The sequence below is a fragment of the Lepisosteus platostomus genome, chromosome 4 (assembly GCF_059453375.1).
Source record: "Lepisosteus platostomus isolate fLepPlt1 chromosome 4, fLepPlt1.hap1, whole genome shotgun sequence".
Taxonomy (NCBI): Eukaryota; Metazoa; Chordata; class Actinopteri; order Semionotiformes; family Lepisosteidae; genus Lepisosteus; species Lepisosteus platostomus.
This window is the reverse complement of record NC_142614.1, coordinates 3,845,798-3,988,782: the sequence shown is the minus strand read 5'-3', so window position 1 is coordinate 3,988,782 and position 142,985 is coordinate 3,845,798. Positions and strand designations below refer to the sequence as shown.

General features: G+C 41.6%; 5 protein-coding genes across 15 annotated transcripts; 3 read left to right on the top strand and 2 right to left on the bottom strand.

Annotated features, from left to right (window-relative positions):
- Positions 1-48,279: 48,279 nt before the first annotated feature.
- med29 (mediator complex subunit 29) lies at positions 48,280-50,711 on the bottom strand. The gene is made up of 4 exons (XM_088627620.1): positions 50,427-50,711; positions 49,734-49,792; positions 49,002-49,086; positions 48,280-48,586 (listed from the first exon to the last, which is right to left on the bottom strand). The coding sequence occupies exons 1-4, from the start codon at positions 50,667-50,669 to the stop codon at positions 48,359-48,361; spliced, it is 615 nt and encodes a 204-aa protein (XP_088483746.1). The 5' UTR covers positions 50,670-50,711; the 3' UTR covers positions 48,280-48,358.
- Positions 50,712-51,136: 425 nt separating this feature from the next.
- On the top strand, positions 51,137-60,542 carry paf1 (PAF1 homolog, Paf1/RNA polymerase II complex component). Its single transcript, XM_088627615.1, has 14 exons — positions 51,137-51,376; positions 51,892-51,921; positions 52,299-52,391; positions 53,052-53,173; positions 53,556-53,622; positions 54,200-54,301; positions 55,035-55,140; positions 56,029-56,097; positions 56,686-56,789; positions 57,590-57,706; positions 58,208-58,336; positions 58,843-58,948; positions 59,243-59,327; positions 59,710-60,542. The coding sequence occupies exons 1-14, from the start codon at positions 51,330-51,332 to the stop codon at positions 60,144-60,146; spliced, it is 1,614 nt and encodes a 537-aa protein (XP_088483741.1). The 5' UTR covers positions 51,137-51,329; the 3' UTR covers positions 60,147-60,542.
- Positions 60,543-62,305: 1,763 nt separating this feature from the next.
- Positions 62,306-68,763, bottom strand: gmfg (glia maturation factor, gamma). The gene is made up of 7 exons (XM_088627625.1): positions 68,604-68,763; positions 66,999-67,095; positions 65,441-65,490; positions 64,809-64,858; positions 64,026-64,108; positions 63,354-63,427; positions 62,306-62,669 (listed from the first exon to the last, which is right to left on the bottom strand). Exons 1-7 carry the CDS (start codon positions 68,604-68,606, stop codon positions 62,598-62,600), a joined length of 429 nt encoding a protein of 142 aa, XP_088483751.1. The 5' UTR covers positions 68,607-68,763; the 3' UTR covers positions 62,306-62,597.
- Positions 68,764-72,350: 3,587 nt separating this feature from the next.
- On the top strand, positions 72,351-118,907 carry samd4b (sterile alpha motif domain containing 4B). 4 transcript variants are annotated; one of them, XM_088627608.1, is made up of 13 exons: positions 72,351-73,049; positions 84,067-84,605; positions 96,708-97,199; positions 100,022-100,264; positions 100,695-100,810; positions 101,456-101,542; positions 103,011-103,290; positions 104,658-104,743; positions 105,318-105,433; positions 105,898-106,096; positions 106,817-106,943; positions 107,752-107,835; positions 108,540-118,907. In XM_088627608.1, exons 2-13 carry the CDS (start codon positions 84,410-84,412, stop codon positions 108,566-108,568), a joined length of 2,055 nt encoding a protein of 684 aa, XP_088483734.1. In that variant the 5' UTR covers positions 72,351-73,049; positions 84,067-84,409; the 3' UTR covers positions 108,569-118,907. The 4 variants fall into 4 exon arrangements, with proteins under 4 accessions (XP_088483734.1, XP_088483737.1, XP_088483735.1 ...); XM_088627611.1 differs by having other exon boundaries at positions 72,353-73,049; positions 100,695-100,804; XM_088627609.1 differs by lacking the exon at positions 72,351-73,049 and adding an exon at positions 73,457-73,885.
- Positions 118,908-121,530: 2,623 nt separating this feature from the next.
- Positions 121,531-129,266, top strand: socs9 (suppressor of cytokine signaling 9). 8 transcript variants are annotated; one of them, XM_088627607.1, is made up of 3 exons: positions 121,531-121,624; positions 122,318-122,434; positions 123,637-129,266. In XM_088627607.1, exon 3 carries the CDS (start codon positions 123,694-123,696, stop codon positions 125,365-125,367), a length of 1,674 nt encoding a protein of 557 aa, XP_088483733.1. In that variant the 5' UTR covers positions 121,531-121,624; positions 122,318-122,434; positions 123,637-123,693; the 3' UTR covers positions 125,368-129,266. The 8 variants fall into 8 exon arrangements, with proteins under 8 accessions (XP_088483733.1, XP_088483729.1, XP_088483731.1 ...); XM_088627603.1 differs by having other exon boundaries at positions 123,486-129,266; XM_088627605.1 differs by having other exon boundaries at positions 121,532-121,730.
- Positions 129,267-142,985: the final 13,719 nt, after the last annotated feature.

The following is a 142,985-nucleotide window of genomic DNA, read 5'->3' as shown; positions in this document are numbered from 1 at the left end:
CGTACATTCCGTTGAGTTTTACTTTGTATTCGGAAACAATTAGAGTTTACTTTAATTACACTGAAACAGGAATAAGAATAAGAATAAATCTTAGCTTGTGAGTTGCAGGGTGATATACAATAGCTCCTGGCTTCTTCTTTCTACATAAACAGTCTGAAATTAACCCCTGTTTGTTACGTTGTGGCCATTGCACGCTGACACTTCTCCCCATCTGAAGCTTTTACATATACTAAGTATAGAGTATATACATTGAGACTTGGGCTTGAGCATTAAATATCTGTTTAATTACATCAGGTGTTAAAGCCTTGATATAAAAATGTTGGTTTGATCATGTATTCTATACAAAAACAAAGGTTGGGTAGCTGCTGTGTCCAAAATACAGCTCTGTTGTGTTGACCTGACTCCAGACCAAAAGAAGTGTTGGCTTTGCTGTGTGTCCCAGCCTGAAACCAAACAAACCAGACTTTTTCAAGGAGGAGATTTCCGTTTGCACAGTGTCATGCAGTGATCCACCTACATTAACCTTTGTAAAAGAGCGTCTTGACAAAAGTAATAAAGTCAGTTTTGCCTGGCCTGTCTGAAAAAACCCCCACAAACACTACTGAAAAGCAAGCACAGCCTTCTCCTGCATGGCTTTCCATTTCCAGATATGCCTCTGTATCTGTGTGTTTGTGAAGGGTCATTTTGCAGTTTTTTTATATTGATGGTGTATTCCTTGCTGTATTCTGTGGTTTTTACTGATGTAGGTTTTAAAACGAGACAAACATACAAGTTTTTGTTTTTTTTTAAATGCATAATTAAAGTGTCAAGCAAAAACATTGCTAAATTGACAGAAATGCGATGGGTTGGATGGTAGTAACTGTAATCCCATAATAGTCTGAACCATACCCCTAACCATAATTTCTAACCCCATTCCTAGTATATCCCTAGTTTTGTTACCATTACTATAAATCAGTACAAATAAAAATTTTAGAATCTTGTAAATAACACATTGGTTTGTTTTATAGACCAACATACAGTAACAGGGGCACATTATTCTTCTGTTCCTTGTATACCAGTCAGTACAGCAAAGGGACCTTCAAATTCAAGGCAGTGGTATCTGCAGTTGTCATTGCTAAAAGCACTTCTCATCTACAGTCCTTCTCTTGTGTTACAATTGTGCTGAAAGAAATTCTAAAAACCCTGGAGATCTTTTTTTTTGTCTCATCAGTGTGTCACACAGCCTGATTTGAGTCAAGATTCTTGTTTTTTGTCATTTTTCTGTGATGCAAACAGAAACTGAAAATGATGATTTCAAGTTAAACACAGCTGGAAAGAGTTCGTCCATCCTGTGCGGATTGTAGTTCTGCACCTCGTGGTTCGGAACATGCTGTGGGTTACCGGGTCAAGGAACAGATTTCTTTAGAAAACTGGCCCAAAGAGAGTCACGTGAAAGAGCTTGAAAGATGTAATATAGGACTAATATTCACTTGTGACTACTGCAAAATCCACTCTTAATATACAGTACGGGCATACAGGCCTTTTCGCATGCAATCCCACTGTATATTTGTAGTTTAAAAGGAGTAAGGTAGGCTAGTTATTGCTGCTTAAGCACATGATGCTTTTGCAATAGATTGACTCCACTAGCTCACAAACAGACCCCCTAATCCCCTAATTCTGACTAATTGTTTTCTTTCGGAAACTCTAGTTCACCAATGTTCCCTCTGCTTGTTGTTTTTCCTAGTCATGTCTTTCTTCTGAACCCATCTCGTAGGTTTCAGTCATGTGAAAGCTCATATTGCAGAAACTCTCTCCTCGGTCTCCATGAGAAAGTCACCTGAGAGTGACTTTTAGCCCGCTGTCAGGTGTTGACGAACTAGCCGGCTTCGAAGGTTTTCCAAACAGATTGGAAGCAAAAAAAAACGTATTAAAATTAGCACATGACCTCACCTGCTTTCCTCTTGGCAGCGTTGGCCTTGTGACTTTCAAACAAAACAGCCCTTGTTATATAATCTAGAGGTTTATCTTGCGATCAGGGCTGTGCCTGGGGGAGCTGGTTTGTTAATGACCGCACTCTCCTGTGTGCAAGGTGGGTACAGGTGGAACACGTTAAGCTGTTTGTGTAGCTATGTTGCCTCAGAGCTCTGCTCTGAACCTGACACAAACTACACAGAGTCGAGCGAAACTCTGGACGCTGGGAGAATTCTGTGGACTGTGAATTCTGTGGGTGAGAGCTTAGCAAAAACATCCAGCTGTATTCAGATGCCTTATAGGAATTATGGTCCTTCATGTCATGTTTTTTTCCAGATAACCAAGAGGTGTCCTCCAGGTTTCACTCAACTTAAATATGTCCTTTACAAACGACTGCAAAATTGCAAAATGGTTTCTGGTCCGACACATGTATTCTATAATAAAAACCTATAAGGCTGTTCAAGATGTTTGCTTTGTCTCTCCCAGGAAGAATTGCATATTATTACAAACCCCCTCGCACCAGCATGCTTTGTCATGAGCCTGAATTCTCTGCAGCTGTGTCTAAGTAGGACAGCCGCACTGGGGCCACATCCTGTCTGGCCTCCAGATTCTTCTCTGAACAATATGAAGAGCATTCCTCTCTGTTTAATGTAAATAATGAAGGATAGGCTTACCCTCTTAAGCTTCAGTATTTATTTTGAGCTTGTTTGTCTTGGTGAGTGAGCTTGACTCTTGACTATATTGGGATCTTTTATGAGCTGACTCAGGCTGGTCTGGTGATTAATTAGGATGAGTCTAAGCCTTGAGATTGTTCATGCAGTGTTATAAAGTTCCTAAGCACAGAGGTATGAAGATAAACCTCTCTCCCAAGTGTTGTAGTCCAAGCCATCTAGTGCCACATCTTGCTGAAACTGTTCATTATTCTCAGCTTAATAGAGTCAAACAAGTTCACTGAATCTTTGTGACTTTGTGAAGAGGAGACCAGTTCCCTGCCATGTTTGTTCTGAAAACATTTGCGATGTGTTGTTTAAACAGAAGCCAGGCTTCCACAGAGCTGACTGGTCCTGCGATACTTCCAGACTTGAAGTAAGGGCTTTTGTCAGAGCGCAGGCTAGTGAAAAGCTGGAGTGATTTCTGAGACTCGCAGAGCTTAGCTGAGCCTCTGCAGTCTCTTGGCAGCTGTATTCAGGGATGTGTAAGGGTGCAGAGGGCAAAGACTGCGGAGTCATCACCTCAGAGGAAGTTTCCCATTTTGATACATGAAAAAAATATGCATTGTCAGAGGTGATAGAAACAAGATTTCTCCCAGATCAGGTGATGAACGGAAAAAATTGTCATCTTTAAATAAGCAGTTTTTTTTTCAAGCACACAAGTAACAACCATCTACAAAATGTGCAGCGTCCATTATGAAAGGTACTTTAGCATTCCCAGGTTTTGACACAGAAATTAAACATTGAGTCTATAAATTTATATTTTATTTATAATCTCAGATCTGGAGAAAATGTGTTTGGGACACAAAATTGTCTTGTTGTTGGCTGAGGTATTATCCGAATTTGAACTGCTGTGTTTTTATTTTTTTCAAGGGAGCCCTTTGAAGATATAAACTGATGTTCAGCTCTTTTATCAGTTCTTTGCTGAGTAGAAATCATGTGACACAGAGTGACTCCAACAGAAAGATGAGGCTGTTCACCAGAACTGTAGTCAGCGGTTACTGTTAATCAGAAAAAAAAGTGGAGAAAAGTAAATTCAGGTATTTTCGTGGTTTTCTATTTTGCGTCACTACTTAGAAGAAAGCATGAGTGATACAATAACTGCAGATTAAATTCTAATATCCCAGGCTGTCATCCATTAAAATGTCCTGAAGAGTTTTTGCTCTCCAGGAAGAAAGAGTCACTACTCCTGTCACTCAATCAGGTGTGTTGATGCAGGTATCTGATGCCAAAGGTTCAAGCAGTGTAAGCAGGTGTTGGAGTTTAGAGAAGATTCAGTATTTTTCCATCCCATCTCAGAGTATGACCTGACTGATGGTTTGCTGCAGCAAATTAAGTCTTTTTCTGCACTTTCCCTGGATCCAGATACAGCTGACATTTCCTGCTATAGAAAGAGTGATGCAGGAATTTTTCAAATGTGTTTTCCATCTACATAGCTGAAACAGCAGCTGGGTTTATTTTTAACAAGTTTAACAATGCCACATTTCTAGTTTGTGCCAGCAGTGAAACGTTTTGTCAGGCAGTCCTGATCTGTGCAGCAGCTTCAACTCAACTGAAATGTAAACCGTCTGTGCGGAAACCACAAGGCGAATTCTCTCAAGATTTTGACATCTCAGACTTTTTATTCTCATGTGTGCATAGACATGTGCTCTGATTGTCTTGGTTTCCTCCTTTTCTTGTGAGGAGCGGAAAAGAGAAAAGCTCTCTTTTATTATTTGTTTGCCAAGGTCACCAAGCATACTGTGTCATTCTTTAAAAAAAAATAAGAGCAAGAAATGCCATTTGCCACAAACAATTGCCATTTCTTGTGTCTGAGGTGATTTGTGATTCCTGTTGATGTTGGCTTTGTTGTTTGAACTGAACAACCCCAATATTCTCAAAGCTGCTTTCAGCAACAGAGAAAGTTCAATTTAAGACTTGAGACAAGTTTCACTATGTTAAAGATGATCCTTCTGGGTCTTGTGCTAAAGATGATCTCTATCCAACAAATTTTTATCAATATAATACTGAAAAATGTTTTTACCTCCGTCAACCTTGACACAGTGTGGAGTATGAGTCTAGGAAACCACGAATTGTTAATTGTTTCCATCACCATCCCCTTTTCCCTTTTCAGTGATTTGAGGGACTGACGCTACAGATGCAAAACATCTGCAAAAAACACTCAATGGAGCAAATTGTCATGCCTGGCTTTGCTTTAATTTTGAACATGTGACACCTTGGTTTCTGAAAAATTTGTCTTTGGGGTTTTTAAGAGGAATTTTAAGAGATAATTTAAGTATTAAAGCTGGTAGGCGTCTTTTGCCATTTTCGCAAGGGTAACTGGTCCACTTGGCAAGAAGTATGTGACTAATGCACAGCTCCGTGGAGGGGGGGGGGGGTTATTTCTGCTGAAACGTCTGTTACTGTAACCAAAACTCACCGACTGCATGGCTAATAACTGAACTGAGGTGCTGCAGTTTAATATTACAGCCTAGGGTCTTAATGAATTGGGGCTGCTTTTGCGTCATTTGCAGGGAGCTCTGAGGCAGTACGGTACTTTAAACGCTAAAAGTGTGTGGTAATAGTCCTGGAAGCGAGAGTAGTGAGGCTCATTTTCTGTTACAAGATGCCAGATTCTTGCTCGGTCAGTAAATGATCAACTGAATGTAGAAGACTCCTAGACCCATTTGACTATAATGCCAAAGCAACTGTGAACCTATGCACAGATGTGATCAATAATATCATAATAAATAAATAAAAGGTCCATAGATGCTTCTGGACTCGTCAGAGCTCCTGCTCGTTAGGAAGATAAGTGAGATGAGAGAGCAACATGGTTAAAATCTGACCACTAATATAAAACCCATTTGTTGGAAAAACACACTAGTGGTTAGGATTTCAGTCTCAGGCACCGAGCCGCAAAGTGAACTCTTTTTTCTTTGATTTTGGTTCTCTTGACACAAGATGTACAATAAGGAAATGTCTATCTGTTTTTCTGTGTGCCTGTCAATAGTTCTCCTTCTTGAGATTAGGTGGGCTTTTAATGTCACCTTACAAACTGTGAAAATATGTATGCGATGTTTTCAAGGTGAACGTAATTACAGAACTACGCTGTTGTCAGGGACTCTGTGCTGTCTCATAGTGAGTGCTCGGGCTGCTTCAAACATCTTAGCTCATCCCGCTGATGAAGGAACTGCTCAGATTGAAAGTCTTACCCAGCTGTAGGATCCACAAAAACGAGAATGTTTCTCTTTGCACACTATAACTCCTTATCTCACTCATCCCGAAACCAGCTACAGAAGATGGAAACGTGAGGTAAGAACAGAAGAATGGTAGCAAACAAGTGGATGGCATCTGGCCCTGCTTGCTCATTTGGTAGTTAACTAGGTAATTGAAAACCTAAGTTCGTTCTTTTTTAAAGGAGCACATGTTCTGGGCCTTAACTATCTAGCGGGAATGCTTTGTGTAGAAGTGTTTTCAGTGTTCAATCCTATATTAATTCCCTTTTAGTTTCTTAAAAAGCATCTTTTACTGTATAGATCCTGCTTGGTTCACATGGTCATGCTCATTCTCCTTTGCTCTAGACTGAAGAGCTGGTTCCCATGAGAGTATGTGTTTCAAGTTTCTCACCTTTGAATTCTAAGGCTGTAAGATATTTTATGCATACTGTATGGTGACGCTGGCTGAACACAATGTTAGAAGGTTTCACTTAAGCATTGTGAAATTTTAGCATAAGTTCGCCTAATTTCAAATCCCCACTTTTTGCTGTATGCCCCAGCAATCGTTTTTCATTGCTTCCCCACGTTGTCTTGATGGGGACATAGAAGAGTTTACAGTGCTCCTGCTTTCACGCAGAGCTTCCTGCAGCTCAGAACCAATCATGTGATCTGCAAAGTATACACAGCAGTGCAAGTTCCTCCTTCCTGTGACAATCATTGTGCACTTGTCAACACTGAACATCATGTACCAGTTTCCTTACCCGTTACGTTATTGTCACAGTCTTATTGTAATTTCCCCGCTGCTGTCTCTGTTTTCTTCTCTTCCTTTTTTACTGTCATAAGAGTGGCAATGGGCCTAAAATAAATGCTCGAGGTACACCACTGCTTACTCTGCTTAATTAGAGGGTGTGTCTTTTAAGATGAGGCGCTGTTTTCTTGTTTATTTACCAGTTCTTGAACTACTGTATATGCTCATACTGTAACAAACCACGGGCATAGATTGCCTTGTGTTCCAATGACTTAGTATTTCTGAATCAACCTTTTACAGCCTTTTACAAGGGGCTTTAACAAAAGGTTTGTGAAATTGTAAGTATATCTTTACGATATCTTTATAGCTTTAGTGTCTAGCAAAATTAAACAAGATGTTCCTTTACAAACTCCATGTTGGCTATAACTTAAAACACCATGGTTTTGTGGGTGTTCTTTTAGTGTGTAGTTCAAACTGTTATTTTACTAGAAACAGAAATAAGACTATTCGGTGTGCTATTTCCCTACTGCGCTGGTGTTAGAAAGGAAATGGGAATTAATGGTGGTTGCATTAAGAGTTAAATGGGCTCTGTATTCTAATGCCACAGCTTCAGTGTTGGCATTATTTTTTTAAGGTTGGTCTAAACCTCCATATCTGCTGTCCAATGAACATTGAATTAATCACAGACACCCAAAGCATATACTGAATAAAAAAGTACTGTGACTTGCTGTTGCATATTATAGAAAAGTGTGGGCTGTGGCGATTTCATGTCAATTATTCTGCTGTAGTGATTTCATGTCAATTATTCTGCATGTAGTGCCCACCGCATGTTTAATAGGCCAAGTTGATTACTTTGTGCCCAAAGACCCCCACTTCTCAGGGTCTTATACTAGGACCTCTATATTTCACTCTGTGATACACATGCATGCAGTGGGTAACCTGCTAAAATAAAAGCCTCAAATCGAAGTAGAGGACGTTGTCCGTTCCGTAGCAACGTGGAAGCTGTAAAACCTTGCAGGCTGTAGATAAGAGATGTGTTACAGAGCACCTTAGTGAAAAGTTCAAGCTCTTACAGGAAACGCAAGATTTTTAAGAAGCTGAAGAGCAAGGCTACATGCCCGGCAAAACGGGGCAGATTTTTACACAGAAAGATCTGCACTGATAAGACTAAGGCAGTGTGTGGGTGGGCAGATCAGAACCTTTCACATTCAGCAGTGCCTCACCCCTTCAAACGCAGAGCCAGAGAATGGCTCTGCGTTTGAGTATTCACCCCCCACAGAGTACAGAGTATTCACCCCCGTTTTTATTTTGCTGCCATATGGAATCATAATGTATTTAATTGGGATTTTTTGCCATTGATCAATACAAAACACTGTGTACTGTCAAAGTAAAAACAAAATTCTTGCAGATCCACCTAAATTAATCAGAAATATAAAACAGCTAATAATTGATTGCATAAGTAATCATCAGTAGCAAAGAAAATCCCAATGACATACACAATGATTCCATACTGTAAGAGAATAAAATGTGAAAAGGTCAGAAGGGGTGAATGTTCTTGATAACATGAAAACATGCCAAAGAAAGAAACCACTAGAAAAAGTTGTGAAATTATTGGAAATTGTCAGCCTGAGCCTAATCAAATAGACACTGCACTTGTTTCTTGTCAACAGTTAAGAGTTGGATCTGGCATCACACTCCCTGTCATACTACAGATGAACCCCTTCCCTATTTGCAAGTAAAACAGGAATTGGAAAATATAATTACAGCTTCACGCAACCGGTTGAGCAATATTATGTGATACAGTGAAAAGCAGACATAAAGTGGGAGATCATTTTAGAAAATAACCAGTATGTAGTTGTTATGAAACACAGAAATGAAGTTATTCTTTGTGCATAGTGTTGGTAAACATTGTCTAAGAGTGGATGTACCTATAGCCAACAATGTAACCTTAGCAGCAGCAGTATTATTTGGCTATATATATTATTCCATTAATATTCATATACTGTATGATAACTTAATATTCATATAAGAGATAAATATCTCTTTCTGATATTAAGAACAGCTGTTTATATCATAGAGTCAGCTGTAGCAATGTAGCAGCTGTTGCTTACATTATAATTAACCTGCTAATTAATAAAAACTTGTTTCTTGTTGTGCATCACATCACTGTAGTGGAATGATAATTTATGATGGCTAAATCTGCAAGTTCCTCCCACCCTCCAGACATGCACTTATAGATTGTTTATTCTGAAAAACCAATAACAGAATGTTGTGAATACTGGACAAACACACTCATCTATAGTTCCTGTGCTTGTGTTAAGAATGCATGATAAGAAGCCCATCTTATTTCATACTAAGTCTGAAACAGAAGCTTCAGAGTTTTGTTTTTACAGATTTTGTGTCTGGGAGTAAAGAGTGCAAATGTCGGGTAGGGAATTGGGATCTAGAGTGCTGAGATCTCGTAAGTCTCCAGTGTGCTGCCGCCTCCGGTTTTCAGAGTATTCTTCAGCTGTTTTAGGCGTGAGAGAGACGGACCCTGCCTTTGACGTCATGCAGCTGTCGTGGTTTTTACTGACGGGGGAGAGCACTACTGTACTACATTTGTGTGCAAGCTCAGACAGCACACAGTGCAGGTGATATTCCAGGGCATGTAAACCCCAGGTGCATGTCTGCAGTGTTGTCTGTGCGAAGCAATATGTTGATTAAATTGTATTCTGTCATTGAAGTTAGGCAAAACAGAACAGCAAGCTGAAGGAAAGCCCTTTACTCTCTGTAAAATCATGTGTTGGAATTCTGCTACTCTCTGCTCAGCTCTCAATGGATTCAAAATGAATGCAAATTTCAGAGCTGACAATGCTGATGTGTCCACGTTGTAAGTCTAGTGCTTAAGATCTTTCATTAAGAGCAAGACAGCCAGAGAACACTTCTGTTTAGTTTTTTGAACCAAGAGACAGGTGGGACCTTCCTTACAATAGCAGACAGACTCATACACTGTCCATCTGCTTATACAGTATATTTCCCATGACAAGAGTGACACCTAGAAAAGCAGATACAAGTTAATCTGTATTTTCAGTTTTAGATAAACTCTTTTACAGTGTATCTATTTGGATTGTGGGCGATGTTGTATTTCACATGAAGTATGCTCTTAACTTTAGCAAAACAAATGTAATGTAACACAGAAGGACCTTTTCCATCTTTTTAGAGATTTGATCAGCAATAATCAAACTTTATTTAACTGCTGCCTCCCCCAAGTCTTTTTCCTCTATCTTTGCTTATACAGTCTTTCTCCTTTAGTCCACACTGGTGTTGAGTCTAGCAAACTTGGCCTCCGTTCGATGAGACACCTGTGCACATGCTTTATCGTGTCTGCGGTTTCGGATGTTGATAGAAATGTTTGTCACAAGGCTGATTTTGGCGCTGAGAGCAGGAGTCCACAAACCCCGTCTTGTTCTTTAACAGCATTTGCAAGTCACATGAGAAGACTAGCCTTCTCACCCGAGGAGCAGTATGAATCTTATCGCACTCATCTGCACACATCGCAGATATAGGTTTTTTTCAGCGTAAGTGTGAAAACGTTTCTTGTTGCTTGTAAATGTCTTTTTCAGAATACTTTGTCGTTTTTACAACAGTCAAAGATAAATCCATGCATTTGCTTTGCCTTGAAATAAGTCCACAGACTAATTATAATTCCACAGTCTCTCCTCTTATCTCTGTTTTAAATGGCCTCTATTTGTATGGACAGCTTGTTTGTTCTATTTTAATAGCACTTCCTGACGTCAGTGTTTGACTTAGTCTGGACAACATTGTTTGCTAACCTTTGGAGCCTGTTGAAAATGACACAGAGAAATGAGGGCTCATTTTCAATCTTTTCTTTTGAAGGTTTTGTGCCAGATTTGGTTGTTTCCTGGTCTTGCCTCTCTGATTTTGAGATACACATTTAGTGGGCCTTTCACCTAGAGAGATCTGTGGAGCCTGGCATCAGTTTTAGGTCTCATCCACAGGACTGAACTCAAGGTGGCATAGGAAAAAACAGGGGGCCACCAAGCCTCAGAGTTGATCTCACTGCAGGACCACCTATCTCAAGACTCAAGGTTTTAATGGCAAAGGAGTGCCATCCACCAAAGACACACCTGTTTTTTTATGGAATACATTTTGGATTTATTGTTTTTCTCTCACACAGGCATGTCAACCTCCACCTTCCTGTCCATCGAATTCACAAAATGCCCTTCTTTGTTTTCAAAGCGGTGATTGGAATGATGAAACCCAGAAGTCATCCAGAAAGGGATCAAACTGCCACGTACTGTATTGAGAAGTACAGTCAAACAGGGCCTTTGATTTCTCTGCGTCTTTTTCATGTCATGTGAACACAGGGGACGGAAGGCCTGAGAGAGCCTGGAAAATGTGCCGTGACACGACCTTTCGAGGTGTAGAAACCGCTCCTTCAGTGGGCTGGAACATCTCCTGGCCCCTCCTCACGCTTCGATAACATCTCTGACCTCACGCTTGTCTAATCTAGGTCTCTTGCTCTGTCAACGAGGACCAAGTATAGCCAGTGCAACCACGAGGCAGCCTGGCCAGGTTATTTATAATCTCTCAGCAGTGCTGAAACCGAAAAGTGGAAAAGACCCACGATGTTGCATCAGAACCCTTGAAAGCTGTGTGTGGGAGTGACGGGCAAACCGAAGAAAACAACAAGAGGTAAAAATAGCAACAAAAAAAACGTTTGCCCCCCCGCCCCATTTTCTAAATCAAATTGTGCTGTGTTTCCATTGTAGATTCGTGGCCCGGACCCCTGGTGATCTTGAGAGTTGCCTCTCAGGATGTTGATTTTAAACTCTGAGCAAATGGTACATTAAAGTGTACAACAGCACCTCACTGGAAGGGCTGAATTCTGCCCTCACCCAGGTTAACTTGTAGCTTGGACACGGTGACGTCATCACCCTCCCTGCGCGTAGCAGGGACCTCAGCCACCTGGGCTGGGGGAGGTCTCCTTTAGGTCACTCGGCTGGTTCCCTGTTGCTTTACGCCGGAGACCTGGGTTCGTGCCCCAGGTGTTGCGGGACGAACCTGCGGGGTGGAGTGGCGAGGGCACGAGTCACCTCCAGTGAAAGCTCATTTCATAAGGGTGGGAAGAAACAAATAACGCCCAGCTAGCAGTTTGGCCCTGTTGAAGAAGAGGCAGCTGGCCCCAGAGATTAAGGATGGCGCTCTTTGTTCCTTGGTTAATTAGAACTTTTGCTATTAAGGCCCGACTTGTGTGGAATTCATATCCCAAAGACCTGAAATCCAATTCTTCTAAGTTTTTTTGTACCATGGCCTTTGTACAGAGGAGGGTATACCGGGGGAGTACATCTGGAGGTCTGCGCCCTCCCCAGATGGGATACTGGAGTCACAGTCTGAGCTCCACAAATTCCACAACAGCTGGAGTCAGTGAGCGGGAAAGTCTCATTGTCGGCTCACTGGAGTTTTTCACATTTGGCCCTGACAACTGAAATGTCATCCAGTTTTGGTCCTGTCAACCAGAATAATTCCTTTGAAGATCACTGATTGACTGGGCAGACCATTGCATTAGTTTTTCCAAGAAATCTAAAATATCCAATGGCTCCCTCTGCCCTGTTTCGATTCAGATACTAGAAGCTTAGCAAGGTGGACCTGGCAAGTGATGGAATGGTGACCTCCAAGGAAAAGCCAGTTGATACTGTAAGTGGTATTGATGGACCAGTAGGTGACCAAATTGTATGGAAGGAGCTGTCTTTTGAATAACACATTAAATCAGGATCTAACTCCGTTGGGGTCATTAAAGATCACTGTACTCAAGAGTAAAGATGTTAACCCCACTGTCCTGGCTAAATGCCACTCTAAGGTTTCTACACATGCGTAGTTCTAGTATTTTATGAAAATACAATAATAATAGAAATGTGCATTCTGATACGTACCCAGACCCTGTCTGTAGCTTTCAGTGAATAAGCTGGCCTACAACCGTCCCACACTCTGTGGTTAGTCAGAGCCTGAGAGCTGGAGATCTGGGTGGGTGTGAACCGTCCTCCAGAACTCTTTCTGTTTCCGACTGGCAGCAGTAAAGAATGGGGCATGCTTCCTCGCCTGGCTCTGTGGCTGTCACCATTCCCACGACCCTTCCTGGATATGGAGTTCATGGCCGGAAGCTGTCATCTGTGATGATGAGGGGTATCCAGTGTTTAGCTTTGGATTTGGGAACAGGAAAAATGAAGCCATCTGCAAATTTCCCAGCAGAATGCTGAAAGGATTAAGGAAGCTGTGTTCCCAAAAACCTGTGCAGTCATAAAGCCAGTATTATGTCACAAAATCATTTATGGCAGTGTTTTTTCAAGAGATTTTTTTTCATTCTGTAAGACAAAGAGCGGTTTCTGAAGGCAACGTTGTTTAGAGGTGTGGCCTGTTACCGTAAACTGTTGCTTCTGAACATAGAATATGTTTTAGCCAGTTTTAATTTTTTTCCCCATGAACTATACTTTTGTATTGCTCAGTATTTAGGTATTTCTCATTATTTATTCAGGTATTTCCAACATGATCCTAAAAAACTCTAAACCAGACCCTCATTTCAGTATAATGGAAAGTAAAAATATCCTCAAAACAAGGAAGGTTCTGAACACAAAATTCTTATCAGGAATTGTTAATCAAAGAAATTACCATGTGGTACTGTATTTCTGAATAATCTTTTAGTGTTTTCAATTCTTTTATCAGTATGTCATTATGAATGTGCCTTAAGATTAAATATATAAGTATTTATAGCCCGTAGTTGGATACATCAGCTTTTACTCCACGGAGAGGCATGTGATGTTTTGAAAGGAAAATGTTTGCCTTCATTTTCTTGCCTGCTTGTCAGCTCATCAGTTTCTTGCTTTTTTTAGAATTAGGTGATGTCGCTGCGTACATGACTGTAAAGCTCTCAGCCTGAATTAACAAATATTTGTTTGGTCTCCAAATACTGGTTTTGTGATGTGTCTTAATTTCTCAGTGTCCAGAAATGCTTTACGGTAACAAACAAGGTTTAAAAACTCAGTTTCTGCAAACATTTTGGTTATTATTTTTTAATTAACCGGTCTCTAGAGACCAGTCTCATTAGCCATCTCTCCTCAGACTAAACACAGCTGTATACGTCAGACTCATGCGCATTTGGAGGGTTAGGTGAGGAAATGACGAACAGATTGTGATTTTTAATTTCACTCGTGCTGTGAATTGCCAGAAGGCTTTTGGAGAAAATTGGGCAATCTTGTATATTACCTTAATTTTTTACATGTAGTCTGTTGCCATGCTTAAGGTCACAGCGTTAATATTGTAACGCATACGGCCGACAGGCACTGTGTAAGAGCCGGCTTACCAGAGTGGTGACGTCACCGCCTTTCCTGTAATAGCAGGACCACAGCCACTGGGCTGAGGGGAGATCTCTCTTTAGCTCACCGGGCTGGGTCCCCGTTGAGTGATGCCAGAGTCCTGGGTTCGAGCCCCCGACGGCGGGGGGCCGACCTGATGCGGCAAGGGCGCCCGCCTGAACCCCGTCGCGTTACAATATTTTTATTATTACTCTTATTGGGCATAACTGTAGCAGGTAAGCTGCTGAGAGTTTTTCTCAGCCTGAACAGCAGACTGGAATGTCCTTTCAGTGTTCTCCAGGTTAAAGTGTTTATAGAAAGTCACCACCTCCTTTTCAAAATATTCACATTTTGTTGCCCTAAAACCAAAAGAGAAGACAAATAATCAGACTTTTTCCAGTTTTATTTACAAATTGTACTTTGCAACATCCAAGTGAAAAAAGAAAACAACATTTCTGGAAAAAAATAAAAAAGTAGAATAACTGGGTTGGATAAGAGAACACCCTGTGTTCATACATGATGGAAGCAGCTGTTGCTTGAATAACAGCCTTGAGTCTGTTTGGATACATCTCTACTGACTTGGCACACCTAGAGGGAGGAATATTTGCCCATTCCTTCTTACAGGTTTGTTCAAGCTCAGTCAAACTGTGTGGTGACCGTTGATGGACTGCCCTCTTCAAGTCATTCCAAAGATTTTTGATGGGATTGAGGTCGGGGCTCTGACTAGGCCACTCAAGAACATTCATCTTCCTGTCCTTCAGTCACTGTACAGTTGCTTTGGCGGTGTGCTTTGGGTCATTGTCATGTTGAAAAGTGAACCACCTTCCCATTTTCAACTTCCTGGCTGAAGGCTGCAGGTCTTCTTCAAGAATTTGCCTGTATTTTGCACCATCCATCTTCCCTGCTATCCTGACAAGTGTCCCAGTCCCAGCGGAAGAGAAACATGTATTGGGTTTTTGCCAGACCTACCGTTTTGCATTCTGGCCACGAAGTTTGATGAGACCAAGTTTTTGGTCTCATCTGACCACAGCACCTTTTGCCACTTGGCCAGATAACCTTTAAGGTGATTTTTAACAAAACATAAATGAGACTTGATGTGGCTTTTTTTAAGGAGTGGCTTTTTTCTTGCCACCCTCCCATACAGGCCAGATTCGTGGAGCAGTTCTGATACTGTTGTCACATGCAGACAATGACCAGCCTTTGCCATAAAGGCCTGTAGCTTGTTCAAAGTTGCCATCAGCCTCCTGGTAGCCTCTCTGATCTGTCTCCTTCTTGCTTGGTCATCAAGTTTGGAGGATTGGCCCGATCTAGGCAAGGTCTGGGTGGTGCCACATGCCTTCCACTTCTAATGCTCTTGACTGTGCTCCATGGGATACTGAAAGCCTTTGAAATCTTTTTATACCCATCTCCTGACTTGTGCCTTTCCACAACTTTATCTCAAAGATCTTTTGAGAGCACCTTTCTGCCCATAGTGGAGTCTTTGCTATGAACTACACTTCCAAGCAGTGGGATCCTTTAAAAAACAACTGCTTTTATTCTGAACTAATCACAATCACCACAATTGATCACAGGTGGGAGCCAATTAGTTTGTTGTGTGATCTGTAAGGTGATTGGTTATACCTGAGCAAGGTTACAAATGCAGTTGTAAGGGTGGTGTTCCCTTATCCAAATAAAGTATTTTACTGTTGGAATATTAATTCATTTTCAGAATGTTTTTGAATTTTATTTTCACTTTGCTAATATGGGTTACTGTGTGTAAATAAAAATGGAACAAGCTTAATTTAATTTGTTTTTATTTTGAGAATGTCACACAATGAAAGGTATACATTTTGAAATGAGGTGGTGACTTTCTATAAGCACTGTATAAAACCTCTGGATCTCTCCTTCACTCCTCCTCCTCACAAGAGAGGGAAACTGTGGGAAGAGCTTAGAGAGGAGGCTGGAGGGCTACTGTCCAGGAACAAGTGCTCGACTAGGGAGAGACAGAGATGGGGAACAGCCAGATCACACTGACCTCCCACTGTCAAACGAGAACAGTGGCAGCTGAATGAAACGAGCCCGATCAAAGAGTACCGGGCACATTGGACAGCCTTATGGCTCCTACTGTCCAGGTCAGATGACCAGTTCTGAGTTGAGTCACAGGTAGATTGGCCGGAAGGCTTGGGTATTTCTTTAAAGACTTAATATCCGAGGTTCATCTTATTTGTCATTTAAAATGGCATCAGACATCTGAGCAAATAGCCCTCTGTTCACCTTTTTTAAAAACAATAAAACTGTTAAATATAAGAAACCCATTCGGTCATTGCGATGTATTATAGAGTATGATACTTTAAAGCCTGTTCTAAGAAAGTAATTTTGAATTACTTTGATGAAAACTTCAGCTGAAAGCTTAAAGTCTCAGATGAGTAAACTGGGCTTAGTGAAATATAGACATTTCTCACCTCTAACTGCAGGAAATGAAAACTTCTTTCAGTTCACCACATATTCTCATTTTTAAACAAAGGACAGACAGCACTCACCAGGTTCTTGATTTTCATGAGACTGTCAGTTTATCTCAAAGATTTAGTACGTGTCTGAAACTGATCTGTGAAAAGGGTGTTTAGGGTTTTTTTTACAGTGATATAGAAGGTGAGCCGAAAAGATCTCTACAGTATATAATCGTTTTTTTTTAAAGAAAGAGGAAGTTGATGATAATCGCATTCTGTTGCCAAGGCAACCCAGCTCTTTTTAAGATGAGCAGTTTCTCAGTTTTAACTGACCCTCGCATCACTCGATAACGAATGGTAAGGCGAGAGCGGCTCGGAATTCAAATATCCAGCATTCCTCTTTTCCAGGAATGGCACTTTCCCATTTCCTGTTGCTCTTTGCTCAAACAACTTTCACTTTTAAACCTCCTTGCGGTCGGAAGTGTGGATTTGGCACATCTCCTTACGTTCCCCGCATGAGTTGAACCCATGCATCTCTGTGGCTGCCGTTTCCTGAACGGCACTTGACGCCAAGTCACAGCCTTCCTCACAGCAGGCCAGAGAAGCACAGGGCATATTAATGCACAGCCGTGACACGTACTTAGTGTGTCTGGAATCCATTCTGTACTTAAATGCATTTCAGTTTGGATGAGTGGGCATGCCAAATCCAAAACAGATTCCAGTCTAAGCGGGAAAGTTGCTCAATTCCAAGAAACCAGGGCTTGAAGGCGAGTCAGATTGCAAGAAGCAGAACTGGGGACTTTTCTTGAAACATCTTCTTCTGTGCTTGTGATACAGTCTCGCTTTGGAAAAGCATAATCCCTTAAAGTTCACAAATCGAGGAGAACTGAAACTGTGTGTATTTCAACATCATTGCCCTGATGGATGTAATAACGTGCGACTCTACTGCGCTGTTTTTGTGTGAGGATTGAAACAAAGGTTGTAAACTTAGCTTTGCAGTAGATGTTCTGTCAACACAGCCCTGCAAACTGGGAGCTGTTTGTATGGACTTTGGTTTGGGCTGTAAATATTAAGCAGCTAGACTGTAAACACTGGAAAATGTCACTGCTGCTGGTCCTGCATGTTTCTTTAGAAAAAATGTGTAGAAAAGGTAAAGGAAAAACATAAAAAGCCCTTTGTCACCATCGAAAAGTGACATTGAGTCCTGTAATATATTTTCTTAACTAAAGTGTTTTTTTCATGCCGTGTTAGATTTCCAGATGGAGAGCTGTTTGCTTTGCTTATTGAGTAGCTCATGAGCCTGGCTTTACTGGTGCATCTCTACAGAATTAGAAGGAGTGAGGCTCTTTCATCTTGCTTGTGCTCCTCTGAGCAGGAGAGTTAGCTTCAGTTGTTGGAGTGACTGACTCCACTGCAAGCTCACAGCTTTATGGCAAAGCTGTGGGCTCACTGTAGCTGGCTGGCTAGTCTATAGCTGCACTAGAGAGATAATTCTCTTTCCGTCTTTCCCCTCACATCTCCCTTTCGTGTTGCTGTCTGTTTTTTCTGCATGGCTTAATCTCTGCTTCCTCATTCCAGCCGCCTTTTGGACATTAAAAAGCAAGCCTCTGTTTTTATTTAGCTAGCCATCTGTGACCGGGATTCCCCCCACAGTGCTGCATAACTGGTTGACTACCTCGAGGAAGAGTAGGGATTAGTCAGCCAGGGCTATTTCAGGTTTTGGTCAAACAGGTGATTCCTGCAACTTGCCCAGTGCCTACAGGGTCACATCGACATCAGGGAAGATGATCTGCTTCTCTGATCGGTGCAGAGTCCCCTGTCAGGATGTCAAGTAACATAAGATAAGATCACTTTGTTGGCCATTTAGAATTTCTTGCATTAGGAATCTTTTCACAGACCCCAGCTTGCTCTCCATGAGACACACAGGCACACAGACAGGGAGAGAGAAGCTTGGGGTCAGCCGTTTATACGGCACCCCTGGAGCATCTTGGGTTATGGGCCTAGCTCAGGGGCCCAACAGAGTAGGATTCCTCTGCTAGCTGCGGGATTTGAGCCAGCAACCTTCCAGCCACAGGTGCAGATCCTTAACCACACTGACATTGCCCAATATTGGGCTCGAACCCACGACCCCAAAATTAAGAGTCTCATGCTCTACCCACTGTGCTAGCCGGGCTTGTGACCTACAATACCTACACGTGGCTGAGGACAGTGCCAGAGAGGCAGCTTTACTCCTGTGTGGGTCCAAAATTCACATGAGATGGATCTTATACAAGAAATTGGTGAGTGAAAAGTACGTGTGCATGATGCACAGCAAAAAAACCTGTCATACAGAAGAAAAGTGCCAGCAACACCAAAGGCCATAAAGATGAGTTAATATGACTGTTTTACTTCTTTAGGCACTAATTATTTAAATTAGGGTTATTATTGAAATCTGCAGAGCTGCTGGCCTGGAGCCCAGTTTAGCACACCTGTTAAAGAGGGTTACTACTCATCGCACAGACAAGGAGTTGTTTTCACAGTGGGATACGCTTTCATGTGCATCATTTCCTAGTTTAAGATGTTCAAAACAGAACTACAGCTCACAAAGCAGCTCCTTATCGATTTCATCTTGAGCAAGACATTTGCATAAGTCACCGATGCATGTGATCGTGCTTTAAACTGGACCACAAGTGAAACAGATCTAACCGCCCCTCCTCCAGGAACAGCGAGAGATGCAGAGAGCTTAGAATGTCAAGGCAGTTGTAAACCAAATGAAGCGAACCACAATCCCACTGCAGTTGAGTAATTTCACTCCTGCGAGTTTCGGCGTTCTCAGGCGACAGTGGCACGATCTGGTATGCTGAGGGCTGGCGATTTCACCTCTGACTCATTCCGAGGTTCTGTCAGGAGCAACAAGACTTTCACAGCTGTGGCTCAGAGGTGGCGCTCAGTTTGCACTCTGTCTCTGGTGCTCTCTTCGGTTCTTCTTGGAGGGTAGCTGCTTGTGCATTTTGGTGGTTATTAGTGCACAGCTGAGTGTTAGATAGTTCTATGAATTCATTTAATTAGATCATTATAATATTTTTTGGCTATATCTGAAGAAGCCACACATTTGTGCTTATCTGTAAAGCATTCAGGATTATGAAAATTGAAAATACAGTTTTTCCTGAATGGTTTTTTATATGTCACGTTTAATCATCCTACCATTGCGCAAAAGAATAGAGTTAATTCAAGCTTTGAGGATCTAATTTTTTTTTTTTTGCTATATGGAGTAAGCAATTGAAAGCATGTGCTGTATATAAGATTAAATCATTGTATTACCTGACCAACGGCAACATGAATTTTCAAATGGCTATATCTTATCGGTTATCTTTCGATTTCAACTGCCTTTTGTAAAGGTATTACATTAATTGGCAACAGTACAATAACAGTACATGAACTACAGGCCATGCAAATATTCTACAATGTCGGCAAACTATGAATTTTGTTTCTGTAAGGATGAAACCTAGAAATTTATTTTCTTGATGTCTTACAAAACACATTTACAGTTAATTTTTTCCCCAAATCACTGTCCAAAGCTACAAAGCTGATAGCAGGTGTCACATACATGTGATTTTGCACTTGATAATGTGAAGCAGTGGCTCGCTCCCTGGAGGTCCTAGTGTTTTTCTGGGGTAGAGTCTGGACAAAACTGTGTATGTTCACTGGTCTCTGAAGCCCGAGGTGCTCAGCAGTTGCGCAGTGGGGTTCAAGTCTGGTGAGCAGGGCATTCATGGCATAAAAGTCACATTTGCATGTAGAAAGACAGCTGTTGCTGCTCAGCCAGCAGGAGGACATGAATTGTCATACAGGGATGTTGTCACATCAGGATGAGCCCACAGGGAGAATGGCAAGTGATGTCCCAGGATCTGATTGTGTTCTGCAGTCAGGCAGTCATCAATCACTACAGGTGATTCCTCAGCCACTAAACACGCCTGCCCAGATCATAATGCTTGTTCATCCCTGTAGATCTCAACAAGGTATTGGGTCCCATACAGATTAAGGTCTAAACATTAAGAGATGATGTTAGTGAGACATATATAGGATCTTTTTCAGGTCGTTTACAGTTACTTACTCAAAACCACCCCTTGTTTTGAGTGAATGCGAATGTGAGATAAATCTTGTTATATAGGACAGCAGACTCTGTATGACTGGCCAGGGTATATTTATTTGTTTGAACTACTACTATATTGTTGAATTACTATAGTGACATTAGAAGTGTACGTTTTTAAAGACAGCACTAAAGTGTATGGTTTTCAAATTCAAAAGGCTTTAATCCAGCAATTAAAGGCTCCACTAAAGGCTGAAAAAGAAGATGATGAAGTAACAATTCCATCAACTTGGGACTACCGTGCAATTTGTGGGAAGGTGTCAGAAACATCTGATTATTTTATTTAAAAGCATAAACCCCAAATGCATTTTAATCCTTTGCGTCCAAAGTCCCATTCTGACACATTTCATTCCACACCAGAACCCCAGTCTTACTTTCACCCAAAGGTATAAGAACCCAGATCTTTACTTCAAAGAAAATCAGCTTCTAACAACCCGAGAGGAAGAGCTTCTGTGATTTCTATCCATGGTGAGCATGCTTGTTTGATCTAATTTTCTCTGTTTTGCGTCACTTGCACAGACCGTGTATATAGGAGGTGTGCTTTGCATAGCTCTTCCTGTTTTACTTCTATATCTTCCTTTTCTCTTTTCTTTTGACCTTTACATAGATTCTGACATAGTATGCTGTACTGTATGTTAGAAGAAGTAGTGACAGCAGAAGCCAACAGAATAGTATCAGCACAGAACATTTTGCACTCGCCTCTGGGCGAGAGAAGGCTTTTTTTCTTCTTTTTTTTTTCAGTCACTAGTGTCTAGAGCTGGGGGCTTGTTTTTTCAGTGCTAAAAATAACATGCTGGTTAACTGTTTCCACCCCCTAACCCTCACACACTGTCTTACAGTCCTGGTACCCCTGTCTGGCTCACGGAATATTACGTAACTCCTGTCTTGTGGCGGAGGGGAGGGCAGGTGGGGGCCGGGGGGTGTTGGGTGTGGGGATGTATCATGAAACGACAGTCTGTGATGTCAACAAGTGCTGGGCATGCTTTTCTGTTAATTATAAAATTAGTTATTCAGGGTAGTTGGAAATTCCTTTGGATGTGTTTTATTGCTGCACATTGTATTAGTCTTTACTTTGACTTGAGGGAAAGGAAATTACCTTCCTCACTACATGACTCGAAGACTGAGGGCTGAATAAACTTAATCACTGCAGGTGATTGAGGTCAGTCTTCAGGTAATTAGTACATTAAGAGGCACCATGCTTGTTGGTCTAAAAACAAAGTTGGGGAGGGCGAGTGAGTACAAGTACTTTTTTAGAATGGCGTTTTTTTTTAGAATAATCCCTGTTGCCACATTGTTGGAAGCATCTCGCACTCAAGAAGCATAAGCTCTGCAAAGCTGTCACACAAGCTTGATTAATATGTCAGGTAGTTTGGTGTTAAGAAGCAAAGGCCTCTGTTTTCGAACCTCACGCGCCATCTGATGAAACTCTGAAATGTTCTCCGCAGTTGCACTGCTGAAACTGTTCCTCATTAGCTTGGGTCTAAATCGAGCCTTTGTGTACCAAGTTCGATTCTAGGCTGGGGACACTTACAGAATGTGTAGTGTTTCCATCTTCTTTTCTTGTTTCTGTTCTTTTTTCCCACTTTCGAAAGACATGCAGGAGAGGTTAATTGATAGCTCTGAACTGTTCTTCTGTTTGCAATGCAGCGGGGTGGCATCACATCCGGACTGTGAACCCACTTTTGGCTTTCTGATAATTGGATGGGTGAACAGATACCGTAGGTCTGTCGGTCAGTGAGAGGCAATCATGACAAAATGATGGATTTGTTTCCCCGTCATCTGCTAAGGAACTGTACGTTGTTTCCAAATTACATGTGGTGCCGTTATCAAGACTGCCATATAATCTGCTGGGCTGTGATGTGCCGGAATACCACAACAGATACATCTACTCGTGAGAACAGACATAGTTCAGAGCCACGTTGTTACAGAAAATGCAGGACAATAATTCTAATTAGTAGCTGTTGCTCTGTGAATCGATGAAATCAGTACTTTGATTGGACCAGAAAACTCCATCAGAAAAGGAGAATTCCCTTCATGGGATCAATTTTAGCAGACATTTTTGTTTTCCTTTGAGTCTGTGCTCTCACACCCTTTGCTTTCCAGATTGAACCGAAATTTGAAGAAAAAAAAACAGCACTTCAGTACTGCGGATGTCCAGCGTGGCTAGGATTGTGATCTGTGAGATCTGTGATCTTCCAGTGAAGGAAGTTTCTAAAGGCACCACCTGTGAATTGTCACAAAGTTCCGTTTGTCTTACACTGTCATGCAGGCACCCAATTCCGGACACATACAGGAAGCTGAAAGACAGCTATCAGCTTCCACCCACCTGAGTGGCCATCTCTGCATCTGCCAGTCTGCGATGAGTGGGAGTGCTTTAACATCTAGAATAGCGCCTGTGGGGTTCTTTTTCGGTCAGAAATAATGACAGCAGTGTTCACAGTATGATACCCTTGACTTGCAGAAGAAAGCAAAATCAAAAACAGAACTGCTCTCTTCTGTGGTTATAATTACTATCAAGAGAAACCGCATAATAAAGAGCAACGTTACAGTAAACCAAGACAAGGGATTATTTGCCAGGGTTGGAAAAAAGTTAAAAACATTACTGAAAGTACCTCTAATAAGCACACTTCGATAATTGTCACGAATTCACACAAGTGTACAATATGACGCCCAAATAATAAGCACACTTCCATAATGGTGATTTTCTTAAATCATTTCTTACCATCACCAGTTGACACAGGTGAACAGTATGAACCCCAAAATGCAAGTCTCACTGGCGTCAGCTCGGCGATACTCCACTAACAGTGACCTGAGTCCCTGAGGGTGAGAAGCTCAGCACTGCTTTAACTGCGGGGTCCTTGGGAATCAGAACTAAAGAGGTTGAACTGCAGTGTGCAAAATATAAGATTTAAAAAGAAAATAATCATTCGGTTTGCAAAGTTTAAATGGTTAAAAATGGAACAGGATGTATAATACGTAGTGCAGTACCCTTGCGTATATACAGTACGTATAATACTTGTACATATGAAAAGGCTTGGCAGTGACCCAGACTGAGTGACATGAAGCTGTAGCTCCTACGCTGACTTTAATTTACACAATACTTTTTTTTCCCTTTTAAGGTGTATGAAAACACATTTTGTCAAATTTGAGTGTTTAGATTGGTGAATGAAACAAGTTCCAAAATCATTTAAGTAGGTGAAGGCGCATACGTGACGGTTAAAGGCTGCACTGATAAATGGTGATGGTGTAAAACGCACGGTCACGTCCTTGATGTGTATTGATATCCCATCTGTAAGATACGGGTTTAATTCTCCTGCATGGTTTCCATGGCAGCCCCAAGGCAGAGAGTGATACTGCGTTTTGCTGTACTAAGTGTGGTTCCTGGAACTGCTGGGTCAAATAAGCGTATATTCTCGGAGCATGTAAGGTCTTTTTTTATAGAAAATAAATCTCTACTGGTAAGCACGTTTTTTATGTATTCGGCCATAATTTGCCCGACTGATTTAATTACCTGTTTTTTTTACATCCAGGATTTATTTTTAGTTTTAGAAGTTAAGGGCATGATTTATTTAAAAAACAGTGTTTAAACCATGTGTCAACCCAGGGAGTTCTTTTTTTCCACCTTCATCTTTACAAGTAGGCAGAAAACCAAGTTTCTGGTCAACTTCAGTTCTAAACAAACAGGACAGTGCTTTAAGCAAGAAGCAAATGGAGGGGTATTTGTTTTATTAGGGATTGGTGTCGATATCTGTCTGGGTCTATGGCTTTAGGTGACATGGGAGCAGTTCTTTAACTTTTCCTTGGGTTTTTTTAGTCTTTTTGTTTGTTTTGAACAAGGTAAGGTTTACCTTGGCTTATCAGACAGGTGAATAGGTGCTTGTGCATCATTAGGATCAGCTCCGACAGAGTCTTGTTCTTTGTAAAGTTCTTCCCAAACCACCAGAGCAAGAGTTTCATTCTCTCTCTCCCTCACAGCTGCACATCTATGGTTTTTCCCCTTGCAGATCTTGCCTTGAACACACAGTGACCCCAGCAAATCCTGTTGCAGACCTGAGGGACACTGCTGCCCTTTAGTATTAGAAGACAAATGAAAAAACTGTATCTTTGTGCTTAGTCCCCCTTCAGCTGGCAGTCTATAGAAGATGGAGTGAAGAAAAGAACTTCAAACATACTGTAGGTCTATAGAGTTCATTGCAAGTGTGCATCTTGTATTGCAAAATGAATAGGGCTGGATTGCCTGCAAAAAAAGAAGCAAAATATGTCTCCCGCATTTGAAGTTATATATGCTTCTATGTCTTTGAATATGTGTAGCTCCAGTTGTCTAATCATGAAACCCTTTCTTGTATTTGAATGCCAAGCCCATGAAGTGTAGCGTAAGGTACATGGATGCTGTGTTTACACAATGCTGGCTTGACTTTTTTAGTGTTCGACAAGATTGAGATGACAAAAGATTGGATCTGGTTACGATATGAAAGGGAGTGTAGTTGCACCTTGAGGAGGTGGTGGCTAGCAGAAGAGGTTAAAAACAACAACAAGCTGATTGCAAAATGCCTGGTAACTGTTGCTGGTAACCAGGTGCCGCTGTTAGAGGCTGTGCCATTAGATCATCTCTCCTGAGGCTCCCTGGCTACCTCAAGGCCTTTTCCCACAGGCTGGCGGACCCAGCTGTTTTGTAATCTCTGCAAGTGGCTCTCAAAATGAAGTCTCTGAGCCTTAAGGACAGAAAATGGGGCTTTTTGAATACTTGAGCAGTTCATTTTCATTTAAGACGAACACCTCTGATGCAATAATGCATTCCACTCCCAGCGCCTGTATCGTCAGAGCAGCAGTCCATCCAAATCTCTCCAGATGTGCTGAATGCACAGCGTCTGCAACCTGTACATGCTAGTGAAAGCAAAGTTTGGGGCTTGGAATTAGGGGTTAGCCTAAATTTAGCACTTCTCTGGGCTGGGATTGTGTAGAGAAGAGGGTGTCAGCAGACTCTTTAACCCTCTGTGGGCTGAACGTTTGCTTTGGTGTAAAAACAGAGGTAAGAGGTACTCATTTTCAGACCTGGCTCTGTGTCCAGCTCAACTCTGCTGTCTCATGTCATTGCTCACTGAATATCCTCCCTTCCCAGAAGGCCAGATAAAGAGTTCATAGACCATTTCTACTGCTTCTGCTTCCGACATTCAAGTCTGGACAGGCTATACAAGTTTAAGACAGCCAGGCTGAGAATGTACATCATTGATCCTGGGCTGCTGGGACAGTTTTGCTGGTGTGCGCTTTGTGCCTTAAACCTGATTGCAGATTTGGACCCCATCAAATGAGAGAGGTGAAGTATGCAGACAGCAAGGCTGGCGACGAAGCAAGAAACATGTCAGTGCCTGCAACGCCCCCCCCTTTCTGAAGAGCAAACAGAAAAACTGAATTTCAGCACCCAGCGGGCGGAAAATGACAGAATTTTAGTCTGTTAAAAAAAGACAATTAGGTGACAAGAAAATGAAACGTCACTTCGGTAAATGGTGAGTTTCCAACAGCTCTGTTACAGTACTGTTCCCTTTGCACACCACATCAAACAGCTGTCTCTGCCGACAGACGTGAGAGACACACACACTGGGCGTGCTAGAGTTAAACACTGATTTGCATCATCATCATCCAGGGAGTAAAACAAAATAATTTTGCAGTGTTAACTGTGAACTGTCGTGATCCAGAAGTGAATTAAGCCACTGCTTTTCGGAGACAAATATCCTTTCAAAAGGCATTGTGAACTCCAAATCCTACTAAGCTGATTCATCGTATCTCCTTTGGCTTGGAAAGTAATTAGGTTAAGGAATGGTTTGTGTTAACAGCATCTGACTCAGTGCCTAAAATGTCTTTTTTCAAGCTGTGGGTCATGCTTTTATCCTGTAAATCTGTGTAAGAAATCAAATTACAAAAGACAAAATCCTACCATGTTAATCGATTTAGTCTAGAGTACTTCACATTTCAAACCCATATCAAACTGTATGGTCACTGTGAGTCACACTTATGTCTTACACTCCTGAAGTAACTGTGGCCGATGGCACAGATTTACTTGATACTAATATCTTTTCTGTTCTCTACCTGTACAGGTGTTGTGGGGGGGAGAGTGCTGGAACACATGGCTGAAGGGACAGCCTTTCTCTTCTTCTCTGCAGCTGAGCTCCTTGACTACCCGTTGAACTCTAGTGCCACCTGGAGGTAACTGCAGGGCGATAGTAATGTTCAAGTTTACCGTACTGGCATAAATAGGAGGTGACCAAAAAACAAGAGTAACATTATTAACTCTTTAAGCCATGAATATGAGAGTCAGTTTTTGGAGTGATACAACTTAACTTAGGATCATTGGTTATTGATCATCAAGGGTTAGAAAATAATCAGTTCCTCCTTAGTACATAACCACATGGGCCAATTATTAATAATAATAATTAATAATTGCTTACACTTATATAGCGCTTTTCTGGACACTCCACTCAAAGCGCTTTACAGGTAATGGGGATCCCCTCCATCACCACCAATGTGCAGCCCCACCTGGATGATGCAACAGCAGCCATAGCCAGAACGCTCCCCACACACCAGCTGTCAGTGGGGAGGAGAGCAGAGAGAATTAACCCAATTCATAGATGGGGGTTATTAGGAGGCTGATGGGAAATTTGGCCAGGATGCCAGAGTTACACCCCTACTCTTTTCAAGAAACACCCAGGGATTTTTAATGACCACAGAGAGTCAGGACCTCGGTTTCACATCTCATCCAAAGGACGGCACCTGTTTACAGTATAGTGTCCCCGTCACTATACTGGGGCATCAGGGCCCACCTGGACCACAGGGAGAGTGCCCCCCGCTGGCCCCACTAACACCTCTTCCATCAGGGACCTTAGTTTTTCCCAGGAGGTCTCCCATCCAGGCACTGACCAGGCTCACACATGCTTAGCTTCAGTGGGTTTTGAGTTATGAGTTGCAGGGTGATATGGCTGCTGGCTATCAGGACAAGTGTGGAAGGCTATTCAAGTATAGGTATGTTTATGTATTGGATGAAAGTGACCCTAAAAAATAAAGTATTATTATTACAATTATTGCACCTATTTTACTGGACTACTGCTGGGTATTTTGCTATAAACTACATAATGGCCTTGATTATAAATCTTGTAAGCCCACGGCAGAGACATTTTAGAAATAAGCTTGCCAGGATGTAAATGATTATAGTCTAGATGATATTTTCTTTTTAGTTTTATCATGTTATTCAACCTTGCCCTGTGCTCACATTGTATTGTTGTATGTGTCATATGTCGTATTCTATAGCTTGTGCATAACATTTTTTAATGTTTTTTTCAGCGGTCGTGCAGTTTAACTGTATAGAAGGCTTCCAGAAATTAGAAGATATTCCTTCAGCTCACGGCTGTCTGCTTCAGGCCCTAGAGAGCCGTTATGTTCATGTTTCTAGGTCTCTTTAAAACAAGCATATGAAGTCCAGATTGATCTTATTAAACCCGCCCTCCAGGTACGGTGTTGGACAGTCCTGCTCGGACTTCAAAAGCAGGCACACATGAAGACCTGAGAAGTTGAGAAACTAATTTAGTTTAAGGTGTGCCTTATGTGTGCTCTCTAGTTTTCTTCTGCAGATTGGTCATACTGTCAAGCTGCTGTGCCTTCAGCATACAGTTAATGTTTGCTTGGAGTTTGGAATGGGTGGAGTGCAGAAAAAGCCACTGATCATCCATCTTCAATGTACTTTACACAGACCCTAGAGCCCGTATGGAATCACCAGTTTTTGATTCAACCCTGCACAGCACTTTGATACACTCAGCACCACCATTGAGTCTGCTGATTATGATTGCAACTTCAATGGTAAAGGAGCTGCTTGTAGCAAAATTGTCCGGTTAAGATTAGAACAGTTGAGCGTCGGTAGCGCTAACTGATGAGCCCAAACTCATCATCATCAAACTCAAATCAGGAGGAACATAAACAATGAGCATTGCAATGAGTGGACACGGACCCCAGTTAAATAAAAACCCTCCTTTAGAAGATTTTGAGTCTGGATTTTAATGTGTTTAGGGTAGGTGACTCTCTAATATCCTTAGGGATAGAATTCCAGAGCTCTGGGGCACAGCAGGAGAAGGCCCTGTCAGCAACACCTTGAGGGACAAACAGGAGACCAGAGTCAGACAAATGAAGCTTGCAAGGTAGGGTGTAGGAAGATAAGTCAGATAGGTACTGAGGTGCCAAGCAGAGCCTCATAGTCTAAGGGATAAAGGCAGTGATAAAGTTCTGATGTGTGGTGAGCGTTCTTGAGCACTATGGCTGCCGTCGCATCATCCAGGTGGGGCTGCACACTGGTGGCAGTGGAGATGATCCCCATTACCTGTAAAGTGCTTTGAATGGAGTGTCCAGAAAAGCGCTAAATAAGTGTAAGCAATTCTTCTTCTTATTATTAAAGCTCAGGAAAAACAGACAGCCATCATATAGGTTGTTTTATGGCTTTTCTTGGTCAGATATCCCCCTGGGAGTCCCAAACTGTTTACAGTCAGGCAGCATCTTTATCAAAGGGCATCTGAGTTTACGTTTTTATGGAGGCATAACCAGATTTTTTAAAAACTTCCTACATATTGTTTTCATTTATTTTCACGTCATCCAATTCTGTCTCCACTCTCTTACAAACCAGTATGATTAGTCTCTCAGTGATTGCAGTACATGATGAAGCAGAACTTTGCCTGTCTGAGACTGAGACGTGATGGATTGACTAAGACTCCATCTATGCTTATAGCAGGCATCTTCCAGTATGTATAAGTCACCTCTGTGCATTTAGGGCTTTCCATGCCTGTGTATGTAGGCTTACCGAGTGTGAGGCAACAATCTGTAATATGTGTTGCACTACTCACTGATTGTTGTTCTGACAAAACGTCTTTGGAAAAACCTAGAGACTGTTGGTTATTTGTGTGAGTAATAATACAAAACGATAGCATGCCCACCATTCCAGACATGAGTGCAGTGTGCACTGCAATCCAATATCAGGATGTTATTTGCAGATTTAGGTGTAAAAATGTATTCATATAACTCATTGCTCTTCTAAGTCATACCAGTATCTCTGACAATTTGGTGGAGCACCACATTTAATTCTAGCAAGAATGAGTGTTTAATAATCTCAGTTTTCCCAATTCATATCAAAAAGTAAACAAACTTTAATACTTTAATTTTATCCAATATGCTAACATGTCAGAGACATGCATCTCCTGATAGTGCTTTACAGGAGGGTTAGCACTGACTGGACAAGAGGCACATCTCACACTGTCATCATCACAAGCCTGCAGGCACCTGATAAAGCAAAGGTGTCATGACCACACACAATTCAACACCAGATCCTTCCCACAAACACCAACGACCACAGACAGTCAGACACCTGCTCTGCCCAATTCCCGTAAACGTCAGCGTATTAATGGAGTTTTTATATAATGAAAGTTCGGGAGGGATGACAACAACCACCCTCAATCATACCCAGCTGTCAGTAATTAGCAATCACTCCCATCATCCTTCCTCGACCAAATGCTATAAATACCAACGTGATATCTCTCTCCCTCGCGTGCGACTTTCGAATCCCACCTCCACCCCAACTCCACCTCTGCAGCGTCCCCTTGGTTACCCTGCGTGGGGGTCCTGGCTTCCTTGTCCTATGGCCAGGAGGTCGGCCCTCGGCCAAGCGGGTTAAGCCGAATATCTGCTCCATAACAGTTCATCGCACTTTGATCTTGGGCGTTGTCATTCCGAGTGAAACCAATTTTCCAATCGCACCTCTCACTATTCACCGCACCACATTAAGGGCTCAGTACCGTCACCACAGCGCTCAGCATTGGTTTCACCACTGGAGCTCCTGTCTCTCGCCTGTTTTCGAGAAACTCCTGCCTTTTGTAATATAATCAATCCCCTGGCTTTCTGACCCGAGACTGAACTTCGACTACAGATCTTGATCCCGCAATTTAGCAAGGTCTTGGTTAGAGAACATGTGGAATGGCGATACTTAAAATTCCCAGCATTCGGAAGAATATGGTAGAGACTAAACCTGAGCATCCTACGCTTCACTCCTGTGTGGGCTCATTACTAAATGTACGGGGGGGATTCTTTTCAGATGGAATGAGAGATTCTTTTCAGATGGAATGAGACCTACAGGATTGCTGACTGAAAAGAGAGAAGCTAAGGCTATTTGAGGTCCCCAGCAGGAGTACTGTAAGACACCACTACATGTCCGTTGTGTTTTTCTTTCTCACGTTTTTGTGCAAATTGCAACAACAGAAAAGGGTGGCGTGTATTATTTTTTCACTGGGTTGCAAAAGAGTTAACAGTCAGGCAGCATCTTTATCAAAGGGCATCTGAGTTTACTTTTTTTAGGAAGACACAACCAGATTTAAACAAAAAAAACTTCCTACATATCGTTTTTCAATTCTGCCTTCACTCTTCCTAAGTAGAGTTACTGCTATTTAATCGAAAGGGAAACAGGGAAAAGAATGAGATGGCTCCATTAAGATAAAGAAAATGCCAGTTTGCAGTTAACATAGTTCCAGTCATCTGTTCTTTGTGTTGTGGAAGCTTACAGGTTGGACAGTTCCTGTAATCTCTTCACCTGCCATGCTTGAGCCACATAAATCTCCAGCAGAGCTTTAGGGTCTGGAATTAAAAACATGGTCACATGTCTGGCTGAATTTTTTCTACCCCAGCTATTCCTGCTCCTGGCAATGCCAACTTTCCCTGGTTTTCCCCAGTCTGGTGTGCCCATAGCCCTGGGAGCCTTCCCAGATACACTTCCCCAGATACATGTTTCCAGATCTTATCAAACAATATGACATTTTCCCCCGGAGGCAGATGTATTCAGAAATTGTTATTGGTATATACCTAGAAGGAAGTGTTTTTGCTTTGTCATTAATCTAGCTGTGCCGGAGGTTTAGAAACGCAGGCGGAGATGTTCTTGGTGTGGGGCCTGCACGTCTGCTCAGCCCAGCTTATTCCTGCACCTCGGCTGACAAAAAAGGAACCGCTTGCCTGTTGTTCAGTGACATGGCATATCCAGGGGGTCTTGATGCACTGTTGTGACTTTTCTGGCAGATGTTCCAGAGGGGGGGGATGGGTGGGCGGAGGGGTTTCCCAAGATCAATGCACTTTGCAGGTCTGAGGCAAGCAGGAGTTAAATGTCTTGGAAGTCTCTGTGAAGTGTGTCATGCCATGCACTTCAAGGCCTCTAGGGAAACGCTTGGATAAGGATTCCGGTTCAGGCCATTGTAGCAATAAGATGAGAATTACCCACTTCCTGCAAAACGTTTAGTTTTGTTTTAAAATAAGTTTCCTTCATGTAAGATTTCCCCGAAGCTCTCCATAGTGACGGACATGTCAATATCCTACTGTTATCCCTAAGATGTTTGTGGTAAGCAGCTTTTTTGTTTTCTAATGTGTAGATGTGCCCAGTTGCCTAGCAGCTAGAATCATAACACATTTCATTGGCAACATTGGTTTCTTCAACAGTCCCAGTCTCAGGGAAGCATATTTTCCAGAATTTGTTCAAGTGCATATTGTATTCATGTGTTATATCACAGCTCTAACCTTTCTCCATCACAATTCACAATCTGAATACTATTCAGTGGGTTTGTACCAGGCAAAGAAAAAACTGAACAACAGCTAGCTCTTAGTGATTTAAGGTTTGAAGTCGGGTTGAGGTTTTGAAGCAGTCTGGGCCTAAACCCCAAATAAAAGCTCCATTATCGAGCAATAGCCACACCCTCAGACTTTTATTTCAGTTTTTATCCTTTTCTAGATGTGATAATTCAGCAAAAGGTGATCAACTACTTACAGTAAATGCTGTTTAAAGGTTTGATTCAGACAGTTTAAAAAATGTCACTCTGGTGTAAATTCATGTTCAATGGAGTTTGTGCATGATTCCTGGAAGTTTTTTTTTATTGATTCAGCATATTGCTAGTTTTGTACAGACTGTTGATTTATTACACATGAGTTTGTGGAATACAAGTTAGCACCTTAATTTTTTCATTTTACTCAAAGTCCGTTCCCAAACTTTAATTATTTAGAAAGTGCCTGATACATTTTTGATATTTTGTGCCAGAAAAGATCAGAATTTTTATTTCCAGGAAATGTCTTTTGCAGAGCAGAGTAGTATGTGTGTCACATTCTATCGAGTCTTAACTGTGACTCATTGTATCAGATACTGTAAGTACATTTACCCCACTCGAAATCAATGGAGATAGGCAATGTAGAAACACAGAACTTTGTAATCTTAAACCCAGCATCCTGGCCACAGAGATAATGGGAGGAATGACTAAACACCAAGCAAAATTTGTTTATTTAGATCTAGAGCTCGTGCACCGTGAAAAATAATGATATTTGTAAATTGGGTGCAGTAAATTATTTAATAAGAATTAGTAGTAATGAGCAGATCTCTGTAGTATTCCTAGTACTATATATGTGGTTGTACTCTCCCACATATTGCGTTTTGATTCTCAGAGTGCAACCTTCATTTTTGAATTTTCGAAAGAAGCTGACTTTTAACTACCCATTTTTTGTACTTCTCTGCAGATCTCAAAATGTCTTATAAGCCCTGTACCATGAATTAGGTACAAGTCATTGCTGCCAGACCAAAACTGAGCTGACATCTGCCTGTTGCAGTGTTGAATCTTCACCAGGGACCAGTGTTATTTGCTAACCATTAGGGAAATTTTTAGTAGTATTAATTTCAACTTGAACAGCATGTTCATACTTCCACACCCCTTTGTGTAAAGAAGTGCCTCCTGTCCTATGTTTTAAATGCCCTTTCCCACATCTCCACTTCACATTTTGCTGTTGATCATGAAGAAGCTCAATGGGGTGATTTTGTCACTGCCTTTGAGGACTTTGAATACTTGAACAGGTCCCCTCTTAGTCACCACTGCTCAGCAACGGAAAGGTTGGGTTCTTTTAACCTATAAGAGTAGGACTTTCCTTTAAAATCTATAAAATGTCATCATTTAAAAGGAAGAACTTTAAACGGGTGCCTTGAAGCTGGATTATTCCTCCGCAGATTTCACAGGAGTGCTGTTCCCTCTTGTGAGTCATTTCAACCCCAACGAGAAGCAGCAATTATAAAAGCGCCGATGACGCAACGGGCCCAGGGTGCTGCCAGTAAAACGTCTTGAGTGTGACAGAAAAACGTGAACAATGACAGAGCTAAGTACTGCTTTGAGTAAGCAAAAAACAAAACGGCTCCTCTGATAGCAAGATGAATCACGAGCTCAGGAGAGATCGTCGACTCTTATTTTTGTTCAAGTGAGTTAAACCCAAACCCAATTTCTAGCAGACATAGGAGATATTTAGTGGTAATTGCGTTTTCTTCATATAAATTGAACTGGCTAATTGCTTTTTCTTTATATAAATTAGACCCCATGCAACAGCAATCTCTCATAATACGATTATAAAAAGAATATTATATATTACATTACTTTAATTGCTTTATATTACTTTTATTGTTATATATTACAAAGAGTCGAGATGGTAAATTTAAGGCTAGTACTTTATGTTAACAGCGTTTAACTTAAAAGGTTTCTTTCATTTTGAATTTAGTGCAGAGTCTGTATAGCTAGCAAAATTATACAATTTAACAGTTTACTTTCTGTCAACTACAAAATATTGTTGTCTTCTAATCTTCAAGAGCTGTTCTTCCCCCAACTATTGTACTGGGATTTATCCCACTTACAGCCACTCCTTCAAACACATTATAGAAGTTTCCTTGGCCTGATTAATGCAAATACTAGTATTGACGGATCTTTCTCTATATGCAAATAGTGGCAACCAAGGAGGAGTTTACCATAATATAAGGGGAACTAGAACAGTTTTTTTTTAAATTTTAGAACAAGTAGGAATTTGCTTTTTAGATATTTTAAATTGCCATGCATGGTTTTTTTTATATTTTTGTATTTACCTCAATAATTGTGTGTTCTTTTGCCCTAGAAACCAGAACAGGTTTCAAATGAGGAAAATTTCAGCTTATGGAACTGAAACTTAAAACTTCAGCAGTTTACATAATACAGTGTATGGACACACATATAAAGTTGTTACCTTCCTTTAATGAAGCATGCACTGCATTTTACTCAGCTAAAATGTTATAGAGGCACAAGCAGTCTGAAATGCTTCGGTACCTACAGTATTAAAGCAACAGTGTGTTTTGTCAACTGGATACACAGAAGACATTCACATCATGATACTGCAGAATTATGTGAATCATAATCTTAACCTCTCTTTATGTATTCTAGCTTCCACATTTGTGTGTGCGAATTTAATTGATTTTTGGATAGGTATGTTTTCTTAAGGCATACAAGCAAGCTTATTAAATATTTGGAAAATATTTTTGTAACACTTTTAGTCACATTTCCCTTTTCTCTCATAATCAGTGTTAGCAGAGGTTTATTTTTAATTCTTTTCCAGGGTCATCAGCAATAGGAGTTATATTAGGAAAGTCCTGATTTTTGGGGTCTGCCAGGGAAACCATTTTTCCTGACATCAGCCAGTCTTTTTTCCCCTCCTGAGACTGAGAGGTGGAAAGCAGAGAATGCCAGTAAGAGAGCTAAAAAGGGTTTTATTTCCTTTTCCAAAAGTACAGCTTGTTCTTTCAGTGAAGGAAACTTCACTGTCAGACTTACTTCCTAAAACGGACCGTCATTCCAAAAACGGACTTTGTTTTATTACATTCTCTTTTCTGAAACCATAAACAAATGACAAACGATCAGCTTTTCCACACCAGGCTCAAAAAACACAGCAATTCTCCGCCTCGAGGGCCATTAATGTGCAGCTTGTGAAACTGGTGCCCAGTTAAATGATTAATCTTTGGCTTTCCCGGAATGCAAAGTCTTGAACACTATTCTTTTTCTGTGCATTTTCAAAAGAGGAAACAATTTCAAACTGTAGAGCTGCCATTACTGTAGGCGGCAGGGAAATTCAATAAGTGGAGTTTAACAAAAATGTGTTTAAACACAGTATAGTATGTGAAGTGAAAAGGGACAACTGCAGAGTGAACACAGCACTCAACAGGCAGGAGCAGGGTTCTGTAACAAAGGCAACCTACTCAGAGGCAGAGCTGACTGTAGTTAAACAGACACTGGGAGGCATTAAGAAAGCCCATTTCTGCCCAGTGCTGTAGACTGTCCCCTGTTCATGCAACCAGGAGATAAGGCTGCTCAAAAGTGTTTCGGGTAACTGACAGTGAAAAGCTACCAATTTAGGCATTTTTCACAAAAGAACAGAGAACCATAGTACAAACAAATTCTGAAAACAAACGTGAAAAGTTGCAGAAAAATGTGGAAATCTTCGAAACTCTGTTTTTTCAGTCCCATTTATGTTGGAACAGTCATCCTTATGTGAGAAATCTGGGTTTTATATATACTGCAAAATGAATAATTCCCTTTCTAGAAATACATTGCAATGAACGGACCTATAGCACAGTTTTGCAAAAAGGGCTGGCCCATTTCCAAACATTCCCACTTGTGAATTATGTAAGGACTCAGGTTTCCTGTTTATGCGTCTCGCGCATTTTTGTTGGGCAACTGCAGTCTCAGCTTGGCCCTTGGTTGTTTTCTGTCAACCCAGAAGCAGACAGATGTTTGGCTCCAGCTGTGCGATTTTGGTTTTGGTTTGCACTGCAGGTTAGCGAAACTCCAGCAGGAAGACAACATTGTGCCACTCAGAGATGCAAAAAGTTACTGATTTATTTATGTGGTTTGATATCGCCTGCTGACGGAGATCAAAATTTCCCTCTCTGCATTGCGGAATAAATCATAACATTGTAAACCCACAGTAAGAGTAACTTTTACTTTCCTACACATGTACGCAGTGGGGCAAAGACGGACTTCAAGTGCAAATCCAGAAGAGATGTCAGTTAAATATTTGTTTTCTAACCTTGAGGTGCACCAGCATTTCAGCGTTCTGAAAACAACTGAATTGTACGCTGGGTCTTGGGACACACCTCTTTTCCCTCATGTGATATCTACACCCATTAACTGGTAAATCGTTATCGAAAGCCTGAACCTGAGACACAACAGGAGCCTGGGGTGCGGGGTGTTGACTCAGCAGGTCACCTGACAGTTTCAAAGTCGTTCTCGGCTGTGGAAGTCGATGGCGTCACCTTGTTTTGGAGAAAGCCCTGTGCCCTGCGGGCAGACGATAGTGTGCATGTTTACTAGCACGTTGGCCTCATACGTGAAATGACGAAGTCAGATTGTTTTTTCTGCTGCCGTGACTCACGCTGAAGATGTGTGACATACCGGGAGTTTCTAATGCAGTTAAGGAAGCCTTCTGTTAGCCAACTAAACCACTAGTCATATCCTTCGCAGAGATAACAATATTAGCTAATTCTTTTATTCCTCTTTCAAATGGTCAGCTTGTGTGCACGTATATACATTCAATTCATTTCTGTGTAATATTGCCTGCAATGGACTGGCGTCCTGTCCAGGGAGTGCATCCTGACTTGGATCTGGCGTGCCTGAGATCCTGTGCTGGATAAAGGTGTTAGAAAACAGGTGGATGGATGTAATATAAGTCTAAACGTGTTATAGATAGAAAAATTAAAAGTGATGTCACGTGGCTGGTTCTATTGCTCGTGAGTGAACAGTCAAGACATGTAGCCAGCAGCCATATCATCCTGAAACTCACAGCTAGCAACATGCTGAAGCTCAGCAGGTGAGAGCCTAGTCAGTACCTGGATGAGAGTCTCCTGGGAGAGCTAAGGTTGCTGCTGGAAGAGATGTTAGTGAGACCAGCAGGGGGCACTCACCCTGTGGTCTGTGTGGATCCTAATGCCCCAGTACAGTGATGGGGACACTATATACTCATACCCCAGTATTAAAACGTTCAGCACGCAAATTTTTGCTAATCCGAACATGAAGAATTTGTACCTTGCAATTCGTTCTAAGAACAAAATTTCGCTAATTCGAATTTTGAGGTTAGAAAGTGAACGATTTTGGCCGAGAACCTTCTGTTTGTTTCTGCGCGGGCGCAAGGCATTGTGGTCAAGGACACCGTGAGGCGTCACTGCTTTGTTTACCATCACAGCAAAAGCTTGTGCTCCCATTTTCAAAGTGTTTTTTGTTTTATTTTTATAGTTGCGGTTCATTATGGGGTCTTAAGGAAGGGAACAAGATTCTTTAGCGTAATAGTCAACAACAGTATACACATCGTTCTATCCGATCGCTTGGATAGAGATCTATTATGAAAGAATGAAAAATGTAAATATGAGATCATTAATTATTTTACAGCTATAGTTGGCTTAATGAGTAGAATGGCATTGTTCACTAAGCTTGCTATAATGGTTTGTACGCTATTATATGTCGGGGATGGTTTTTTGAGTGAACTTGTCTTCTGTTCAGAATGGGGATGGAATTTTCCCCATAAGAAATAATGGCACTTTTATTTTTGATTTACGATCTCCCACATTCCGAACAGAGTTTCAGGAATGAATTAGGTTTGGATACTGGTGTATGAGTGTACTCTAAAAAGGCACCTTCCTTGGTGGTGGTGGAGGGGAGTCCCCGTCGTTGTCCAGAAAAGCACTATATAAGTGTAAGAGATTAACTATTATTATGTAGTGACTCCAGACTGCTTTCTTCCTGACTGGGGCTTATCAGTGTTGTACTACTACGTCTAGACTGTGCTCTCGCTGCTGTTTAGGCCTCTATGAACCTCCAGCATTGTTAAAGGAGGAAGATACCCAGAAGGGTGGAACTGAACATCGAGCAGGACTACATCAAAGGCTCTGCTCTCCATCAGGAGTAGAGCAAGCCCAGCAAAATTAAATAAAAATATTGAATATATAAATCCTTATATATAAGCCCAGCAGTCTCAAATGCCACAATGAATTATTTTTCACTACAACAAGACAACAATGAGTAATTGCCAAGACACAGTTTAAAAGTATGACAACTAGATTCTAAAGGGTTCAGCCTAAAGGGTTTCATGCTTTTACAGGCTGAGCCATTCAGGACCCTGCTGTGTCACGTTAGCACCTCCAGGCCATGCTCACTAACATGAGTACAATTTCACAAGGGGTCCCACAACTGAAAATGACTGAGAGTTTTTTTGCAACCTGGAGAAATTCCTCCCTCCATTGGTACATGAAAAGTAGGATCTCAATCAACAGATTGACCTTCTTCACAGTTATCTAGGGTTTATTTATTTAGTCCTTTTCTTAAATAACAAATACAGAAACTGCATTTAATGAAAGGAGGGCATTGAGTGCTTTGTTGTGTAATCACATTAAACTCCACTCCAGTTGCGTGGGAATGAAAAAAATAACATGGCGTGATCTCTCTTCACTTAATCCGGCCAAAAGTTCATCATTTCACTTTGGCCCTTGTGGGCTTTTTCAGAAGGTTATTTGGAGTTATTTGGAGTTTCTTGGGTTTCTTTTCTGTTCATGCCTCTTCTTTATAGTGAATCAAAATGGTGTCAAAATGGTGTCAGCACTGGAACAACAGGTGTGTGGATGAGCGCATAATGGACCCACTTTATTACGAAGACCCACGCTCGGGCCCAAGAACACCAATCTGAAATGGAATCTCTGACACCTACTGAAGGACTGAAATGAAAGCCATAGGAGTTTCCACTGTACCAGTCTTCTTCATTAAGAACTAGTGCCTGAGCACATTGTTCACAACGTATAGCCGCCCTCCTCTAATGACACACTCATGTGGGTTGTGAGACGTTCATTGGGCTGCGTTCGTCTCTCCTTCTTCTCTCTGTTCTCTTGTGCGCTGACTGTACCCTATCTCTCCGGTGACTCAATCAGAAATCCACTGAAAGAGGAAGCTGGGCGTCCTTTTACTGGCAGCCGGTACTGTAAATTCTGCGCTCCGCGGTGGCTGAGTGATACCGCACTGTGCTCAAGAGCATGAGAACCTCCCGTGGAGGCACACCAAGTGGTTCCACTTCCAGGTACTCTGAAGGATCTGCACAGATCTGCTTGAACTGTCAGGCCTGGCCTGACAGGTCAAGCAGAGCGAGCAGTGTTTCTTGTTCTCAGAAGCAGGCCGAGGACTGAGTGTCACTGCCTTTGACATTGACAGGTGTGACGGCTGCTGCATTGTTATGCTCAGGTAGATTTTTCTCATTTATAGCCCTCACTCGTTCCTAGAAGCAAGCCGAGACGTTCAAATGTAGTGTGTTAAAAAATAAGCTTTCGCTCGGCACTGCACATTGCAGCGTGTTGCCGGTAATGCTAATGTAACTTTTCCCATCATTTCTAACTTGAACTATCAGTGCTACAGCCTCCAGCTGTCTTTACTGTATGCAAGGTATTGTCTACTGGAAAGAAAAATGACAAATGTACGGACAATAATAATCATAGTGACAAAGATAAAAATGATCAAGGACGCAGTTTATAAAGAAAACTGATGAAACAGTGAAGAATCTGAGCTTTGATCTCCAGGCCAGCACCAATATTTTTTATGGATAGTTTTTCAGAAAAAGTCAAAAACTGTCATGGAACTTTTAAAGCCACAGTTGACACTACTAGAATTCTGAATAAGCTACAGTAGAGCAAAATATCCACCACTGGCATTTGTAAAGCGGAAGAGCTCATCTTCGGTATTTGGACAAACACCGGAAGATAGGTGTCAGTGATGATCAAAATAAAAACAAAGCCAGTGTCTTGGACATGTTCTTCCCACATACGTTTCTGGAACCCCCTGAGTGCACATGAAATACCCGAACGAGTCTTCACAATTTGTACCTTGTCTCGTTATTCTCTGATGTTTGTGTGTGGTGTGAAGTGTTGCGTGACATGCAGGTCTCTGCAGGTCTCTGCATGTTTGCCTCAGAGTTGTACTGTCTCTGTCATGCGCTCATTGCAAGACTGAACGAACAGTCTCAACAAGGGACTCCCCTTTGCACACTTCATCCAGCAGTGCATCAGTAAAGAACGTAGTAGCTTGGCCAAGCTGTTCATGAACAGCTTCCTGCAATCAAACTACATCTTTGAACTTTTACTGATTTTTGCATGCAAGCAAGCATAAATGTCACCGAAGATGGTGTTAATGTTAATGTCCCTAAAAGGTTTGTGCAATCAGAATACACAACATCAACTATTTTCTGTGCCTATACCTTTGGTAAGGACTGTCTACAAAAAGGAAACAGACTTAGTTTTTGTACCCCCCCAACCCCCATCCTTAAATTTGTAATTGGTCACTGTTAATCAGCTTGGTTTTACTAGGGTAACTTATGCATCAGCATGCATTTTCATGGCTGTCCATTAGTTTTCACGTGAACAGGATTGCACAGCTTGCCTTGCTGTTAGCATTGTGCTGGTTTGGGGGATCCTGGTCAGAGTAGCCAGGACGTTAATGGACGCATGTCTGGATCAGATCTGGATCAGTCACATAGGGGATCCTCAGTTTTTAATTTTTCTTGCCCTGCATTGAGTGCCATCTGCTTGCCTCTTCTTATGCCATCATTCACTGTGACAGAGCCTTGTCAAATTGAACTGAGTACAAGTATGGCGCTTCCGAATGGGTCAAACAGTAAAGGAACTCAGAGTATTTTTTGAGTCCTGAAACCCAGATGTTGTTTCTTTGGACTTGGGCTTGCTATAGTCATCCAGGATATCCTCAATTTTCACATCAGCAGCGATTCGAGGGGGCTGGTGGGCATGGCAGAATAGCACTGAAGTGCTTTCAGCATGTCATGTGACAAATGGGAATCTTCCCAGGTGGGTTAGTGTAAAATTTAGAATTAATTCTCAGTTGGAATTGAACATGAGGCACCTCACAACCTTGGGACCTTGTCTGACTTTTTTTTTTAGAATCAGAGGCCTCTGAGAAACCACACAGGGGGGTCAGCCACAAGCGTGTTTCATTCTCATCATGACAAGCCTTCTCTGCTGTTTCAGGAGAACACATTATGTGACCAAATCAGCAGTGTGGCATCCCAGCATGACGTGGAGTTTCATGATGTCCTGCTGGGAATAAGGGCTTCTCGATACACTGTCTGCGATTGCAGTGTAGGTGGAGGGCTTGGTGGGAGTCAAATGACATAGGAGTGATTGAACAGCCTTGACTCAGGCTTGCTGGACACTGATGTCTACCGATGTGAACTTTCCCCCTGAAAGTCAACCATTGAACATGGTTCATGCAGCCAGAAACGTCATTTGCAGATGTTCCATTAAATATTAACTGTAGTTAAAGGCCAGCAGCATGTCCTGGGTACATTTGGGAGATGTACGTATTCAGAGATTTGTGTACGTCTAACATATATACAGCCAAAGCATCATTCCTTTTCCTTTAACCACTTTCTTACTCTGTTCACTTGAAAGTATTAGTGAGTGTTGCCATTTTGAAAAGGGAAAAAAATGAGATGGCAAGTTGGAAGAAAGAGCATCTTTATTTCTTATTCTCTCTCTGTGGCTCTTTGTTTTCGCTATTTCTGGTAGATGTTTGTCAAGAAGATTCTGATGGAGGTTTTATGAACCACCCCTTGAATCTGACCGAAGTAGAACATCATAAAAATGACAAATGAGAGGTTGCAATTCAGACCATCCTTCTCATCTGGTGTGCTAGTAGATAACTGATCTATAGATCTTGTTCAGGAATTTCTTGAAGAATCTCAAGGAATGTTGGAAAACAACATGTTCCAGACTGACACCACCCTTTGTGTGAAGACATGCTCTTGATTTCAGTACTGAATGGTTTCCCTCTTAGTTCTGACTTGTGTCCTCCTGGGTTATTCCGGGTTATCCAGGTGCTGGAGCGGTCCTTGATTTCGGTACTTATCAGGATTTGAAATATGTGTCATCTACTGCTGCAAAATACCAAGGCCAGAGAGAAATGGGTAGGATTCCAGACTGGAGGGTTGTGGGTTCATATCCCAAGTAGGGTGCTACCCTTGTACCCTGGAAAAAGAAACTTCACTCAGATTGTTCCAATAAATGCCCTGCTGTATAAATAGTATGGTGTCATAAATGTGAATTTGATCTCAATTGACTTCCCTGGTAAAGTAAAGCAAAAACAGAAAAAAACAGGGATGCTCCACTCTGATTTTATTTTATGTTTGTGGCTTGTGGTGATATGCATATGGTCTGTACTTCCCTGAGTTTGTATCTACTTCTTGCACAGTGCCTCATCAGCGTCACCAAACCCTTCTTGGTAGGAGAGCAACACCACCTCCTGGTGAGACTGCAGCGTTGTAGCAGGGCTGTGTCTTTCCTTCAGGAAAGCTATGCGTAGAATTTGGAAATTTTAGTCTGTGTAAAGTTTGTTTGTAAGACTGGGGCAGTACGGAATGTTCTACTATCTGATTTCACATACCTTGAGGTCTTGATGGTTTTTAGTGCATAGTGGATAGGCGGGGATGACGGGGATTCCCCAGGCAGTAGCTGCCTAGTGCAGGAGCACCCCTAAGGGTAGGAGGGATTGATTGTCACGGGAGCCGGGTCGGTCTCCTGTGGAGGGTAGTGTTTAGACCCCATGCGAGGCGGCAAATCCGGAAACAGGACCACAGACAGGGTCCAGGGAAGGCAGTGAGGGACTACAGCTCGTGATCCGGTCCGCACGGGAAAGCAGCCTTAGGCATCTAAGTCCTGGCATGTCCAGGCGGGTAGTCAGGGGGTAGTCCAAGATCCAAAACACCAGGTAATCCGTCCGGGACAAACACAGGATAAAATCCCCAGAAGGGGGGTGAAGCAGGACACAGACACGTTGACACGGAACAGGAACGGGACTGGGGACACCGAGTCCCAGACTCAGTGGTCAGGACGCTGTGTTGGAGCCTGTGCCTTCAGGCCACTCCTGGACCCGCTGGTAGGCGGGCTTCCAAATGCTGAGCCCCAAAACACCCGAGGCTCAGCAGTAAAACAACAGTCTGAAACAAGGCACAGCAGATAGCAATATCCAAAGTCCAAAGGGTACCCCATTAGAGCACCCACTGGGAGAGGGATGCCGACCGTGATATTGGTCAGCCGGGGAGCTCTCAGCTCTTGGCGAGAATGTGATCTCTGCAGCCTCCCGGGTCGGGCAGGCAGGACAGAGGAGTCTGTTCCGACTTCCTCGTTCTCCCCGTGTGTGGCTGCAGGGTTCCTCACTGACAGCCAAGACTTCGAAACACAAACTGAGTGGGTATGTAACAAAATAACTGGAAAAAAATACTAAAAAAAGAATGCTGTGGGCAGCATGGGAACAGCTGTGTGTTTGTTGAAATCAATGATTTTCTTCCGGTCCTGAAAATGGTCCACTCTGTCAATAGTTTGCTTTTATTTTAGTATGCTGCATATTTTAATACAGCTTTCCCGTAGGGAAAAGGAGTGGCTGAGTGGAACAATTTAGCAAGCAATATCATAGCTGAACTCATGAGACTCTTTCAAGACGTGGTATAGTAATGCCCTGGGATGAATAAACTACTAGAAGCCACAAGATTTGAATGTACTTTGTTAGTAACCTCTCTCGCATTGTTCCTGCTACACTTGTAACCAGGACTCCAATCAAAAAAAAATGCTCAGAGAGCTGATTTGTTCTTCCCAGCAACCTATCAATGTTGGCACATCTTATGGAATATTTGCCTTAGGAGAGTTCTGCAGTACTCACTTCTTGCTTGCCTGTGCTGGCCTTGGGCTGGGACTGTCACAGGGCCTGTGTGTTGCAATGAGAGGTACAGATACCTCCTACTCCCCGCCTGGGGTGTGGCAAGCAAGGGCCTTCAGTAGCAGCACTCTGCAAAGGACAAGAAAAAGAGTCTTGTTTTGCTAGCGTTACTTTAGCTTCTGGCTAGTTAGCATTCTCAGCACTTACCAGAATGTTTGCCAAAATACTATTGAGTTAAAACACAATAGATTATGTGAAATATTATTTTTTAATAGACCTGATAAGTGGAGTGTATGTTTTTTTTACCCTGCATCGCACTGCACCAGGCAAAAGTGAAAATGGCTCAAAACCATTCTGCAGCAGTCAGAAGCTGACAATGAGGGTTGTGTTACAAGGCTACTTTTTATGTCCTTCCAGGTGACAGTTTTAACTAATTTGTGCGTTTGAGATCGGTAATATTATTGAAACAGCTTTTGTTCAGACTTTTTTTTGTGCCATTTAACCAAGACTCTCATTAAAATCTCACCATTATAGGACTGTTTCTTTTTCAAAACAAACATTATGCATCTTCAGAATTTGTAACTGCCATTTGTAACTGATTTGGATAAAAACATCTTTCAGTGAATGAAGTGCACTTTGAAACATCTAAGAGGATTGAAATGTCTCTCTTTATTTGAATGTACAGTAAGAACAGATGCTTTTTGTTTGTTTTTTTACATCTTAAACGGGTTCCTGCATACTCCTCTTAGTTTCAGGGTCTGGTGAATTATTGCCCAGAGTATTTGAGTGGGTAAAACGGACTTCCTCCCCGTTCCTTTGATACAGGCGTGAAGTCTCACGTTTTCACAGAATGTACTGTAGAATTTCAGTTACAGGGCCAGTGGCAGCTGCCCTCTCGATGTGCATGGCTGACCTAAATGCTGGGTGCACCCCAGCTGGAAGGCGCCATGCAGAGGAAACAGTGATGTCATCCCTCTGCCTGGAACACTGAGTTCTGTGTGGTGTGCTACGTGCCTGTGCTGCACTGTACCTACAGCAGCACAAGAGGTTCTCTCCTTCTGCATCTGCCCCCTGCTCTTCCTGCTGGCCCTATCACAGCTACTCTTCCAAGCAACACTCTCAGCTGGGTAAACATACAGTAGGTTCCATTATCGCAAAGGTCTTTTGAGGAAGCAGCTGGTACCTTTTCAGGACGACTCTGTCCTTGTTCTTCACTCTGTTACGTCTCCAGCCCTCTTATCTCCCTCTATGTCCTGTCTCGCATGGTGCAGTTTACCCCTTGGCAGACTGATTTAAAAGTATTTCCAATCTGTGGGAATAAGGCCAGGGGTATAACTGATGTAGTTTTGAGAAGGTGAAGTCAGTGTATAGTGCCCTCATCCACAAGAAGATGGACCATCTAGCCATTTTTACTAAATAACAAATCATATAAAAAATATACAAATGTACATTAGGTGGTGACCAATAAGATTATCACCTTTTTAAAAAACACTAGAAGTCAATTGTTTATGTTGCATGTTGAATAGCAAAAACAACACAAGCAGAATAAAATCCTGAAAGGATGTTGCATTCTCTGCCATGGTTATTAGTCCCAAATGTTCACCAATCTTCCAGCTCTAAAACCATTCCACTTATCAGATGTCATGATCTTGTCCTAGTTTGTATGCACAGCTCCTGTGAAGAAGTAGAACCCTTTATTTCCTCTCTTGGGTCACCTGTGTTCATGGAGCTTGCATGATTTTGACGATCTTCCTTTTAGCTGTAGTTCATCATTCAACACAGAAAGTGGAAGGATAGAGAATGTTAATTATTTTTCCTGTTTTGTGCTCTCATCTGCCTCCAAGCAGCTGTTTATACCAATTTCATTTAATAGACTCTGGTACTCTAAGTGTTTAGTTTATATCATACTTTTTAATAATTAGATGCTGGTGTTTCAAGTTTTAATAATTCTACTGAACTGTTGGAAATTAACTGATATATTCTGTCTTTTTCATTTTTTATGAATTGCTTGATGTTAGCCTTGAATATTAGTGCTATACTTTCTGCAAACATTAAGAACATTTCCCATAAGGCTGAAAAAGGTTAACATAGATTCTCTGAAACACAGAGCTTTTTTTTTTTACTCTTTGATGAGATTAGATCTCGAGAAACAGGTTAATAGATCAGAAGTAGCACTGTCTGCACTGTATCAATGCATGATCTTTTCTGTTTAGGCCACAAACGGTTACTGTTGGTCAGTAAGGCACATAGAGTATAACATTGCAGCAAACCTTGCTGCTCCCTTATCATCTCACACATGACCTCTGTTGAAACTAGCCATAAATTCATTAATGCACAGGTGACTCATGTCTCTTGCTAAAGATCATGACAAGGGTTCCCGTAAAGTGTTGTAATAACCAAGATTGCACAAGCACCGCTAAGTACTTAACATCTCCAATTCTCCTTTATTCAAATTGTTCAAGTTACTTGCCTACAGAGGAGATCAGGGTTGTGTGTTTGCCCTAGCTAACGAGTCCTGCAGTCAGGAACGTATGGTTACTGTTACTGCAGATTTATTCATTTATGCATAGGAGCGTCAGTGACGCCTTTAGTCCACCTTAGGACAGGGTTATCCCAATCCTGGTTCTGAAAGGCCAGTGTGTCTGCAGGTTTTCAAAATCTCTTTAAAGAAGCACCTGCAGAAGATGTTCAATTAATCCAGTTAAAACAGCAACTAGCTGGTTTGTTAAGAGCAGAGATGGAATGAAGACCCATAGATGCACTGCCATTCCAGAACCAGGGCCAGACCCCTCTCCTGTCTTAGGGTATTCACCTTAAACGTCAGCCCGGCAGACATTCTCAGAATGAACAGTGAAACATAAACCAGAGCACACAAGGTGAAACTACATGGAGGTGCATTTAAAACCAAGAACTCGAGGTGCATCTTTTGGAACAAAATACCCAACCACACCGCTGAAGCCAGAATCGTGGTTTCTTTCAAGAAACAGATAAATCAGTTACCAACTACCAAATGGGCTAGATTTGCCTCTTTTTGGCTGTAATCTTATATTCCCATCTTGTCATTTATACTGCATTTTCCAAAGTCCCCTCTCATCTTTTCCTCAAGCTTGTTCAGTTGATGAAGTAATTCTTCACAGGCTTTTGATACAACAGGTACATGATAGGGGTTACCATTTCTGATCGTAGATAGTGTTAGTTATTTAAAAAAACACATCTTAATGTAGCATGAATGTGTAATGTGTCGAAGCTTTTTACTTAAATAACAGGGCAATAATATCACTCATTTGCAGCCTGTGTTCAATTAATCCCATGATTTATCCCCCTTCATCATCTCTCATCATCATATCTTTCAAAAGATTACCTTCTTAGTTCTCCAAAAGGTGTGTAGAATGCAAGAGAGAACTCTTGACCAAATGTTTTAAAAAGGAACACGTCTGACCTCTAGAGGCTAGTCTGTGTAAGTTCTGCATTTGTAACCTTTATTTACCTTAGATTCTTTCAATCCATTAATTAGTGATTGGCTCCTTAATTGACTAATTCATCTGGTGTTAAATCACTTCTGCAATTTGAGATTATCTAAAATAACACATTAAAAGAAGAATAATAAGAAGAATTATTTCTTCCACTTATACAGAGCTCATCTGGACACTCCATTCAAACAGCTTTACAGGTAATGGAGACTCCCCTCCACCACCACCAGTGTGCAGCCCCACCTGGATGATGCGACGGCAGCCATAGTGCGCCAGAACACTCACCACACATCAGCTATCAGTAGGGAGGAGAGCAGAGAATGAAGCCAATTCATAGATGGGGATTATTAGGAGGCCATGATTGGTAAGGGCCAATGGGAAATTTAGCCAGGACGCCGGGGTTACACCCCTACTCTTTTTGAGAAACACCTTAAGATTTTTAATGACCACAGAGAGTCAGGACCTCGGTTTTACATCTCATCCGAAGGACAGCGCCTGTTTGCAGTCCCCGTCACTATACTGGGGCAACAGGACCCACACAGACCACAGGGTGAGCGCCCCCTACCGGCCTCACTAACACCTCTTCCAGCAGCGTCCTTAGCTTTCCCAGGAGAGTCTCCCATCCAGATACTGACAGCAGCTCACATCTGCTGAGCCTCTGTGGGTTGCCAGCTGTGAGTTGCAGGGTGATAGTAAGCAAACGAAATGCCATGCAGGTACAGAATATGGAACAGCTTTGCTCTACTTGCACATTTTATTGTTTAAAAAAATAGAAAAATAACAGAAAGCAAACAAGAAGGAGCTCAGAGTAATCCCTGTGACGGACCCTTGCCTGCGATTTTCTTGGAGCACTCGAGCAGAGCATTGTGAATGTCTTTCGCGCAGGAGATCTGGGACTTGATCATGCTGAGGTACTGCGAGTAGGACAGGCTTTCCGTCTGCACTGTGTCCGGCTTGGTCGCCGTGGGAACCAGGTTGGGGGAGTGCTTGGCACTGTCAATGCTCTGTGAGAGGCATTCGTAGGCCAGTCGCTAAAAGAGACAGAGTTTGCATTCAAAGGGAAGAATTTTTTTATTTTTTTTTAAAGGTAAAATTATTCAGTGGTACCATTACAAGACACTATAATCCACGGTAACAGAGATAGGGAGAAGACAGCCCTGGTCTTGCATTTTCCAAGACAAATAATTCCAGAAAGATTCGAATCACTGTAGTGTACCTTTACACGTTCAAATAACACCCACCATGTTTTAACACCCGAAAGGCTGTCTTGTTTAGGGAGTCTGCACCAGCAACATGTCACTCATTTGCCCACTGCCCCTGGACCACGTTTGTGTTTTGGCTTTTTACAGTTTAGAGTGATCAAAGGAGTTAAACTGTCAGGACAAATGCTCAACATGAATTGACAGGAGGTATCGAAGCAATACAATATTGAAGTTCTGAACTCACCAGGCACAGTTCCAGCTGGTCACAGAGGGCATAGAACTCTTCCAGGCTTTTGTCAAATCTCTGCACAGAGGCATCACTACTCTTACTGAAGACAAAAGTAGAAACAGTATTGCACATGACTGTAAGGATTTTAGAGGCCAAATTCTGAAAATACTGTAGCTTAACTGTAGTTTTGGAGACCAATTGCAAGCAGGCCATTACAATAGTCTGTGAAAAAAAACATTCAGATGTCAGTTGTTGTTTTTTATTGCTGGCAGTCAGCATAAATGCAATATTCTAAAATAAAATAACTTTTCAATTCTCCACACTTCATTTCAGGTTAGGTGTAAACCCAGGCTCAAAACCCATCCCTACATAAATCATTTTAGAATGAAACTCACATACAGAGATGTAAATGGGTAAGGTTACAGCACTGGTGTTAAGTACCTTAATTGTATGACCTCTTGATAAGACCTCAGTCTTATCATAGTTAAAATGAAAACAATTGTATCAGAAATAAAAGCATTGAAACTGCAGACCCAATATTGGGTTTAACGTGGTATAGATCTGAGTATCACCTGCACATGAAAGACAATTCATATACTTTTAGTATTACATACTAAATAGCAAAGGTCCAGGAATTGAAAAATGATTTTCCTTAGCTTACTACTGAAACTCTTTGAATGATTACATGAATTTTGTGCATGATCACTGGCTAAAAAAAAAAAAAGATGTGTACAGTTGTGTACTTACACGCCATTGTCAATTGCAGTATTGTGTCCTAAATTGAGCGATGCGATCTTCATGACGTTCTAAAACATTAAAAAAAAATCTTAAAGTCGGTGAACAAAACTGCAGGTAGGGATGAGAAATGTACATAAGGGATGATGAAAACTGAACACTGGTTAAAACAGGGGAATTATACTTATTAAAGATAAAGTGACAGTACTATAATGTTTTGTAAGCTGATTTTTTTTGGTCAATTTTATGTTTATTTTTCGCACAAATTGAATTTTAATTACAGCTGCATATATGCCGTTGTATATACTTCAGTCCGGCTGCAGCTATGATTACACACAATCCAATGGTCGTCTTAATGTAAGAGGTCTCTCGCACTACTGTATTTGCTTCCAAGACATTCCAGCTTTCACTTGCAAATGAATGCAAATTAAAAAACGGCACTACGCCTAACATGTTAAAGCATATCTTTTTATTTAGAAATATCTAGCTCAAATGTATGTCTGTGTATGTCTATCAGTAGCTCTCTAAACGGGCTACCGATTTTTCGCACTTAAACTGTTACAACTGCCTCTGTAAAAAATCTGTTCACTAAAACCCTTCAAGATTTCTTGTATGACAGCTACCTTAAATCTAAGCACCTTCAATGTACAGTTAAAAATTAGGATTCAACATTTTAACCGCTTGATTAATTAAGGACAACTGTACCTGAAGACTCTCTTTCAACTGCGGAATGAGCATTTTGAAGCGATGAACGGGATCGAAGTCTTGCTGTTGACTCAGCTGCTGCTGTTGTTGTTGCTGTTGTTGTTGCTGCTGCTGTTGCTGTTGTTGTTGTTGTTGTTGCTGCTGTTGCTGTTGTTGTTGTTGAAGGGTGGGCGCCTGGAGCCCCGATTGGACTTGAGGTCCACCAGGCTGAGACATTTGAGGTTGTTGTTGCTGAGATGCCATGTTGAGAACCTAATTCGCTTCCTGTTTCATCAATAAGGCTATGACAACACCGGAATTTATCCGAGGGAGATTTGTTCGCAAAGGATTGTTGGTTTTGTAGTCTTAACTGAAAGCATGCTAAACAGAGACCAATCATTTTAGTAATAAATCTGTTTTAATAGAATCTGCACAGTAGTTCATATTAATAAACAGAACAGAACAGCAAAAATGCATATCAATGTAAATAAATATATGTGTTGCAAGAAAGAAGAGCCGATAAGCACGACGTTTAATGTGGAAAGGCGTTCACAAGCCCGCCTGTAAAAATTCATGTTATTTTAGAAAACAGAAATGGAAATTCATCCATTAAATAAGCACAATAAAGTGAGAAACCTGATAAATACATATCTCTTTTTTAAAAAATAACATGTTAGCAGTCTTCTTTTCTTCAGCTATTTAATTTATGTTCAGGCACTCGTATCGCCGACCTGCCTGGAATGTGTTCGGGGTCCTCCAGACGCGGAGAATAACGAGGGTGAGAAGCGGGGTAGAAGTCTAGTTACTTCTCCTACTTTCCCGTAGCGTAAATTTATCATAAGGAAAAAAAAATCTTATTTTTGTAATACAGGGTAGTTAATCGGATATATTGCACCACCTTTTCGTCGTGAGACTGCGGCAGAAATGGCCCCAACCATCCAAACTCAAGCGCAGCGAGAGGATGGTCACAGGTAGGAAACAGCGCAACGTACTGTTTATGTTTATTTGTCTTTCTTGTACAGGACACCTGTGTACCAAGAGAAGTAGACTCTTATTGAGTCTTATAAATAGTCCAACTGTGTAAATCCTTCAGATCTCGAAATCGCCTAACAGATCAATTGTTTTGGTTAAACTTCGTGTTCTCTGGCGCGGTTCTGCCGTGAAAATACCGCGTTAATAAACAAAACACTAGACAACGGCTGTTGATGTCATCTGACATTTGTAATGCTCTGTGCTTTTAGGTTGTCTTTGCTGGTTTACGAAACAACTCAGTGGAACATGTTGCCGCCAGGGTATAAACTTAATTATCTTTTCGTTTCACGACAACGTCAACAGCGACGGAGTGAAATAAGAAGATTACTGGAGCCGATGCCTCTAAAAAGTGAAAGACAAGATCAGTTCAGTTTTGTCAGTGAACGTCATAGTATGACATTGAAACAGTAGTTTGACAGTTTGACATGACTTTCGTAATGTTTTCTTTTGACAGAAGCAGCTCTCACAGAACTGTCCCTGAGAGGTAAGAACCGCGAGCCTCACTTTAATATTTAACTTGATCCTGAAATTGGAATTTCCCGTAATTGCAGAGGGACAAAAAATATTTTTGTCACATTTTCCATTGCTGATTTCCCATTTTAGAAACTGATATTTTAGCTCATCCTAGACGTAGGTATTAATTGCATTGCTTTTGTTTAACAGACGATGTAACGCCATGAAGTGGCACAGTACGTTCTCTAATCTTTGCATGTGTTGGATGGCCTGAGCCACGCATTGCTTTCATGGTGTAATTCATTTGCCTCTGTACGTGAAGCTGTTGTCAAGCTCTTCTTTTATAGAGGAAAGCTCGTTTGTCTTTGGAGGTTCTTATTCACCAGTTTTTGTTTCTAATTCCTACAGGTCAGGGGTCATCTGTCGGGTGAAATACTGCAACAGTCTCCCCGACATCCCCTTTGACCCCAAGTTCATCACTTACCCTTTCGACCAGCACAGGTAAGGTGCCTGATCTGCCTTTCCCTTTGCAGGGGGTCAGTGGGCAGACAGAGCAGACATTTAGCACATCATCTGGTACCCTGAAGTAACTCCCCAAAACACAAGCATTCGGATTTCTCCTCTTCAGCTTGTAATGAACAGTTTCTGTGTGGGTAACGCTGGAAATGCATGTCTCTGTGGTTCTGTGAGGATTGAAGAAAAAAACCAATGACACATGAAAAGCTGCTGCCAGCCTGAAAGCCATGTTTTTAATTCCTTGTTGCATCTTGACATAACTTCTTCCTGTTTCTCACAGCCAAATGCATTTATTTAATTTGGCCTTTGCTTTTACATTGAGAAACTAGTTACAAGTATAAACACACTGTGGTTATTTTAAATCTTACACGGGTGTGCTTGGTGTTAGTGTGCTATGATTCTACACAAGTGTTTTGTAATTATGTGCACTTGGTTTAAAATTTAAAAAATGGTTTCACACTGGCATACAAATCACACCAAAGGTATTTGCCAGACATAAAAAAGTTGGAGTTAAAGAAGTTGCATGCATGACTTATGTCTGCAGTCATAGTACAGTGCTACAGTATTTTTTATGAGTCACATGCTCAGAAATTAGTTATTTCCCTGGGTTCTCGTTTCTGAAGAAGGTTTGCTTGGTCTCCGCAGGTTTGTGCAGTACAAGGCCACTTCGCTGGAGAAGCAGCACAAGCACGAGCTGTTGACAGAGCCTGACCTGGGAGTGACCATCGACCTCATCAACCCCGACACCTACAGGATAGACCCCAACAGTAAGGCAGTGTTACTTGACCTTGTACTGAAATCTGAAACATGACACAATTGTTATTTGCACCTCTCATAGCTTAGTGTTTAGTGTCTGAGTGCTTGTTATTCTTTCTATTTCCTAACCTGTATGTTTAGATGTATTTGGTATTCCAATTCCTGTTTCTTGCAGAAAAGCGGTTATCTTAATCACCTGTTTTCACCATCTTCTTTCTGGCGGAAATGGTCTAATTTGTGTTGCATAGGGGTGGGGAAAGACCTGTGGAAAAGAAGAAATGGTCATTTTAAAATATCAGTGTAACATTATTTGCTTGCTCTTCCATTTGACGGGATGCTTTCTAATGTCTGTTGCAGCTCTCCTGTAAACAATGTCATTTTTGTTTCATTCAGTCATTCTGGACCCCGCTGATGAGAAATTGCTGGAAGAGGACATTCAAGCTCCTTCAAGCTCCAAACGGTGAGGATTTGCTGGCTGTGTCAACAGGTTACATCCCGCAAAGGGGCTTTGACACTCCTGTCTGTGGATGAGGAGAACTAACCAGGTGAACTTGCCAGCTATGTGTAGATTAACTGTGGCAATGACAAGGTATATCTGAATAGCAAAGGTACACTACAGGTAAACAAATATTTTATTAGTCTGAAACCTATTTTAATGATGATGATGATTTTCCCCTGTTCAAGGCAAGTCTAAATGAGAGCCTATTTTTGCTTCTCCTTTGACCTCTTCACTATGAATTAATCTGTACTTAAAACAAATACTGCTGTATGTTCTGGTAAAATGGAGAAAACAAAAGCAGTGGGGAGGTGCTTTTAAACATCTGAGCACACTTGTAGCAAGGTCCCAATCATTGGAAAGGATGATCACTTGTGATTTTAGGTATTTGCTATGTGTGAATGATTTGTGTGATTTTTTTTTCTTACTGCACCGGGCTTCAGTGTGTTATTTTAAATCTGATGAGCAGTTGGGCAGTTCTGTCAGTGTACTTCCGTGAACCGTGTTAAATGTATTGCATGAAATGGATTTCTCCTTGCAGGTCCCAGCAACATGCCAAGGTTGTTCCTTGGATGAGAAAGACGGAGTACATCTCTACCGAGTTCAACCGATATGGGGTCTCCAATGAAAAAGTGGAAGTCAAGTAAGTGGATTGTGGCTCGATGAGCGGGGTTCTGTTCAGTTTGACCTGTGCTGCTGTGCTTAAAGTGCAGCCAAGCAGCATTGTGGTAAAGTAAGCACCTGCTATTATAGAGGTAACCCTGCCTGTTTCACAGCTGTCTCCCTCTATGTTAGTTCCCAACACCTTTTCCAAGTCTTCTTTTCAGCCCTTCCACTACTTTCCCCTCTGTGGACTTCTCTATCCCTCCACTGTTTAAATTCTTATTGTTTTTCTCATCTTTCAGCACTTGCATTGCACTTACAGTTTGTGCTGGTTTTATCATTTTATTAATTCTTTATAAATGTGTGTTACTCAAATTTTACAGTTTGTAATATGTGAGTACTACATAACTAACTTCAAAATTATGTTTTACATACATGATTTGAAATACATGTGTAGTGCAAGTTCACTTTTGTATTTCTGATTATATGTCATTTTAACTGGACATTTTTTCTTTTGGTCAGACAGATCCGATATAGCCATATCATTCTGGTGTAAAATGATCTTGCTAACTTAAACTGAAAAAGAGAAAAGATGCCAGGAGAGGTCTTTGATCTGAGTAGTTTAGACATCAGATCGCCGATGCTGTTCTGTTTTTTGGAGTTTCGTACTGCTATCTAGACAGAGTACCTGTAAGCATTAACAAGGGCAGCGCCTGGATTGTGTGCGTCTTCTGTCCTGTTGCTGATTCACTGTTGCATTTTTACTCCCTCAGGATTGGAGTGTCAGTCAAACAGCAGTTCACAGAGGAGGAGATCTACAAGGACAGGGACAGCCAGATCACAGCTATTGAGAAGACCTTCGAGGATGCTCAGAAAACAGTAAGTAATGAGAGTGGTGCCACTACAATAGCCAGAAAGAGACCAGATGCAGTAGTTAGGCACTGCGGTGTATGATTTTATTAGAGCACTGCTTTGCTTTCTAGTTTTGAGTCTGTATAATGGAATCATGCGTGTCACTGCAGACACAAATGAATTCATAAATGAATAATAGGAATATTATTTGCTGGGTGACACCAATTTTGTCTTAATTTTGCAACCATGCAGCTTGGTTAATCTCTGCAAAGATTCTGCTATGCAATGTTTTGTAGTATTATACTGCATGACATTATTTGGTATAACTGAAAACTAGAAAAACTTAATTAATCAATACTGAATATTATTGATCATCTTATTATAGGATACAGGTAGCTCATTTAAAATGTTCAGGTTAAATTAAGACGTAACTGCAACTGATATAAAGCATGGAACAGGCCAGTTTGGGAAACACCACATTGGAAAGAATAAGGATTGGCTGTCCTGGTCTTCCTCAACTTTGTGGCAAAGCAGCAATTTCTGTAACTTGAAGGGCACTGCAGTCTTGCACAGATTTACCACGTCACCTCTAAGTGCTGAGTCTCCTGTAGGAAAATGTGGAGCTCATGTGCATCTTAAAAAACGAATGTCTGTGCGGGGGGGGTGAAAGCTGCAAGCATGTTGAGTTTGAGCTCTCACGTCTAGAGCTGGAAGAAATGGAATGAAAATTACTGAAACAAGATTATCTTTATATACTGTCTAACATCGTAATCAAAATGAACAATACCAAATTCTAAAAAAAAAATGATTTCATTTTTTAAACAAAAAGCAGGAATGGGACTTTGGCTTTACCCAATAGATGGAACATCACATTAGCTGAAAGATTCCTATGTTTAAAAATATTTGTTTTTACAGATTGCTCAGCACTACAGCAAGCCCAGAGTTACACCTGTTGAGGTCCTGCCCGTATTTCCTGATTTTAAGGTAAAGGTGGTGAGATGGCTTTGCTGTATGCATTGAACCAGTGATGCCATCTGGTTATGCTGACATTGTCCAGATTTTGTACTGATGTGCAAGAGTTACTGATATCCACTGAGGTTTTCTGAGATCATCAGCTTTACACAAGAGTTGGATTTTAGCTCTGACCCCCAGATCTGAAAGGTTTGTGAACATAATTGCTGTAACAAAATAATTTTTTGATTCATATAGTTTAAACAAAACATGATCAAATATGGATTCTGTAGGCTGTTCTGCATTTCTTTCTTTAAAGGTTCACCGTAAGAATGTTTACACACAAGTGTTACATTTTTGTAAGATCAACAGAAGGCACAAACTCGAAAGAACAGTGTAAATCGGGGAAAGAAAACATTTCTTTCAAATGTTGAAAGAAAGCAACAAATTGAAAGGAAATTAATTGTGCTTAAGTCAGATTTGTAAATCTGTTTTACTGTTAATTTGGGCTTAGTCTGTTAGATCTTTAATAGGAATTCAAACGCTTGATGTCACTCACAAGAGGTTTAGTTGTGTGCATTGTACCCGTTTATCAAGTGAGGTTGTCACCTTTCTCTACAGATGTGGATAAACCCATGCGCTCAGGTCATCTTCGACTCTGACCCAGCTCCCAAAGACACATCTGGAGCAGCTGCAGTGGAGATGATGTCTCAAGCCATGATCAGGTGCAATATCTAGGATCTGTAAAGGGTTAATAGAAAGCCTTGCCTTCCTTGTCTTATATGGGATGATGGTGCTTTTGTTCCAAAGTGTGACCTCTGTCCTCTCTTCTTGTCAATTGATTATACAGTATCTGCTTCATCTACAGAGAAGAGTCTGAAACAATTTGTTATGCTCTGCCAAATGTTGATTTTCTAACTCAAATTCTAATTCCTCAGGTGGCGTTATAAATCGTGGTCAGTCATTTACAGTATGTCTTAGGTTCTGCTCCATTTTTTGTGCTTTTCAGAGAAAATCATTTGATAAACAAATTGATTTGATTTGTTCCAAGATATATACTGTATAATGTTTTTCTTTTAAAGTTGTCCTCAGCGTTCAACAGAATTTAGGAGCATAGATTACGCTGGCATGTAAAATATTAGAAGTAGAGAAATTCACAAAGTAGATTTCCATGTGTAAAGTAAAAAAAAAAGAGAAATATCTGCAATCCCTACACTAGTTCTTTGAAGACATGTGCTATCTGGCATCTAACATCACTCAATTAAGTTTAATCAGGTTATCCCTGTTAGATTGGTATTAACATTTTTCCTCACCGTTGATGCGTATCATTTATTTTACATACTGTACCTATCCAGTACTATTGAAAAATGAAGGGCCTTTTGGAGTATCAGTTCCACTGGTCCTAATAATCAGATAATTTGAACAATTTACTGAACTGTCACGGATTCTGAAAACCCGGAAAAACATGAAAACTTTCAAAATTCCTGGGTCCTATTGTAAGCTGGTGTCCTTCTCTCCCACCCAGGGGTATGATGGACGAGGAGGGTAATCAGTTTGTGGCCTACTTCCTTCCCAACGACGACACCATGCGCAAACGCAAGAGAGACTTCGAAGAAGACCTGGACTACAGCCCCGAAGAAGTGTAAGAAAATGAAAAATGGCTGCATTTTTGTATTTTATTTGAATTATGTGAATATATTGCCGTGGCCCTTGGTCACACCTGCAACTGTCTTATTTGAGTTTGCATCACTCTCAGGATTCCATTTCAGGTATAAACAGGCAGGAGGATAATTTAAGGCGCTGGACTAACAAATGGGAGGTTGTGTGTTCAAATGCAAGTTGGCGTGCTGCAACCAGTATCCCTCCCAGCTGTACAAATGGGTACAAAAGTAAATTGGCTTGGATAAAAGTCTCAGTCGAATAATTACCATCCCTTCCATGTTTTTTAAAAATGGAAATGAATTGGTTCCAGTATTTGTAGTCAGAATTTAATACTTTTAGCACGCTTTGATTCTTCTGTTTCAGTTTCTGAAAGAAGCGGTCGGCAAATGATAGAATTTCACAATGTACTTGAAGAGTTCTTCCTATAGAAGATCAAACCAACTGAGCTGACGTAACAGCTGTGCTTTTCTTGGGCCTGCAGGTATGATTACAAGATCGCCAGGGAGTACAACTGGAATGTGAAGAATAAGGCCAGCAAGGGTTACGAGGAGAATTACTTCTTCATCTTCAGGGACGGAGATGGAGTCTATTATAACGAACTGGAGACCAGGTCAGCGACCGCCTTCACTCAGAGTTCTTGGCACCTGCACTGTGCTTGATTGCCGAGCATCAGCATCAGCTAAATCAGCCAGTTGGCTGTTTGTTATGTGGGGGCCTCGTGCAAGCTGAGGAGCCTGAAGGATAAAACGAAAGGGAAAAAAAACTACATTAACAGCATATTTTCGAGTGTACGTGCCTACACCATGTGTGAGTGCTTGAGTACGTTGTGTGCCCACTGTTTACTTGCATAGCTGCTAATAAGAGATGGTAGCAAAATGCATTGTGTGCGATTTATATCTGAAGTTGCTTTATGTTACATTACATTGTACTTGAAATGCTACAGTATTGACACACACCCGTGTAACTTAAAATTTGACTGAAAGGATAAGAGCACAAATGATGGCTGGTAGGCGCAGGAATCTCTGTGTGTGGATGAAGAGAGTGCGCTCACGATCCAGGCTGATAACCTTGTTACTGCAGTGGCTCAGCTCTCTGACCCGAGGTGCTGTCTTACAGGGTGCGTCTCAGCAAGAGGAGGGCGAAGGCCGGAGCCCAGTCCACCACGAACGCAGTGCTGGTGGTCAAGCACAGAGACATGAATGAGAAGGAGCTGGAGGCTCAGGTGAGTTTTGTGGGGCGCGTTTCTTGGGGCATCCGCAGTTATGGGGAGTCCTTGTCGACTTTGAATTGGCCATAACATCCTTGTACGTGACAGTGTCTTGCGACAGTGCTCCTCTATGACATATTCCTGTTTCTTTATGATCTCGACAGCGCTAGCCAAACAATGTCTTCCCTATACATCTAACTGATCTTGCATTCTTTTGTAAATCAGCATCGTTTTCAGTCACTTGGTGATTTTTTTTTTTTAAACAAAGAAAAGCTGTGTTCAGTGCGGTGTATCCTCTCTGTCCCACAGGAAGCCCGGAAAGCTCAACTGGAAAACCATGAGCCTGAAGATGAGGAGGAGGACATGGATGTGGACAAGGACACCCAGGATTCTGGTGAGCTTCCTACCACTGGCTCTTGGGTGTTTCCACTTCTGTTTTCGCTGTACAAGATGCTGTGCTGGAGTATCTTCTGGCAGGGAATTTTAATAATTGTCTTATAACTGTCTTCATTAAATGATGACCATTTTTTTTATTTTTATGACAGTATCTTTTTGGTCCTTCTCATTTGATAGCGCTATGGAGATATTTTTATAATACTCTCACAGATTCTAGTCATTCAGAAATGTTTGTGCATTTAAAAAAAAAAAAAGAAACCCGAACATAGAACCAACAGATGCCTTCTGAGGCCTGGGGTGATCCCAGAACGTTACCGTGTGCGAGCACGCATGTGGCGCTGACCTCTGACCCCGGCATTGCGCTGCTCCATCTGGTGCAGGTGACGAGAAGGACAAGGGCAGTGAGAGCTCGGGCAGCGAGAGCGAGGAGGAGGATGAGGAGGCGGGGGGCCGGGGCCGGCGGGACGAGGACGAGGAGGGCAGCCAGCCGAGGAGGAGGAAGGCCAGCGGCAGCGAGAGCGACAGCGGCGACGACCGGCAGGCCAGGGAGGCGCGGGACGAAGAGGAGATCTTCGGCAGCGACGACGACAGCGACGACGAGGCTAAGAATGACAACCAGAGCAGCGGGGAGGAGGGCAGCGGAGACGATGACGACGAGGACGAGGAGGAGGAGGAGGAGGACGAGGAGGAAGGGGAGGGGCGGGCCCGCAGTGCCTCCCCCGCCCACAGCAGCAGCGAGCACTCGGACGGGGAGCAGCAGAGTGCCAGCGGGAGCGAGCAGGGCTCCGAGTCCAGTGAGGGCAGCGACAGCGAGTGAGCGGGCAGCCGGCCCTGCTGGCCCCGAGGCTGCGTGTCCGCCGGGGCCCCGGCTTGGGGGCCGCGGGGAGACTGCTGAGCAGCACGCTGGCCCAGCCCAGCCGGCTGCTGCTGGGGACTCCAGCTCGTCTTTTAAGCTCGTTTACGGGGGTCGATTTTCAGATCAGTGCAGACGAGAAGAAACTTCTCTTTGGCACAAATGTCAGTTATTCTTTTTCATTCCGGCCCCCTTTATCTGTATATATATATTTTTTGTTGATGACTAGTGATCGATGACTGATGACGGAATCACTTCCCCAAAGTATTTTTTTTCTTTGTTGACGAGTGAGGTTTTTTTTCAGATCATGTTCTATCCCCCCCACTGTACAATATTAAATGAAAATACTTCCCTTTGAAATATTTGTTTTTTTTTTTCTTTTTACTCTGTCCGAGTTCATCACAGGAGAAATTCAGCCTCATTGCCGTAATGTTGACAACAGATCTGGAAACAGAAACTGAAAAGGCACCGAAAACAAAAGAATTCTTGACATCACCACACAGAAATAGCTATAATTGTTTTGAGTTTGATTTTCATAGCATGGGGAGAACAATAAATGGTTTCTACCCACTGGCAGCAGAGAGTCAGATGAGAAAGTCAGAGAAGGACTGCTCTGGGACCAGTTGATGGGTCTCAGCTGGTGAAGCCCCAGGTAAGACAGAAGAATTTGCAAGCTTTATTGACCCTAAGGTACCTCTTAATTTAATGGAGCTGATCTTAAGATCTCCATCTGCCAAAAAACTAGTCTACTTTTAAAGATTTGGACTAGTCTTAATGAAATCTGATTTCTATTTGTAAATATGCTGTTATATAAACTAGGAACATAAATAAAAGACAGTAAGTCCAATCTTAAACCAGGCTTTTGCAGGTGTACTTTGTTTCTTGAACCTGTATGCTTGTCTGTGCTCTTTTATATTTTGGGGGGAGATTTGAGTTTTTTATTTCCAAAATGTCTTCATTTTGCTAGGATAGCTGAAAGGTATTCCTACCTGCCATGTTTTAACCCATTGGCGTAAAAACGCCGACGATCGCAGAAAAGGATCTTTGAAAAACACGAAATGTGCGGCACACCTCTTTGCAAGGCTTGCAGACCTTTTAAAGCCACAAGGTTATTTTGTTTTTATTGGAGGAAAGTGCAGACCTAAATTTACAAGTGTATTTCTGGAAGCACAGGCGTTCTTACAGTGCGTCTGTTGTGATGTATATCAGGTCGGGACATTTTTTCTTGGTGGGTCTCGGTCAGTTTTCCCACCCTCCGCAGTGGAGAACAAAGAAGGTCTTCATAGCGTTGCTTACCTTTACGCGTGCCCGTTCGGGAATGTTATTGTTGGCTGTTCGAAATTGCTGTGAAAGCATCCTTTCTTGTTTGGAAGTGTCCGAAAGCCAAGGTCATTTTTCCCCACGCTCAGCATTGTAAGATTAAAAACATCTTGGATATGTAATTGCAAAATAGTCAAAAGTTGTTACACGAGGGCTCTGTCTTTTGCTGTGTGACCCTTTGTCTACTGCTTCTGAGTTCTGTTACTTCACCTGGTTTACCTTTTAGATTGGTCCTTTGCAAATTCATCTGAGGGGTTAAATGACGATTCTTTTAATATCTGTGTAATGTCATGCTACGACGGTGGGACTCGGAGTGCGATCCAGGAATGTTAGGAGCCCACTTGCTGGATGAACGGATGAACGGCCACTTGCTGCCCACGAACTGTACACAGGGAATGGCCAGAGCTGTAGGGAACACTCACTCTGGGGGTGAGGAGCAGGCTGCTTGCGGATTTGCTCGCAGGCAAATGTGTTGCTGTGGCTAGTGAGCAAGTCCAGAACGTGGTACAAGCCTGGTAATACAGGCAAAGCTAGGGTTGTAACCAGGAGAGACACAGTCAAGGAGAATCTGGGAGATAGGCTGAGGGATCAGTCCGAGAACAAATCCAGGGAGAGAGACACAGTAAACAAAGCTGAGGGGGTGATCTGGGAACACAGTTTGGAATAAAGCAAAGGTTGAGAATCCAAGCAAAGCATAAATGGGGAAAAAAAACGTGATGGTTCTATAACATCAGTTTTCTGGTTAGCGTGAATAAATATTTGTTTCTGTTGAGTGTAGTTTGTCAAATACTTCAGATGGGTAGTATTTTTCTTAGAGAACTTTTATTTCAACAGAAGAGTGATTTTATCAAAGAATACAAAGGAGGCAGTTATATTTAAGAAATACTGGCTTAAAGGTTGTAGCACCCACATGAGTGAAAAACAATAATTATAAGATTTTTGTTCTGAAAAGTAATATATTTTTTGAAACGGCAAATATATATCAAATATATATAGTTTTAAGAAGCTGGATATTAAGCATTACAATCATGCTGTGATAACCTAAGATGCTTGTTTAGGTATGCAAGTTTCTTAAAAGTAACAAGTTATCTCTGTTTAGCGGAAAAAGGCGAGCTTTGCTTTCAGCCACTCCTCCGTCAAGTCTTCAGCGTTCCGAGTCTCAAAGACCTGCACAGTACAGACAGAGAGAGAGGTAAGTCTGAGCATTGGATTGTGTAAACCTTAGTGTCTCAGTGTCAGGGTTATTCAAAAGTATTATGTTGAGTCAGCGTTCGTGAGACTGCTTTTTAAGAAAAACATTTGCTGTGCTGCCACTTCTGTAAGTATTTTTTTATAGCCATGTGTCTTTCTGGGTGAATTTAAACAAGTTATACTCACAGTGCAGCACTGAACCTCTGTAGTAGAGGTTCCAGATGCCAGATACTTTGTTCTGTTTTATCTTGGGGAAAGTTTTCTAGACTAATCTTTTAAGGATGTACTATAGATTGATTTTATTGTTTTGTATTGTAACCACATTATCAAATATTCTCAATTTAAGAACACAAGTCCTTAGTAAACCTGTCTTATTTAGTTGTTAGTACTCAAAGGCTCTTTTGAAACCATTACACAGCTTAGTAGTTCGTTCCTCTTGCTTTGCTGTGGAAATGAACATGCCTTTGAATGAATCAAATTTATTCAGATCATGTTCTATGTATGTGTGTGCTGGAAAGACATGATGAGGAGGTGTTTAACAGACACCTGGTTATCCAAAATGCATCTGGTTGATTTATACTGTGCAAGGACACAGTTCAGAGACCTTGACAAGGCTTTGAATCAGCGATAAGGTTTGAGTGTCCCGCTGTGCGTCATTACCTTGGTGAGTTCCGCAGCTTGGACCAGCCTGTTCTTGCTTCCTGCGTACATCATCTGCTGCTCCGGCTTGCAGCCTGGTGTCAGAGAGCACATCATCACCACTGTGCTGACAGCTTCATGCCCACAGAATCCAGCAACATGTGCACCAGTGACTCTCGGCTGTGAAAGAGTGAGGCCTTCCTGTGATCAAGAAGCCGCGTTCGCTTTCAACTCAAAACAAGTGGCTCCGGATGTTTAAATCGGCGAGGCTGATGCCCGTGATTCCAAACAGCATTGCCCCCTTAGGACAAACTGTAACCCCTTTGCCGTATTCAATGGTCTGATTTTGCATCTGTATTTAACTCATGGATAGATGTTTTGAGGTGCTCCTCAGAATTGGAAGCTACCGCCCCATTTGTAGCAGACAGTGGTAGTTCAGTTTAATTTTAATAAGCAGTGAGGGGGGAGCTGAAGCCGGCACAGAAAACACCCTGGACCCTCATGGGCTCTCAGTCTTTGGTATCAGCATGCCTTAGGTAAACATCTCAAGATGTTGCTTAATCTATGAGAAAAAAAGTGGTGTTTGATCTTAAGTGTTTTTCCCATAGGGACTTTATTTTTTGCATATTAGTTTAATTTGGATTGCATTTGAACCCTGGTGCCAGACACCAGCTACCGTTGCACAATACTTACCCACAGGGCTGCAAAAAATGAAGCACAAAGGGTAGGACACCCTGCCGTCTTCGTGGACATACTTATAGCTGTAGACTATGAATGTGAAGCCAGTCAAGGAAGGACAACCTCAATGGCCTTGAAGGTCGTACAGGAAAAGAAAGGCGAACAGGTCTGTAACACAAACAGAACTCAGGCCAGCACTAGATACGCTGTTAAGTATAGTCTAAACCTTTCCAGGCAAGCTGTACATACGAAACCCTCAGAGAAGATGAATTGCGTATTGTATGTAGTTCATTAACTTGAGTCCTGGAGGTGGAACTCATTGTGAGGATCTGACAGACCACTGCAGGGCTGTCGGAGACTTTTTCAGATGTCATTTAATACGACACTGGAGTGAAAAAGTCACCAGACTGCTCCAGCCTGTTGCTCAGAACTACAACACTGCACAACCTGCCTGCTCTGCAGTGTTGGCCAACAAAAATCGATGTTGTGGTTACCGTGAGCCAAGTGCAGACGTTAAAATGGGACTTTATAAAATAACATTGGAATTCTCTGTTCATTTTGTTTTTGTAATCCCCTCCCATTTGTACGACCGCTAAATGCCAGTTGGCGCAGCTTGGCAGGAGGGGGGGCACTGGATGCCCAGGTGGCTAGGATACTTCACACAGAATGCTCCTGTAGATGCCCTGCTCTTGCTCTGCCACATAGCATGTCTTTGTAGATGCAAAGTTGATCTCAATTAGCTTCTCTGTTTGATAAAAGATTACAAAATCGATTCCGCTGATCAATTCAGAAGGATATCTTGGTTGCCGTTCAGGAAGCTCATTCTTTAGATCGTCTAGGGAAATGTCCTGTGAAGGGGAGGAAAGAAATACAGACAGGTCTTGGTGTTGTTGTGCAATGCTGAGAAGGCAAATATAATGATCTGCAAAGCAACAAAAGAAGCAGTGCGTGCCGGTTTTTGTGATTGATTATACATTCTACATACGAATTTCCCCATTTTGCATGAAGAAAGGTCTTTGCAGCAGTAAGCAATGAGTGACTGAGTCCCTTCTGATATCCACATACTGTAGATTACAAAGGTAGTGTTCACTGCTTACATTTGTGCATTGACTCACATCAGACTTAATGGCATCATATTGTTCATTGTGAAGAGCCATTGTTTTTATCCCTGCCTGTCTGTTTCATTCTGTCAGGACCAGGCACTATAATGTTTCACCTCATTGAGCTCCAGGAGGAGCTCCTACTAGGTCATTGATTATTTACAAAAGGGCAGCTGTTCATTACCTTGGTAGGTTACGCTTTGCTGTACAATAGCATGACAGTATAGAGAGGTCAGAAATATCTTATACCTGTAACAGCTTTGAAATGGAAAAATGCATGCGTACAGCAGCAGTCTGGAAATCTATCAACTCATGTTAAATGCTACTTACTTCATATTCTTCCTCTAGGATCACTAGCTGCTTGTCCTTGTCGATTTTCACTAAAGAAAAAGGCATACTATCAGAAATTTTAAATAATTCAATCCTATTTCCTTAAACGATTCTAGACCAGGGGACACTAATGGTTTCTCTGTTGAAAGCTACATCAAAGTAAAAAAAGGCATCTCAACCTATTTGTAGCGAGATAATTTTTTCTAAGGGTACATGACATGAGTTATTTAGGTTTTGTAAGTGGAGCATTAGATATTCTTTCATGTTTAAGATGGTAAGCATACCATTATTTTCGTCAGTGGCTTGACACAGGGTACTCTCCATCAGTTTGATCTGGACGTCTTTTGTCTTTCATGGAACTGTCTTAGTGTTCGTGACAATTCAAATGGGTCACAGAAAAACAGAACTTTGGAATTTTGTCTGCTCCTAACAGATCAGCTAACAGATGGTGTCTGGAGTTTCTAAATGCCTGTAATATAGCTGAACGTCTGGTCGTCATTGGCAGATATTTATTTTTATATTTATTTATCTGTTTGATTGAAGAGTGTGTGGAAGCTCACAGTGCCTCATTAAATAAGAGTGAGATTAGTTTATAAAATAATTATCTAGGATAACATGAACAGCTTTTTCAGAATCATTTTATAAGATGGCGAGTGAGTGGTTTCTCCCGAGCCGTGCTAGGTTTGATTTCACCAGACCTCTGTCTCTGAAGGGGGTCCAACCAATTGTGTGCCTCTTTGTCTTGTATGATGAGCATATTGAAATAAAACCTGTCCACTCCGACATCCTCAGTTGCATTTACAGACCTCTCCTGGCAGCTAGAGGGATGTGCAATCATTATGTATGAAATTATCAAGTTTATTTAAAAAACAAAGAGAAACTGAGCAATTTTGTCATGGTGGAGTATAGTACTGCAGCAAAAGCTAATCTGTGATGGGAGTTGATGACCCTGCTATCCTGCAGTCCACCAGGATGAATCAACATTATTTTGCTTCCTACATTTTATATTCCACACTTCCCATTACTGTGAAAACCAGCAGTCACAATTCTCATTAGGCCCGAGAAAAGGAGAAATATTCCCTCCATCTTTTTCGCAGTTTTTCGTAGCTTCCTGGTGCATTTTGGAAATACTTAATAGCTTTTTAACATTTTGCACCTGAATCGAATCTGTCTGAATTACCATGCACCTCCTGACTGCTGCCTGACCTTCTGAAATGAGATGAATATCTCAAGGTTTATTTTTCCTGCTTAAGTGAAAAATTGAATCCTTTAACCAAGCTGGCGCTCTGTGCTCCCGGGCTGTGGGTCCAACAGGGACGCCGAGAGTGAGAGGAATGCTGCTGGTATTGTGTGCGAAAACTGGGAGCAGCATCCCCACTATACCGGAGCATTGGAGAATATCGTTTTCAGCTTCTAAAGCTCCATTCCCACCAGTCCCCCTGCGTCCGAACTGCTTGCTGTGATCCGTTTTGGTTCTCGGTTTCAGGATCGTCTGGCATCGTGGGTGGGCCTCACCGGGGGGGTGGGGGGGGGTACGCCAGCTAGTTCTGGCACTTACTGATGATGGCAGCATTGTTGGTTTCCTTGCGGAACCGGAACTTCTTCAGCTTTTCCTTCAGGCCCTCGTCCACCTCACACACCACCAGGGAGTCTGACTGTGGGAGACGAGAGAGGGGAAGAAATGAGACTTCTTTACGAGCTCAGAGCTAAGGTTCGGTACCTCCACAGGAGTGGCCTTTTACAGGAAAAAACGTGTCTAATAACCGTTTTAACTTCTGTCTTTTTATGTTTCATAAGAGCAGGGGCGGAGAGAACCTCAGATACCTGATGCTTCTTTTTAGAACAGCAGTTGATCTTTATTTTTCTACTAGCTTGAAATATTGAGATAAAATGCAGCTGTCTGGCTCCAGGAACTTTTACTGGAAGTATTGTGTCCTGTGACCCACATCACAGTTTTGTTTTTACGTCTGAGGAAATGGTTTGCCCAGCAGTAACTTGATCATTTAGAACGGACTAAATTCTCTTACAATTGTTGCTTTATTTTGTGAGAATTGGAGAAAAATGCAATTCTGCATTTAGTTAAGGTCCTGTAAACATAAATTGATCTGATGATACAAATCTAGAAATAAAAACTTTTCTATTATACATTCTTAAGTATCGCTGTCTATCTGTACATCCAGATGAAAATGTTTTTCCAAACTTTTGTTTTACAATTTTTTTTGAATCAGATTAAAAAAAGATTTCCTTGTAAATAGCATTTATGTCCGCGTATTAAATGCAGACTGTTCTGTTTTATGTCAAGTTGTGTTGATGATTCTGTAGAAAATAACCTTTATGTCCTGTGGAACCGGTAGTGTGAAAAAGCTCAGGAAGATGGAGCATGAAGATGTCGATTTTGGCGAGGTGTTGTGACTCATGCTCAACCCTGATCATAACCTGTGGTAGATGTGCTTTGGCTGTTAAGAAACTGAGAAATCGCTGCTCAGATGGCAAGCGACTGGGTGAGTGGTCTTTGCCTAGCGGGACAATACCTATTCTTTTTTGTCTTTTTGATTTTCACCATGCATGACATTTGCCTCATCACCTGTGCACAATCGACTCTCTAACAAATGAGATGACTAGTACTTATGCAACGAAATCACTTGTGCATATCGCGGTCAACCATGAATGATCAAGGAATTGTAAGGACGCTGAATGTAGATCTTTTTTACGTAATATACACGCACCATCCAATAGAGATGTGGGTTTGTTTTGATGCTACATGTTTATAGCTCTGTTGCACAAAGGATGACTTCTTGTTATATTACTTTTTGTTTGGGTGAGGCACTGCAAAAAATCGAAAGTTCTTTTCAGCATGAACGGCATCCTCTCTGTTCCATTGTGGTCGAGCAGTTTGCAGCACATTATCAGCCTTAGAGAACTCTGAAGTGACAGATTGAGGCCGTGTGGTTAGACTAGAAGAGAGCAGTCGTCCTGTGGCAACTGTGTAAAGCCAGCCTTGCACATTTACAACAGGATGAAGCTGGGTGTCGAGGGGAGGCTAGTTGGAACTTAAAATGAGCCACTCGTCATGTAACGATGACGATGATCTGGATGAAACATACCATGTTTTAAGGCCTTGCGTTAGAAAAAGTCACTAAGCAAGTAAAATAAGTTCTCTTACCATTTTGTCGCAAAACAGGTCCGTTTCCTCTTTTCTGGTGCTTAAAGCAGTTTACTAGTTGTGACAAATTCACCTTCTTACGAATCCCTTGTGACAGGATGCAAGCCAGCTCTCTAAGTTCCTTTTCTAGTATAACTGCTGTTAAAAGGGGAGGGCCATAGGCTGACAGGAAATGTGCATCTGGAACCTGCTCTTATATATAATCAAATCAGATAACAGTGATGAAAACTCAAAATGGCACTCAACAAACTACTAGACATCTAGCCGTTTTGCAGGTTGCCTAATGACGTTTCACACGTGACCCAGCTTGTGCAGAAGAAGTATCAATGCAGGGTACAAAAGTGTCTCAAGAGTGTCTTCTCCCAAGATGGAGGCAGAGTGGATGAATTAACATGGAAACATGGTAGTCGTGCAGTGAATTGTAGTCATGCAGGGGATGTGGACATGTAGTGAATTGTACAAACTTCATGTACCCACAAACACAAAATTTGCAGTATTTCAACTGTGTAGTCAGAAAAATAATTGACAGGTTGTGCTTTGTAGCACTTGGTGGTCATCAACAAGACAATAACATGCTGGTCAGGAGGTCATCTTAGTTTAAGAAGGAACTATTTCAGTGTATTGTTGTTAGCATGATAGTTGCTGATTTTTTACTTTAATGTCCAAACACTTCTGGAAGAGCTGATGTTTTGCCACGCACCTTATGACCCGTTGAGGGTGTAAAAGTTATTATGGCAAGCTGGCTTGTGCAAGGCCCTTTTGGGAACAGTCCCACATAGTGGCCAAACCATGTGACCTGTCAGGCCTGCGACGTTTCATGAGCTTTTTCCAACAGTTTTGTCAGACAGGCAATTTATAGACTGTTGGAACAGTTGGCATAATTATAACAATCTGAGCAGCAACAATGCCCTTTGATCATTTAGGCATTAATTAGCATGAAATTGCAAGTCTGCAGGGTGTTATTGTGATATTATACCTCTGATTATGTGATAGGCGATTTTGAATGACTTATTTTAGATGACAAATATGTCAAATAACTGGATGGCGGAAGAAAAGAGGGGTTTTGATCTTGAAGGCAGTGGTGATTGCAGGTCGTTTGCTCTTGCTTGGGCTTTACAGAAATTAAAGTGAAAGAAAAATAAGCTGGAAAGTTGCATTTGAAAATAATAAGAGATTGTTTCATTTTTATCTGCCTTGCTCATTTAATTTGTATGCTGTAACCTGTCATTATCCACGCTCTCCCAGGTAATTTTCAGTGTGGTTTTCGTGGAAAGGAGCGGTATTTGCCCTCCGAGTCCTCCATGGAAGCCCGTTATTTACAGACCGCCTGCCCACATAGAGCCTCGTGGAGGGCTGTTAGCGCTGGCTGTTGAGAACGTGGTTTCCTAACGAACCCTGTCTTGCCTTCCTCAGGATCTGACCTTGGAATTTATGGACCAAAACAAAGTTAAATATAGTTCCTCCCAGTCTATTTTGAGACATCCTTCTGATGTCAGGGAATGCCAGCTGAAGAAAAGCTGAAGAGGCTTGTTAGGGTGAGGGCAGACCCCTGTCTTGACTACACGAACTTCAGGGATTTTAAGAACTTGTGAGGCATAACCGTGGGTATTGGCATAGCAAGATCTTTTTATCCAGTTCAATGAAATGATTGACATTTTTTTTTAATTAGACATTATTTCTGGTTTTAGAAGATAAACGTAGTGGTACATCTTAGGATTGTCTGCCAGGACATGTCTTCTTTTAATTTTACTATTATGTGGTTTTCATTTTGTACCTTTTACATTTTAAATCAATAAAAGGATGTCGCCTCTGCTCCTGTGATGTAATTGTGTAATGTTCCTGACACATCTGGAAACTGCTGGGACATATAGCCATGATTCCTTGTGGAAAGAAACCACTGCTTATTTTCAGCCCAAATACATTCCCACTGGTTGTGCCCTTAGGTTCAATTTCATACAGTAATTTAGTCATTGACTTGACATCTCCTAAGCTTTTCAGGAACTGGAATCTTGCCCGTCATAACCACCTCTGTTCAGGACTAAAGAGATTCAGTTCCTGCAGCGTGCATGTGAGTTAGACCCTTTTAGACCAGGAACAGCTCAGGAATTCTTCCCAGAGCAGCAATAAACTTTTTGTCATATGCTGAACCACATGCAATTTCTTACAGTATTATAAAAAATAGTTGTAGAAATCACAATTTGTAATCATATCATGATTTCATATAGCTATATCCTATATCTGAGGTACCAGCTGAGTTAGACTGTTAGTTAGTCTGGACGGTTGTGTCTGTAAAAAACTTTGTGTTTTTATGTTTACGTATAACCTATGTTTTGCTTTAAGTAATTGAGCTATGGTGACAGAACGTTAAGGTGAGGTTGCAACAACAACTGAGGGAAAAAAAGTCCAATCTAATAATAGCTTTCCAACAACTTGAAGGTTGCTAACTCAGCTAATGACTGCTTGATCTGTAATAACAGCATTAGCTTCATCATCATCATCTCCTGCATGTTCTTTTGAGGATGTTATGACTCAGTAGGGGATTGCTAAAAATCAGATTCTGTGGAAAGGTTTACTATAGTATAATTTAATCTACAACGATTAGATTGAATGTAGGAGAGGGTAGTAAAATCATGGCAAAGACATGGAAATGGGAATGGAAATTGTAGCTGGATTCCAGTGGGTTGGGCACGTGTGGTGGTTTAGGCTGTTCATCAGTTAACTGATATACCCTAATGATCGAGACAGGGTAGAAGGTAAACTCTTTGAAAGTGATGCCTATAATAAACTTGACTCCACTGGGAGAGGAGAGCTGGAAGATATGGATCTTGCCTATTCTATTAATTGGGACACTAGTAGATCTCCGTGTTGACCCGTTGAACGCTTTCTGCTGGAGCCTACAATAAGGAGAGCTTGAAAATGACCATAAATGCCAATGAAGCAAGAGAGATGCACGAGGTAAGAAGAAAACCAAAACCATTGGATGGCCACAATAGTGGTAAACTGCCCTAACCCTACAGCAGTGCAGTGTTATGTTTGACAGTGCCGTTTCAAACTCTCAAGTACCGCTCAGCTCAACCCGTCAAGACGTGGCTGCCTTCGTGGTAATGTTTAATTCATGTTTCCACATCAGGCTATGTCAAACGGTATTAGATCTGAGTTTTTATCAGACCGAGACGTTTCTTAAGCACACAGCTAGCCAAACTGGAGAGTGCGATGAGTTGAACAGACGAGATATCAGTCAAAGGGGCAACATCTGACGAGAGACCAGCCCCTTAAAGACACAGCACCCCATTCGAGCTGGAGGAGTTCACGCTTGGGCTAATGATTAATGTTCAAGGCACGGTTGCCCCGGTTTGATTTAGATATGACACGGGAGCAAACAAAGTAAGATGTACTCATCCCTCCCCGAATAATATGTGGATCACCTATGCATCTGCGGTGATAAGGCACTTTTTAGTGTAAGCCGTAGTGACCACACACACACACACGCACGCGCGCTGCAGCGTGTTTTTTTTTTTTACTTTGCCGTCAGTCACCGTGACGTTTTACCAACCAAAACCTTTCAAACTGTTAAGTCCCTCCATCACATTTTCGGTCACATCAATCGGATCACCCTTCACTCCGCCCGCCCTTCATTGTCAATCTCTTCGAGCCGCTTCTCGTTCACGTCGATCATTCCACGACTGACCAATAGGAACGCTCTGTGGGGGGGGGGGGCACTTGTCCCGCCCCTCCGGGCGGGCCTATCCCCCGTTGCCGTTACGCACGGGAGGCCCGTCTGCGTCTCGTGCGTCAGGTCTCAATCCGAGTCGATTTTTTTTAAAGCTTTCCGTGTGTGTTTGTGTACTTTTGTGTGTTTTTAATACTTCTTGTTCGTGGTGAATTTGTTTTTTAATATTTATTTTTAATATATGTATATACATATTCCGGAGAATATTATCTCACGGTAATAATTATATTAAAAAGAAACGAGGGAGGCTGACCTCTGGTGTGACAAAAAAAAAAACGTACGTTTGCTAAAGGAAGCGATATAAAATATAAACAAATCACCCGGAGAGAGAGGTGCTGGAGTGTGCGTGTGTGTAAGAGGCGGGTGAAATAGAAGGACATTCACACACACAGAGGGAGAGACACGGCCACGGAAAATACGGGCCAAAGCGGAGAAAAACCGCCGGAGGAACTTTGAACCGTGGAGAAGCCTTGGAGAATCAACACTACTGTGAGAAAAGAGGATACCCCGCCAACGGCACGGAGGGGAAAGGGGGGGGTGGGTGAAAGTATCCCGAGTCCTAACTCAATCCCTCCCATCAAGCACGGAGGAGACTCACGAACCTCCAAGAGGGCCTGGAAGAGCGAGAGACCCCCCCCTCCCCTCGACAGCCAGCCGTTTGCGGAGCCCCAGTCCGGCGCTGCCCGAGCCGCGACGCCGCGCCACGCCACGCCGAGGTCGGTGCCCTCTTTTCCGTCTCCCGTCTCCTGCCTCCTGCCTCGGCGTGCGGAGCCGCCGCCGCCGGGTTTCCACGTTTTTACACCAGACCCGTCTGTCCAGTCGGAAACGTTTTATTACTGTTTTTCTTGTGTGTGTGTGTGGTGGTGGGGGGTGTTGTTTTGGTTGTAAAATGTGTTCTTTATTGGAGATATGCAGACGTAGCTAGCCGAAGAAAGCCCCTGGAGCGGCGTGGAGTCGATAATGTATTAGAAATGTATGTATTTTTTTTTTTTACACTTGCATTTTCTGCGGAGGGCGGCTTTCTCATGATAAGTATCTGGCGCCCCCAGCTCCCCCCCGCCTTCCTCCTCCTCCTCCTCCTCCTTCCCTCCCCCTCAAAAAAAAAATCAAAATGGTTCTTATTAAACAGAGATGAGGGGTATCGATGAGGGCTTGGACTTGGGTTGGATGTGCCAGGAAGAGAGAGGGAAGGAGGATGGAGCAGGGGGGTTCTCTTTTAGGAAGCCACTTTGGGGTTGAGAAGAGGATAGAAAGATGAATAAGTGGAAACAATGCATGGGGATCCTTTCCCAGCGTAACTATCAGTGATAAGAGAAACCCTGACACTGACCAGGGGACATGCAGATTCTAGACACTCAGCCAGTTAGGGGGAAAGGTAGCTGACTAAGACATTAGCCCGTTGTGCTACACTGCATGTTTATAAAAAAGGGAGGGGTGCCTAGACAGTTCACACCGCGATCTTGCAACAGGACAAGAATGCACAGTATCCTTTCCCTTCGCCCTGCGTGAGGATGGGCTCTCAAGACCCATTTATGTCAGCGGCGAAGTTAAAGTAAGACTAGCTTTTTTTGTGTGTGTGTGTGCAAACGCGAAGTCTTGATCGCGCTACTGTATGCAGCCCTCGGCGCCTGTGAAATAACCACGCTTGATCAATCAGATTGTGGATTGCGGTATGGGACGGCGATCTTTTTAAATAACTGCATTAGGAAGCGTACCGGTGTTTCGCTCACTACTAGTGGGTTACTAATAAGAGTTTTTTTTAACAGTTCTACTGAACATTTGCTTGATTTTCGCCTGCGGTAGAGCAGATAATGTGAGATGGATTATCTTTTCCGAAGGGCCTCGAATGGGAGTGGAAGGCGGCACTGCATACCGTGGTTGTACAGTTAATGTATGTGCCCAACTGATGCTGATAACTATAGTATTAATCCTCAAGGAACTTGTAGTTTAATTTTGGCTGTTTCATCGGTGAGCATTTCTATATTACTGTATAGTATTAGTTATTTGCTTTGTCTTCTTAGTTACTTTGATTTTAAGTGTTGGGTGTCCTTTAAAAATCTCAGCAGTCCGTTTGTGATCAACACCAGGCACATTTCATCAGATCAGGTTTAACCCAGTCAAATCATGATTCCTCAAAAGGGCAGAATAGGGTTTTCCTGGCATGCACTTGCAGGTGCTTTAATCTCAATTTGATAAACAGGGTGCACTGTGCACAGTTAGGTTTTCCACCTAACCCAGTGAAGCTGCTGTGTCTGCATAATCCACTTGTGCATTGTTTGTTGGATTATCATGAAGTGTATACAAAAAAGTCTTATTCCTGATGTTTGAAATCACTTGAGGCAGTATCAAGCTTTTGTACATTTATCCCAAGCATTATTGATTATTCAGTTTGGTGGTTAGAATGCTCTGAATAACAGTATACTTTGCGTAATCATTTTAAAAGTAAATCCACCATTTCTTACAATTTTTTAAAATCAATTTTAAACTTATATGGCAAACACATCTGCCCTTAACAGTATGTTAAAAAAATGTTTTTTTTGTTGTTCTAGGCAACCAATTAGAGTGGGAGGTTTTGCTCAACATTTATGAAATAAATAAAAAAAGGTTTTGTACTTGAACAAAAAGCTTTTAAAACCACCTTGTTAATGGGTCATTGCAACTTTCTGCTTTGTGAGCTGAAAAAACAACTACAGAACAAGTAATAAAACCAGAAAATCTCATTACTTGTGCTTTTGTACAGATTGATGCTGATTTCAAAATGCTAAATTGGCAGCCTCTTGCTTACAATTTGCGTAACGGCACTGCTGATACTGGGGGACACACAGCAGGCCTGCCACTTGACTTTGGGTTGGTATGTTTGCAGCGGTCGGTGGTGAATTTTTAAAGTCATTTAATATTTTTGTAGAGTTCACTATTCTTGCCAATAGGAAAGTCAGTGGAGCATCTTCAAACTTGGAAAAGATCTTTTCAACAGTTGGTGAGTCAAAGGATCCAGGATTTGCCCTCTTTTACATTATGCCACCATTGGTCCAAACTAATGAATGAGGAGTATTTTTCATGGTTTGTCCAGAGTGTCATAAAGACACAGAGGTTGTGACAATGAGTGACAGTCTGCATATTCCAGGAAGTGGTCATGGGAACCCTCAATTTGCTTTTGTGTTGTGCATTTGGAAAGGCATAGCTCCTTCTGCCTCAGAAGCACAAATTGCTGTAAATTTAAGGAATGATGGGGTAGTTGACATTCGTAGAGAATAAAACAACTACACCTCTGTGGTTTTAAGCATTTGTGCTGGTTTGTTTCACACAGTAAGGAATATAGAAATCATATCAGCTTGGTGGCTTTGAAGTTATTTCTTAAAGTTTCTGCAGATTATGTATGAAAGTGTTTTTAAATTTAAAGGCGTTTTCAGCTGTCCATACTGGACATGCTAAATTGGGAATTTATTTGTAAAGCAGTTCTTATTAATTGCCATTCTAAGGCATGCTCATGTTGTCAGCATATTTATCTGGAGTTATTTTTTTCTTTCAGTAGCCTGGCTTTACTTCTTTCAGGACCCGTCTCCAATAGAATGATTGCAACTATTGTTACACTCATTCCTGCAAAGACAGATTTCAAGGGCCCTAAGTTTAGACATTCATGCATTCATTTTTAATGTTACCCTGTTTTTGTGCACAACTAAGGTGAAGTTTATTTATCAAAGATAAACATCACACTTACACTTTATATTTGTTTATATTAGATAAAAATGCTTTGCACTGTCATGTCTTGTAGAACTTTGAGCAAAAGAGTGGAATTAATTTTTAATTTTGGATGTTATACCTGTGCTTTTAAATAAAAAAAAATGAAGCAAAGAGAAAATTAATTTAATCTAATTTGCACTGTTTGAATTGCTCTTTTACAGTGCTTTCATGTTCATACTGTATTAATGTCAAGTCAACAGGTGTGTGAAGTTAAGTCTTCCTCTGGGATGATAATGATTTAATTGTCAAAATGCTGGTGTTGGCAGTCAGGTGTTCCAGTTGCTTAGCATTACGGATGGAGTTAATCTTGGATCATAATAAGATAAGCTGCCCTGAATAAAGGAGATGCATTTACCACACACTTAATATAGGGTCACCCCTTAATGGAGAGAATCAGCCAGTCAGAAAAGTTTTAGAGTTGTTTTATTTTGTGCCAGTCTGAGTTTCTGAAGTCATGTTTTTATTGGTTATACTGAATATGGTCTCCTCAGATTAGTGTTTATACCCAGATAGGAGATGTTCATTAAAGGATAGAAGACTTCTGTGCATCTGTGTTCACGAAAATAAATTTCCTTTTTCCAATTTGCTGACCATTCATCCAGTGGGATAATGTTCTAGACATCAAGGACTGTAAACCAGAGTGCTTCAGGTCCATGGTTACATGAAGGTAATTTCCGTATTATGGTGGATAAAAACCTGAAGCTGAATGAAATCAGATGTACACGTTTGGATTCTTATGAGCAGTTTGCTGCAAGTAGAGAAGAATCTTTGATGCCTGTTAAATTGTAATTTTAAATAAATCTGTTAAATAAAGTAGTAAGTTTACACTTCCTAGTTAAATTAAGTTAGTCTTTCTTCTGAATAAGATAATTTAGGTGCATTTTTAAAACGTTAACTCCTGTGATTTCTTTGTTTTCCACTGGAATGATCTCGCCATCAGCTGGACAGTCCTGAGCAAGGGCATGGAGGGCTATGGCAGTGGTGAGACAGCATACTTAATAAACGGGTTGGAATGAGTCAGACTCATGTCTCATGTAATGTGCATTAGACACAAGCCTGAACATTTCTAGGTTTCAGTGCAGATGTGCACAATGAAATACTGAAAAGACCCCACATGTTGTTAGCAGATGTCTTCGAAGAAGCTTCGTTTCAGCATCCTGTTGTGAATTTCCAGGCCTATGTATTCTGTGATTGATGAATACAGAAGTTGCTCTTAAAGTATGCTTGGGTTTGCCTCAGTGGTGGTGCAGTGCAGATGGGATGGGTGTCTTCTTGTAATTCATTTGTTTCAGTGTTTTAGCAAGCAAATCCAACATCATGAATTCCATCCCTTTTTTAGTTAGTTGATCTGCAGTCAGAGAGCATTTTAGTAGATGATTAGACAGTGATGTTTTTAACTATCCTTAGCTTTAATCTGTTGTTATTAGGGGGCAGTTTAATAAAAAAAAATAACCTGACAAAACAAGTTTGGTAAAATGTTTTATTTGAAGGTGTTCTTTAAAAGATGTGATCCAGGCTTGTGTCCCAAAATTTTGAGATGCAAACACTTTGCAGAGAATTTTGTGATTTTAGTTTCCATGTCCCTCTCACTGCACTGTTACATCTCCAAGACTGTGTGGTGGCTGAGAGCACATTGGGGAAATTACTAATACCTGGTTCCACGTCTGGGGTAGTCCCAATAGAGTGCATATAAACCTGGTCTTTCTTTGGCCTCCAGGGGAGTAAGCCACTTCAATCATTGATTAGACTTCAAATGTTTGTTACCTGTTGCTTTTATCTTTGTAGTGAATTGCTCTATATAACTTGTGTATGTATTTAATTTTTTTTCTGAATATTCTTGTATTCTGTGACAACATGAGATTGGTCAGGTATGCAGCAGTTGAATTCAAATTTGCCCAGACATGTTAATTTTGATGGCCAAGTTCCAGACTTGAGCGTCCCTGACCCAGCTCAGCAATCTTCTCTGAACAGCTGGCATGCTCTACAGCTTCAGGGAGCCACACCTGTGTGTCAGTGCAGCATCACAGGCAATCATATGGCTGTGCAGGAGGCTGCAAGTTAATGGACCCACATGGGACTGTTTTGTTTTGAACCTGGCTTATGATGAGTCCATGATTTCTCTCCAGGTCTTCTTGTGGGTGGTCCTGTCCCCCGAGCAGTTTGGGATTGGCATTCCACAGATAATCAGGGTAGCAACTTTTCAGGGAGTTTAGGAGTGGGGAGAATGGAGTGCGGAGGATGGAGCTGAGTTTCTTGTCTGTAGTTTGGCTCTGATTATTGATCGCTAATTTTTTTATTTATTTGGTGATGTTATACAAATTGTTGGCAATTGGCACCCCCTTTATAGATGGAATCCCACCTTTGTCAAATTGGAGGAGAAAAACACTTCTGTTTTAAAGCACCAAATGTAAATTGCAAAGACCCGCAAAACATAGATCTGTACAGGAAGATTGTTCAAAAAATCCTTCAGGATTAAGTTATTTGGTCTGCGCTCAGGTGTGTAATGAATAATGTCCTCTGAATCCCAGTGTTAAGTATTACCGCAGTGCATCACAACCTCGTGGCGTGATTTAATCAGACGTCTGTGCTAAGCAACTCTTTCAATTGGATTGTTTTTCTGAAATAGTACGTAGTCTGAATGGCTGTTTTTCTTTGTCAGATTTGGTTGACTTTTCCCTTTCTGTTCTCATTTGTTGTTTGCTTTTTTACTTATTTCATCTGGGGCTCTCCCTGTAGTTTCATTTTGTGTTATAATAGAACCAAGGCTACTTAAGATGAGATGGATCATCACTGTCACAGGCTGATGGGGCATCCTTACAGGACCAAGAGGAAGTACTTAGTCGTAGAGCTTTACATTGCAAATCAGAAAGTAAGAGGAAAGTACATAATGTTAATCATCACACCAGAGACAGTATTTTCTTCCAGAACTGCGGAAATGCCTGCAGACTCTTTTGTAATCACTGACCTGAAGCATTAGCTGGCCCTTTCAGTGAATGCCCTGCTGAAGTAACATTTTCTTAGTACATTGAAGCCAATACACTTGTTAAAGGAGAAGGTTTTCTTCATTGTTGTGTTTCATTCTTTAGATACTTGATAGTTAAGGCAGCCTGTCTTTGATCTTATTTGTTGCATCAGACTAAATTATTTCTGACATTTTATCAGCATTTCTCACATTCATGTGAACTGCTGGCTAATGTAATTGAGTTTCATTTTGAGACTAAGAAAGACCCAAATGAATCACACATAATTTAATAGATTATATCAAAGCCAGCTCAGAGCACCAGGAAACGATGGTTAAGAGAGTATATTTGTTAAACAGAAATGAATGTTGTTACTATATAACTTTCTCTTTAATGAATTGTCTAATTTAAAAAAGTTATTTTAGTGTTTTTATTAATCAGCAGTTAAAATAATTGCCTCTTTCATGATTCAAATCAAGTCTTATCACTAATGGATTTTTGCCGCTTTACAATGATCTTACATAGTGACATAATATAATAATTTCACTCTTGTGTGTGCTAAGAACGTTTCAGTAGCTGAGAGGCAGTCTTCCTCCCGTTCTTCTTACTCAATACCTGGGACCAGTTCTGCATTTGGCCCCACCCCACTGATGACTGCGGTGTTCCTTTGCTGGTGTAGACCCGTCAGTATTGATAAGGATTAGGAGAGGAAGTTAACTGTTGTGTTAGAATGCTTAGCTTCATCTAGAAGAGTCCTGCATTTGTGCTGTGTCAGGGGCTGGTCAAGGTCTCTCTGTCACCACTTGTCCCTCTCTGCCTCCTATCCTAAAGATTCTTTCAGTTGTGTGTGGGACCAGCTGACCACATCTTTTTCAAGGCTCTCTTGCCTTTTTTCTCTGTTTGGCAGCAGTTTTTCTTTGTAAGAGTTCAGTTCAGTGCATCAGTAGTCTCACTCTCTATTGCTGAAGTTGAACCCTGTGAACTCTGTGACGTTTTTTTTTATTTTGTAGTCAAAATGATCAGAAATTTCACCCATAATCCATTTGCAACAAAACCAAATTCACAAAATTAACTAAATCTTTCTTATGAATATGGCATGAACTTAGTGTACAAAGGGCAGTTTTCATTAAGCTTTTCAGATCACGGTGCAGTTTATGAATAGATGTGACGTCAGTCAATTATTTGTGCATATAAGTTATACTCCTCTTCCTTTGGAGAAAATGTGTCCCCAGCAGTGGTTAGTACTGCCTGGCTCTGTTCAATATTTACAGCAGTCCGATGGCCCGTGACTTTCTCCATCATTCAGTCCTTCCTCTTCATTAGTGACGTACCCTGCAGTACTGGCCTGGTATTGGATTCCTCTTCAATTATTGCAGTGCCCTGTGGCTGCATGTCATGAGGCACAGACAGCCCTTGTGACTGTTCTCTCAACTACTGAATGCATCAGTGTGATGCAATTGTTGAATTCCTTTAGCCTGTCTGCACAGCACATGGCATCCATGAGGCAATGGTATTGAAACCTGATGCAAAAGGAAAAAACTCTTGGGAGCCAACAGTCTGAAAAGTGTAGCAATCTTCAACTATCCCTTGCTGCTTTTATTCACTAATTTCCACAAAGTCTGTTTTATTTACCTGTTTACCACGTGTACTGATGTACAGTAGAAATAATCCCTACTCACTTGGTTGCCTTTGCTGGCAAGGTGCAAATTATCTGAAATAAGACAAATAATTGTCTTAGCCTCAAGGAACTGACTGTGCTGTTTGTGGATTTTATAAAATGCCCCATCTGATGATGATATTGCACAGACTGCAGAATTGCCAGATCAGTCCTTCTCCTGATGATGTTTGTGATAGTGAAAAATAAAGACACACAAGGCCGGTAAAAGCCTGAGCTCACGTTCTCTGTGATTGTGGGTTCAAGCCTGGGTCATGTCACTAACCTGCTGTGACCAGGATTCCCCAAGCTGAGCCCCTCCAAGGGTAGGGTTGGATTGGTCGGCCAGAGTTCTCAGCTATACTCGGCAACCTTCATAGCCTACCATATCCTTGCATGCATGCAAGGGACGCCATATGCCACTGAACTCCTTGATTGAGGGGCTGTTGCCTGCAACATGTTAGATGAATGGCTTGAAGGTGGGTTAGTTGAGGGAGTCTTCATGCACTCTTTCTTGAAGACTCCTTCAACTAACTCATTCTTCATTCTTCCCTGTGTGTGGCTGCAGGGTTTGTAGCTGCTAAGAGAGACATGAAAGAAACATGATTAGTTCTTGCAAATCTCTGGTCTTTGGGATAAGTCATCTGTTTTATGGTGGAGGAAAGACAAAGCAAGGCCAGTTTATAAAGAGGTTTAGAAAATGAAAGGTTCTAGAGTGACTGAAGTCCATTGGGAGGCCCTTAAAAAGAGAGTCTGTCCTCTGTGCTCTGATCAAAGTAGGGCAGTCTGCAGGTTACCAAATAGCTGAGCTTTGTCAGTTTGCGGAAGTGGAAGTCTTTTCTTTTTGAGGACATCCTCAGTTGAGTTTGTCTTTCTGTTAATGGGGGCTGGGGTGGGGGATATCCTGGTTTTCCTAACACAGCACTTTAAACACCAATGCCTCTTCTTCTGGGATGGGATCACTGGATTCTGAAAAACCTAGAGGACAGTCATGGCAGGCAGCTACAACATTCGGTTCTGAAAGAGTCCCTAAATGTAAAGTGTTTGGTCGGTTTAGTTGAAGCATTATTGAAAATCGCCAATTTAAATCTGCAGTTTATCTGCACTGATTATTTTTTCGAAAATTGGTTAATCTTTACATCCATGGTCTGATCATTGCTTATGAAAATGGCATGCCTCATACCACCTGTTAAAAAATATCCTGAAAAGAAACATTAGTGTGGCTCTTCCCTCCTGTCTTTTAGCAGGTTGTGCCCAGTCTTACTCACTGTTGGTTTAAAAAGAAACGCAGCTCCGTGTCTAGCTACTCTCTGTTGTTTGATACAACAGTCTGCCTATCACCACAACAGATTTTATTTTCTGATGAGCACCAGCTGGATGCTGGAAGCCTGCATTAGTGTCAGTTTTTCCTGATTTTATGAAATTTGCACCAGAATAATGTGCAATATACTAGCGTTTAACTTGCTGAACTTCATTTGTGCCACTGATACCTGGCTCTTTTCTGTTGTTGACTGCTGCTGAGTGTCTGTTGGTTTGAATTCAGCAAGAAGTCACATGCATTGAACAAATACAGACTGGCAGTCTTTCATCTAATTTGTCTGCCACACAGGAAGGCTTTCATCACATAATGTGTGCCAGGATCCTTATTTTTTATTTTTTTAAAACTGTGCTAAAGCCTTTTGTACTGGGCCTGTATCACATGGATGTATGTACTGTAGGCAACTTGTTTCAAATGGGATGACTTTTTTTTTCCCCTTTGAGGATTTCAGGACCCTGCCTCCACATTTTCAGTTTTTCACTTTAAAGAATCTGCTTTAAATAGTTGTTCCCCTGATGCACAGATAACTTACTGGAGCCCCATTTTCATGACAAAATGAAGAGGTGCAGCATGTCATCAGTCAGGGCTCAGCCAGCTCCTTTGTTCTGCAGGACTGTGCTGTAAGAATGGGAGGTGGGGCCCTGTGTCTGAGGCTCCAGAGGCCTGTTCTTCTACAGCAGACTGCCTCGTTCCAGCTGTTCCCACAGGGCAGCACTTGTTGCTATGGCAGCACAATGCAGTAGCCAGCGCCCAGGACAGAGGGAGAGAAAGGAGCCTCTACATTGTTTTCCAAAACTAAAACTGTGTGCTGTGGCTTACTTTCTCAAACATAAAATGTGCATTCCTCACTCATGAGTATCGCAGACTGTTGCAGTGGTAGCTAAATATTGTGCAGCAATGAATACACTGCACACTGTGCATAGCTACAGGGCTGTCACAGTACCTAGGAAAGTGCAAAACCAAGCAAAATGTACTGCTGCGCATTTGTGTAGGCTTTTTTGTTAGAGATTCACAATCTAAGCTGCTGTTGTCTTCAAGCTGATTGTGTGTGGGAATCTTTTTAAATAAGCTCTCTGGTTACTTGTGTATCACCCACTGACATTTTCTTTGGCTTGTACTAAGATACAGACCCTCAGTTAATGATCTTGAATGGAATAAATGCAGCATGTTCACTGCATGTCTTTCTTTTACTTTGTCTATATTTTGTGTTAAATTAGATTTTTTCAGATTGAGGTGCATATACTTCTATATGCCTTTTTCAGTGCAATGTGGGTTTTTCCCTGCCTTTTTGCCTTTGAATTCTCATTTGGTGTAGAATAAAGGTGGATAGCTATATTTTACTTTTTAGGTTCAACGCGTTGTTTGGTATGGTATATCGTGTAAATTCATTCTCATTTTAGACCTACTGAGTATTTTATTTGTGTTATGGTAGTGATTATTCTTTAGATGTATGTCATACAAAAATCTGTGAGCCTTAATTATATGAGTAGCTGCCCAATGTGAGAAAATCTATTGTATCTGACATAGTATATATATCTTTCAATATAAAGTGTTAGGCACATGTGATGGAATGAATAGATTCTTCCTATGGATCACTCTTCAGCTTCTGAATTCAAAACTGTGCTTTGTCTATGTGATTTAATTTACAAATACTGTGTCTTAAAGCAGACTCCTGGAATGCGAGGAACACTAATAGTTTCAACAGTTGCAGTGACTGTGTGCAGATATCAGCATCATACAGTATGAACTCCTGGATCCTTTAAAATTGTGAATGTAAAAAATTAATTGTGTTGTTCTGTGAATCAAAAACGTAATTGAAAGATCTCAAATCAAAAAGGCAGTTGCCTCCCTCCTCAGCACACAACTCCCAATATATACATGTTCTTTCTCCTTTCACTTGTCACCAGTGTTGTGACAGACATTGTCACCTGTGCTCTGCAGAAGTGTCCTTAAAAACAAGGCGACTATGTATATGTTTTGTGCCTATGTGTACATTTTGCCATATGACCCTGGACAGTGTTTACTAGGTTCTGATCTTTGTGCCTTTTTTATTTTAACAGGAAGCAACATCATATCTTACACTGAGGAGAGGAAACGCTGACTGGGAGCACAAACCTTGGAGAAGTGGCTGACAGACAGAAGCACCAGAGGAGTGGCACTTCACTGGGATGTTCTAGAGACGGGTTGCTTCCTGTAACAAGATTCACAGGCTGGAATAACAGGCAGTTGCCCACCCAACCCCTCCCCACACTCCCACACACCCCTCCAAAAACATGTGAGGGCCTCCTGGCTAAAGCGGGGAACTGAGAGTTGTTACAGAGTTGGGAAAGGCTGCCGGTGCTGCCGCTGGCGAGAGCGCGGGCGCGTGTCGAGTGTGAGAGCGCGTGCCGGCGTGGGGACACCATGATGTTCCGAGACCAGGTGGGCATCCTGACGGACTGGTTCAGGGGCTGGAATGAGTGTGAGCAGACGGTGGCGCTCCTTTCACTGCTCAAGAGAGTGACCCGCACCCAGGCCCGATTCCTGCAGATCTGCCTGGAGCACTCGCTGGCCGACTGCACGGAGATCCACATCCTGGAGGCCGAGGCCAACAACCCCGGTGAGTCTGTGCCCTCTCCTCTTGGTGTCCTTGACATCTTCTCCCTTGTGGAGTATAGCACCTTTGTAAAGGCATTTGTGTAGCATCATTTTTGCAGTTTTCATACGTTTATTTCACAAGTTCCCTATGACTTTGTTTCCCACATTTGTTGTCATGATTCTCAGTGGGTTTTTAGTGTTCTTAGTCTTCTTTCATCATTGTGGGCCACAGTCATCTTTTATAGATGTATAACTTTTACATTGTCCAGTGTGATGTAAAAACTCATGGGAAGCATCCTGACATTGTAATTTTGCTGAATTGTTTTATACTGTGTTTGACGCTTGGAAGTCACCAGTCAGCAGTGTACTTCTGGACCAATCTGAATTATAACATGCACAGTCTCCGACGTAATGGTATGTTGTTCAGGACATGGTTGTCTCTAAGGAACTTCAATAAGGAACTTACTCGCACTGAGCCAGGATATTTCGACTCCGGTTTAAGTATGTCACAGTTTCCGATTCCCTGCATTTTGTCCTTCATTTTCCAATGGCAGGAAACTGAAATGCTGTGTTTTGAAAGATTTAAAGTTGAGAAGCGTCAAGACAGGTATCAGGTTTTTGGGCGAGGATGGTATCTGTCCCCTGCAAGGTCTTGTGAGGTCACAATAACCTGCTGTGCAGGAACAATTTCAGGATTTTGCTCTATTAAAAGTCAGTTCTAAAGTACAAACAAATAATTGAGTGATAAGGAAATGCACAAATATCTCCACAAATTAACAGTTCATGAGAACTTGAAATGCTAACTATTCTTGTTTTTAGATGAAAAATGGGACCTAGTTTAACTGGCTATTGATTGGTACTGCAAGTTCACCTTTACCCCGTCATTGGATTTGCTCTTAAAGATCAGGGGCAAAAACTTGATTTTGTCATTTGAAGATGTGTCTCTGGTTTTATAAAGACAAGAAAGGGATGTATTCAGAGGAATTTAATTCACCTGTTCATTGTTTCAATACTATCTTGGGATACTGATACAATGCTTATCCTATGACAACAAGAGCCAAACAAGAAACTGTGTTCCAGAAAAACTTTCACCAAGACTACTTCTTAAACCAACTGTGAGTTTTTCTGTCTTTGTCAGGGTGTCACAGAATTTTCTTTGTGACCATTGAAGGACTTTTTTTCTTAAATGTCTTCACATTGCACTGAGTAGAGTGTTAAGGAGATTCATGGCTGATGTGTGAATGGGGAAGCCATCCACCATTACTGTGAAGCTCTTCAGCGTTTCCAGCTGATATTTGCTGCCCATCAGGAAAATTAGTTTTGTCACAATTTAACTTCATGGAATTGGATGTCAACCAGAATTTGATGTCATGCAGAAAAGAGATAAGTGAAGGAGGTGGGAGATCAGAGAGGGGAGAGGATTAAACATAAATCTGAGTCTGTATAACGATGAAACTAAAGACTGTGTATAACCTGAGAGGAAGCATATAAATTATAAAAAGCAATGGGCCCCAAGACTGAACCCTGTGGTACACTATGATTGACTGGAGCCATGGGGAATGTATGAATACCAAGGGAAACAAAATGCCTGCCAGTCAGATATAAGTGGAACCAGTTAAAAACAGTACCATTGATCGACAATGATTCTGACGTATTTGAGCAATGCTGAATCATTTACTTTATCAAAAGCCACACTGTCCATGATGTGTTTATATCACTCTTTTGGATTAAATGACTGAGGAATAAAAGAAAGATGGGTAAAATGGTATATTATTTAAAATGGTTTTCATGTTCTAAAGATTTCTCATAAAAAACCCAATGTCATCGATGTACTAACACCTTGCCTTCACCAGCATAACACATCTGTTTGGGCACAAAACTGCTGTGCTCACAGGAATTATCATGTATCACTCTTTATGTAACAAATCTAAAAGCAATATCTCTGGTATGTCTCATACAATCTACTGTAGTACAGCAGAAAGGGGTCCTGTTATCTTGTCATTTAATTTATGTAAGTCAGGATTTGAAGGCTGTGCACAAATCCACTTTGGCTGGGCAAAACTGTATTCGAGAGGAAGCAGGTTGGGGTTTGTCATTGGAAAGTGTCTGTGCTGCTTTTTTGCTGCGTAGGAAGTCGGACCCCAGCAGGATGGCGCAGCCAGGAGTAAAATGTGTTCTCTGTGAAGGCTGTAGAGCAGAAATCTGTCGCATACCAAGCCAGTGAGCTAGAGTGAGGGCCCCAGGCACACTTCCAAGAGCTGGAATTCAAGAATGCTGTCTTAAATAACAAGTGGAACTGGACCTCCCAACAAAGCAATTTGGCATGTACAACACAGTCTAGGATTGAGGCGTTTTCTTTTTTGCAACTCTTTTTATAACCAGAATAAAAGGCTTTGATAATAAAATGAAAACATTTACATTGGAAGTGTAAAAGCTGAGGGGTGGTCTTGTCACGGTTTCTTGAAATTTTTAATATAAAAAAAATCAAAGAAGCTGAAAGAAATTGAAAAGAGAATATAGAGAAGCCCTTAGATCCACATTCTTTTTCTGGATATTTGTGTTTTGAATAAGATTGCTTTAAATTTCATAGAAACATTGCTTAATATTAAAGATATGTACATTTGGATGTACACATTACTAGTGCTGTCTGTTGTTGGTATTAATTTATCTGTGGAAATCAGTTGCTTTAATATTCTGCACTAATTAAAACTGGTTCCTGAGTTATTTTCACCCAATCGAATTGGGTCTGAAATGCTGTCCTGTAATTTGACAAGAAGTGAGTATCTTATGAAAATGACAAAGAAAACAAGTTATCGGGCCTATTGCTTATCATTTGCATGTTTGGTTTATTTTATCGGAGCTCAAGGAAGAGGAAAAAGAAAAAAGGGGAGATAATTGAATGAGGTCATTGCTTGAGAACGGAAACTCTGGCTTTGTCTGATATTAGATGTTACAGTGGATTTGGGCATCTTGCTCAGAGACATCCCAGGTCTCAAGGTTCATGTCCCATCCACCACAATGGCGCTCTGAACAATGGCTTCTCAATGCCTGGACCCTGCCAGCTGGTCTCACACACGTCCGCACAAATCCTGAGTCATCGAATCGAAGGCTTCTCCTGCAGGAACGGTTTGTGTGGGCAGTGGAATGTGGGGATGCGGCCCTGCCTGCCGTTCAGGAATTCAGACTGCACCGAGCAAATAGGAAACGGAGAGTCTGAGAACAGGCCATGCCTGGGAAGGCCCTGGGGCCTTCCTGCTTTCACTATAGCACATACCAAGGGAGAGGAGGGGGGGGGACAGCGAGAACGAAGGTTATGGTGGGGGCAGAGTAGTATATTCACAGCTCCCAGTGTTACTGCAGCAGTGTACTCTAGCGTGAGCAGTTTTTTTAAAGTGCTTATCTTTGTCTTCTTATTTTTTAGTGGAGGCTCAATTTTGGTGTTTGGTATTTTATAGCAGCTGGATTCTGCTCAAGAAGGAATTATGAAGAATAATTATGAAAGATTCCCTCTAATGTAGGAACCTCACCCAGTCTTCTATCCAGTTTCAGATCTGTGGTGTGCCCCCCTCTGTCTGTTTCTCACTGTCAGGGCCAGCTCTTCCTCTGTGTTCGCTCTAACTATCCACCCCTATTCACTGTCAAGAACTAGTACATCAGGCAACAGTATACAGCTCCCACCCAAAGTGCCACTAAAAAGATGGTGTTATTGTCACATTTGTACACTTATTAAAAAGGGTAAAACATTTCTATCCTATATACTACTGTATTACACATGGGTGAAAATAGCAATTTTTACCTAACTGCCAAGCAACCATGTAATGCAGTACGTTTGATTTAGCCGATTAAGCTACAGTATATTCGCATCAGTCTTCCCTAAGGGGCCATCATTGCTTATTAATATCATTGCATTCATAACGTTAATTGCTTATAAATCTCAGCTTTTAAAATCAATTATATCATCAGAACCAGATAGAGCTCTACATCTCAGATGACAAGTTGTCTGTGCTATAAAACACAAGATAGAAAAGCTAAACTGAATTTATCAGTGTTTATGGGACAGGCCATTGAATGTTGTTGTTTAAGTCACTATGATTTAAAACTCAGTAGACGTAAAGCAGCAAATCTATTTTGTATTGTGGCATTTTCAAGTCAACTAATAACATTGCCTCCCGATACAGTCTAACCAACTATGTGTGTTGCATATTGAGGTATGTGTGTGGGAGATTGCTGGTTAAATTTTTAAATGCAGTTTATAAAACCAGTTAGGTTTCACACTGTTTTATTTGTAATACCTAGAAGATAGAGGTCTTTGCTCTTTTGGGAGCAACCGGATCATTACTTTTGGGGGATTTTTCATTTATTACAGTAAAGGGATTAAGTTGAACCAAATGCTGATCCACTGAACATGAGGTGGAATTCTGCCACTGGCATTCCAGCATACGTTTCCAATGGGGAAGTGAGTTAGTTGTAACAATGATATCATCCCTCTGGTGTTTCCTGGCCGGCTCCATATTCAGGCTGCCCTGTAACCTGCCTCTCACTCAGCAACAGGGGCTCTAGGCTCTGCTCATCCCATATAACCAACTCCTGTGAGCTACGTCTGCAGACCTCTGTCTTCATTATCAGCATGTCTAACATTGACGCGAATGGAAAGGGGGGCAGGAGGAAATAAGCAAAAACTCAAGGAACAAGAGATCCTTCCATATCTGAGATCTGTTTCCAGTGCAGTCATCTCCTTGTACCTTTGAGTTTTCGGAAAGTATCTTACCCATTTAAAATTAAACCAGACCGCCCTAAAATAGCTGACGGCTGAATGATACCATTGATTTTCTTAACTAGAGTAATGGCACATGAATGCGGCATCACTCTTTTGCCTTGTGGTCTTTGCACCTTAAATGCAAATATGATTTCATTTAATATGATCAGAGCACATGAATAAAAATGATCGATTTTTTAATCTTTTGTAAAAGGCTGTGCCACATGCTGATGCATAATCTCATTCCACAGACTGTTGTAGTGTTGAGTGGTAACCACGGGATTCTCAGTGGCATCCTGATCTAAAGCCTGCAGTAGTGTCTTGACTACCCACTCCCCCTTCCACCTCACTGTGTGAAATCCGATAACCAAGCTTTCCCGCTTATTTAGTGGTACTAACTGGAGGCATTCTGTAGGCAAAGGCCTCTCTCTGGAGCTGGGAATCTTTTGTTACTTAGCATTCCAAGCACATGTTGCTACACTCTACAGCATTGCTTGCTCTCCCTCTCTTGCATTCCACTGCCTGCTTCAGGAATCATAGAGTATACACCAGATTGGTTTCTACTCTTCACTATCTCTCTGTTTAAGAGCTGAACCCAGCTCCCTTCCAAAACTGCCACAGCATGCTCTCGCTCTGCCTGCTCTTCGGTTCAGGGTTTCCCTAGTCCAATTATGTTTTATAGATCATACTAAATCCCTGATTTCTAAAAATTGGGAACATCGATATATCTATATATTAATTTTTTTATTCAACAAATTTCCTCCTTCACAGTACTCCAAATCTTTAACACCTGCTAAAACCCCTATTTTGTGCTCTTAATTTTTTGGGGGGAAAAACGGATAGTATGTTATATTTTATGAAGTTCGAGGGGGAAGCTGCATCGACATGAGCTGCAGTGGAACAAGTAAAGGTTAATTCCAGGATGAAAAGTAAAAAAACATTTTGGTTGTGTTTTATTAATATTTTATGGTATCAGTCATGTAAAGTTATGAAATGTAATGCCTGGTTTTAGCTCTAATGTAGTCGCTATAGATAACTTCAAGCTGAACAGTTTGATCACATAAGGCTAACTTAATGTCGTTATTTGGATCTATCATTATTTTAATACTAATTATTTTAGTTGCATTTTTGGCAATCAATTTAATACATTTAGTAACCACTGTGGTATAGTAAAGTAAACTTTACACGATGTAAAAAAATCACTAAGCAAAGATATATACTCATCTTGTTTATTAAACTAATTCAGAATATTACAACAAGAAGAGAGCCTTATTAAAAAAGTATTGATATTGAAAATGTCTTCCCGGCGTTTATATGAATATTTAAGTGCATATCTGTTTTACCTAAAAGCCTCTTATGAATCGCCTCATATGCATCCCGCCTATGTTTCCAACTGTAAGCAAAGTAAGGGAAACATCTCTAGAGTGCTCCTCCTATATTCTTAGTTTTTGTTTCCCCATGACTGCTGTAAATGAGTATTTTACACAGTTGGTCTAGTTTGTTGTGAGTTCAGGCTCACACAAGGTGGCCAAAGCTCTTCTTCAGGTAATGGGTTAATTACAGTTACTTTTAGCCCGTGACAGAGGGATCTCTGTCACCGTCCGCCGACAGTACAGTACACCACACACGTTATCCCATTTAAATGACACGCGTTCATACCTTTTCCTGTCAGCTAGCTAGCTCGCGAGGGTGCAGGCTTGGGGCTTGGCTAGCAGTCTCTCATTCCATACACGCAAGAACATAACCACATTTTACTTCGAAATCCGTTCCTGTTATTTGTAGAAAATCAGACGCAGACACTCACAGTTAACGTTACGTTTTCTGTTTATTTGTACTTAACTGTTACGCTCTGTACGCTCTGTCTGTCTGTTTGGCTGTCTTCTTTTTTTCCCATGTTGTGGTCACTGTGCGTCCCGGGCAGCCTGACTTCCGGGTGGCCCCAGGGGTCCAAACTCGAATCCTGTTCTCAGCTTGGCTTTGTGGTGTCACCCTGATTGGTGCATGTGCACATATTCCGGTATAGGATGTACCATTTTTACAGAAAGTTAAAATAATAATTAATTGCTTACACTTATATAGCGCTTTTCTGGACACTCCATTCAAAGCACTTTACAGGTAATGGGGATCCCCTCCACCACCACCAGTGTGCAGCCCCACCTGGATGATGCGACGGCAGCCATAGTGCGCCAGAACGCTCACCACACACCAGCTCTCAGTGGGGAGGAGAGCAGTGTAATGAAGCCAATTCATAGAGGGGGATTATTAGGAGGCCATGATTGGTAAGGGCCAATAGGAAATTTGGCCAGGATGCCGGGGTAACACCCTTTCTGTTATCGAGAAACGCCCTGGGATTTTTAATGACCACAGAGAGTCAGGACTTCGGTTGTACGTCTCATCCAAAGGATGGCGGCTGTTTACAGTCTAGTGTCCCCATCACTATACTGGGGCATTAGGACCCACATGGACCGCATGGTGAGCGCCCCCTGCTGGCCCCACTAACACCTCTTCCAGCAGCAACCTTTTTCCCAGGAGGTCTCACATCCAGCTACTGACCAGGCTCACACCTGCTTAGCTTCAGTGGGTTGTGAGTTGCAGAGTAATATGGCTGCTGGCCTTTTAAAAGGAGTAAAATGTTTTGTTCATGTTTCTGTGTTTTTTCTTTGGTACATTCTGTATATTTTGTTGTCAAAATATTATGAATGGATTGTTAGGTGGGGGAAATGATAAGTTTATTGTGAGGTATGCAGCTCAATAATTCTAATTAGTGCAAAGGTGATTTTATAATTTTCAACTTATCAAGTTATAGTAGTGACATTAGTCCACTTTGAAAGCTGATTCATCCTGTGCTGCACAAACCCAGACACACCTGTGACCAAAGCGTATTGTCTGATTGAGCTCAGGTGTGACTAATGTCTTATCATGCCGAAAGCCCTGGAAACCATTCAGGCTGTAGCTAAGTGGCAGGCTGACTTCGGCTTCTACTGCTGCAGCCACCCGAAAGCACAGCTTTCATTGATCTGTGTCTAGTTTATAGGCCACAGATTTGTAATCGGTGGTGGTAAAATTAAGCTATGGTGGTTAAAAATGTTAACCGTGCTAAGAGGGCTTTTGTGAGTTATTTGTGTCAGGCATACTTCATAAATATTTCAATGACTTGAATGAAGCTCATTGAAAGTTTGGAGAGTGGTTTTATCCTGAAAATAGTGATATGCTGCATTATGCTTCTTAAAGATTGTGCAATTGATTTTGTCTCTCTTGGTTTATCTTGCTTCTTGTGTGTGATTCTGTGATGTGTAAATTGATAATATACAGTGCCTTGCGAAAGTATTCGGCCCCCTTGAACTTTTCAACCTTTTGCCACATTTCAGGCTTCAAACATAAAGATATAAATTTTTTATTTTATGTGAAGAATCACCAACAAGTGGGACACAATTGTGAAGTGGAACGAAATCTATTGGATTTTTGAAACTTTTTTAACTAATAAAAAAATGAAAAGTGGGGCGTGCAAAATTATTCGGCCCCCTTGCGTTAATACTTTGTAGAGCCACCTTTTGCTGCGATTACAGCTGCAAGTCGCTTGGGGTATGTCTCTATCAGTTTTGCACATCGAGAGACTGAAATTCTTGCCCATTCTTCCTTGCAAAACAGCTCGAGCTCAGTGAGGTTGGATGGAGAGCGTTTGTGAACAGCAGTTTTCAGCTCTTTCCACAGATTCTCGATTGGATTCAGGTCTGGACTTTGACTTGGCCATTCAAACACCTGGATACGTTTATTTGTGAACCATTCCTTTGTAGATTTTGCTGTATGTTTGGGATCATTGTCTTGTTGGAAGATAAATCTCCGTCCCAGTTTCAGGTCTTTTGCAGACTCCAACAGGTTTTCATCCAGAATGGTCCTGTATTTGGCTGCATCCATCTTCCCCTCAATTTTAACCATCTTCCCTGTCCCTGCTGAAGAAAAGCAGGCCCAAACCATGATGCTGCCACCACCATGTTTGACAGTGGGGATGGTGTGTTGAGGGTGATGAGCTGTGTTGCTTTTACGCCAAACATATCGTTTTGCATTGTGGCCAAAAAGTTCGATTTTGGTTTCATCTGACCAGAGCACCTTCTTCCACATGTTTGGGGTGTCTCCCAGGTGGCTTGTGGCAAACTTTAGACGAGACTTTTTATGGATATCTTTGAGAAATGGCTTTCTTCTTGCCACTCTTCCATAAAGGCCAGATTTGTGCAGTGTAAGACTGATTGTTGTCCTATGGACAGACTCTCCCACCTCAGCTGTAGTTCTCTGCAGTTCATCCAGAGTGATCATGGGCCTCTTGGCTGCATCTCTGATCAGTCTTCTCCTTGTCTGAGCTGAAAGTTTAGAGGGACGGCCAGGTCTTGGTAGATTTGCAGTGGTCTGATACTCCTTCCATTTCAAGATGATCGCTTGCACAGTGCTCCTTGGGATGTTTGAAGCTTGGGAAATCTTTTTGTATCCAAATCCGGCTTTAAACTTCTCCACAACAGTATTACGGACCTGCCTGGTGTGTTCCTTGGTCTTCATGATGCTCTCTGCGCTTTCAACAGAACCTTGAGACTATCACAGAGCAGGTGCATTTATACAGAGACTTGATTACACACAGGTGGATTCTATTTATCACCATCAGTCATTTAGGACAACATTGGATCATTCAGAGATCCTCGCTGAACTTCTGGAGTGAGTTTGCTGCACTGAAAGTAAAGGGGCCGAATAATTTTGCACGCCCCACTTTTCATTTTTTTATTAGTTAAAAAAGTTTCAAAAATCCAATAGATTTCGTTCCACTTCACAATTGTGTCCCACTTGTTGGTGATTCTTCACATAAAATAAAAAATTTATATCTTTATGTTTGAAGCCTGAAATGTGGCAAAAGGTTGAAAAGTTCAAGGGGGCCGAATACTTTCGCAAGGCACTGTATGTAATTTACATCTTGCTATCAGACTTCTCTTCTCCTGTACCATGATACTACAGTGAGGGTTTCTTTGTAGCCAGTTTTTACTTAATGGTTAGAATATAGGTAAAAAACGTGAAAGGGAACTCTCAATCAATTTTTTATTATTTAATTATTTTCCTGTGCCTGGGATTTCATCCTAAAAGCACATCCTGCATTTTAACTGCCATTGGAGTTGGCTGTTTGAGGTGACTTCTAGCAGTGCCTTTGGTGAGAGCAGCGTTACTGAGCTTACCGTGTGACTTATGGCAGGTGACTCTGGCGGTGTGCGTTTTAGAAGATAGCAAGCACTGCCCTGTTTTGACATGAAGTTGGCAGCGGTAAGCAGATTTGATTTCATATTTACCCATTCCGTAGAGAATGAAAACTGGGCACGATCATGGAAAAAACACAACAGGAAATGAAGCGAGACTGAAAAAAAGAAATAACAGGAAAAAACACAGTGATCCTTCAAAGCAAATTATTTCTTTCCACATTCCAATGTTTACTTACAGCATTGAGAGTAGTTTGAATTTTTTCCTCAGGAAATGGTTCTGCTTCAATGCTACTCAAGGATGCCCTTCTGTAGGCAATGAGTGCCAGTCTGCCAGTTGTGTAGAACTGAAGTATTGATGATGATGTTATCCAGTCAGTCGGATCCAACTCTTGACGATTCTATAGGCCATCTCTCGCTACGCTTTCCGGTCTTGGACTTTCTCTTTCAGCTGTTCTATGCCTAAACCAGTGTCTGTTTTGATGGCGTCGAGCCACCGTGTTCTTTGGTGGCCTCGTCTTCTTGTTCCACTGACCATTCCAAGCATCATTGCTTTCTCCAATGAATCTGATCGCATCACGTGACCAAAATAAGTGAGCCGGAGTCTGGTGATCTTTCCCTCAAGCGAAATTTCTGGCTTGATGCGCTCCAGAACCTCTTTATTGGTGACCCTTGCTGTCCATGGTATCCGTAACAGTCTTCTCCAGCACCATAGCTCGAAAGCATCCATCTTCTTTCGGTCAGCTTTTTTCAGGGTCCAGCTTTCACACCCATACATTGATATGGGGAACACAATAGCATGGACCATTTTGCATTTGGTTGTGAGGCTGATGTCTTTGCTCTTCCAGATTTGGTGCATGCTCGGCATCGCACTACTGCCTAACGCAATTCGTCGCCTGATTTCAGGGCCGCAGTCTCCAGTTCAGTCGATCATGGATCCCAGGAAGCAGAAAACCTTGACGCATTCAATCTCTTCATTATTGATGGTTATTTTGACTGCTCCATTTCCAGCTGTTGTCATGATCTTCGTCTTTTTAATGTTGAGGTGGAGACCCATCTCTTCACTTTCCTTTTTGATTCTTAAAATGAGATATTTCAGGCCATCTTCCGTTTCCGCCAGTAATGTTGTATCATCAGCTTAGGGGAGATTATTAATATTTCTGCCTAATTGAAAAGAAAAGGAGACAGAATACAGCCTTGTCGCACACCTTTCTCGTAATACTTACTGAAGTATTACCATCACATTAAAATCCTTTTACACAGCAAGTAACAAGCAGAGCTAGATCGTATCACAATTAAATCACCCTCTAGTTTGATTAGAAACATTGGGATTTCTACCATGTAGAAACAGTGCAGCACAATATAGAAATGCCATACTTGCCTAATTATAGTCAAATGATATGGCCCAAATTTGGGCAGTTCTTTAATGACCTCCTAAACATCAAATCTTTACAGCACTTGAATAAATGTCTGTTAAATAATCAATCCAGAGATGTTTTAATCCATATTTGAAAGCTATTAACTTTTGTTAATACAGCCTTTCTGCTTCTCTCATTTTCTTCTCAAGTTTATCTAGACGTGGAACTGAACAGATCACATCCTTTTAACTGAGCTGCACTCTAACCCCAGGCAATCTAGTTGCTGCCCTGGATACTTAATTTATTAGCTCTTAATGGTGTCCCAGTTTATATATTCATCAGAAAGGTCCTGTGATAAAAGCACAGGCCCAATCTTGTATCGCCATTTTGTTTTTACCCTCTCCTTGTAGGCCAGAGGAAGCGGGTCAGAGCACTCCTCTACCCGACAGAAGAGGTCGAAAGTGGTGGTGTGTGTTTCCAGTGCTCCTCGTGTGTCTTTCTGACTGCATCTATGTATTTACACTGCAATATGGAACCAGTTGTGTAAACTGCAATGCAACATTTTCATTGCTGAATAAATGTCATGACTGATTTCTTAATGTTTCTGGATATAGTCTTTTGGGTTTAATGACATTGAAGTGTAGTGCTTCCAGCTGTGTGGCAGCATTTTTATAATGCAGGACATAAATCCTGTATCTGGAAATAACTTGTCCCATGCATGTACTCGTTCACATATTTAACAACTTGTACTACTTGCTAACCATACCTTTTTTTCTGTGTAGCGATCGTCAGCCAGTGGCACCAGGAGCCCAAGGAGAAGGTGGTCTCCCTGCTTCTGTCCCACCTGCCCTTGCTGCAGCCACGCAACGCTGAGGCCAAGTGCGAATACATGAAACTCCTGCAGAAGGTGCTGAGCCACACTATCGAGAGCAGCCTGTTCGTGGAGGAGAGCCGACAGCTGCTGTCTTATGCTCTCATCCACCCTGCCACCACCCTGGACGACCGCACCTCCCTAGCCATGTGGCTCAACCACCTAGAGGAGCACCTGTCCAGTGGCTACATCCCCCTCCGGCCGGCCACCATCTACCACCCCCGCCAGGGCTCTGACGAGTGGGCAGCTGGCCAACCTGAGCCCCTGGATCCATGCCACGCATGGCAGGAGAAGGCCCCATCCTCTTCCTCCACCTCGTCTGCCGGCCAGAACGGGCATCTGCCCTTCCACGCCCCCACGTCTACTTCCTCCACGATCAACAATATAACCGGCAGCAACACAGGTGAGAGAGTGCTCACTGGTTAGTCTGCCTCACAAGTCACAGAGCACCATCTGTGTCTTTATTTTAAATCATAGTCTTGGTAATATTACCAAAATGCTGACATTTTAAGTAGTAAGACTCCATATATCGCATTAAATTTCTGGCTTATCTGTGATATGATTTTCCCTGCATTTCTGGAAATCAGGAAAAAGTAATATCCAGAGCTAAAAGTCACAGACTGTGTAAAATAAAAGTATCTTTCTTCCCTAATAGTGTTCTCTTCAAAGCTAGTTCTCAAGGCTTATGTTATTTTGATCAAGGCAACATTTTTTGGTTTAATTGTTTTCTGACACCTTCAGGCAGTAGCTGCAGCATTAAGATAAAGATGTTAACTGTGAACTTAAAGCTGTACTTGTCAGCAGGAGGAAGGAGAAATGTTCTATAATCAAAAACCAAAAAAAGAAAAGGCTCAAAAGAATTTGACATTGATGTGTAAATGAGGCCAGTCGGTGCACACCAATGTTCTCTGTGACTAACTGCCAGAGTTTCTTTGCCAGCTGGTACTGGGAGAGTGCATCCGTAAAGCATATTCTTAGCAATTCTTGGAATTCAATAAAATATATATTAACAGGTTAAAAGACTTCTGTTTGTATTACAATGAAATGGCTCAGACTTTTGATAAAAACACAAATAAAAAAGAATTGATTGCTGTTTTGCTACAAGAGTGTCCGTTCTGTTATGACTCTGTCCTCTGTTGTCAGATGTATTTATCATCTTGCCTCTCAGTTCCACAGTTAGATTTCATTAGAAAAGCTGTGTTTTGTATCTTTTGTCTTTGGTGGCTTAAGTGCTAGAGTGTGGAACATAAATAATAATAAAGCCTGAACCCCTAAAACTATTTCATTGGAGCCTCTAATTCTGATCTAGTTTTTACCCAGGCTTTTAGCTGCCTAACTAATCATTGTCTGATAAAGATACCTTAAACACAGTTAAACTGATGCTTAGCTATTTATTACCTTCATTGGAGAAAGAAATAAGTTATTGACATTTCAAAAGTGCAAACTGGAGATATTTTATAAATCATCCTAGAGGGTAAAGTCCTAATGGAATTAAAATATAATTTTCTAAACTTTGGACAGTATAAATTCATGTTTCCAGTATTCATAAGAATGAACATTATTACTGGGATCTCAAACACACTTGCTACAGAGGGCCAGATTTGATTTAATTGTTCTTTAAGCTGGCCATACACACCACATATTAAATTGCAATGCTAGGCCTAAACATAACCTAGTATTATTTGTAATGTTTTATGTTATTGGTGTTGTTATGTCTTTGCTAAATGCCAGTTTATTAAAATGGCCTCTGAGTATTGGATTTGTTTTGCATTATTAACTGTAATTAACAATTTAAAAAAAATGTAGTTGGATTATTGTACTCTGTGTAAATCTTTCCACAACTGGTGACAAAATATTGCAACTATATGGAGTCACTCCTGAATACATACATGTTATACAATTACTTGTGTGACATCCCTGCAAACAGAGTACATGACCCCTCACAGACATTGTTATAAAAAACTTTTCCCTTTTGCATGCTCTGCTCACATGATATTAAAAACAAACGTATGTTTAAAAACATGTTTTGGGAACTTGCAAATGTAAGTGATTTCTGGAGACAAAAGATTCCTTTTCTTTGATCTAAAGAAGCATTATTCCTTGCTCACCCCATGTTCTTGTTAAAGGAAGGATCCAGTCTTGATCTTTCACAACAGCAGAAATGGTTCTGGTTGACAGGCATTATAGTGGCTACAAAATTGCTGACAATCCAATTGGAACCTATATCTCTCTTGCCTATATTCTGTGCTGCTCAGTTCCCTGATGCCAGGGAGAAAACATTGGAGGTATGAAGGGTTGCTGTATACATGTTACTTGACCCTTGAAGCCATGAATTATATTTGGGGGTCCTTAGATGGGTGAACTGGGTAGTGGATACCACTGGGTTGATCAGAAGGGCTGTGGTGAAATGCCATGTTGTTGTGTTTCTGTTCTGTTTTGAAAAAAATTAAATTGTTCTGGAAAAAGTCCACATCAATTACTATGCTTCATTTACAACTTAAATGTGATGTAATATCAATGGGATGTAAGCATACAGTAGCAGACAGCAACGTTGGTTGAGGATTAATTACAGTATTTAGGTCTAGTGATTAGTTTTGTCATTCTGAAAAAAAATGAAAAGGCTTATTTGCAGAATGTTCTGTTTCCTGTTAGTGATCTTTTATTCAGAGTTAAAAGGGTGTCACATTTGATGAGTCTTAATGCATCTAGGAAGTGGCAGAACTAATGATCAGTATTACTCACATGGCAGCATGTCTGTTGTAATGATTACTTATTAACATTGTTTCATACTGAATGATAAACAAAAGTGCTGACTCACAGCAAGTTTGTAGATTTTGGACTGCTCCACTGATTCCACTGGCATGCTGAGTAAACTGCGAAGTGTACTGTATGACAGATTCTGTGCATACTAGATAAAATATTTGCTTGATTGTCAGCAGATCCTCTCTTTTTGGAGTGCACTCTGTTTTGTAGAAAAAAAGTTTTATTAAACGTTCAAGTCTGTTCAGTTCAGAAAAAAATTTTCAAGAGATGCAAAAAACAGAAATTTTCTGCCAACAAACATAAGGGTATCTGTTTTCATTAAAACCACAGGGAAATTTAATTTCAGAAACTGTACTGAATGACCAGACAAGTTTATTGAAATTGTCAATACCCTTTGAAACAGCAAAACCGCTTTCAAGATGAACATCGTTCTCTCCCTTCTCCTCCTCTGCTGTGTTGCAGTTCTGTCAAGCCAGATCCACCCCAGCCCCCTGAAGAGGTCCATGTCCCTGATCCCTTCAAGCCAGCAGGCCTGCGGGAGCGAGTGGCTGAGCCAGGAGGATCCGGGGGCCCGGCCAGCCTTTGTGCCCTCTGACCACGCTCCCCTGTCACCCCAGAGCAGCGTGGCGTCCTCGGGCAGCGAGCAGACCGAGGACCAGAACACTGCCCGCAATACCTTCCAGGAGGAGGGCAGCGGGATGAAAGGTGAGTATGGGGGAGTCTTTACGTTTAGGCGCATCTGAGGTTCAAACCACATTCGTTCTAACCGAGAGGCTTCAATGTGAATTGCATGTTGTTTCATTCTTCTCCTTTGTCTTGAAATTTCTGAAAGCCATATTGAGAAGCATCTGAAAACTCAGATGCATTTACAACATGAAGACGTCTGATCTTTGTCCAAAAGAGTAGCAGAGTCTCCTGGGTTTCATTCAGACCAGTTATTAAACTGAGCTAGTCATTGGATCATGATTAGCATGACCTTTGTCATCTGAGGTGTGAAACCTACAAGTCCTGTCTGGCAGAGTCAGACTTCCTCTCACCTGCACTGCCTGTGCACCTGTTCTTTCCATCTCACAGTAGGATTTTATAGCACTGTGGGTCTGGGTGGAAATACTGAGTGACTGATTGTGTTTTGCAGATGTCCCCACATGGCTAAAAAGCCTTCGTCTCCACAAGTATGCATCATTATTCTCCCAAATGACCTATGAGGAAATGATGATTCTGACAGAGCAACACCTTGAGTCACAGGTTTGGGGAAGCATCTTTCTGTTCTCTCTTACCTTACACTTTGTAAAAATGTACCTTTAGAGCAAGATGTGCTCCATGGGGAGGTCGATATGTGTTCATTTGCATTTCTGTTTTGGTGTGAAAATTGTTTGTTGCAATTGTGGCAGATTGAATTTGGAAATGAGGAAGTAGGCACAAATCACTCATAAAATGAACTCCTTGATGGTGGTGCTGATGGTGGTGAATACCGTGTAATGCAGTCTGCATTATGGTGTGCTTGTCATGAGGCATCAGATTGATGCCTCTGCCATTTCTGGCAATACACATGAATCAAGAAAACATCAGATGTTGGGGGGGAAAAAGTCTGTAGAGTTATTAAGAAATTTAATCTGAGCTCTTAAGCAGTTGTCTTTTATATCCTTCTGAAAATAATCATTAATCACATTATGATCATGCAGCTTGCATGTCATGGAACTTCCCTGTGGAATTCATCTTGGAACATTTATCCAAACACTTGCCTAAAACTGTGCTTGCTTTGTGAAACTGACGAATAAGACAAGCTCTTCTTTGCAGACCTGTGCTTGTGCTGTAAAGTGATTTCAGATTTTTCGGAAGAGCTACATTTATGTCTAGTTCCACATAATAAATTTAATTTAACATTTTGTTTTTCAGAATGTTACAAAGGGGGCTCGGCATAAAATTGCCCTGAGTATCCAGAAGCTGCGAGAGAGGCAGAGTGTGCTGAAGTCTTTGGAAAAGGTAAGAAGTCTGCTGATGACAGAGAGGTGTTTGCCTAATGCCCAGTGGATGTTCTCCCTCAATTTGGCTGTTGATGGGCTGCACATCGTAGTGTAAATGCTTAATTACTGTGTTTAAGTCTGCCTATTTTTTTTAATTAGTGCTTTTTAGAGATAATCTTGGGGTATCATATTGGTAGTCCCCAAGTCTCTGAAGGCACTTAGAGAAAACTGAGAACTGTAACCTGGACAACATGGTTTCTTTAAGGTTTTCCCCAGGCAATTGCCCTTTAAATATAAACCTGGAAGAAACAAAGGAGAATTTTAATGAGGTGCCATCGGGCACAAAACAAGTGAGAGCAGAAAGAAGATATCAGGTTCGAGGCGTTTAATGTAAAAGTCGAGTGCATTGCACAGTGGAGTCTGTTGCAAAAGGGCACATAAAAAAGGGAGGGAGGGCAACCAAATCATACCAGGACAAAATTAAACATGCTTGCACAGAGACTGAATTCAGATTTAAAATGGGACCAGGATGGGTCAAGTTTGCACAGCTTGTGTTTAAGCTCCCCACAGGTATTTCCTACAGGCTGCAGTGCCTATCATTTCTGTGGTTGGTGCCAGTACCATTTTTATGTTATATGCTGCTGAAGTTACTAAAGCAAACAAGGGCAGAAATAGCTCAGGTTGAATTGTTACCTTACAGTACTAAAAGAAACTAACTGAATATTTTGTTGAATTAGATGAGCAGAAGAGCAATTTAAAGGTAGATTTTAAGGCTGAACCTTCTTGTCTATGAAGTCACTGATGCCTGTTCTGTTTTAAGTCTTATACTATATAATTGTGATAGTCAAGCAACTTCTTTATTAACCCCCCATAATCCGTAAGAAATTTGTTCCATTGTGTGGTTTACTGTAACAGAAATAAATATACGATTACCTCATTGACACTTCATAGTGTTGGATGACTCAGAAATAAATGTCTCCCTGGGCACTTTAGTTGAACAGTTACTCGTTGTTGTTTCTGACTGCAAGTAAAGGAGTGGCCTTGAAATAAGAGTGAGGAAGGCTTTATTTCTCTTGGCGGAAATCAGCTTGACTGACAGTGGAGGTATAAGGGTCTAAATTTAACCTAGAAATGGATGTGAACATGAAAATGGTAGACTGGAGATCTAGAAGAAACAGATGTGCAGTTATTTGGAAGAAAGCATTGTGGTTGTTAGAAAATGGTGTTATTTTCTATTCTTAAACTTAATTGCAATATGATAATATGGTTTTGCTTTTAAACAATTCATACAAAAACTCAGACATTTGCTGCTTATCTGCAAAAGCCAAGCTTGGTCCAAGTAAACAGCAGTTCTGCCGCCCCTGTGGCAAGGTTGGAGGTTGTTCGAAGCACACAAATGCCTTTTTAGGAAGAAAATTGAACTTAAGTTTTGTATTAGGTTAAAGGCTGCAGTCCCACAGGCAAGTTAATAGCTGTTCATCCCCTAGGATATCCTGGAGGGAGGCAACCTTCGTAATGCCCTGCAGGAGCTGCAGCAGATCATCATCACACCCATCAAGGCCTACACCCTGCCTGCTGCCACTACACAGAAAGAGGCTGAGCCCACTGCAGAGGCTTCAGACAAGGGCACCAAGCCAGGGGAGGACAAGGAAGCAGCAGCTGAGGGCTTCCAATCCCAGAATCCCTCTCCTTGTGACGGGGAGTCCTCGACTGCGCCCATTGGAGATGGGGACATTGCTGGGCAATTCACCAGGGTCATGGGCAAGGGTGAGCTGTTGAATTTGCTTTGCAGATCTTATTCTGATACTAATTCATGATAAAAGCATTTGTTTCTGTAGAGAAGTTTCTGAACCTATAAATCAAGAGAGGGGGAACACAGTGGACATGCTGGTAAATGTTGTGTTGCCATGCTGCTCTGCTGATTGGATGTTTATAACCTGCCTGTATTGTTGTGTTTGCAGAAGATTTTTTTCCTCACAGGTAAACCATGAGATAAGAATTTATGCAGCTAAAATTGTATCCATTTTAACCTTCACATACCACACATTGTCCATGTCTTGAAATAACCATGCTTTTTAAAATCTAACTCTAGTGCCTATTGGAGAGTTTTCACAGATGTTTCCATTTATAGTACAGCCCATTTGCTGAAGCAAAAAATATGGTAATGGTTCTGCATTACAGCACCCTGTTTTTTCATGTTATTTCATGTATAGCCTGCTTTCCTGAAACCAGATTCCGAGGATTAATTCTCAATCTGATTTTTTTTTATGAATCCCATTTTATAAATAGCTTTTTATAAAGCTAATTGATGATGTCAGCTGGTATCAGCAGTTAACTGGTATCAGCAGATAATGAGAATTTGTAAAGTGCAATTTTGCAACACTATTTTTAAGCTTGATAGTAAGTTTCATTTACATTAAGAATTAATCTTAAAGTGGACCTCTTGTAAAATGGATGGATGAAATCACTTAAGTTTGCAGGAACCGGAAGTGTGCCAAATGCACTCACTTGTGGAATTATCTTGACTTCATTTTAATATAGCAGAGGATCAGTCAGTGCTGATGTTAAGTGTTGAAATAAGTATTTCACTGAAAGTCACTCAGACTAAGACTTCAATTCTGGTGCCCGCTTCTCTCATGAAATTTGGTAGTTATATGAATAAGGAGAATACAACCAAGTTTATTCACACAGTTGCAATTTAAAGCAAAATATTTTAATAAAAAGATGCAACTCTTTATCCTTGCTTCGGTTGTGCTCTTACCCTTCCTACTTTCGAAGTTATTTTTCTGTTATAACCTCTGCAAGAATGAGGGTTTATGGGGTTATATACATTTCACATTACTGGACCTCCATCTTTTTCTTCTTTAAGCCCTTGGAACTGTTTTGATGAGAGCACTCCAGCATTAGAAAGTGATTTTCTGGGTATTTCAATGAGTTGGAAGCTGTTGTTGATAAGGTTTTACAAATTTGTGTAGATCCTTCCTAGTATCTTTAGTTTTATATAGACAGGTGGTTCTTTGCACAGTGATCACATTGTTAACCATAAGCCTGAGTTTGAGTTCAAGGCTGGGATCTGACAGGCAGCTCTGCTTAGATTGTCTAGACTTATGTTATGCCATGTTTGTCTTGTGCAGTGTGTACCCAGCTTCTTGTGTCCAGGCCAGACGAGGAGAACATCAGCTGCTATCTACAGCTCATCGAGAAGTGTCTGGTGCATGAAGTGGGTATTTCTGTTGCATTTTTGAAATATCAAAAGTTTTTTTTCCCCAAAGTGTAATTGGTTCATTGAAAATGTTGAATCGCAAAAATGGGTAATTTTGTTTGCAAGTTATTTTTAAAACTAAGTTTAAGATAGACATTCACAAAAGATGTTACTGATCATTTAAACTGCTAAATGATTTGTCCCTCTGATGACAATTTAATCAATTCAAATAATTTTATAAATTTCAAATCGTATGCACCATCTTATTATAAGGTTGTTACCCAGGATTCAGTTTCTTCTGAGAAACAACTGGTAAAATAGTGGCACTTTTTTAAAACCCCATAGTAAAACTAAAAAGATAATGTATTAGAATGCTTACATATGTTAAAGCTTAGCATATATAATTTCTAGCTCATAAATTGTGCTCTTTTTCTTAGTTTTAGCATATACTGACAATTTTGTTTTCCGACAGTTTCTGCTTGGTAGCCACGTTGCATGGACAAATTGCGCCTTCCCATGGAGTTGTTTAAGCCAGATATTCAGTTTTGTGTTCCACTCACAGGTGTCCCTCTTCAATTCCTCCTAACTCCAGGCATTCACAGAAACCCAGAAAAAAAGGCTGGTATCGTGGAAGCAACAGGTTCTGAAGTTGCTTCGGTTGTTCCCTCGGAAATCCATGCTGGACATGCCTGGTTACCGACAGAAAGGGTGAGGAAAGACTGTGGGTAATGTGAGACTAAGAAAAATAGCGTTTCCCTTTCTGTCTTATGAATTGCGGGATAAGTGGAATAGTTACAGTTAGTCTCTACAGGCTTCTGGAGGACTAGGCCTTTGACTTCCTGCTAAAGAACTTAAGAGTCAAGGTGTCTTTTCAGTCTGAGCCTCCTCATTCTTCAATGAGCACTCAGTTCTGGTTCCCCGAGCTGCGAATATCACCTCATTGTACCCTCTTTTACCACTGACTGCTGTTGGATTTTATTTTAGTACAATAGTGATCAGGTCCTGTTCTTCATGATTCTTTGTCTTACTTACAAAGTTCAAAAGTTCTAATCTGTGTTTCATCTTTGTTGGATAAATTGGACACCATTATGCATTTGCTGTGCGATAGCTTTTTTTATACCTAACTAATTGTCCCCAGTTTGCCTTTTTTAATACATTTATCCTCCCACCAGCTGGGCGTATGGGTCGAACTCTCTCCCCACAGCGGGTTCTGTGGGCGTTGGGCTGGGACGCAGAGGGCAGAGGCAGTTTCAGATGCCCCCTCGGGGGCTCCCCCCCACTAGGATGGGACTGATTAGCCCAGCAAGCATAGGGGGTGCCTCCCCACGACACACCCTCACCAGCCCTGGCCTTGGGGGGCAGGGTAGGCAGGTGAGTAGCAGTTCATACAGGGTTGTCACAGCAAGACTTCTTGACACCTTTTACAAATGTCACCACGTTTCCAGAGAAGGATTCCACTCTTAATTCACAGTGGGTTGAGGTACACAATATGGTTATCACTTCCTTAAAAAAACATCCTGCTTTGTTATTTATCATAATGGAGTGATATGATAAATTTGTAGTAATAAACTTCCTTTTTTTAAATCTTAAAAAGCAAATTACACATAAACAACACATAAAAGCAATATATTACAATAAAATTAGTATAATTGACATATTGCATACCACAATCAATTGAGTGAAGGTTGAGTTGAATTTGTTCCACACTTCTTTTCACAGAAGTTCACAAGCTCCAAAAAGAGGAAAAAAATACAGAAAATGGTCACTATAAAAATACAAAACTATACACAAAAAGCCATGTTCTCGAACGTTTTTATACTAAATTATTCTTAAGGTTTATTAAAAGAGAAATAGTTTACTGCAATATTAAGAAAAGTAACTGAAATAGATTGCAAGAGTTTTGAATGCTGTATTGATTCAGAAATCCAGTCTACTCAATGTCCTACTTCAGAATATGTACCACAAGATTAAAGGAACCGAAGCTGGTGAACGGAAGCTCTTCAGGTTGCTCTGCACAGAGGCGTGGTGTCGATGTTCTTGCACTGCTGATGGTCTCATACTAGTTTCTGATAATGTATTGCTCTCATACAGAACCTGTGGTTTGCCAACCCTGGGGGCAGCAACAGCATGCCGAGCCAGAGCCGGAGCTCGGTGCAAAGGACACACTCTCTCCCCGTCCACACGTCTCCTCAGACCATGCTCATGTTTCAGCAGCCTGGTAAGGTGTCAGACCGAGTGAAAGATTGAAATGAAATTCAGTTGTATTCCCATAGCTGGCTTAATAAAAGAAACAGCATTGGAGCATGTATTACAGGTTTTAAGTTTTGATGTAGAGACTAGAGATTAGTCTTGATATGTTCCAACTTGTTACTTTTTAAAACCATTTCACAGGGTTCTTAGTGACACAATACACAAATTACTGAAATGTAAAGAAGTTTTCAGGAAGCTAGACAAGATTCGTAGACAACTTCAGATAGTACAGAAGTATTTATAAACTGGAGAAGGCCTGACTAGATAATTTTGTTTTTGAGGGAAATTGGGCAACCAGTGTCCAGAGCAGGATAAATATAAAGTATTGGTGCTGTGGTTCTGAATCTAGGTGTTGCATGTGTGCAGTAAATATTGCATTGTAAGCATTATTTGTTTCTCATGTATGTGTTAATTGGTTCCTAAGTTCAACAAAGCACACGTTCATCCTAGCAAGTAGCATGTAAGATTGTATTGAGCTATAGTGCTCCACTCCTGTCTTTGATTTTCCACAATACAGATGGGTTCCCAGGTCTATTTTAAGTCCTTAATAGCCGACTTTGTTTGAAAGACGATGCACAAGTCTAGGTACTCTATTGATCAGTTGAATGAAATGGTAAAGGCAGTCATTAAATATAAAGTACGTTTGTCCTTGAAGGCTAGTGTTTTGCAGTTGGAGTGAATTACCTTAAGACCTGGGTGATTGTGCCTGCAACTGAGTATATTCTTCTTTTGAGAAATAGTAATGAATTTCTTCTTCTGCTCTTTTTCCTTTCCAGAATGCCAAGTTCCTGGTACGGATCTGGAGATCAACCCAACGCTGGAGTCGCTGTGCCTCAGTATGACGGAGCACGCCTTAGGGGGTAAGAACATGCAGTTGTCTCAGCTTGGTACGCAAGCCTGCTTTTCGGTTTTTCCTTTATGGGATTGACTTCTCTACTCATCAAAAGCTACAGTAGAGCTCAGTCTTTGCAATACCAAGCCAATATCAATTTACAAGAATGCTTGTATCAGTATCTTGTGAGAACAGCTTGTACCTTGTGATCGAATCAGTTTGTCAGATGTGAACACTTACCACTTTCCATTTTTAGAATTTTGTGATGCACAAAGAATTTGTTATAAAAGGTTTATAAAACCCTGTAAATTCTCATGCTTATAATGGAAATGATGGTCCTATTCAGATTAATGGAAAATTGTGATACTGTGATACATACCAGTAATTAGCTTCTACAAACAATACATAATGTAGGCTCTTGACATCACATGACTAAGTTTGAAACACACCATTGTACTTGAATGTCACTTATGAGTTTTGATGGCTGGTTGACAGCACATTTAAATGAGTAAATCTTCATCTGATTTGAACAGTATCAATCATTGTAGTTGTTTTAACTTTGCTTCAGTTCTTCAATCTGTACAACTCTGCTGATGCTGATAAGATTCAACTACTGCCTTTTCTATAGCATTCTCTCTCAGAAAGGTGATCTCAAGAAGGCAAGATCATTTCTTTTCTAAACTTCTTCACGTTTGCATGGTGAAAAAATAGGGCTCTTTCTTTTCTCTACAGATGGAATGGACAGGACATCGACAATATGAAAATGATTAAAAAAGACAGACACTTCACATTCTATAAAACACTTTGGATCCTGCATCGTTCTTTTCACAGAAGTGGCGCAGGACAAATTGACGCTCAAAAGAAGAAAAAAAGTAAAGAAAATGGTCACTACAAAAAGACAAAAGTATACAAAAAAACTAACTGTGTATATGTTCTCTGATATTTTTGTACTTTATTATTCTTAACTGAGGTTTATTATAAGAGAAGTACAGATTACTACAATATTAAGAGAGAAAATTACTTAAACAAATTGCAAGACTTTTGAATGCTACATTGATTAGCAAAGCCAACTACTCAATGTCTCCTTCTATAGATGTACCACAAGGTAAAAGGAACATGGAAACAGTATAGTGTTCAGGGGGTGATGCTGATGGTCCTGGTTTGTGCTGGTCTTGCATTTGGAAAGGAAGGGAGGATTTGTACAACTCCAAAGGTATTTTGGCAGGGATGTTCTTCAAGCATACCTAGACCACACGTCCTCCTTGTAGCCTGGTGAAACAGACCATGAGAGGTGGTTGCAATGTCTCCACTATTGGGACTTGCCAAGGTATTCCATAGTCATCTCTACCAATTGTTAAAAAATTAGCTTTTTTGCAAATGTTGGAAATAATGAAGTTTCGTATCTTTTATCTCCATTCTGTCCCTTAATTAGTTTTAGTAGGAGATTTATTTGAGACTATTTCTATAAAGACATATGCTGCAACCAGTAGCTCTTCTGGTGTACACTGCTGTGTTTATTGCTTTAATTAATTTGGTAACCCAAGTCATTGGTGAATTTAGTGTTTTATGAGCTTGATTGTAATGATGAAATGGATTTTCAGTAAACCTGCATCAATTTACAAAACACCACCAGGAAAAAAGCAGTTTTAAAATGTTGTTCAGGTTTCCAGTCCTCCTCATCCTCCTTCTCATGTTTTCATTGCAGTTTCATCAAGCTCTAAAAATGAGCCACTATGATTTTGTTAGTTGGATTGCGCAAACCTTACTCTTTCTCAGATCATTTTGAAAATACTATGCACATATAATTTGAATAGTTTTATCAGCCATTGAGTAGAATTTATGATTATAATAACAGATAGTAGAAGTAATGTTTTAAATTGATTGTTTCAGTCCCCTGGTAACATTGCAACCACCTAAAGAGTAATCATCTTAGAGGGTCTTTTCTCTGGTTTCTCAAAGTCTTTGGATATTATTCAGATCTGAGGTCTAGGGTTCCTGTGTTTGTTAGTTTTTCCTTAGGATGCATGTTTAAAATGTCAGAATAAGACACTTCTGGTATTTAAAAAGAGATTAACCTCAGCTGTGCTTGCAAGAGTGAAACCTCAAATTTCAACTGCTTTTCTGCCGGTCAGAATTCATTTGCCATCAGTCAAGCACGTCCCCAAAAGAAAAAAGGTTTTTTGTTGTTTGTTCATGAACTAATATTTGTCTAAGGTGCTCACTTTTTGGTATGCCAGCCAGTTAAGAATAGCCTCTAGTTTTACAGTTGACTACCTGAATCAAAGGTGTTTGCCACCACCCAACCCCCCCCCCCCCCCCCACACACACACACACACACACACAATGTCTTAGTCTAATTTCAGGGAAGGTAACTTTTATTTGTCAGTTTAGTTTTTCAAGAAAAGAGCTTTCAAACTTAAGTACTCTGAGCTGTCGTTTTGACAAGGAACAGGCCGAACACTCTGTGCTGCATTTTTAGGTCTTCAGTTTCTCCAATGATTAACACTTTCCTTTTCTCTCCAGTTCTTGGTTACAAAGAGCTGTTTAATGTCACCTTGGCCTTTGCGGTACTTTGCAGCTGAAAGTTATCAGCTTCGTTTTTTTGCTGTGTGCAGATTTGTCTAATTTTCCTTTATCTCAACACTTTTGCCTCACTTCTTGCACAAATTCAAAGACGATCTCAGTGGTCCCACAGTACACAGCTGGCTTTGTGTCACCGGGTGATAATCCTCTATTTTCTTCTATATTTATGTTTTGAAGAGTCAGGTGCTGGAGAACTGAATTAGCAAGATTTTGTCATTCAGCATAACTTCCTAGTTTAACAGAGACAGAGGCTTGTAGGTTGTGTATATAAATAAGAGAGGAAACAGCGGCTTTGATTTTCTTGTGTCACCACTGTGCACTGGCTAGGCTTTACACATCCTTCAGTTTCTCTGGTTGATGGGGGTATATTTCTTACTATAATTCTTTTTTTGGTTTATAGCAACTGTTCAGGTTATGTAGTATTTTGGGGGCATTTGTGAATGCTTTAACTAGAGCCAGAGGTCTGATGGATAAGAAGAGTGGGGGGTACTGGGTGATGTTTGTCTACCTGATTTCCACATAGCATGTTGCTCTTTAGTGTGATTCCAGCTATTCTGCCTATGAAATAATAAGCTGGTTAGAATGAAAAGTGTCCTACTAGAGCACACAGTGTTTGTGGTTGTCTGCCGGATTAGATTGGTGATTTGCTCAGAAAATGCTTTTTGTAGAGGGGGGGAGAAGGAAGTGTTGATGCTGGAAGCCGGAAGTAGCAGATTTTCTGATTTACAGTTTAAAAGAATGTAAATTCCGTTGGTATGAGGGAGAGGGGAGGACTGCCTGACTTCTAACTGCAGGATTATTCCAGGATGAAAACCTAACTGAGTTCATACAGTCATAATCTTGACCCCTTTTCATATTTTCTCTTCAGTACGTCCTTAGATAAAAATGACTTGAATTGTAAGTCCATGTCTTTGGTTTGTCATTGTAGTCTGAAAATGCTATCTTTATCCTGGTTGTTTTAGTTGCTCTGAAGTGTGAAATCTGAATCAAAAGTTATCTCCTTATTTAATATGCAAGTATGAATGACTTGAGGATTTGGGGATTTCAAAGATGGACATATGATTCCAATTTCAAAATAGTTTTATCCTTCTCACAAGGGCACTGCAGGCCCATGTTTAATGAAGTGTTTCATATAAAGCAATACTGCTGGTTCTTAAATGCTATCTCAGCTCCACAGTTTTCTTTGTGTAGGTCTTCTCGTTATAAGGTTACAACTAAGGTTACAGCTATGAACCATCTACTGCCACACCCTGTAATCTGTAACATCTCATATTCCCCACCCGTACTGGGGGGGGATTGTTGTTTAATCCTTGCAATAAATAAAATGGACAGTTTTCATAACCTGTAACAGGTATATCATACCAAGTCTGATGTAGGCCAGCTACTGCTTTTGTTACATAGTTATGTAGCCAGCTATTTTGGATTAAACTAATGAATTTGGCTTTAATGTTTAATGATTCGGATTTTGTTATTTTCTGTAATACGAATCTGGGCTTTAGGTACCCAAAGCAGGAGGCTACATGTTGGGCAGTTTTGCATCATTCCTTCTTTTTACCATTAACCTCGAGGGTAAACTTCTTCCTTATGTTGCAGTGTGGCAGTTAGGAATTAATGGACATCACAGTTGTCCAGGCTTTAAAACAACACAATTTTTGTCTATTTCATGCAAATTAACAAGGCACTGCAAAAGTTTATATTTTTATCAGTTATGTGCTTTATGGCTCATAATCTTAGGCTTGGGGACAAGCTGGGGTTGCTGTATGATAATTAAGCATCAATCACACTTAAAAGGATCAGTCTTCATGCTTCCAATACAACAATTAAGGGTTTCCGTGTGAAAGTAGAACAGCATTTACTTATTCAGATCAGTTATTTGAGGAATGATGCCTTAACTGAAAGTGGGTCACTAACAATACAGGGGGATTTGCCTGTGAGTTATTAACGCAAAGATTCTGAATCAGAATAGATGAGATGTATCACAGTTTATGGCAAGGTTAGTTAAAAAACCTATTTTACCACCAAGCTGGGATGACTGTTAGAATTAGGTGCAGTTCTGTATAATATGCTTTAATGGACTCAAAGCATTAACATCTTGAAATTCTGTAGATTATACAGCTGACAGGCAGGAAGAAATCAGAATATTGGACAACATAACTCACTCATCTATATAATGTAGACTATAGCTCGATTCTGTGCACATCTTCTCTTTCTTAGTGCTGTACCTGGCCTCTTGGAAACCTTTTTCAGAACTGACCTGCAGAACGGTTGTTTTAAGTGTAAGTAGTGTGAGGTATAACTAAGAGGCCTTGTGAAACAGACAAAACTAAGAGTGTAAAGTGCATAGACTGAGCCAGCCACATCACTGGTTAAGTGAAGTGACTGCACACAATGGCTGTGCAATGGCTGTCTACTTTTGGTGTTGTCCAGTACTGCAGCACCTAATGGGGTTTAATTGCTTAATTCCTTGATTACTAATTTTCTCATTAATTACAGGGTACCTAATTTGAAATTTCCTTCACCTGATTGTCTGCACATCTCTCTAGCCCATGCAGCCATATATGTCTCCCAGGACACAAAACTGCATCAGGTTGTTCCAAACACTGACAGTATGGTTCTTTATTGGTTCAGCACTTAATGGTGAAATGCAGAAAGCGTCATATAAGTCCTACAAATCACAATGATTTTAAATGTACCCCTCATAGATCTTAGTTGTTTTGGGTATTGAGAATGAGCCAATGAGCGTGTGCTGTAAAAATGGGTCTCTCCTGTGTTCCTCGCATCAGACAGTGTCTGGCTGCAGAACTGCAGAGTCAGATTACTTGTTCTTGAACACTTTACTTTTTCACTCCACAGTACCCTCTGGTGGGTGTCGGTGGCTCTGCAGCCCAGCTTTGGCTGCTGGAAGTGAATGGAGGAAGGAGCCCTGACCAAGCTGCTTGCCTGGGTGCTGACACAGAGGTTTCCTGCAATGAGACAGTTTTGCGGCTGAGGTGTAATGATCTTGTGGCTTTCTGAGCTGTCAGCAGGAGTGAGGCCTTGCTGTCTGCTGCTGTGCCACTGCCTTCTTTCTCAAATTGTCATTCTTAGGCATGTGGACTTGTTTTTTTTGTCATATCAGCTGTTTTAATCCCTTACAGTATCATGTGCTTAGCCCAATGTGTTAAACCACCAAAACAGGGTTCCACAGGTCCAGCAGGTTATGTGGACCTCCTTAAATCATCCGCACATGATCTTAGAAAGAGAAATTAGCTTTACTAAGAATTAGACCTACCCCTCCTACAGAAGTCTGAAGCTAACCATCCTGCTAGACTGGTAATGTTTTCTTTTACTTGTTCTGTTTTTTCTATCCAAGAGGTGTTATAGAAGCTTAAAGGACCATATTGTAGTATTTTTTTATATTGTTTAGCACTTGGGTACTTTTGCTTGTTCATGTCTCATGGAAGGATTGCTGACCAGCTGTGTGTGGTTTTGTGAGTCGCATCCAGTGGATGAAATAAAACATTAAGGTTGGAAGAGGAATTGGTGTAGGTGATATTTGTCTCGTGAAGATTATGCTATTTAGGTCCCGTTCCTTTGATTGGTTTGATTCGGCAGCAATGCAGTTACAAATGGAGGAAGAGGTTTTTCCCTTACCGGCTCATTTTTGGTTAATGTAAGGTTTTTACTATCCTTTCAATTTGGGATCTAACCCCTTTCTCCAGTTCCCACACACACAATTAGGAATTGCTTATTGTAAATTATATCATCCCTCCTCTGAGACCACAGCATCAGCACAAGTGGTGTTAGACAGTGAGTGTTTTCTGCAGAATGTGCAGAATTCATTTTGCAAGTCCCCTAGTGCCCATAGCAAAGTTGCACTGGAGGAGTGATGTGACTTTTGCTGACAACACTTTAAGGTCATAAGCATTCCGCAAGTCTCAGGTGTGGCACCAAGCTGAGAACGGTATGACAGACTCAAGCCCACCTATTCAAACCTATAGTCCATCTGGTGCTTAGACTGTAGGACCTGTCCTGCCTTATGAGTGTGTGCCATTGCTGATCAAGACACTGGAGAGCCCCAGTGATTAGCAGTGTGTGTTTGCCTGTTTATAGTAATGGTGTGGTATTTTCAATTCTGTTAGCTAAAAGGACTATAGACAGGTGGTTGACTATATATGGACACATTTGTAATGTCTGTGATGTTGATTTGTGCACCAATGTTGTGAACTGACAGAGAAAGCCAAACACTTGAATTTTGAGGACAGGGTGAGGGATGGTTTTTCTGGAACATGAATGAAAGTAGCATGGAAAGTTCTTCAGATCTGACTTTGTCATTGTCTTGTGAGAAGAAAGGCTTAGGCAGGAGGCCTATGGGATTGTATGTGCTTTCTATTAGTCATTCTGCTATTTCAGTTGAAAATCTCATGCTGTGGTTGGTTATGCTTTTGCAAATGTGACCACACTGGGACACTCTTTAATGTAGATTGAACATGCCCGTTCACCAGTGAGATGAAAAAAACCTTTGTGTAATCACATATGCTCATTTTAGACTGACCTCCAAGACTGGAAAAAGTGGGTCTTTCAGGTTCGTTCCAGAATGAGTATGATGAGATTGAATAAGGCTTCTGAGTTCACTTGCTAAACATCTTCCATAATCCATCTTCTTTCAAGGGCAATTTGAAAGTAATAGAAAACTCTAAAGTCCCTCAGCCATAGATTCACCATATTGTCCCATGAGATGCTCCCTTCAGAACTGCAAGTTTGCTGTGTACATCTTTGGCAGTGTCCTTGAATTGTTAAATCCTCAAAAGACTTAAGAAATGGAGAAATCTTACTCGTCCGTTGTGGAGCAATACCTTATAGAACGTAATTGCTGCAGATCAGGTGTATTCTTAAGGCGGAATCACATCAATGTTGCAGTTGCTATTTGTTTCCAAATGTTTTATTTTCAGCAATGAAATTCTTCTATAGACACTACAGGCCTCTGTACTATTTTAGTCTTTGATCTAACCAAGTAGGTCGTTGCTGCTTTAGTTTGGGTTTTGAAGGACGTTTACTGACCTTCCCTTGTGTAAATGTAAATTGGCACAGATTTCTTCCTGATGTGCTGGCTCGAAAAAGGAACACCTTTTTGGTGACCAAGTCTGAGCAGACGGAAGGGTGGATTAACAATACAAATGCAAGTGAGGGAGATTAGCCTCATCACTGGCCTACTGTTTGATCGGAGTGTAACTGTGAAAAATGGAAAACAACATCCACTTCATATTCCACCTTCTTTTCCCCCCAGTCTTGTGTTCAGGTTAACTGCTTCTTCAGCTATTTTCTGATAGATATCAGGACATACATTATTCCATTCTTGCTGAGTGATTTAGTACAGAGATAATTTCTAACTGGAACATTTTGTGCTCAGAGAAAGTAATGGGTTTTGACTGGGAGGGAGAATTTTCTCTTTAGAAACTAGAGCTACCTCGTTGGAATCTTTTCACTTCTATTTTAGATGTGGCTGCAGTTGGGGGAAAAACAATTTACCAAATACAAAAAAATGTAAGGCTGATAATTCAGAAATTGGCGTTTTTTTATGTAGCTGGGGAATACATAATGTACAAATATCTTCAGCTACGCTTTCAAGGAAAGGCAGAAGGGTACCCTGAAAGCATTTTAACCAAACGCTAAGACGTCCTCCCTCCCTCTGGGAAATCTGTCCCCTTTCCAGGGCAGGTGGAAGCAAGAGGGATTTTTAATTGCCTGCTTGTGCCCTAATGAGTTTTTATCAGGAATTGCCTCCTAAGTTTGGTACAAAGGAATTTTTCAGAGGACAGAACAGAGGGATAAAGGTGAGAGGTCAGCTTTTTACCTGTTGACATAAGGAGACTTCCAAGGTGTATTTACAGAGACAATAGTTAAATATTTATTTCTACAAAAATAAAGAATAAGGGTCCTCAAAATGAAAAATAGATGTTATTTTAGATACATTTTATTATGAATAACTTTTGTTATTGCTATGGCTGGTAACCATGAGAACATTAAGAAACTCTATTGTGTAGTCGCTTGGTTTATTATTGCTTCTCTTTGTAAAGGCAAGTGAGGATAAAAACACAAGTATTAGTAATTTTGTTTTTGTTTGTTTTTGTGTTTCCATGTTAAAGCTGTGCTTATTTTGTAATTTTATTTTGTTCCTTTTGTTTAAGTGGAGGGGGGGTGGTAAAATCTCCCCAACTCATCTCTCCTCCGAGCTGCCTTTACACTTGACACTAGTGCATCTTTGTATAGGAACAAAAAAGGTTACTTACATTGCTTATGTATAATAATGTATTTGTCTGCCTCTTAAAATATGGGACACCTTGAGGTTAGGTTTTGGTTTTTGTTTGGAGTCACTAAAGTAAATTAGCATAGTTGTTAATTTCTGCACCTTGTATCTTCCCATTGGGACTTTAAATAAAGCTCTCTGAGAATGCTATATCAATGGAGAAGCAACAAACTGCAACTGGTTCTGACTCTGACTTTTTTTTAGAAATAAGAGCAAAGATCTGTTTCTCACGGCTGATTTTATGAAAATTGCCCCCTTCAGAAAACATCTTATTAATCTCCTTATGTGTCATTGCAGCAACAATGTTCATGCCACAGCTTGGGGCTGAGCTAGAAGTTAATCAGATGGTATGGTTCCTTTTCTAAAGGAAAGCATGTAAAGATAAAGTAAACTAAAATGATACTTTCCCTTGCACCATATCCATTGATACAAGTCGTAAGAATAACTCTTTGCAATTTGCAACTGTTCTACTTTGTTTCATGTGCTGAATGTGGTGTCTTGTCATCCAGTTCTGAAGTTATTAAATTTCTGACCTGGAGCACATATGAAAACACTCGACTGCACATTAACTCTTAAGTATGTTTGTCATGATTTAGGGGCACTTCAAGCTGTGTTTGTGCTGAGTTCTGTTAGCGAGTGGCTTGTCTGTAGTCTGGGATTTTGGTCTTATATTGCTGCTGAAACAAAGCTGGCCAACACAAAGTGGTTATGACAGTAAGTGTTGGAGACCACTGCTGGCACCTAACTTGTTTAATACTAAGGTGTGGCCCCACAGTACCATTGCCTTGCCCAGTTGGACCAGAGTGTAATGATGTGTTTGAAAATAATTTGCACTGTCAACTCCAGCTGTCCAGAGGCTTGACAAATACAGAGACCTTTCTCAAACTGTGCAGTGGAGAGGGGGTGGGGGAGATAAGTGTGGGACAAGGGGAGGGAACGGGGTGGTTTGTGTTGATATGATGAATTGTAAAAACCCATTGTGTAAAATGCAGCTGTGTGTTGTGTTTTGTACTGGCTACAGGTGCAGAGCTCTGTCCTTTCTTGAATAAGAATTATTTATATACCTTAACGCTGCATGCAGATGAGAGAAAAAGTATCCCAACTTGTTAACGCAAAATGTGGCTGTGCCTTTTTTCTTGTTTTTGTATATTATCTGATCCCTATTAAAAATAAAAAAAATAAAAAAAAGTTGGGGAAGGGCAAAAAAACTGAATAAGAGAAAAGTTATTTATATAAGCTATAACACTCAGATTTATTTCATTCTATTGTGTTAAAACATGGAGTACTGCAACATGCAGCAATGATCCCAAAGCTTACAAGGGCAGTAGGGGGAGTTTTGTCTTGAAGTGTTTTGGTATCTGTTCACTGCTCGATGTATGGAGAACAGGATCCTGGTGTATTCTAAGGAGTTGTTAAGCAAGGTTTTCTGGAGAAAATACCACACTTTCAAAGGTTTTTGAAATCCTTATATAATTCCAAGTGTTTCTTGCTCTGTTTCATAGAGCTGTAGTGTGCAGCTTTTTAAACGCGCAGTGGTAACTGCGGGCTCCACGGGTCCGTCTCCTCATTCTTTGCGCAATTTAACAGAGGGACAAGTTTCTCCTCTTTGCAAAGTAGTTCCAAATCTGTCTCTCTGTCTCATGGGGGAAATAAACTGAGGATCTCCAAGCCACGGATGGCTCACATTACAGCCTGAGGCTTGCGATCCTGTCATTGTGCATCAGCAAGGAGCTCACTCGACTCAAAGTCTCAAAGTGGGAGCGTGCAGCAGCCTTCGAAGATGAGCAAGACCTGCAACTGTGATCCCATACCTGAGAGGGGGTTGTGACACTGTTTATTTTTTTCTTTTTATTTTTCAATTTCACCTTGGTACTGCTGCTTACTTTGTTCCTGTTCGTAACAGAAAGATGCAAATAGACTTTATGGGTGCTCAGCAGCATTGAAAAGCGGAGCCTTTGTTTTAAAAATATATATAATTCGCATTTATTTAACATCTCTTTGATACTTCGAAAGCAAGGGGAGAGGGTTACCTTTGTTTTCTTGTTTTTTTTCTTATTTGATTGCCCTTCCCTAATAGTTAACATGAATTGAAACAAGAAATATATAAATATAATAATCTTAAAGGTTTTTAAAGCTCTGTTTCAAATTGTTCATGTTTTGCTGGTTTATGAAGGCTGAAACATTATTTTGAGGAAATTCATACCTTTGTTATAATACATTTAAAAAAATGATGCAGTGTCTGTGTCTTCTTTCTCTCGGAGGTTGTGGCCATCTGGCAGACTTCCTTTATTAAGGATGATCGAAACGAAGGAGGTAGGAGGGAAACTCAGGTAACCACCTTTGGGATTTTATTTGTTCTTGGCAGTCAAGTGTGATTGTTCTCAACACAAAGCCCAAAACCAAAAATTGTGATTTTAATACTTCAGCACAGTCAGATTTCTACATGATTGTCCGCCTCAGGCACTGGAGTGTGTGCACCCCAGATGGTGCTGCTGTTTTACACTTGTATCATCTCTGCTCATTTTAAAATGCAGGGACTCTGTCATTTTTTGTGACCAAGCAGGAAGGCAGTGCTAGTATTTTGGTTTGAGTTCACCCGCAGTTAGTCTAATCGGAGGACAATACCTATGAATCGTGATCTGCAGCTCTAACAAAGGCAGGGATCCTCACTTTTTGTGAAAGGGTAACGTTTCCCTAATTTAATTAGATATACTGGTGGGGGGGGAGAAATGCAACACCTGGTCCTCCACACTCTGGCCCTCCCATCTGCGTGGAACAGGCTGAAGAGTGAGTCATCCATGAAGAGGACCTGATGCCACTGCTGACGAGTCCATCGCAGCCTCTGTCTGGCCCCTCCAAGACGCCTAGGAGGTGTGAGCAGAGGGCCTCTGACAGGTCGCCTTACTCTAAGGCTCTAAGGCCAGCAGCATGCAGCTTATTTTTTATTGAGGTGTCAGAATAACAGACAAGATGTGAGGAGCTGTCAGACTTGGTGAACACTTGTTGATGCAGAATGCACCTTAAAAAAATCAATCATGACTCCTTCGAGTTTCATGCACATTGAAGTCACAACTGCGTCTTCTCTTCTACTTGAATTCATGGGTATGAACAGTAACAAAAAAAAAAGGCAAATGGTCTGTAAAATAGATTTCTTCCCATTTCCAATCTAGTGTTTGTCAGTCAGTGGCAGTGTAAGAGGCTGGTGTGTTTCATGTCTCTTCTAGAACTGTAACCTCAGCTGACAAAATGAATGTACTTTATTCTTAATTGCTGTAGGCTGTCATTATCAGCCTTTTAAGAGGTTGTTTCTTCAGCTTAAGAGTTAGTGAAGCACTCTTTGCCATTTAAAAAATAAGGATGCAACTGTACTGCCATTGCTGTCTTCACCACTCCCTGACTGTCCACTTAGAATGTCCACACAGCCAGTGACAACCTATTGATGTTACCCAGAAATCTCTTTTGGAAATTTCTGCCACCTTGTGACAGCTTTGAATAAAAATCTAAAATGGACTGGCCCTAAGTAACTGGCATTGATGCTCGCCCTTTGTTTTGTCTGACCAGTTTACAAAACATCCTAAAACGGAGAGGACAAGCATGCTTTAAAATTTTAATTTGACTGAGACCGGTGCTCGTTTTCATGGAAGATGTTGGAACGCATTCACCTACTCCTCTTGTGGTAAGGACTTCCTCCAGCTCACAAATGTAATGACCCAGGCTGGGAGATGAAAATAGAGGAAGATTGTTTTTGCCATGTTATCTTTAATCCTACCCTGTTCCCTCTGTATTACTGTTTCTGAACAGCTATCGGTGTTGTTCCTTCTGCGGAATATAAAAGCAACTTAAAATGAGGTAAGAATTTGACGTCAAGACTGAAGGAAAATCAGGTTTGCCTGTCTGGTCTCGTGTATCCCGAGAATTAAATCATTTTAGGTTTTAAATATCTCACTGAGGTGAGGTGGCGAATGACAGGTGGTTGTTTTTTTCAGAGAAAGTTGATGTAATCGTCTGGGGAATCGGATAGTTCTCTCTCATCTCTTCTTAAAGATAACTCGGCTCGACTGCACCGCGAAAAGTGTTTTCTGTCATAGAAGGGTTAAGAAAAGTGTGAGCCAGCGAAAACAGTTTGGATGGGGATTGAATAGGTTCATTAAACAAGAACTGTTGTAGACCCCTCGTGTTTACCTCAGACTGATTCTGGGGGATTTTAGTACATGTCGAAAGCACCTGCACTGTACAGATATTAAGCTCAACTAACAGTTCAGCATTTCACTTCAGGTGTTCAAACTCTATTATAATGTATATTGTTTATGTACATCGCGACGGCTAATATAGTATAATAAGAATCATTGATTGCAGCTAATACGTTAAGTGGTCGATACACTTTAATAAAACTGAGCGGGGGCATAGCTTCATTGTACAGTAGCAGGCCCACTGTTGCGTACCTGGGTAAGGCAGGTACCTTACCTTACCTACAAGAGGCAGTAAATTGTTTTCGAGGGCTAATGTTTCAGCGAATCTTTCCCACACCGTGAAATATTCTAAGTCTAGTATAATGTTATAAGGCGTATGTGCATCCTCCTTATAACACTGTGAAACGGCCTAAGACAAGTGAAAGGAAGACAGAATGCATTAAAACTCCCGTAAGAAACCGAGGATGCGCCAGCCAAATCAACGCATGTGCAAACTTACTTGGCGGCGACTCTTCAGTCCCCGGGTTTGGTGCCGCGCCGGGCGGTCCTCCGCACACGTGAGGGCGCATATTTTCCACCGTCGAGCCGCGTCGGATGAAGCAGCCGAGCAGCGCGATCCTCCGCCCGCCAGAGGGCGCAACAGAACCGGCTCGCCGGGCTCCTGTCTTCATACTGCCGCAAGGAGCCGCTTCGCGGTTTTCCTGTCTCTTTAACAAGGAAATCTCTCGCCCGTTTGGGATCGGCTGGGTGTCTCGGATGTGTGTGTAACGAAATGTTGGGTGATGGTTTTTAGCTCAACTTAGGTATTTAATCGTACAGTACGGTATTATACTTCAATACCGTGTGGACACCCATTTTGTAACGGTAAAAGTGTACCGTCTACGTGTGTGTTTTTCAGCTACCAATTCATCTACAGCGGTGTGTGAATATTCAGGTGGCGTGTGTTACTGTAATCCTTTCAACAAATGGACCTTTTCGTAATGAATGGGGGAATTATATTATTTCCTGTTGTACTTTAACTTTAAGAATTATAAAATTGGTCATTGCAGATTGTTAAATACGCGTGTACAGTGTTTAGTAACGTTGGCAGTCGAGTATTTTCTGAACTGTGTTGTTGGTCTCTCCTGTTAGTGATCCGTTTTCCGTTGTGTGTCCTCGTTAGTTATATGTATGAGGACATCTTTTTCAATGACTTGAAATAGACTTTCATAGTTTTACTGTCATACTAGGACGCATTATTAAGCCTAAGAAACATACACTTATTTTTTTACGGTTTTTAACTTAAGGATCGGTACAGTTTGTAACGTCTGGAATAACGCAAGTGACTAACATGTGAACACTGACGTAAAATGTATATAATTTTAACTTTAACAGAACGACTTCTACAAGCCTGCTGTGTGTCAGTGTGTTTTCTTTTTTAATTATTGATTCTCTTTGCATCCTTTCTCCAGAAAGAAGAGTTTGGCTTTGTCATTCTGGCGAGTAAGGACAGTTAACGTAGCTGCTTTATCCCTGTGAAAGAGACATTGATCTGTCGGTTCCATCAGCTTGCTTAAGCAGCTGGAGAGGTAATAATAATAATAATAATAATAATAATAATAATAATAATTAATAATATTTTCGTACACTTATATAGCACTTTTCTGGACACTCCACTCAAAGCACTTTACAGGTAATGGGGACTCCCCTCTACCACCACCAATGTGCAGCCCCACCTGGATGATGTAATGTTTTACTTTCGCTATATCTTCAATATTTTTTTTTCAGCGGCTGCTGTTCAATTTATATGCATTTTCAGTAGCTACTACAAGTACGCATTTCAGTCACATTACAAAGAATTTCCAGTTTTGGATTGGAAATACAGTGACTAATTGAGCTGACATTTTGTCAGCTTTTTTGTTATGGCCTATGATTTTTTTTTTGTTACTTTTGTATGTTTCTGCCTTTTATGGGAATAGTATGGGAATTTTACATCTATTTAAATGTATAAAGAAATTAAAATTCAGGCAAGCAGTTAAAAAGGCAGTTTCAGGATAAATGTGCATGTTGAAACAAACATGCAACAAATTATAGAAGAATCAGTTTTTGCTATTATGAAGAGCTTGTGGTGCTGTAAAAAAAAAAAGGTGTTTAGGAATAACAGAAGTAATTGTGATGTTGGCCATTATTCATCTAGGTAGTCATTTTCACAAGGGCAGAAATACGTTTTTTCTTTCATAAGAAGTTCCACAGTTCTGTTGCATCACATGTCCTGAATTTCTCTGCAGGGAGACTGATTTTGCAGGGAGGACAGTGAATAACTTCACAATCCCCAAGTTCTAAAATATCCTGCAAAGTGTTATTTATTATTAAGAACTTCTTTAAATTAAAAACTAACATTACATTGTCAGGGACATTGAGTTATATACAAACACGGGACAGACAATATTGTGCTGCCCTCACTGGACGCCCTAGCTGCTGCACATCTGGGTAATAATTTGAGCTGTTTAGTCAGACTTGCCTTTTGCATGTTCCAGAGGTTTTTCACTGGGCTTACTTTGCCCTGTGTCAGTTCTGTGAGGGTTTTAACTCTTTCATCACAGGCTCGACTGCTCTGAATGCGGCTCTCTTTTGTCTTAGACTCCGGGAACATGAGAAGCAGAGTGGAGCACCTGAAGTATGGAGAACAGCCTGACGAAAGCTGCTGTACCAGGGATCTCCTGCTGAGATAACTGTGACTCCCCTCCACCTCCATTGATAACGTCACGAGTGTGCACCTCTTATTTTACAGCGCAGAATCGTAGCTCGCCGCCCCTCGGGCACGCTCCGGAGTTCTCCCCAGACTGAGATGTCGCAGTCCCCAGAAGCAGAGGAGCGGGGCAAGGAGAAGGAACGGGGCGCCCGACCCAAAGTGAGACAGAGCCGCTCGGAGGAGAGGAGGGAGGGCAATAGCCGGAAGAGTGGAAGAGGGAAGAAGAAAGGCAGGCCTCCCCAGAATCCACTTCCGGAGCGCCCCGTGAGCGATGGCTTCGAGTATGGAGAGCTGCAGGGTGGTAGAGACCCTGGGGACACTGGGTTGCCTTTTCAGGAGAGGTGCAGGTGGCAGGACCTGACGTCAGCGGGCACTGCCCTGCAGGAGTTGGGCGTGGACAGGCCGGTGACAGGGACAGAGGAAGGGGAGGGCGAAGGTGGCAGTGCAAAGTTGCCCAGCAGCCGCTCCTTGCGGCAGAAGATTCAGGATGCAGTGGGGCAGTGCTTCCCCATCAAGAGCAGCAGCACTCCGTCTCCCAGCCTCTCCCCCTCTTCCTCCACCTCGTCATGTGCCTCCTCTTCCTCTCGCAGGAAGATCCACCTCAGCGAGCTCATGCTGGACAAGTGCCCCTTCCCAGCTGGCTCTGACCTGGCACAGAAGTGGTACCTCATCAAGCAGCACACGGTGCCCATCTCCCAGCCTGCCCTGCTGGACACCCTCAACGGGAACACGCTGGGCTCGCCCATCACGGCTGTGGTGGAGGATGAAGATGACCGCCTTCGGGAGAGGAGGCGCATCAGCATCGAGCAGGGAGTTGAGCCCCCGCCCAATGCCCAGATCCACACCTTTGAGGTGACTGCACAGATCAACCCCCTCTACAAGCTTGGGCCCAAACTAGCGCATGGCATGAATGAGCTGGCAGGAGATGACCGGGCTACACTGCAGCAGCTACAGCTACAGCAGCAGCAACAACAACAACAGCAGCAGCAACAGCAGCAGCAGCAGCAGCAGCAACAGCAGCAGCAGCAGCAACAACAGCAACAACAACAACAACAGCAGCAGCAGCAACAGCAGCACTTCCTTCTGCAAAACTGCTTGGACACCTTAGATGATGTGGTGGATTCTTCTGCGTCATCTGCAGCATCCTCTTCCAATTTGTCATCTTCAGCCGCCGCGGCTGTCCGACCCCTGTCCTCTGCGGTCCTGCAGTCGGATCGCCTGAAAGCCAGGGAGAGCTACCGGGTCCACACGCAGATCGACTACATCCACTGCCTGGTGCCCGACCTCCTCCAGATCACTAACCTGCCCTGCTACTGGGGGGTGATGGACCGCTACGAGGCCGAGGCCCTCCTGGAGGGCAAGCCGGAGGGCACCTTCCTGCTGCGGGATTCGGCCCAGGAGGACTACCTCTTCTCCGTCAGCTTCCGGCGCTACGGCCGCTCCCTGCACGCCCGCATCGAGCAGTGGAACCACAACTTCAGCTTCGACGTGCACGACCCCAGCGTCTTCTACGCCTCCACCGTGACGGGCCTCCTGGAGCATTACAAGGACCCCAACTCCTGCATGTTCTTCGAGCCGCTGCTCTCCAACCCCATCCACCGCGTCCACCCCTTCAGCCTGCAGCACATCTGCCGGGCTGTGATTGCCAGCTGCACCACCTATGACGGCATCGATGTTCTGCCCATCCCCAGCGCCCTCAAGGAGCACCTCAAGGAGTACCATTACAAGCAGAAAGTGCGAGTCAGGAGACTTGACACCTGGTGGGAGTAGCCTGAACAGCGCCTTCCTCAGCTCACCCTGCTCTCACGTCAAGTCAGCTTTCTCGTGCACGTTCCTGGCACAACAGGCGCTACTTGACATTCATAGGCGTATTTTTCTTTCCTGTGGATTTTCTTTTTTTACTTGTGGAATTGCCCTCTCGGTTACATTTTGCAGGAACCACTGCACTGGTGCTGAGGATTGGAAGCTCATGCGCGGAACATGCTGGCCGTTTCTGTCAGGCCCTGCTACCTGAAGGCTTTCTTTCACAAGGCCTAATCCTAAGGTAGTTCAAGTAGGGAACTCCGTCAGCATGCGTAGGCTGCAAAGGAACAAGTAAAGGTTTATTCCATGCTGAGAAGAGAAGAAAAGAAACTCGTTTTGGCTGTGGAGCCTTCTTCAGGTGTATCTAATTTTAAGGTAGAAGATAAGTTGGTAGATTTCAGTGAATTCCTGTCAGTTTTCTTGGTTCTTTTTTATTTATTGTCGTCTTTATTAGCAGGTTCTATTTAGACCTCTGAAAAGCTGTTGTCCAATGAAGTAATTCATGTCACACTCCTACAGAGGATCCTTTTTAATGCTTATTCCAGCATCTTTCTTAAAGGTGGATGGGATTTCAAAATAAAAGAGCCAAGTATGTCTTAATGTACCACTTTTTTTGGGTTTTGCCATTCTTTATTTCATATCTCTTTACAACATCTGATCCTGGAGGAAGCGTTGTTAACTGTTATTTCCTTACTTGGTCGCAACTCTTTGTTTTTATCCAATTAATCTGTTTGTTCCCAAATGTCAAGCCTCACCCCATCTCACACCTTACTGATGTGCTCACTGGAGCACTGCTGCAGCGATATGGAACTGAGTTTCTATAAAAAACACCTTCATAAGTTAAGGGGTCTCCTTGTGTGTCCTGTTCCAAATCTGGTGTCCTAATGCCTTGTGCCGATAAATGTCCACATTAAGCAGTTTTATTTTAGTCAAGCTTTATCACTGAGCAGCCTGCTGATACTTTTAAAGTAGAAAAGCCCAATAAAGTGAAGAAAGTGGGGGAAAAAATTAGGAACGCGAAGATGTGGAGCTTTGTGCTATCTGGTTGTGCAGTAAAGAAGGGTGGGACCACTCTTGACGAATGTTAGTGGGAGCCAATTAATAGCCTGCTTGTCTAGCTGTCCTCCACCTTGAAACAGCAGAGAGAATGGAGGAGAATGGATCGCTGGTACTTTTGATCACCTAGAACTACCTCTGCTCTCTGGAACAAGCACATTTCCCAAGCACGAAATGACTAGCCATATCACTTATGAAAAAACAACAACTTTTGTATCCTCTGTGGTTGGTTGTTGTGTAATGAAATCTGTGATCCACCAATAATCCTGATGACAAACGAAGGGATTGCGAAGTTGTTAATGGCACCTGGAAGATATCTGGGTGTTTGGACATAAACTGCATGATCCAGTTCCCACATAGACCATCTGCACGGGCTAAGACCCTTTTGTCTTATCATATTTGAGACTGAATACCCAAGTGGAAAATGAACCCTTCTTGTTTTGTGACAAACTACAATCTAGAGCAGTTCCGGTCACAGTTACATCATACCTTGAATTACCTTGGCAAAATAATGTCAGAATCATAGGTAGTTTTCCTTCGGTGCTGTATCGGGCTGCTTGCTGTCTCACATAGGATATATAGACCTGAGAAGGACTGGGCTGGTGGGGGGTGTAACAGCAAGGGAAGACCATCCTGTACCTGAAACTCAGGATTGATATTCCAGCCTTCAGAACAGAAGACAATTTCCAAAGTCACATCTCCTGCAGGTCTTTCAAAATGGTATGGGCGCATTTCAGGTGGGAAAATGAAACATCAAGCACCCCGTCTCCTCTCAGTGAAGCCCCTTTGATCGTCAGAACATAAGATCCCGTGTGCTGTAGAGTCTACAAAAGAAAACACATTTCTTCAGTTGCCCAGAATAAGCCAGTGTTTGTGAGTTTTTGGTTAAGACTGCATTCTCTGCCTTGATTCGGTATGTATTAAGAACTTGTCCCTGGGAATTTATCAGGAAGCAAAACGTTGCTGCACAATGTGTTTTGCCCTTAAGGACTTGGGCAGAACTTTCTTATCTTGCTACCTACTGTTGGTTCACTCTGTTGATATTTCTGTTACCTTTGTTCTTGGTAATCTCGGATTATAGCTGGTCTCGGAAAAGAGTAAGTTGCCCCATGCATTTGGTTGAGTGTACTAACTGTACTAGTCTCCGAGTGTCTGCTGTCAAGCATATTTTTTAGTTTTGGCAAGTGTTTTCACAAAGTCATTTTGTCTGGAATGGTTAATTGGATCAGCAATTGATGGCCTTAGCAAAGAAACTAAGCACAGCCTAAATTCCATAAATTACTCCTGTAATTACTCCTCCTAAATGACTCCTGTAATTTTTAAGGAAAACTCTTGACTTTGTGTACTATCACTGGGGGTGGTTGAAAAATGAGGTTTAGGTTTGGACACTCGTTATTCTTGAACAGGCTTTATAGACATGTTTTCTTGTGAACTGCCGGGGGCTTTTCTCTGTGATAATTTGATCATGGCTATCATTCTCCATTCCAAGTTAGTCTCAGAGTGTTGGCTGTCATGCATCCTTTTTAGTTTTGCAAGTGTTTCCAAGAAGTCATTTTTTCTGAAATGGTTAATTGAGAAATTAGGAGAAATTGATGGTTTCATTAAATACACAAAGCACAGCCTAAATTACAGACATTGTGCAGGCAAGAACTGAATAAAATAGAAAAAAGCATTAAAGTGTTGTGCCCGCTATTTTTACATAGAAAAAAAGTCTGTCTACACTATGCTAACCCCAAATTTGTACTTCCTTTATTTTGCTGTATGAAGTTCATCTTGTGAATGATGTAAACTGTACAGCACAGGACAGGAATATTTTCTTTGATTTACTTTGTAGCAGCTCTTCGAATACAGCTATAATTTCACGTGTCAGACCGGTAACTTTAGAGGATTCAATTTATGAGTGACTTCTTGCACTGTTTTTTACATTGTTAAATCTGAAATAAAACTGGATTTATCTGAACTTGTACTTAAACTGCAATTGCTGCCAGCACTTCATAAGCCTCGGAATGAATTATTCTTCACCTCGGAATGAAATATTCTTCATGCTTGAGCTCATAATTCAGTCTGCTGCGTGCTTTGTCATGGTGGTAATCAAATGAGACATTTTTAGACTTTGTCATTTGTATTCTAATCCCTGAGGTACAGTAGTGTATTACATTGTCTTCTCTGCAAGTAAAGAAACTATTTTCTGAAAGTAGTTAAGTCAACATAGAAAGAAAGGCAGTAAAACATTTTCAGGTCATATAATGCTTCTGTGACTAAATTGAATTTAATATACTGTTCTCTTTGGCTTTGCAGTTTATTCCTCAGTAAAGGGCTTTATATTAGGGAGTAACTCTTCTCTGTTAGCAGGATTCACCCTGTCTGTGATACAAAAACGTAGATTTTTGTCCTATTTAAAAAGCCAAAAAGTCGTATTGCCATATGCTAAAAATTCACAATGCAGTCACGATTCATTCAGCTGTCATGGGTGCTACTGTGCAGTTGCTATTAATCACTATGTGATGTTGAGGTTGGCGGAATATTAAGCACTGAAATCTTTTTTTTCTGTCAGTCCCCAATGTACGAAACTATCCACTGTATTTGCACATAATCTTGTTTACATTCCCATATTGTTAGCATTCTCCAGGTTTAGACCTCTGCGTTTTGATCTCAAGTGTAACGCTGCCAACTTTGTTTTTTGCAAAGATGCAGAAAAAACATTGATGTGCACAGACTCTTAAAAGCAAGAAGCACTGTTTCCTGAACAGTCGATTCTGTATGCCACTTGTTGGAATGCGTTTGCTTTTGCTAGTAAATCTGTTGATGTTAGATCTGTTGTTGTTTTTTTTTAAGGTCTGAAAAGTTTGTTGTTCAAAAAATTGTGACGTGTTAAGAAAACTGCTAAATTCTTACTGAAGAAACTGGCATTACTTTCCAACACGCCCATGCTTCGAATAAGCACATGATTTGTACAAATTGCATATGTACTTGAAAACTGAAACATTCTTCTCTGAGAGAAAAAAAAAGTCCCTTTAATTTATTGGTTTATTGCACAATAGTGTCACATCTGTGGAAACAAACTTTATGGTTTTGTTGTGATGATATTGGAGAATACTTGCATGTGAGAAAATTTGTGGAGTGGTTTGAAAAAAACGTTGTTTATCTTGCGTTTATCTTAAAGAAGAAGAAAAGACGGGCGACCACAATCCGGAATAAGTGGAGTATGTCTCAAAAGTTGTTGCTGATATTTTTCTAAGAGACCCGTGTTGTAGCTGTCATCCCTCTTTCTTCCATACAGCAGTAGTTCTCAATCCTGGTCTTGCTGACCTGCACACCCGCTGGTCAGATGGAATGAAAGCCTTCATAAGGTAACTGAAGCCTTCATTGATCTAAGAAGTTGCTTCCTTAGAACTTTTGCATTTTGTTTCTATTTGCAAGTTGGGGGTTTTATTTCACTGACAAAATATAACAGTTAAAGCTCCAACTTGTTTAAGAGTTGGGAACATCTAGTTAAAATTAATCTTATTATTATTTCATGAAGGAAGGGCTTGATTGTGTCACTGAGGGCTGGGCTAGAACTTAAACCAACGGGTGTGTGGATCACCAGGTCCAGGATTAGGAAGCTTTACTGTAAACCTACTCATTTTGGAATCGCCAGCTGTTCAGCATAGAGACTCCTGGTCAGATCTGATTTGGGGAAGCGGGGAGCGCTGGCGTGCCCGCCAGTCACAGCCACTCAGCGCCGCAGCGCCTTACAGGAGAGTTCATTCTGATTGGAGGAACAGCTCGTCTCACTCTGTGACATCACCACGAGGCCGCAGTTGCCCTGCAGTTTCCTGTGAGAGGAGCTGACGGGACCCTGGTTCGCCAACGCCTGCCCTACCCTGGCAACACTCTGGTGGGTTTGTGCCTTCGCAGCCTGAAGGCGTCAGTACCCGCATGCCCCAGGTTACAGCACCGCAGCCTGTGCTCTGATTGAAACATTAATTGCCGTCCTTTCTGGTGAGCCATTTGCTCTTTTCAATTACGTGGGGGAATGTTGCTCCTGGGATAAAATTATTTTTTTTTAAATTCCCTGGCTCCAGTTTGAGATGTTTAAAGTCAATTTATAGTTTCAAAGTCTTGAGTTTGGGCCTGTGAGGTATGTAGGAAGCATAGATATAATATCTATAAACATGCAGAAGTACAAATATGGAGGTTAAAACCTGTTCAAGTGGGATTTTCCTGTAGATCTACATTTTTTTTCTACCGTTTCATTGAACATGGCAAAGGTGTCTTGAGCCTGTAGTAGTGTACAGTATGTACAAAAGTCTGATGTTCTGGTTCAGTCTACCTCAGTGGGGAATTATGGAGAGCCAGAAGTCAAGAGCATTTCAGTTCGGACTGGGATGCTTGAGAAATGTAATATAGACTCCAACAGGGAGGAAACCCCTTACCGAAAAGCAATGTATTGGAAATGTATTTTTCCACTCACTTCTATGAAAACAAAATCTCTCAAACCTCTGCGGTCAGAACCTGGAGCTCCTCCAGACCTCTGGGTTGAGTGTGCTGCTTAAACATGGGGTTGCAGTTTCCTTTCTTTAAACACAGGAGAGAAATAAGCAGTATCGGTTGTCATGTAAGAGCCGCTTTGGAATTTCAGTGAAGCTGGTCTGTGGTTATTGAGCAAAACAGAGAAATGCCTCAAGAATGATTCTCGTAATCTGTAGTGCAATAACAACACAGACCTTAACTTTTTTATTTTTAATCTTTATTTCATCTAGGCGTGGCATTACTTAGTCTTGCGGATGGTTAATCTCTCGACCTCAGCTTAGCTTTCCTGCTTTGTCTGCGTGCTTCTCTGCAGTTCTTCCTTCTGCTTTGCAGGGAGGTCTCTGGCATTCCAGGAATTTCTGTGAAATTTTACAGGGCTCTGAGAAAGCTGTGGCATTTCCCTCCAGCTTCATGAAAAAGCATTTTGTGACCGTGCTGTGCTGGTTTTGTGGTAAAATCAGTTAGCACGACCTAAATGACAGCACATTTTTTGCTTTTGGTTTTAATTGGCATTTCTGTACTCCCAGTTCAACATCTTGCAGTGCAGTGGAGCTGGAGGTTTATCAAAACACTGAGCCTCCAGTTTCTGAGCAAATCTTGAGGGATTTTGTTCTTCACTTGCAGAATTGTAAAAAAAAAATCACATCTCTTGGAACATGAGTGCACTTTTGGGCATATTCAGTCCAGGTATAGCCAGACCCAATAATTCAGGAAATAAGAACACAAGTAAAATTGCGAAAAAGGAGGCTATTTGCCCTATCTTGCTGTTTTTATTCTTCTTAGTAAATTGATCTGACAATCTAATCCAGCTGTTCTTGAAAACAAGATTGTGATGACTGGGTGGCTTGTTCCAGACTTCCACAACCCTTGGAGTAAACAAGTACCTCCAGGTCTCATTTTTACACCCACTTCCTATTCTTTGGTATTTGAGGTCACTGGTTCGGAATCTATAAAAAAATATTCTAGTGATAAGCTTTCCATGTCAGTGCCACCAGTTATTGCATGCCTGTGATAAACTGTGGAAGTACAAAATGAAATCCTACGCACTGCAGCAGCTCAGCAATCATTGACTGACTGTTCCTTGAGGACCATGCAGCTTCTGTTTTTCTTGTTCCTCTCGGGCTTTTGATTAATTGAGCTAATTGTGGAGTTAATTAATGCCTTCTCCCAAATCCTGAAGTAACTGATGATGTAAGCACACTGATAAGACCAGCCTCCGAGGCCTGGAGGTGCCTGCTACCTCAGAGGGCCTTCCTGTAACTGTCTGAGAACACTGCGGGGCAGTGCGGTGGATCTGCGCCTGTGGCTGGAAGGTTGCCGGCTCAAATCCCACGGCCGGCAGAGGAATCCTACTCCGTTGGGCCCCTGAGCGAGGCCCTGAACCCCAACTACTCCAGGGGCGCCTTATAAAATGTCTGACCCTGCGCTCTGATCCGAAGCTTCTCTCCCTGTCAGTGTGTCTGTGTATCTGATGGAGAGCAAGCTCTGGTATGCGAAAAGATACATTCCTAATGCAAGAAATTGTATTTGGCCAATAAAGTGATCTTATCTTATCAAAAATGGGAATATAGCAGAATTGCACTTAATTTGAAACTGCAATACTGCGGTTACCCACTAGATGGTTCTTTAGAGCTACTGCCTTCTATATTTTGAAACGGATAATGTACCAGAGGCAGAGTTCATGTGCATAAAGTAAAAAAATGCTGGTTTTAATTTTACATGATCTGAAATTTCATATCCAGCAGTGCATGGCGGAAATAACCAATATAATGTCTCCCACTGGTGAATGGTGATCAGTACAGTGGGTAAGTGATTAGAGCTCTCGGGGACCTGGCAAAGAGATCTGGTGGTTTGTGTTCCTGGCAGGATTTTAAGTCAGTGGGTTTAATACCAGGGAGGATCACCTGCAAAAACGCTAAGGAGCACATGCCAGGAGACAAATCTTTCAGTGCACTGCAGTGGACTTGGAGAGGTGGACCATGAGCTTGGAAATGAGCAATTTATTGCTTTGTGCTTCATCAGCTTGATTTGTTAAAACCTGAATTGGTTTAAACTGCTGTACAATTGGAGACTTATTCTTTATCACCGGCTGCAGAAACAGTTCAGAGGGTCAGGGAATAGCAGCCAGGACTGCTTACCTTGTGTAGTGAGGTGAGCCCAGTACAGCTGTGATATTCTTTGTGAAAGAACCATTCTTGTTTGGGAGAAGAAGATAGGTGCTTTGTGCTTCCAATGCCTTTGGAGACGTGAAAAGATGTTTCTATTGTGAAGAAATGCTTTCTATTGTGCATGCACATCTCCTCAAGATAAGGAATATTTTGGAATGTGTTACAAATGGCCCAGCTACACTCGTAATTAGCTCAATTAGGTCTTTGATAGCAGCTGTGGAATGAAATGGAATAAAAGCCCATACATGTTATGGTCTCCAGAACTGGAGTTATGATCACTGTATTATAATGCTACTCCTAAGCTTGGTTTTGTAGGGGTCCACAACAGCATAAGCATGAAGCCCAGTGGCTGTAATTGTGTATAGGTTTGTGGACAGCTCCATAAGTTGAATTTCCTATTGTTTCTTAAGTGCTACATGAGAATATTGAAGTTGGCAAAGAGCATTTTAATACCCATTCCCCTCACTAGAGTTTTTCAGCACTTGTTCTATCACGTCCATGCAGGGTTAGAACATAATATGGTCACATGATTTGAATTCCCACTTAAGACTGATTGCCCTGGCTAACTGATGCACCCTTGATCATCTATCATCTGTCAGTGATGTTCCAGACAATGTCAATTATTCAGGGAAATCGTAGCCGTGAATTTCATCTTGCAGACGTGGCCTTGAGCAATAGAAATAGAGTGAGAGTGAGGATTTAAGGCTGGGGAGCTCACTGGGTTAGAGTTACACTAAAATTGGGAGTTGGGGAAGGTGGGGGATTGTATATGATTTCTTTGACCTAAAGTCAGCTCAAGCAAGTTTTGATCTGAAAGCCCTATATAGCTTTTTTTTGTTTTGGCTGTTTTTATTTTTTAAAGTCTGCCCCGTCTTTCTGTGTGATAAAGCTTTGATTGTTCCTTACTGAACACCGTGAGGGGACTCGGTTCGCCTTCGCATTTAATGCATTTAGGACGCAGTGTTCCATGTATCACTGTCCCAGGCAATTATCTTCTAACTGAAGCTTTCATATTATAAAGCAAAATAATGGCAGGCTTATTTGCATCTAAAACAGGAGCTGCTTACTGTCTGAATGAGAAAGGAGCTGACTGATAGCTGGAGAGTGGCATTTATTAGGGTTAACAGGAGAAGCCACTGTAGTGGTTGAGACCTTGCCAATTACAGCGGTATCAGTCACCTTTTCAAGGATTAATTGGAAATTTCTTCCCTGCTGCAGGATGACTGACTGCAGAGTGTCCCTTCTATGAAATTAGTTGCTAATAAAAACATGCAGTGAAAAATCTGTATGCTAATTGATGTGAGCTCTGACCGCCGACAGAGATCGATGGCTTTAAAAAAACAGCAGCTGGTAGGAAACATTACCCCCCACCCTGTGACACCGAGTTACTTAAATCATTTTACGCCAACTAAACTTTTATTTTGGTTTTCCATTGTCCAGCGGCTTGCAATTATGTAACCAAGAACAAGAAATGGGCCCCATGACAATCTCAGTGTTTTATTCTGTTTTTGGTGCTTTACAGATCTCATCGTGAGCTGAAAGTAGCCGTTTCTAAATTTCCCCTTTGGATGCAGGACCCCAGCTTTCTCTGATCACTTAACCGACGCTGTGTAAAAGTGAGGAGTAACATTGATGAATGAGCATAGGGGAATAATGACCCTTTTTCATGAACGTGCTTTTGGCTTTGATGCAAATGCGTAGCGCTCCACTGTGTACCCCGGCTGATTGCATGAAAGCTGTGAAAGTTATGACTTGAACGTTTTCAGTCGAGGTATTTTGACTTTGCCCCTTGGAAGGCCCTCTGATCCTGCTGGTTTTCGAGTCCTCTGAGCTCCTATGTGCTTCGTTGAAACCTTTGATCACTGGTCTAGCAAGCTGCTACACTGATATGTTTTGAAGGTTTTCACTTTTCCTCTGAAGTTCTTCATAAAATGTAAAAGTTAAAAGGAAACATCTAACCCGTGGAAATGAGCACGTTCATATCAGTCCTGTTATTGGTTCATTTGAGGTTTCCATTACATAACTGTTGCTCGGCACAAAAATATCAGACTGGGATTGGATCTACTGCTTAAATAGTTCCAGCCGGGTCTTAGAACAGGCTAACTTTGTTTTTGGAACTTTAGCAAACTTGTGGCAATTTCAATCACTCATCATTGCAAAATAATCCGCTTTAATCTTACTGTAATGCTTTAATGGTCATCTTAAAGCTAGTGCAGAACAATACCTAATCAACTTAATTCAAGTACACTATTGCTGCAAGGCTGTTGGAAAAAGACTTCATAAAGTTACAGAATTGTTAAAGATTTTTAAATTGAAGATTGCCCAACCTGTGCACACGCAGGGCTCGGTCTGGTCAACAGCTCTGGGTGAAAGCCAGTCGATGAATGTTCTGTACCAGGATGTACACATTGTGGGTGCTGCTTTAAAAAAGTACCCTGTGCATGTTCACAGATTTGCAGAGAGAAAGCACTGGTGGTACTTGAGTTGGGAGTGGGGGCAGTTTTGGACCGACAGACAGTCTGCTTGGTTGTGATGGCCTCAGCTCGCCCACCTGAAAACCGGAACCTCTTGAATATGTGTGACGCCAGCCCCAAGGGGACATCGAGGGCAGGTGCTGAATGCCAATGAGGCCACCTGCTGCAGGGCCTCGCTCTGGGCCAGTCTGGGCCATGGGCAGCCAGGGGCAAACTGCCTTCAGAGTTCATTTTTCTTCTCGAATTAGTTTTTGGAAGCTTAAGCAAGCGTGTGGACGAAGTTCTCTCGCTTGTGAAGTTAAAGCAAAGACCGTTAAGGTCCCGTAAGCAGATTAATTGTTCTTCAAGCGTGTTTGTCTCCTGCTCCTGTTTTGCTTTCTTGGCTGCGGTGTTCCTGGCAGTACTCCTTGGCTGCTGGAAAAGGCTTAAAAACAACTCTTTTGCAGTGCTGAAGAGGAAAGGCACGTTTCGTAGGGTCCATTTAAGTTAAGCCCTCAAGCTCTAATATGTATTCACAAGGTCAGATACTGTTTTCTGCTCTGTTCTGGATACCCCTCCTCAGCTACTAAAATGAAAAAATAAAATAGAACTTCTGTAATGCAGATGAAGGCTTCCGAGGAGAGATCTTGTGTAAATCTTTTCATGATAAATGTAGCTGACTCAAGAACCACATTTAAGAAAACACAAAAACTACTGCTTTCGCTACCACTGGCTCTGCAAACAAGTCTAATCCTCGATTGCTAAGAGGATCTAATTATTCAATTACGCTGCTGCCCAGTTGATGTGGGACTGCCTTTCCGTTGTCACTGCAGTCCCTTCCATTGTGAATCCCGTCACATCTTTATAGATGCACTCTTACTATTGACAGAATTCAATTTCCAAAACCTGGCGCCGTCAATAAGCAAGAACGTTAATTTTGTTAGGCAGTGCTCGTCGCTGCCTGCAGCCGTCTAATTTTCGGCCTGTTGTTCTTTACAGGTTGAGTGTTACCTAAAACTGTGCGGGCTGTACTCCTGCTGCTCCTGCATGAGATGACACGCAGTCGGGGGGACAATGAATTGTCCAAGTAAGGCAGGTGCACAGCAACAGCTCACAGCTTGTTTACCATGCTGGCCGGGAGCTGGCTGAAGAAAATGGAGGCTGTTGCCGTTCTCTCTTCAGTCCAAACGCGGTTCTAAGTAGGTGGAGGGCACAGTGAGTTAGTGCTCTTTCCTCCTGCCCGCTCTTAGCCTCTTTCAGGATCCCGGAGTCTGATTTAATAAGAATAATATAATGATTCCTTACAATTGTGTAGTGGTTTCCTGGACACTCCACTCAAAGCACTTTTACAGGTAATGGGGATCCCCTCCACCACCACCAGTGTGCAGCATCCACCTGGATGTGACGGCAGCCATAGTGCACCAGAACGCTCCCCACACACCAGCTCTCAGTGGGGAGGAGAGCAGAGTGATGAAGCCAGTTCAGAGGTAGGGATTATTAGGAGGCCATGACTGGTAAAGGCAGGGGATTTGGCCAGGGTAGCACCAATACTCTTGTTGAGAAAATCCCTGGATTTTTCCTCGTCACTATACCCATACAAACAGCAGGGTGAGCACCCCCAGCTGGCCCCACTAACACCTCTTCCAGCAGCAGCCTCAGCTTTCTCAGGAGGTCTCCCATCCAGGAACTGGCCAGGCTCACAGCTGCAGAGCTTCAGTGGGATACCAGTTGCATGGTGATATAGCTGCTGGTTCAATTTAAGAAGTTTCTATTACATAACCGAAATGACTAAGGGACAAAAGGCCTGTGATGGCACTGGGCACCTGGTACAGAATTCATGGGCCTTGACCTGGTACTTCTTTCTGTCCATTTTAATTTCGCAAGAACACGTGGCTTTGTAAAATTGCCATCAATAGTCACCTGTCAGTAACTCATCTGTATATTCTTGGATTATACATCTGGACAACTTCACCTAGGTCACCGTTTCACTGGGAAAAAATCAACACTGCATTCTTCCCTCACGCTTGAGGTTTGGCTGGTGTCCCTGATTTTAAACAGCAGGAACTCGAATGCACGGCTCAGTCGCTCGACCTAGGAAGTTGCATGGTGTTGACTGACTTCTTGTTGTCTTCAAATTGTGAAGCACTGAATTATTAAAAAGGTGATGAGGCTGTGAGGCCCATCCAGCTCTTGTGGTTTCTGGTAGTTCTGATTTGGGAGACTCCTACAGGGGCAGCTTCGGTAATGTGTGTCGGAACCCGAATCCAGGCTGCAGTTGTTGTTTTCTCTCCTGAATGGCCCAAGTCTCTTCTGTTCCTGCTGTAGCTGCTGATCTTAAACTCTCTTAAAGAGAGCTAGGACAGAGAGAGCTATAAGCATATAACCAGCTTTCAGATGCCGTAGCTCAGTGGTACTTAAAGAGATTTATTGATTTAGAATCATTATTTGTAGTATACAAGCTGGGCACTAGAGGGCAACATGCATCTATACGATGCAAAGTGCTGGCAAGCAGGAATGAGTTCAAGTCATACCTCTGTATGGGGTCTTCAGTAAACAAGCAACACATGCTACTGAGGGTAAGGAAGAGTTTGAAAGTGCTTTTTAACAGGGATCTTCTGTTGCCTCTAGGAGAATCATCAGCAAATGATACAAGGGTGATCATTGACCACTTGTAGTGTTATGGGGAGAGTGACCACTCTGCTCTGGTTCAGAGAACCTCACTGTAACTCTTTCATCCTCTCAGCTGCTGTAACAAACAAACAGCACTTAAATTAAAATGTAGCAAAACACTGACCATGGTTTTAATTGCATAAGGAAACTCTTTAAGTCCTGAATTTTGAACTTTTTCAGTTTGTAAGCTTTATGTTCTTATGTTTACAGTATGTTCTTACATTTAAGTGATGTGTTCCTAAAGCACTGCTCCTAAATTACAGTGTAGCTCCAGAGAGCTACTCAAGTGAAATCAGCTGTTCCACCTAATATAATGAATTGCAGTGTTTTAAAGTCCAAAACTCAGATCTGGAGATTTTAGGAGTAACATTAAAAAGATTTGAATTGACTAACCGAGTTGTTTTACTGTCAATAAAATTGCCAATGCTGTTATTTGTCATTTGCATTAGCTTTTTTGCAAGCACTTCATTGCATGCCGAATGTTTGGTACATTTTTTAATGCACACTAAAGATCCTTTGGAAGATCATGTAGATGTTATTGCAACAGGGTTATGATGAGGTGTAGTTTTCTGGATTTATAATTGAAGCCTTAAGGAACGTGAAGGAAAACACAGCCTTGGGGCTTCACTGCTTTGCTCTTGTCCGAACAGGGCACCATGTGTTCGCCAGACTGCAAGTGGCGTTTGAAGCTGTTGGGCATGCAGTCTTGTTTGATGAAGATGAATAAATTTTCGGACTGAATCATTGGACTTAGTGTGAATAGTGGTTCAGAATTTGGAAGGAAATCAAATCTCATTGGACAAGTGTGAGGTTGGATTTGAAGAAATATGGATCATTTTCCCTAAACTTTCATCATAATTGCAAAGCGTGTAGCTTCAGTACACTTAATTCTTCTTTGCTGACCTACAACCTACCTGCAAACTACAACTCCACCTTGTGCTTCTGGGATGAGGGGAAGTGTATTTCTGAACTGACCAGGGGGTCAGAACTGAAATCTGGGGGAGATTTAGGGAGTCATTATGGTATGTAAATAGACTTGGTGAGTTCTCTCTGCCAGAGGAAGGTGTCTGGAGTATCTCTAGTAATGTGACCTGTCATTCTGTAGACTCCTGATTAGTCAAGGAGCTCTTTCAGTGATTTTTTGTCTTACAAAATGAAGTAATAAAAAAAACAACTGGTATTTTATGTAAATAAAAAAACACCCGACGGCAACAAGCGAGAAATTCTCATTCATTCTTGGTATTGTGATGGCAGGGCAGTGGCAGCTCTGAAAGCCTCTCTGCAGTAATTCGATTTGCTCAGCTATTGGTCCGAGTGACATGATTAGCAGCAGATAACGGTGTTGGACTAATCAGTCTGCAGAGTCACCTTCAAACTCCGCTACAGGGCGAGGGGGGGAGTGTTGGAGATGCCGATCTGTTAATCTTGCTCTCCTCGGTATTGCTCTTATTTTTCATTGCTCCCTTGTTGTTTAGGAGGAGAACATTCATTTCCTCTGGCCTGACTGCTGCCGGAGCGATAAGCGAACGGGGGAACATCACTCTCCTGGCACTGCTGCTTGGAGGAGTCGCCGAGCGATCTTGCCCTGTTTCTCCGCGCACCCGGCCAGCATCGGAGCAGAGACCCGAGCAGGTCCAGGCTCGACTAATCACACCTATGATGAGGCCCAATGGATGGCAGCGTTTAAGAAAAAAGAGGTTGCTAAGAGATAATGTAAGGAGGTCATTATTCATGTCTGACCCTTGCAGGGCTTTACAATGGGACTCTCCCAAGCATTAGCATAGTATAGAGGAGTTGGGCTTGATCTAGGGGGCATGCCACCTGGTGATCTCGGTGCAACGCGCTCCCTTAATCTATGGATGATGCTGCTGTTAATCTGGTTTAGTATGGTAAGAATCTGTCTGCAGTGTATCGAGTATCATAGACACAAATGTTTCCACTGTACGTGTCCTAGTTTTCATGAAGATGAAATGCTACTTAACCTCCTATTAAGATAGGCGCTATAAAAGTTTCTTGTCTCGTTGCCTTCAAGGCTACATGCTTTTATCTGCAGCACCGCACTACTGCAGATAATCATATCACAGACCTTCTTTTTAAGCTATTCATTATGCTGCACACTCAGTGTACAGACCCACTCCTTATGTGGTTGTCCATAATGTGTACAACAGTAACTGTGGCGATCTGCAATTTGATAGCTGCCTCTGTACATCTAAAAACACTCTGTAGAATTCCCTTGTGGTGTGCTTACAAATGATCTTTACTTTTTCCATTTTCCACATTCCTTTAGGGGAAGGAAAGCAGACACAAACACGCATTCATACTGTTGCCATATATAGTTATATATAAGGTGTGAGGTACTGGTAGTTGTGTTATTCAGTTAATCACGTTTCCTTTGTTATCTGTGTGTGCTGTGCAACGCCATTAGTCGGTCTGTGTTAGTGAACAGAGGTAGCTATCAATCATGGTGACAGGGAAATTGAAAATTCATCACACCAATCGTGTCATCAAATTTATCTGCGCTTGCTGATCAATTGAGCTGGCTTTGCGGTATAAGCCTTCTCAATCAGGTATTTCCTTTCTTCCCATTGTGATTATTCACGGGTAAACCTGGTTTGTCCACCTTTTGGTTAGCCCCGGAAAGACTATATTCATCATCATCATCAGTAGGACAGAGTAGGTGAAAATCTGCCACTCGTCCTGCCTCCTGAGGGCTTGGTGTTATCCTGTGACCCAAGTAGTGGGGCATCATCTCTCTTCAACCCCACGGTTGTCCAGGTTCTCTTCAGCGTCTTGCTACAGACCTCGCTGTCCACAGAGCCTGCATGATTGTCCAAGCGACTGCAAGCTCCTTCATTCAAATAATACTTACCACTATTCAGATAGTTCTTTGCCTCCCAAAATACATTATATTTAAGAGGGGACCCACTTCTTTGTTCCCTGCAGTGCAGCACCCAACTGGGTGACATGTGGCACCCATTGCACTCCTGCTGTCCCACTCATCAACCAATCGAGACGTGAGAAACCTCTGTACAGAACTCAGATTGTAGAAGTCGAGAGTTGAATTGAGCCAGGAAACTGTTAACCAACAATGGGGCCGTGATCTTTAATAATGATCATGTAGATAAGACCAGGTTCAACATCTGGTCCATAAGGTCCTGAAACTTTGTTCAGTAGACCCTGTCGCCTATTACTCCGCTGAAAACTGTTGTAGGTAAAAATAAATCCTTACCTGTAAAATGCAAAAGACACCCTGAATCTTTCATTTTGTTGGTCAAAAGGGGGTACTGAGCCTGAGTCTGCACCGGCCTTGAGTCTTATCGAATTGCTGCTGTAAATATTGGGTGCTAAGCATGCTGTTTTTTTAAACTGATTTGATATAAACACAGTAGGAATCTATAAGCAGTGTTTGTCAGCCTGAACTTATCGACCGTAACTCTCACTTCCTACCCCTCTGGAAAATATGCCAGATGGCTTATTGGTAAAGCGTATGGAATCAATGCAGATATATCTGCACTCTTGTCTTGTGTCAGCCTTGTCTGGAGCTGAATCTATTTCAGCTGTTCGTCAGGTCCTTAGCGTTGATTGTGGAGATGGATTACGTACAATATGTTAAGGATTGGCAGAGTGGGTTTTTTTTATTTTCTGAATTAATTGAATACCTGAAAAAAAAGAATTTAAAATGTGTGTGAGATAAGATGTGGCTTTCTTTAACACCCTCTACTGCCAAAATGGTTTCTGTTTTTGGTATCGACTTCTGCTATTGTTAGCATTTGAATTAAAGTGTTTGAACAGGAAAGATCAGAGCTGTAGGTGTACAGTACATATTGGGAGCAGGGAAAGAGCCTGATATTTTGCATAATACTTAGCTTGTGCTTTACCATAAGGAGTAACACCAGGAGTAACAGCACTTTTTAAACAATTATTTTAATGTTATGAGAAGCTTGCACCTTGCAAAGAAATGCCAGAAGCTTTGTTGCTGTAACATGAAAGCAACATGTTTTCTTTATTTAAAGCTACAGTAAACCTTTGGTTTAACAGACTTCTGATTTAAAGGACAAAATCTTTAAAAAGGCAATTAGCTTTGTTGCTGCAACATGAAAGCAAAATGTTTTCTTTATTTAAAACTACAGTAAACCTTTGGTTTAACAGACTTATAATTTAAAGAGCAAAATCTATAAAAATGCAATTTTGTCTGTAAAATACCAGACTTTTACTGTTACAAAAAAGTATTTTGTCTGGGCAATTGGTACAGGGATTGGCGAATTGCTTGCAATGGGTGTTGTGTTTTGTATGATTAAAAAAAACAACAATTACATTTACAAGCGCTAAACAAGTGAGATTTACATTGTTTTCAAATACTCTGAGCTAGACCTAAGTCAATTGGGATGACATTTCAGGTCCTCGAGGAGCTGAGAACACTTTACAGTCCCCAAATGGTAGCAAGACACAGGCAGTTTCTCTTAAGTGATGCTTCAACTTTGGTCACAGCAATGAACAGGAGAAGAGGAGCCTTCTCTTGAGCATACACTGGAGGCAGCTTTGTAGCTGCAGCCAGATCTCAGGTCAAAAATTGAATTTGCTTCTTGTGGTCATTTGGTATTTGGATAAAACAGTATTCAAAAAGCATGCTGTGGAGGATTTGAGAGGAACGGATTGCAACGGCTGCATAGAGCAGTATTACACATGAAAGAAAAGCCAAGTTCAAGTCAAATGCCAATGAGAT

What these genes read in the sequence shown, in the direction of transcription:
- med29 (XM_088627620.1), bottom strand. Translation starts at nt 50,669, where the DNA reads ATGGCATCTCAGCAACAACAACCTCAAATGTCTCAGCCTGGTGGACCT. An exon ending in AGTTGAAAGAGAGTCTTCAG is followed by an intron (nt 49,793 to 50,426) that starts GTACAGTTGTCC and finishes TTAATGTTTTAG; the next exon opens with AACGTCATGAAGATCGCATC. An exon ending in ACCAGCTGGAACTGTGCCTG is followed by an intron (nt 48,587 to 49,001) that starts GTGAGTTCAGAA and finishes TGTCTCTTTTAG; the next exon opens with CGACTGGCCTACGAATGCCT.
- paf1 (XM_088627615.1), top strand. Translation starts at nt 51,330, where the DNA reads ATGGCCCCAACCATCCAAACTCAAGCGCAGCGAGAGGATGGTCACAG. An exon ending in CAGCGAGAGGATGGTCACAG is followed by an intron (nt 51,377 to 51,891) that starts GTAGGAAACAGC and finishes TTCTTTTGACAG; the next exon opens with AAGCAGCTCTCACAGAACTG. An exon ending in AATGAAAAAGTGGAAGTCAA is followed by an intron (nt 54,302 to 55,034) that starts GTAAGTGGATTG and finishes TTACTCCCTCAG; the next exon opens with GATTGGAGTGTCAGTCAAAC.
- gmfg (XM_088627625.1), bottom strand. An exon ending in CAACAATGCTGCCATCATCA is followed by an intron (nt 65,491 to 66,998) that starts GTAAGTGCCAGA and finishes CTTTTTCTTTAG; the next exon opens with TGAAAATCGACAAGGACAAG. An exon ending in TCCTAGAGGAAGAATATGAA is followed by an intron (nt 64,859 to 65,440) that starts GTAAGTAGCATT and finishes TCCCCTTCACAG; the next exon opens with GACATTTCCCTAGACGATCT.
- samd4b (XM_088627608.1), top strand. Translation starts at nt 84,410, where the DNA reads ATGATGTTCCGAGACCAGGTGGGCATCCTGACGGACTGGTTCAGGGGC. An exon ending in GGCCGAGGCCAACAACCCCG is followed by an intron (nt 84,606 to 96,707) that starts GTGAGTCTGTGC and finishes TTTTCTGTGTAG; the next exon opens with CGATCGTCAGCCAGTGGCAC. An exon ending in TATAACCGGCAGCAACACAG is followed by an intron (nt 97,200 to 100,021) that starts GTGAGAGAGTGC and finishes GCTGTGTTGCAG; the next exon opens with TTCTGTCAAGCCAGATCCAC.
- socs9 (XM_088627607.1), top strand. Translation starts at nt 123,694, where the DNA reads ATGTCGCAGTCCCCAGAAGCAGAGGAGCGGGGCAAGGAGAAGGAACGG.